The sequence below is a fragment of the Anastrepha ludens genome, chromosome 6, assembly GCF_028408465.1.
Source record: "Anastrepha ludens isolate Willacy chromosome 6, idAnaLude1.1, whole genome shotgun sequence".
Classification (NCBI taxonomy): Eukaryota; Metazoa; Arthropoda; class Insecta; order Diptera; family Tephritidae; genus Anastrepha; species Anastrepha ludens.
In genome coordinates, this window is record NC_071502.1 from 43,107,108 (window position 1) to 43,251,286 (window position 144,179).

At 35.6% G+C, this 144,179-nt stretch overlaps 6 protein-coding genes and 2 long non-coding RNA genes across 12 annotated transcripts in view; 4 read left to right on the forward strand and 4 right to left on the reverse strand.

The window, feature by feature from the left end:
* Positions 1 to 10,521: 10,521 nt before the first annotated feature.
* LOC128867596 (G protein pathway suppressor 2) lies at positions 10,522 to 16,953 on the reverse strand. 2 transcript variants are annotated; one of them, XM_054108979.1, is made up of 6 exons: positions 16,616 to 16,953; positions 16,232 to 16,560; positions 16,082 to 16,172; positions 13,603 to 13,653; positions 13,076 to 13,542; positions 10,522 to 10,939 (listed from the first exon to the last, which is right to left on the reverse strand). In XM_054108979.1, exons 1-6 carry the CDS (start codon positions 16,779 to 16,781, stop codon positions 10,784 to 10,786), a joined length of 1,260 nt encoding a protein of 419 aa, XP_053964954.1. In that variant the 5' UTR covers positions 16,782 to 16,953; the 3' UTR covers positions 10,522 to 10,783. The 2 variants fall into 2 exon arrangements, with proteins under 2 accessions (XP_053964954.1, XP_053964956.1); XM_054108981.1 differs by having other exon boundaries at positions 13,082 to 13,542; positions 16,616 to 16,952.
* Positions 16,954 to 18,252: 1,299 nt separating this feature from the next.
* LOC128868895 (GTPase-GDP dissociation stimulator vimar) lies at positions 18,253 to 72,175 on the forward strand. The gene is made up of 4 exons (XM_054111468.1): positions 18,253 to 18,731; positions 62,602 to 63,531; positions 65,883 to 66,269; positions 67,745 to 72,175. The coding sequence occupies exons 1-4, from the start codon at positions 18,725 to 18,727 to the stop codon at positions 68,347 to 68,349; spliced, it is 1,929 nt and encodes a 642-aa protein (XP_053967443.1). The 5' UTR covers positions 18,253 to 18,724; the 3' UTR covers positions 68,350 to 72,175.
* On the forward strand, positions 35,885 to 43,503 carry LOC128868897 (dnaJ homolog subfamily B member 12). The gene is made up of 4 exons (XM_054111469.1): positions 35,885 to 35,943; positions 36,631 to 37,603; positions 41,582 to 41,745; positions 41,993 to 43,503. Exons 2-4 carry the CDS (start codon positions 36,687 to 36,689, stop codon positions 42,118 to 42,120), a joined length of 1,209 nt encoding a protein of 402 aa, XP_053967444.1. The 5' UTR covers positions 35,885 to 35,943; positions 36,631 to 36,686; the 3' UTR covers positions 42,121 to 43,503.
* Positions 72,176 to 74,260: 2,085 nt separating the features above from the next.
* Positions 74,261 to 74,782, reverse strand: LOC128868232 (uncharacterized). The gene is made up of 2 exons (XR_008455085.1): positions 74,689 to 74,782; positions 74,261 to 74,624 (listed from the first exon to the last, which is right to left on the reverse strand). It is a non-coding gene; the product is annotated as an uncharacterized LOC128868232 (long non-coding RNA).
* Positions 74,783 to 75,074: 292 nt separating this feature from the next.
* On the forward strand, positions 75,075 to 100,038 carry LOC128868802 (protein transport protein Sec24A). Of its 2 annotated transcripts, none has more exons than XM_054111325.1 (15): positions 75,075 to 75,325; positions 87,650 to 88,414; positions 88,476 to 89,359; positions 89,435 to 89,537; positions 90,826 to 90,952; positions 91,018 to 91,127; positions 91,199 to 91,430; positions 91,500 to 91,657; positions 91,727 to 91,952; positions 92,082 to 92,335; positions 92,399 to 92,767; positions 92,827 to 93,056; positions 93,127 to 93,224; positions 93,308 to 93,446; positions 98,424 to 100,038. In XM_054111325.1, exons 2-15 carry the CDS (start codon positions 87,686 to 87,688, stop codon positions 98,533 to 98,535), a joined length of 3,771 nt encoding a protein of 1,256 aa, XP_053967300.1. In that variant the 5' UTR covers positions 75,075 to 75,325; positions 87,650 to 87,685; the 3' UTR covers positions 98,536 to 100,038. The 2 variants fall into 2 exon arrangements, with proteins under 2 accessions (XP_053967300.1, XP_053967301.1); XM_054111326.1 differs by having other exon boundaries at positions 75,075 to 75,233.
* A 5,350-nt stretch (positions 100,039 to 105,388) lies between these two features.
* On the reverse strand, positions 105,389 to 108,210 carry LOC128867875 (uncharacterized). Its single transcript, XR_008455037.1, has 2 exons — positions 107,829 to 108,210; positions 105,389 to 105,689 (listed from the first exon to the last, which is right to left on the reverse strand). It is a non-coding gene; the product is annotated as an uncharacterized LOC128867875 (long non-coding RNA).
* Positions 108,211 to 113,207: 4,997 nt separating this feature from the next.
* On the forward strand, positions 113,208 to 114,876 carry LOC128867874 (probable citrate synthase, mitochondrial). Its single transcript, XM_054109444.1, has one exon. It carries the CDS (start codon positions 113,272 to 113,274, stop codon positions 114,739 to 114,741), a length of 1,470 nt encoding a protein of 489 aa, XP_053965419.1. The 5' UTR covers positions 113,208 to 113,271; the 3' UTR covers positions 114,742 to 114,876.
* A 6,254-nt stretch (positions 114,877 to 121,130) lies between these two features.
* LOC128868615 (protein spinster) overlaps positions 121,131 to 144,179 on the reverse strand; it is a 60,461-nt gene continuing 37,412 nt past the window's right edge. The window contains exons 3-9 of one of the 3 annotated variants that reach the window (XR_008455140.1): positions 139,862 to 140,188; positions 138,310 to 138,571; positions 127,318 to 127,416; positions 126,911 to 127,261; positions 125,168 to 125,309; positions 124,824 to 125,006; positions 121,131 to 122,886 (exon numbers count right to left, since the gene is read on the reverse strand). Coding sequence is in view for 1 of the 3 variants with exons in the window: in XM_054110906.1 (XP_053966881.1) it covers positions 122,864 to 122,886; positions 125,168 to 125,309; positions 126,911 to 127,261; positions 127,318 to 127,416; positions 138,995 to 139,256; positions 139,862 to 140,188 (1,204 nt within the window). In the remaining 2 variants the exon portion in view is untranslated. Of the gene's footprint in view, positions 122,887 to 124,823; positions 125,007 to 125,167; positions 125,310 to 126,910; positions 127,262 to 127,317; positions 127,417 to 138,309; positions 138,572 to 138,994; positions 139,257 to 139,861; positions 140,189 to 144,179 lie in introns of all 3 variants that reach the window. The other 2 variants (XR_008455139.1, XM_054110906.1) reach the window with 2 other exon arrangements.

Consider the following 144,179-nt stretch of genomic DNA (forward strand, 5'->3'; position numbering starts at 1 on the left):
GAACATCACGCAAAACCAGCCTGCATTGGGCCAGCACCTTAAGAGTCGTGACATACACACCTTTCTGTATTCTCTCACCTTCTGCGTATGATTTTGCTAGATATTTCATTGTTATAAATCTAATTCGAATGTTCTAATTCTAAAGTACGATATGCATCCTTCATCTGGAGACCTTATAATGCCTGTCACTATCTTAGATGGAATTTTAACTTTACACCTATTACATGCAGTTGACTTTAAAAATATTTGCCTCAATAAGAAAAGCTGAGGATGTACTTAGGCTGGTCTTAATGAACTCATTTTTTGGTGTACATATTTATGTATCTCTTTAAATTAAAAAAAATGTTTTCAAGTCGTTTACTTTAAATCTCGTGATATTCTACAATTGTCATATCATATCTCTAATAATTTCCTCCAATCTGTGAATGAGATCAAATGCCTTGGAGTAAATTTTGACTCCAGTTTTTCCTTCTCAAGTCATATCAATTATATTATCTCAAAATCATATTCGATCTTGGGCTTTGTTAGACGTAACAGTTCAAACTTCTCAACCCCGTACACGATGCAATTACTATTTATATATATATATACATATATAATTGGCGTTTACACTCTTTTTGGGAGTTTGGCCGAGCTCCTCCTCCTATTTGGGACGTGCGACTTGATGTTGTTCCACAAATGAAAGCACCTACAGTTTTATGCCGGCTCCTAACTGCAGATATTTTTTATGAGAAGCTTTTTCATGGCAGAAATACACTCGGAGGTTTATCATTGCCTGCTGAGGGGCGATCGCTATTAGAAAAAACTTTATCTTCATTTTGTTGTTTCACGGAATCCAATCGGCTACGACCGCCACCATGACTCCAAACCCTCATATTATTCTATATGCCTGCTTAATCACTTTGAAATCTCTGCAATCTCTGCGATCTATTTTGTCTTCATCTTTCGTGTTTCATATTATTCAAGGTGTTGTGGATTGCACCTCCCATCTGCAGCGAATCTATCTTAATACCCCATCTAGAGCACTACGTAATGAACATTTTTCCGTATTGGATTTATGAGAACTCTGTATACGTCATGAGAGCTCTAATCGAACTCAACTCTATTTACAAATCTATTGGGGTTGACTTTGCTTCTTCTAAACACTCTTTCATTTAGTATGTTTTATTATATTTTTTCCTTACGGATTAAAATTATTATTATAATATATTATATTATTTGTTAAAAAATCTGTATTAGTCTGTATGACAATTTGTTTTTGTTGCCTAATTTTTACTTCAATAAATGAATAAATAAATATAAATCTGTTATCTGATATATTTATCTCTAGATCTCTCCATTTTAACTATTAGTTCCATGTGCCGAAAGTTTTTCTGCAAATGTAAGAAGTCCGCAGTACATATATTTATGAGGCAGGAATGCCATTATTCAAATATTACAATTTTATCATTATGTAAACAAATCTGTTATATATAAATTAGTTGTCATTTTCCCTTCCAGGCTAGTCTCTGAAACCACTTAACTGATTTCGATGAAATATTTTTTTTAATATGTAATTTGGACCAACCATTAAGGTAGCATACTTAGTTTTTTGATTTTTTATTGGTAAATACGTTTTCTTTACGATTAAGTTTTCCTAAAAACGTAAGCGAAAAATCTTCGTTTGAATTCTCTCGCATCTCACTCTAGGAAGGGATAATTTTATGTCAAAAATGCGACGTTGCAACTGAAAGACGCTAAAGAAGAGTCAAAAATATGGATGGTGAGATTTCGATTGAAGCAAGTTTGAGTGCCATCGAAGAAATGAAAAGGGTCTTGAAAGAAACAGTTGATCGACTATTTCAGAATGAAATTGATGAAAATTTTGGACTCCTTCTCAATGTCAAAGGTCTTATTTATCAGGAAAAAGAAAACGATCTAAAAAAAAAGTGCAACGAGTTAGCTCAATGCTACGTGAGTGATATTGATGCAAATGAACTTTACGAAGAAATTCTTGGCTGCAGGATGTTGCTCACGAGCCGAAAAACACCATTTCAAGTCCAGAAACACTCCTAGAAATCATTGTTCAGTTCGGAGATGAAAGCGTGTTCCCGAATCTTCGCGCCGCAATTCAAATTCTACTGACAATAGCTGTTTCCATTGCTAGCTGTGAGAGATCCTTCAGCGAGTTAAAACTTATACTGTCTTATAAGCGCTACAATGGGTGAAGAAAGATTGTGCTATTTGGCGTTATTAAGTGTAGAAAAGGTTGAAGAACAAAAAAAACTGATTTCGATGATATTATCAATAAATAAAGTGGGCGCTATGTCCTCCAAGTACGCCTCTGGTCGCTGCTGATACTATTTCTGTGTCCGCTCTAGTAATATACTGGTGATTTGAAGGTGTATATGTGAGGTCTCGATCGCAGTAGTTCACATTCGTTTGAAGCTTAAAGATCCCTTTTTATTTGACGACAAAAATGTCCACGTTTGTCCCGAAAAAAACAGCATTTGCGGGAAGTCATGCTTCATTATTAAATACCTTTCAAAGAAAAGTGCAGCTGAAACGTGTCGTATATTGATTAATATTTACAGTAATCTCGTTCCATCAAATACAACTTGTAAAGAGTGGTTTCGACGCTTCCAAAGTGACAATTTCGACGTGAGTGATACAAATCTCGAAGGGGCACCGAAAAAAGCGGCCGGAATGGAACGGTAGACATGACAAACTAATTTTGCTGCATAACAACGCCGGCCGCACGTTGCTAAATCGGGCCAGAAATATGTAGAGGGACCCAGACATTACACGTTCCAAAAGTATTGAAATAACATGAACTGTAACACTTATTATGCATGTCTTCATGTATCTACATACATATGTACGAGTATGTAAATTCCTCCAAGCGACGCATAATTTTATAGTTAAAAATAATCTATCAAACATTTTAAAATTCACGACCGGAAAGAATGCTCCAGTACAGCTTACGAATTTCCTTTCTAGAATATCATAACTTGGCTTAGAGGCATACATTTACATATATGTACGTATACAAGTATGTGCGTATTATACATTTAAATTAGGCGTGTCCTTCCTTAGCAGCCGTATCGTATGAGGTAAATACCCGCTTTTTTGTTTACTGAACGTTTTTTTCAGCTGCCTCAAATACGTAGTAACTTTAACTGCACGAGGTTTTAAAATAAATTAAAAGCTCATGTTTGCATTTTTATATATTATAATGCATGAGTCATCTGTTATGACGTATATATGCGTGTATTTAAACAACTGTAGCAGCTTTTGAACAATTTACATTCACCTCAACATCAAGAAAAGTTCAATATTGAAGTGGTACTAATGTGAGAATGTATTCATTGAGTGAATACACATACACATACACATACATATATACACCACACGGAAAAAAATATAAAACCAACTAAATTTCTTATATTTTTATTATCATTTCAAAGCTAAGAATTTATGTTTTTTAAATCTAAACTTTTAATGGTAAATGTTATAAAAATATCCTGAAATAACCACACATTTCACGAAGTTAAATTAAAATTCTTTCACGAAATTTAATAAACAATTTAATTTATTTTTAATTTAATAAAAAATTCTAAAAAAGTATAAAAGTATAAAAAGATGATATCGATATCATCGGCCTTAACAACCGCGCTGTTAGTTCTGCCTTCTCCAAACTGGATAAAGAGGCAAAGCGAATGGGTTTGGTGGTGAACGAGGACGAAACGAAGTACCTCCTGTCTTCAAACAAACAGTCGGCGCACTCGCGTATCGGCACCCACGTCACTGTTGACAGTTATAATTTTGAAGTTGTAAAAGACTTCGTGTATTTGGGAACCAGCATTAACACCGATAACAATGTCAGCCTTGAAATCCAACGTAGAATCTCTCTTGCCAACAAGTGCTACTTTGGACTAAATAGGCAATTGAGCAGTTAAGTCCTCTCTCGACGAACAAAACTAACACTCTACAAGACTCTCATCATGCCCGTCCTAACGTATGGCGCAGAAGCTTGAACGATGACAACATCCGATGAAGCGACGCTTGGAGTGTTCGAGAGAAAGATTCTGCGTAAGATTTTTGGACCTTTGCACGTTGGCAACGGCGAATATCGTAGACGATGGAACGATGAGCTGTATGAGCTTTACGACGACATAGACATAGCGCAGCGAATAAAGATCCAGCGGCTTCGTTGGCTGGGTCATGTCGTCCGAATGGATACAAACGCTCCGGCTTTGAAAGTATTCGATGCGGTACCAGCTGGTGGTAGCAGAGGAAGAGGAAGGCCTCCTCTGCGTTGGAAAGATCAGGTGGAGAAGGACTTGGCTTCACTTGGTGTGTCCAATTGGCGCCGGTTAGCACGAGAAAGAAACGACTGGCGCGCTTTGTTAATCTCGGCAAAATCGCGTAAGCGGTTATTGCGCCAATTAAGAAGAAGAAGAAGTTTATAATTTGGAGCTTAGTAATTTGAGTTGAATCTTGATTATAACTTGTTGAAGTCGTCGAGACATCGATTTGATTAAGTTTTTTTATAATATATATGTATATTAGGGCGGGTCGATTTAAAAATTGCTCATGGCTCTGTGAAAATCGTATTCTAGGGATCAAAATAAGAAACTTTGCCGAAGGAACCATACCTCTAAAACGAATTCTGATGTCCCCTATTCTATAATCATGTTGGCCTTATAATTTTTTCGTGCGGTGTATATATAACTGTAGATGAATGAGCTTAAGTCGCACTTATATATTCTTACATATTTATGTACGTATTGGTATTGTAAAAATTTAAATTAAAGAAATGTAAATACATACATTCATATACGAGTCGCTGAGATGTGCTCACCCAATTGACATGCACATACATACGTTTGAGTTTAACTTGAGGTTAAGTTGAAGGCTAGGCTATTTCTCAAAACTCGAACGTTGATTCTTAAAAGTGTAACAAGTAGTTGTTGTTTCTTGACGGTGCTAGACTTTTTCTTCCATTCAAAAAAATTCGTGCATGCACTTTGTATGAAAAAAAGCATGATGTGTCAGCAAAAAAAAAAAAATTAAAAAACAAACTATATTTTCCAGTTACTGGAAACTTGCACCAAAAAGCAATGGGCTATAACACATGGACTGAAAAGTCCCGGGCCTAACAAAGAAAACACGTTTTTTTGTATGTTCAAAATTAACTTCATTCATCAAAGTAATTTCCATCAAGAACAACGCAATCATTCTAGCGCCGCTCTAACATTTCAATACCACTTTTGTAGAACAAGTTATCTTTTGGCTCAAAATAGGCCTCAATTTCAGCGGTAACCTCTTTATTCGAGCGAAATTTCTTACCGGGGAGCAAAATCTGTGAGCCAAATCAGGTGGATGTGGGAGCGATTCGAAGTTCAATTCATGTATATTAGTTTTGCCATTGTTTTGATTAACTTGTGACCCGGTGCCCTGTCTCGATGAAACAAAACAGTGAGCAAACACGGCACCCACTTTGAACAAAACTTTCGCATAGTCAAATGCTCATGCTATATAAGGCCAACATTTTTTTTTTTTTTGATATCTTATGATGTCAGCTAATTCACGCAACTTCACTTTTCGAACATTCATAACGATTTGGTGGATTTTTTTGATCTTTTCTGGTACTGCAATCCTCGCCTCATTTATACGTCCCCTGCGTTGTGCATCATCGGTGTCTCTACGAACACGTTTGAGATCAGCAAACCATCGTTTTATTGTTGTTTCTGACGCAGCGGAGTCCCCATTAACACTTTTCAGGCCATTTCTTCGCTTGAACGGTAATTTTTCTCATAAAAAGCATTGTAAAATTAAAACACGAAATTCTTTTTAATCCATTGTTTTGAAAATAACAAAAATAGCGTCACTCTTAGCACAATAACTCACGAACTAATGAATAGAATATCATGAAATTTTAACAGCTGTGTTTTTAAGGTTAGTATTAACTGAAAAAGAGGTGAATGCAATAAAACTAGTACCATGGAACCCTTCAGCTCATATGTTAAAATTGCATACCCACAAATACATTATGTCAAAAAAGTACCGCGAATTGTTCAATAAAACGCAAAATAATTGTTTAATCATTAAAATTTATTTTGTCGCCTTCAAAATAGGTTCCATTCGAAGCAATACACATATGCCAATGATTAGTCTAGTCGTCAAAGAACCTTTTAAACGCGCTTGAAAAGATCTTCTTCAGCTCCTTCAGCGCATTCTCCTTAATGGCATCTATCGACTCAAAGCGGCGTCAAAGCCGAGTGGCAATTTAAGCTTTGGGAAAAGGAAAAAGTCACAGGGGGCTAAATCCGGTGAATACGGTGGTTGTTCGATGATATTTGTCGAGTTTTTGATCAAGAAAATGTTCTTTCCACAAATTGGAACGTTTCCTACGCAGATTCTCTCACACACGTCTAATCAAAGAAAACGAGTAGCATGAATTTCACTTTTGACCGACTTTGACGTGGTTTCTTGGGTTTCGGCTGATGTGGATAGCGCCATTCAGCCGCCTGTTGACTGGTTTGCATGTACCTACGTCTCATCACCTTTTATGATGCGCTGAACAAACGTTAGGTCCGAATTCACTTGCTCAAGCATGTCTTCAGCCTCCTTCTTCCGATGAGTTTTTTGAAAGAAATTCAACTCTCTTGGAACGAGTCGAACAGTCACGCGTCTCCTGCCCAATTAATGGTGTAAAATGTTGCGAATTGATTCGTGAGACACGCTAAGGTAAAACGAGCTACCTCCCTCAAACTTAAATGATGGTTTTCCAGCACTATTTCTTTGACTTTGTCGACGTTTTCATCCGTTGAAGACGTTGATGGGGACCAGATCGGGGCAATACACTCGCCATAGGCTTTCTGCAACATTTTCAACGATTCGGCACACGAAATCCCGTTCAAAACACAAAATTTAAGATAAATTCTTTGTTCGATATTTTTATCTATAGTGAAAATCGCAGAGCACACCTGCGTTTGACTGCTATATGTATATTAATTAAGTGCCAAATACAAGCTACACGCTCAAACTCTGCGATATTATAGAGGACAGTTGTTCCAACATTCCAGCAAAAAAGATTAGACATATGTGTAACGCGCGCTTTTTAAATAAACAATTCCCAATAATTTTTTTGACAGAATGTATATTGAAGCATTTGTATTAATCCTTGAACTTCGTTATATAGAGGTTTGACCGCACAAGTAGAGAATTATAGCACAGCATAGAAAAAATGTTGCGTTTTTTTTATTTTTTTCTGTTATACTTTCAAATGTTTAGGACGTTATTGCTTGAAACACACATTAACAAAAAGGAAGCTGATATTTTTTTTATTTTTATAAAAAATTAAAATAATTAAAAAAGCCGTTGACGCTTCTATATTCGCCGTTTGAATTATGTCTATTCCTGTTTTAATAAGAAAATGTTTTTTTTTATTCCCTCGCGCTTTTGTCTCAAAAGTACCACAATTGTGTTCACCTAACGGTTGTATATAACAGCATTAACTAGTCGAGATTGATGATGAGAGAAGTTAATTTAGCCATGTCTGCCCGGCCCGGCGCACGATGACTCGTACAAAAATTAATATATTTCAATGAAAATTGGTACACATATTAGCCTTAGTTCAAGGTAGGCTGACACTGAAAATTACTGAAATCGGTCAATAATGGCCTTTATTATGAGCAACATTCGATCTTCGACTATAGTCGAAAATGCTGATCGAACGAATTTTCATTTGGTATTATGGTGCTCATTCGTTGAAAAATAGGACTATTGTGAATTTCAATCGCTCGACGCATTTACAATAGATAATTTTTTCTCAGATGATACAGCAAATCAAAATAAAGGAAAAAACCGATTGTATTGAAATTCGCTTGTATTGTATTGAAATTCGCTGAAATTTGCTAACAACATTTTTAAAAGTTAAAAAGTATTTTTTGTGAAAATGAGTACAACGGAGTTGTGGTTCGACGATTTATCAGACGATAAAAGATTAGCGGAACTAGCTAGAAGTAGAAAACAGTTGAGGGGCGCATCCAACCCCTTAGAAATGGCTTCCACTGAGTACGTTTAGAATTTTCAAAATGTGTTGACGTACTTAATATGACATAAATTTCCTTACAGATTTTTAAAGAACTTTAGATCATCTAAAGAGGCGTTTATGGACCTACTGTCCAGTACAGAAAACCACTTGCAGCAGTGCACCCGAGCCAAAACTTCCAAATATTTTAAAGCTAGTCACAGTTCTGCGATTTTATGCTCACGGATCGTACCAATTGAGTATTGGTAATGAAGGTATGCTAGGACTTGCTCAACCCACTGTGTCTGTTGTGCTATCGGAAAAAATAGATGTCCTGGAAAATTATATTTGCCAAAGCTGGATACAATTTAGTAGTACAGAGGCTGATCTTCAACAAAGAAAAGCACATTTTTATAGCAAATGCAGCATAAGAAATGAAGTTCTTAGAATGTTATAGAAAAATCTAAAAAGTATTAAATAGAAACCTTTACGCCACAGTTTCTGTTTTATTTTTGTTATAAATTTTCTTTATTCAATTATTCGTCATTAGAAAAAAATATGTACATATTTCAGTTCCTCTACGTATTTCAGCCCATACCTGCCAAGGGAAAATAAAAATGTATTTCTATAAACATCACAAAAAAACCATTATTAACTTTAATCCATTTTGCTGCCGTTCTAACTGGTGGTCCCAAGCAATTCAGCTCCGTTGTAAATTCCTCCCATTTTTTTGCTGCTTGAACTTTGGTGCAAATCCCTTTTGCGAATTGTGGATTCTCTTTCATTAATGCAACTAGCCTTTCTAATTAGAAAATTTTGAAAAAATGGCAGTGCCACTACCTAAGGCCTCTTCTTTTCGCCAAACGTTGCAAATGGTGAATAGATGCAGCAACTGCTATGAATATCAGGTCAGTCCATAAGTTCGTTCGTTTTTTAAAGGTGGTTTTAAAATTAATAAAAAAAGATGTTTAAAGTATTTATTAATCAATAATATATTTTCCTTCATTATTTACAATATCTTCCCAACGCTTAGGCAAAGTTTTAATTCCCTGCTCAAATAATTGTTTGTCCTTGGAGCCAATATACGCTTCGATATCCCTTTTTATAGCTCCTAGTAGTTCTTGTTACTCATATGGGATTGAAGTCCACGGAAAAGGTGATAATCACAAGGTGCAATATCCGGAGAGTATGGTGGATGCGGCATTAGCCTCCATCCGAGCTCGTTCAGCTTGCCTAATGTTTGCCTTGCGGTATGAGGTCTTGCGTTGTCGTGGTGAAACAAAACTTTGCGTCTATTCACTAAAGACGGTCGATTTTTTTTAAGTGCCTCATTCAGGTTTGATAGCTGATGGGAATAATAATCAGCAGTTATCGTCTGGTTTGGTTCCAGAAGTTCATAATAAACAATACCGACCATATCGCACCAAATAGACAGGAGAATCTTCTTAGGGTGAAGGCCATCTCTAGGGGTCGGTTCTGGTGTTTCATCTTTATCTAACCATTGGCGTTTGCGAACAGGATTATTGTAAAGGACCCATTTTTCATCACCAGTAACGATACGGTTCAAAAAACTTTCATTTTCAAGCCGTTGCAGCAGCTGAGAACACACATTCACTCTTTGCTGAAGGTTGGCGACGGAAAGTCTATGCGGAACCCATTTTCCCAGCTTTGAAACCATGAAACTGTTCCATGCGCTGAATTTAACCTCTGAGCTAACATATCGAATATTCCATTTTATTTTTTAACAACACGTGTTTCTATCCGCGATTAAAATCACTTGTTGAATGCACAATATATCAAAGAAAATATAGATAGTCCCGTTATATTCCGCGAATAATTTTTTGTATGCAAAAATCGTACAAAAGTCAAGTTATTGGTAAAATACGCACGAACTTATGGACTGAACTGAATTACATTTGCTTGTAAAATAGTGAGTTATACCAGTTTTATGAGATACAGTCACACTCGCTAGCGGCGAATCTTGCTTGATAACTTACAAATTGCTGAGCGGAACAGGGAGAAAGCGAGCAAAGAAGTAGCGAATAAAAGAGGCCTATAATCAGGGCCGTAGAGAACATATCCGGGCCCCGGGGGAAAATTGCAAATGCGGGCCCTTTCCAATTATGTCTAATTCATATAAATACGTATAATCTCGAGTCCGGGCCCCCTAAGAACTCCGGGCCCGGGGTAAAAAGAAGATAAAGTTCGCACCCACGACAGTCGGTTCTGTATTACCGGAATGACCCAGATCTATATCCGGCCAAGGACGTATCACCCCAGCATCATTGCCTGTCTGGGATGTTCGTGCTGTTAAAACAACAGCAAAAGCACTTATTTACTTGTTAGGTGCTGGTTTCAATATTAAAAGCAAAGAGTAACAAACTTTTGGTAAATTTAAAGCTTAAAATAAATTATTTAAATTTCTAAGAACAAAAGTGCAAGCTGTGCAAAGATCTCAAATTATAATTTTCTTACTTCTGTATTTCTAATAATAAAAAAACACATTTCAAAATAAAAATAATTTATAAAAGACGCCTTTTTTGGCTTACAATAAGGTAATATACAATTTTTTGTGTTCAGTGAGACAAAACCGACAGAAATTTAAAATATAACACAATTTTCAAGAAATAAATAGGATTCCTATAACACGCACATATTGTTTTAATGTTTCCTCTACACATTTTTATTTAGTTTAGATCTTAATATATGTGATAATGTAAAAATCCCTACACTAGATTCATTTAAGTCTAGTGTACCATTTATCATTTAGAATATACGCCGCGAGTAATTCATTTGTTGTTGTGGTGGTTGACCTGGTTGCCCTTGCATTATCTGCGGTTGTCGCGCCAAATGCTCGTGTGCCGCGGCAGCATTTCGACCAGTTGCATAGCCTTGGGTTATGCTCGGCGCTGATTTGGGATTCTAAACAAAAAGCGAAAAATTAAATTAAATCACAAATTTCGAAATCCATTAATTTATTCTATGATAAACTAGTGCCGGTATTCGGTAAGCAGTCTCTAGTCACAAAAAAAGACTTTGAGTGGTATTTCCTATTTTTAGACCAATTGCTTTTCAACAAGCAGTCTCTAGCAAGTCACAATAAGAATAATATGGAAGAGGCGACTGTTGCGTTTTATTTGATTTAAAAAAAAACGCGACAGTGAAGCGAGGCTAGTTTTCTTGAATATAGTACAATGTTTAATGAATACGAATAAAAAGAAATTTTATCATCTTATAGAAATGTCCGTTTTACGAAATGGCCACTCGACGAAGCACGCAAGACCCATTTTTGATGGAAGAAAATACTAAAAGTCTTTTTTTAGGTTTCGATTAGTTAAATACTGGTTTCGGGTTAGTTAAATACTGGTTAGATGCATGGTGAAAAGATTTTTAGAGGTGTACTACCCAGCAGACCGTTATTCGGCTCTGAGCGAATTTGACAGATATGCCGACGTCATGCGTTTTGTGTTTCACTAATCTAAATCTAAATTTTGTGAAACACAGAACGAATGACGTAGAATCCAAAGTTCCCCTCAAAAGATTTTGTTTCACCATACCTAACGTGCAAACCTGGTATCTATCATCCTTGGGTTGGGTACACTGATTAGAAATATTGTTTAAATAATGGTTAAATACAGGCCATTAAAAATATTTGCTATTTTACTTTATTTCAGTCCTATACTTCCTTCCAAATGGCTCATATCAAAGCTGCATAGGAAATTGTAATTCGCAACTTAGTAGTTGAGCATAAAGAAATAAGCTACCAAATGCTGCTGATCATTACAACTTCACTAAGAAGGGGTATGCTATACATTCTGTAAAAAATATACATTTATTAGCATAAAAGCATTGGACTGCACCCATATCACCATAATTGCTCCGGCATCTTCGGCAGAAGTTACTACTCAAAAGCACATGGACGATAAGGGATACTCTAGTATTATCGTTATGTGACATTTTCTCCTTTTACACATATTTTATTAATCGATTCACAAGCTTGTTTTTATAGGAGATTTTTTCAGTAACAAAAAAAATTCAATGAATCGATTAATAAATTTACTTGCAGTCTTTATGCACATTTCTAACTGCAATCCACTATGATCTGAGTGCCTCTATTGGTTTTCACCACCAAATTTGGTGAATTTTCTGTGACTACAAATTGCTGAATACCCAAATCGTCCTCAGTCACAAAAATATTGGGCGTGTTCGAACTGCAATAATAGCGAGAGTGTTAGTTTTTATGAGATAGCGTCCACGTTCTGTCGCATAATTTCCTCAACAATGCCAAAGTCACACGTTTTGTCAGTAAACTGTTGACAATCTGATGCTCATCATCAGCTACTCAAGCGCAGTATAAAATGCACTGCAGAGTAGAAATGGAAGAGAACAAGTAAGTTTTTATTTAATAATTACTACCTTCAAGTTTTATATTATATATTTATTGATTTTAGGGCAAAATCAGCTTCAACCTAAATGAAGTTATTGGCCCATATTCCCATATTTTCAAACCCGTTCGGTGCGGTATGTATTCTGCAATATTGCGGCAGCTAACCAGCCGAGTATCAGAAACTAGCTATCAAAAAAGTTATATACACAGCCGCTAACACATATATGGCGTTCACACCCTTTTTGGATGTTTCGCCGAGCTCTTCCTCCTATATGCGGTGTGCGTCTTGCTGTTGTTCCACAAATATGGGGACCTACAGTTTTAAGCCGACTCCGAACGGCAGATATTTTTATGAGGCAGAAATACACTCAGAGGTTTGTCACTGTCTTACAGCAGCGACCGCTATTAAAAAAAAAAACCTTTTTCTATAATTTTGATGTTTCATGCACGGGTTTCGAACCTACGCACTCCCGAATAGTGGTAACGCACCAACGCATTGGGATACGCCGGTGGCTAACATAACATTTCAAATTTAGTGACTTCAGACTGCTGCTGAATAGCAGCATACGAATTATTTAGATCTCATGTGCACAGATACACAAATTCGTGTTATGAAATTTTTAGTGAAATATGTGAATATAAATATAAGTCATAAACTATGTTATATGTACCCTAACCTGTCCCGGATTGCTGCTAATTTGCATAATGTTGGGATGCAGCGACATGCCAGGCATGATTGGTGTATACACGACACCCTCTGGTAATTGATGAGGCGGTCCATGCCCCGACGGTCCATCGTGTTTCACGTCAGGATGATAACGATCACTGATTTTCTCCATTGTAACTTGTGGCTTTTGCGTTTGCACACCTGGTGGCACAGATGACACAGGACCTGATTGTGAAATGGGTGGCGCATCCAAACTAATATGATACACTTGTGTGGGTTTCGATGATCCCTGATCGGATTTCGAAACAGGCACGGAAGATGTTGGCTGCAAATCCAAGTGGAAACCCTGTCGTAATGGCAGACCATACGGATAAATTATGGCTGGGCCACGCCCATCCGGTTGTGGTTGTGGTGCATTACCTGTAGCAGGATAAAAGAGTGCACCCGGTCCTGGATACTGAGTCGGCGGTTCTGTGAAGTGAATTAAATACAGTCTTAAAATATTGTAATTTAGACATTATGTGATCTTACTGTTCCACGCCACTCGGGAATACTCAGCGCCACGGCGGCTTTCATCGTGCTCTGTGAAAAAATTATAGTTAAATGATTTATGGAAGATTGAATGCGTGTAAACAATGAAACGAAGCTTGCAAAGCAGAATTCTAATTGAAGAATATTGTCAGCCCAACCCTCTAATATGTTATTGATGTTTTATACTAAGCTTTGAAGATTGCAAGTATGGTATATTTGTGAAGAAATATTTGCTGTGAATTTTTGAATGAATTAGCCTAAAAAAGTGCCTAAAATTACTTTTTATGCGCTAATTTTTATCTGCCTTTGTATTTATAAGCTCAACATAATCATGTAGGTCACGGAATCCGATTGATTGTGAATATGAAAACGTACCTTAATACTGTTACAACAACAATAACGAGTGAAATTAGTTTTGATGCACTGAAAAATGAATTATTTTTTAATTTTTGAACTCGTTTTTGATTCACCCTAAAAACTAACTGTACAGTTGAAAGTCGTCATTTTAACCAAAACAAATACATAATATATTTTTGAATAGAAAACGGAAAAAATAGGGCGTTACCTACGTGTGTGGTTATTTTGATAGAAAAGGAGAAACTTGCAGAAGTCCATGCGACCATTCCAATCCTTTAAACGTGTGTGAATATGTGAATATGTGTAAGTACATATATTGATGGGTGTTCGCAATTAGTTCCATTATTTTATCAAAAAAAGTTGTTGTTTCCATTTAAAGGAACATCTATTCCCCTGGCAACCACTCTTAGAAATGGGAGGCATAAAAGAAGGGAAAAATGATGTTGCGCTGGTGAACTCCGACGAGCCGTAGACGTTCCGATGGTGGTGCTTGACGAGGACACCGGCGCAGAAGCCATGAAGGCTGGAGTGGAACACTCCAGATGGGATACACCCATTGCACTGATTACATCTAACCGAAAATGTGTTCGGGGGAAGCCGTCTTTGACAGACACAGCAGAAATAAACTTCGGGCTTAATGCCAGCACTAAGAAGTGTTAGCAGCAGTCTTGCTGCACGAAGCTGGCAGGTTTGATAGAGCTGCTGCAACAACAACAACCTCACCCAGGATTTTCACGGAAAATGCCTTTCAAAAGGATATGTGAAAAGGTAGTTAAATGGCACACATTCTTTTGAGGAGGGCCATAATTATTTAGCTCGACTTTAATAAGCTCTTAACACCAAGTGCCCACTTTCGCTATATTGCCTTTTACGAATCCACGCGCCATATATGTACCTATTGCTCTTTCATAAATTGATGATAAATTGTTTACTCTCTCATTGTTATTATGTTAATGCTACTCGCTTTTATATAATTTTAAATTTACTAGCATCTTTGCTTGGAACAAATCAAATTCTCAAATTTACATTGAAATGTACACTAACGAACATCAAAGAGCATTTAAGATAAGGAGATGCAGTTCCCGGCACGTTTCGTTAACAAAACTTGGCTACGAAATCCACTACCTACGGCAATTCCACAAAGAGGTGCTTTGGGTCCAGTGCTCTATACTATATTTATAGCCGACATCCCTATGTCAAACGATATTAACATGGCAAAATATGCTGATGACACGACTATTATTGCAATCTGCAGTTTCCCGGCAAAAGCCTCTTAACTTCTACAATCAGAACATGCATTTTTGGGAACGTGACTATTGCAATTGAAAATTCAAGTCAATTCGCAAAAATCAATTCAAGCTACTTTTGCATTAAGGAAGGAAGACTGCCCAAATTTTTCACTTAATGGTTCCAAGATACCCCAAAATGATACTGTTAAATATCTTGGAATTCACCTTGATCGAAGACTAACATGGACATTCCCACGGCAGCCGGTTCTATGTTACCGGAATGACTCGGGTTTTTCCCGACCAAGGGCTGCCGCCCCAGTAAACTAGTCCTGCCTAGTGTACCGTACTAACATGAAAAGCCCACATCAAAGAAAAGCACAAGCAACTTAAAATTAAAACCAAAAAAATGTATTGGCTTTGGGTCGAAATTCCCAAATCAGGATTGAAAACAAATTACGCCTATAAAAAACTATATTAAAGCCTGTCTGGACTTATCGCTATTCAACTTTATTGTAAGTGCGCATTAGTTCATTACTAATACCGAAAATCATAAAGACCTTAGTACCTTTTATATACATAAGAAATTAAGTGGCAGACATAAATAAAAAATAAAACAAAAAAAATTCTAGACATCAGTTTAACTAATAGAAGACTAAAAGGATATCATAGTTTAGATCTCCCAGATAGAGTTTAAATCTATTAATTTTGAACAGCATATCTTAAGTAAAAAAATATGTTAATCTTAAGTTATTTTTATAGTTAGTATATAAAAGCTAGCTCATTGAAGACTAGTCATTCCTCTTAAAAACTAATGTTAACAAATTTGCTTATTGTCTCTAAGATAGATGGCAAATTATAAATGAATACAAAGCATAAAAAATATTTTATCTTACTCGGCTGAGCATAGTTCGTGTTTTTATAATAGCTCTGATGTGTTGGAGGCGACGGACTCCGAGTGCGTTTAACTGGCTGATTTGTAACAGACTGAAAACAACACACTTAGATTCAAAATTACATATTATATAATGACTTGTGCTACCTACTTTCGGTATAATAGGTAATTGGTGATGTTGCATTCTAACGGGTGGTATGAAGACCTGCGGTGGCGGAGGTGCAACATTCACTTGCTGTGCTTGCAGTGCTTGCATTGCGAACATTTCATTGTCTTTTTGTTGTTTTTTACGATTTTCATCTTCGTTTAACACTTTCTTCAATTGCAAAAATAACTGTTGTTTCTGATTGTGCAAATCTTTAATTTGTTGGTCAAGTTTGGCAATTTTGCCGCGTGTGTCTTCTAACGAGACATCATTCTGATGATCGCGGTCTTCCCGTTCTTTACGCAAACGCTCCTCTTCCTCTTTCGCATCCACCTCTGTAAGGAAAAATACATAATTATAAGATTTGAAAGGTACTTTAATAATACTCACCTTCTTTTTTACGTTGGCGCTCCTTAAGAACAAATGCTTTTAACGCAGATTTGAGGCGTTCCTCCCGTTCGGCCTTAGCAGCAGCCGCATTGCTATTATTGTTACTATTATTAACAGCAGATGCTGAAGCGGATGGCATTTTAGAGTTAAACTTTTTCTCCGTCATCCTTTCCTCCTTCTTACGATATTTACTGAATAAACCTATTTTTGTAGTTAAACATTAAAAAAGCAAAAACAGAAAACCACAATTGCACAGAAATATAAGCATCAAGATTATTCCTGTAAAATTAACACAAGTAAAAACACTCTTCTTCTTCCTATTTTTTGACAGACGCTAAATACTTATTGGTGTGAATGGGGTTGCCGTGCAAAATTAACTAGTCATCTCGTCACTAAATTTGTAATTGCCTTCAATGGTAAATTTCAATGAAATTATCAATCGCTAATTCAAGTCATTAAATATTTTAAGACATATGTTGCCAACGTTTATGAAGCAATGCAATGTTTGACAGCCAATTTGGTATTTGTTTGTGACACTCGCATTGGCAGCATTTTTGATCATTTTAGTTTTCTAGACTTTTCACTTCTTTGCAAATAAAAGATTCGCCCAGATTTCCGGCGTCCTTCTTTCTTCTTCATCGTATAAATCAAAGCATGTTTTCAAACAATCAAGAGCGCTAGTTTACTTGAATACATTTTCAAAACGGCGATAACATAACAGGCAATAAAAACACCCGATATATTCCCATCGCATTGAGTAAAATTTTACAGTTGTTATAAAATGAACAATTGAGTGTCGACTTTGAGCATGGTTTAGTGAAACAATTGTTGGGTTCTACAATCATTTTTTGGGTTAAAACTTTTGAAGCGTGTTGACGTGTTAAACATTTTTTGACGCTTAGTTCTTTAAGTTTCTGGATCTGATATTGTAACTAAAGTGCAAAATAGTAGTTTTTTTTTACTACAAAATATATTATTATTAGAGGAAAACAACATATATATATATATATATATATATATATTAAAGAGTAACTTATTGTTTCGCACTAGTGTCAGATGTAAATAAATGCTTCCTACGTTTATTTTAATTGAAAGCAAGACGCACACATTTTGACGAGCTTTTTTTGAATATTTATTAAAAACTCTTTGAATTGCAATAAAATATTTCTCTATTTACAGATTATTTATTACCAAAGACAGAGTAGCTATTTACTTAGCAATTTATAATTTTGTCGGTGATCACATTTATTGATGGCATTTTAATATGTGATTAATCAGGTAATACCTGTATTATCATAGGCTTCTTTTGAAATATGAACATCCCTTATGTTTTCAATAATCTTGGAAGGACTTTCAATTTTATTCGACAGTGTGGCAGCACGATAATCGAAGAATGCTGCTCCTTTTGCAGAACTAGCCCAAGATACTATTAAGAATTAAATTTTTGTTTTCTGATATTTGTTAATATAATTTTGCTGCCACTCACTTAGATATGCAAATATGAATATTTCAAAGCAGTAATAAGTTTCGCATTGTATTGAATTCGAAAAAACTTACCATGACCTGATATGATGGCAAACATTTTTAAATGAAGAAGCAACACTGTTGAAAGGTATTTTTCGCCAGACAAAAAGAGCGAGACAAATCAATGCCCTGTCATTTGTGTTGAAGAAAACAAGTGCTGTTGTTTAATGTGCGTGTCGATTTATGTATTTATTAAATTAAAAGAAAATAAATTATTAAAATAACTTAAAAGTTAAGTTAAAAGTGAATGTGATATAAAGATTTAGTGTGAACTAAAAGTGCACGAAATTATTGCAAGTAAAGCACTTTTATCGTGTTTTTATGCCGAAAGCCAGGGAATCGGTCGCAGACATATCGGGCAAAAGTTAGAATAAATAAAAAAGAAAATAAACGTAACAAAAATTACTATAATTAAAATAGCAAGTGTATATGCTTCACAACTAAACAGTGGAATCCAAAAATAAACTCTTCAAGTCAATATCGGTGTCGAAAAGCAGCAGCGCGGAACGTGTGTTTGTGTGTATAGCAACCAAATAAGTGCCACCAAATAGCAGCACATTATCTAAGGAATCTACAGCAGCGAACATGGCGAGTAAGTATGCAGCAGTCAAAGATTCTATAAAATGCATTTTCATAAATTTTCCACATAACTGAAAACTCTTATATATGTTCGTATCTATGTATAGCTCTTTTTGTAGTAAGCTAGATAACTTCATTGCTGCTAATAAATAAAATTATTAGGTGCAATTGACTGCAGAGGCTTGCACACATTCGTTGCGTTTATGCCAATGTGTTTATCTTGAACAAAAATAAACAAAAAGGAATTTCAATGGGCATACTCCTTCTCTTTGTATTTTACGTGTAATATATATGTACGTACGCATATAGAAGTGATAGCAACAACAACAACGGGTTGCTTTTTAAATGAGGACAACCGATTTCGGGAGTAAAAGTGGTAGCGTTGGAAAGCCGCAGTCCTCTCCTCTCCAAATATACCCACTTTTAGCTAACGCAAGTTTAGTTTTTTTTTGTGATATTTGTAGTTAAAATTTTTAATTTGTTAAATACTCCTCGCCTTTCTCCTGTAAATGTTAGTACAGATCACCATTTTTTCTTTCACAAGCACTTTATATTATTTAAACTCATAGCATTTCTTACTATAAAACATTATTTATAAAAAAAAACTTATTAAAATACGATTATAAAATTAATCTAATTTGCACTCTGTCAAGTAGCAAAAATTGTTCGAATTTGACAGCGAACGAACGCGGTGCCCTCGAAACTACGCCTAGTACACATTTTCACTTCATTGCTACTTGTATTATGTTTATTTCTTCCGTCTCGTAAATGTTTTGGGGAGTGGATACCCTTAGCTATAATATTTATGTAATGGTTGTCCTGATGCAGTTGATGCGTTTGCTGTACCTGCGCAGGCTGTATGGATTTAAACTAACATTCTGCTTTTGAAAAATTAGGGCCACGATATATGCATACACAACTGTATGCATGCCCATGCTACAGTTCAGTCAGATGACAAAAGTACTCTTTCACTAAACAGCTTTCCAGTTGCGCCATAAAGTTCTTGTGTGAAAAATCAATATTTACAATCGTTTCTCCTCTAACTCCTTATCATGTACGCATCACCACATATGCGTGTGCTGCAATTTTATCTATTTGTGCTTCTGTGCGTCTATTTCAACTCAAGCTATTCTCCTGACAGCGTCACATAAACGGCTGGCATCGCCCCCATCCACGACCCACGGTCAACCCATAGCTCGATAAGCCGTGCTCATTAGACAAATGTGACTCCTTTGTAGTAAGTGTGCAATGCCTGAGTGGGTTTGGTAGCGATTTGTGGTCGGATGGAAATTAATTGTTAATAAATTGTTTTGGATGAGTGCACAAAGGGTTACATACGCATGTAACTAGTATATTTAAATAGAGAAAAAGGAAATTTAAATGAACAAAGGCCGGTAGTTGGAAGGCAGGGTTATGATTGTCATGGAAAGATAGACCTTATTTAATAATGAAGATTCGAGATGGTAACAAAATTTTAAATATTTTGACTTGAGTCCGTTCCTGATTTTGTTTTTTTTTTTTCTTTTAAAATGCATCTGTTTGTGGTTCTTGTGTGTTTGTTATCATGCAACGAATCCTATTAGTACAAAAGGAATTCTGTTGTACAAGTCTATATATAAATCAAAGAATCTGCGAGTATCTACTTACTTGCATACATACATATGCATGATAAGAAGAAGTTTTAAAGCATTAAAACATTAATCAGGTTCTCTCTTTCCTCTCTCTCTTGTAGTCACTGATATTACATTTTTTTTATTTTAATAAAAAAATTGAATGATCAACAAAAATATTTTCCTAAAAAACCGTTTGATTGCATTGCTATTTATTTTTAATTTGTGCATATATTCAACTATGTGTGTACATGCGTATATAACCTATATCGAGTAAAGTTTGAAAAAGTTCCAAAAATGCAAATATGCAACATGTTTTTAATTTCGCGCATAGTTAAACTGTTTGGTCGATATTCCAAATGCAATTTTTTTATATGTACGTACATTTATATGTGCACATCCATTTTCTTAGTATGAAAATGCCATTTACTTCTATTTTACTTCCGTTTATGGTAGCACATTATTATGCATACATAATTTTTCGGCTTGCTGCTTTATACTTGGATTCTTTGGTGTACAATATTAAGACTAAGTCATGAATAACTAATTACGTTATAAATCCATGAGCTAAAAGAGATCAAATTATACTGAACTAAATATATATATTCTGGTGGCTTAGTTTCTAGCCGCTCATGTTATTTTTAACAATTTCATTTTTTTGCTGGTCATATTGCATAACAAAAGTAAGTAAGTAAGTAAGTCGGCGTCAAAAGAAAGTGTACGCAATATATTGACAACTACATACTACAACAAAAACCAAATATAAGGCTAAGTTTCAAACTTTGTACTGAATTTATAAGAACTTGGCAAATTTTCATCAAAATTTCAAATCTTTTATTCTAAATTTTTAGAAAAATTTCGGGTATGCAATTTTGTAGCTCATTGAATTTTGGTATAATAAAATGTAAGTGGTTCAAAAATCGCGTTGATTTTCGAAAAAAATTTCTGCTGATGGTATTTGGTGTTTTCTAAATACAGAAAATGCACAACATCGCGACCGAAAAATATTCTTAAAAATCGGTGTGATTTTTGACCTACTCGAAACGTGCACTTTTTTTTTAGAAATTCTGAGTAAACAGATTGAAAATATGCCGATTTTTACAAATTTTATACAAAGCTCGAAAAGTTGCTTTATACATACGGTTCATGTTGTTGTATGAACTCTATTTTCATAAAACAATAATTAAATAATAAAACATTATCATTAGCCAAAGTACTAATTAAGTTAGGGTTATATTGTATATATTCCCTACAAATAAAATTAAAAATAATAAATAAAATATAATAATCAAAATAGATAAATAAATAAACGCTAGTACTACTAATACATCTTACACGTCTGTTCGAAATAATAGCAATGGCACGGGAATGAACTTCCCCGCCTTTCTCACAGTCTTCTAGAATTAATTGATATTTATTCAGGATTCTCTTTGCATACAGCTTCTTTAACATTTGCTTAAAGGGACCCGGTGGTCGAGAAATTTCAAAAAATCGTTTTTTTGTTTTTTAGATATATCGAAAGTGTAGTATCTTAAGAATAATTTCCTTGCTGAAATTCCCAATATTATAGCTTCTGCAGCCCATTAACTAGGTAGAGAGCGGACCGCGCGTTTGGTTTTAGTGTTTCAGATAAATAGAAGAACCAAAATGGGCAACAACACCGTCCAGGTCCAAGTTTTGGGGAGGGTCAACTTCAGCGCCATTTTTAAAATTAAATAAAATCAATTTTTTTTCAATTTTGTATGCAAAAGATGGTTGACTCTATTATTTCCAGGTACCACTTGGCATCCTTGGTTTTCTTTTATCCAATATACTGGATCAGTACCATAGTAGGCGCAACTTGACTATCCTAGTGACTTATTCAGGTTTAAAAGAAGCATTATTTAGCTTTCGTACAAATTCTCTGCGTGCTTTGGAACTAAGTAAAACAATGTGTTGTGCTATGAGTATAGCTGCGAGGAATAGCCTTTTAAACCGCTATACATACAGATAATGTTTCCAATATATGCCTGACTTCGAATATTTGCTTTATATTAAGTTTGAATATCCTCAGCGGAAATTTCCTGACTGTCTTCATTGTTTATTACGTGTCAACTCTTGTTTTTCTTATCAGTGTTACAATTTCCTAAGAATTTATAAAAAGTAAATTTGAATTTTTTACATCAAGTAATAAAAGCATTTTTTACAATTTCAAATTCAATTTCCATGGTCCATTATCAATACGAAATAGAATTCTTTGAAATTGAAAAATGTTGTTAATCAAATGTTGATTTGGGCTGCATCTGCATTAAATCATTTTTTGTGATATCAATTATTTTCCAACTCGCTATTTTTTATAATATTTAAATTTGGCTTCTGAAAAGTTATGCCTATATGAATAAAAAAAAGTTAAAAGTGAAATAACGCTTTGAAAAAAAGGGGAAAATATGCTGATCTATAACTTTAATTAGCTTGCTTCAGATTCATTGATTAACTTTTGTATGGAATCTTGAAAAAGCCGTCCCGTACTTCAACAATTAAAAATACCCTATTTCTGTATGACAGAAAAAGTTAAATAAGTAAAGTATTTAATTAACAGGTAATATCACTAAGGTATCGTTTTACATTTTTAAAAGTTATAAGTTCAAGGTAGCCCAAAATTAATCATGCAATTTTGTTTTTGAAGAACCTTTTTGCTAAATAAAAAACAAAAATCATTTTGAATGATGGAAATCTTTGTTTTGATCTTTACGCGCGTTTTTGCTTGTCTGTTTGTATACTGCAGCAATTTTACAGATTCATAAGTGAAAACACAAAAATTGCCGCAGCTGAGATCATCTGATTCAAAAACGCTCTTTTATGCGACTCCGCAAGGCGCTGAAGCAAAAAGACCAAGCACTCACATTATCACACCAAGGGTGCCTGTAGAAAAATAGGAAGAAGAGTGTGTTTATTTTTATTTTTGTACAATGACTGGCAGCTGCAGTAGTTCACAAGTGTCAAACGTCGAACGTCAATCATATTTATAATTTATTTATCGATAGGGTGATTAATTTTGCGCCATCTTGTATTCCCTCAAATACTTCTCAATATTTCCACTCGGATAGACGTTTCTAAACTTTCAGCTAATATTCATTGAGTTTTAACGATTATTTAATTCACTTAAATTTAGTATACTCGATATCGGTATCTCTTTAAATTGGAGTAAATCTTTGTAAGAAATTTGAGGAATTTCTCTTAAACAGTTACTGAAATATTTTAATCTTTTATGGTTTACAAATGAAAGGTACTGATCTCTTTTATTAAAGAGTTTCCCTATTCACTCACGCTGTCAAAACTTTAAAATATCCACTAGGATATAAATACATATATGCATTACACACATACATATGTATATACCTTAAATACTAGTGTGCAGAAATTCTTTCTTCACCATTGTCATTCCACTTCCATTTTGAGAGGAAACGAAAAGCCCAAAACAAAGTTCAAACGCATTTTTTTATATTGCTGCAAGTGTTGCCAAGTTGTGAAGTCGCAAATAAAACCAAATATCCATGTTCGTACACATGTTTGTGCGGGTATTTCTGCTCAAATGTAAATGCAAAAGTGCAATGTCTGTAGTGGCTTTCCACTTCATGTACGAACATGCACATGTACATATGCACAAACGCATGTAAGTATGTGCCTTGCCGTCAGTAAAAAAAAAAACGAGCATGAAATGTGGGATGTTTGTTAGGGAAAAGCAAAAATCAAGAGAATGTAAAATGGAAAAATTACAACAAGGACAAGAGTGGCAACAGCAATCACAACAAACAACTAAATCTGTATGTATGCACATACAGGCACTCAAAAGACATACATACGTACATATGTAGCTATGTATGTATATACATACATACCTATGGAAGTAATGACAAAAAAGAAGTACGGGCTGGTATCAGCTTCATGCATGCACACATATGTATGTACGCATCCAAAACATTACAACTTACGCCTTACATTAACAACACATCCTTCCACATTTTGCTCGCTCGACGCCTCGAGGATCAATGACGGCAACAACAAACCAAATAACCAGCTAACACAATAGTCAACAGCTCTTCGGAACAGCAGCATCGTTATCCTTATGCCAGCAATGCCATTCATAAAATATATTACTTAAAATACACAAACATACAAACGAACCACACAAGATATACATATGTAAGTACATATCCCACACATCACACATATCACTCATCATCCTCCCTCGACGCAGCACGCAGCCAGATTCCTGACGCCGTGTTTGATGTGAAGCTTACGCTTCAGAGCTCAGACTAGCTTCGCCCATCACAACATGTTCGCATGTTCGTGCAATTATTCGTACGTATTGTGCATACATACATCGGAACAGAAACAGCACCTCAACCATCAGACTAAATGCCAATAGCAATGATGGCAGAGTTGACGTTGGCGGGGCGCAGTTGTTCATGGCGTCATCTATGGTGGTAAGTGATACCCATTTTACACGCGTTCAATCTGCATAAGCTCTAAGATTGCACATAGACGCACGCACACAGGGAGCGCCACACAGTCTCGTTGCGTGACTTATAAAGCAACAGTAACAGCTGTGCTCAATAACCAAGTGATACCGCTAGTCGATGCGGGTAGTCTACAAAACGAGTACCTCCTGCTCCACATCTATTACCACCTACCGGTTAATTGGTCCTTTGTGTGTGAGATGTGTTGCGCAGCAGAACTTGGCACTCGTTGTCATCGCCCACCCCCTTCGTAGCCGCTATTTCGAAGGATGCTTGTCGGTTTAGTTGATAAAGCGATTTAGGCAACATTTTTTTCGTTTTTTTGCTTTCAAAACCTATAATGGTAAAGGACACACTGTTAAATTCTCATAATAATTGGATAATTTTATGCTGAATTAGGTGGCTACCTAACATAATTAGTAAGGGTCCTTTTGTCCTATAATATTTTTGCGTCACACAGAGAGTCTAATTTAGTATTTAGTAAAGCTGTCGCCGTCAATTCAATTGATGTTTTTCACTATGTTTTGGAGCCAGATAATTCATGCTTTCACTCCTTTTAAAACCACTTAAATTTTCACAAATAAAGTTTTTCAGAAGTTATTTATTTGCAACATTTGCGCAGAGGTGCAATGAAAATTTCACATCTCCACGAATATTTTCTCAAAATCCGTTTTTATTTTCTAAGCTTAAATTGGCAAAATATAAAAAATACATTTATTAGTATATCAAACTAAAACATTTTCAAATCTCAATTTGTAAACCTTGCTGGGTCGATGAGTCTTTAAAAAGTATATAAGCAACGCTTTCTTCATCAACACTTTAATTTTCAACAGAATTCCCTTTTATAAAATTGTTTCGTCGATGCCCTCCTCATTCCATCTAAATCTTTTACCGCCGAGTTATTTCAAAAAATAATCGAGGTGTTCAAATTTGGAGCACATTTTGGATGAGGGAGCAATTCGAAGTCTAATGCATTGTGGAATATTTTCTATTGCCAAATACGGTAGTGTTTTTCATATCGGTGACGTTGGGAATTGATTCAAAACCTACTATCCTTATTTATTAACAAATTTACTTCGCTTCTTGCTCAAAACACTTAAATTTTGTTTTTACACGCACACTCTAAAAGTTGTTGTAATACCACCTCCGATTTGCTCTAATTTATGAAGATGACTAAGCAGGCTCTAGCTCAGTCTATGTATATCGTTTGTTCGTAAGCCTGATCAGAATTTCGGAATGTAGAGAATGCGAATGTAATTGAAACACAAAAGCGGTTACCTCTTTATATTTCATATTATTGTACTTAAATAAAATATATTATAAGAACAAAATAATTAGTCACGTAAGCATTCGGTAAGAAATACCAATTATATATAATTTTTTTCGCTTGTACTCAATTAGTACGCGCGTATCCGAAGACTTCCCGTTAGACATAATTATAGTATACCTTTCTTTTGGCGAGTTTGGCCAAGCTTTTCTGCCAATTTACAGTGTACGAGTATGTCTTGATATTATTCCTGAAATGGAGAGCTCTACAGTTTTATGCTGTCTGTGAACGTCAGCTAGATGTTATGAGAAGCTGGTTCGTGGCAGAAATGCACACATACTTTTGTCATTGCCTATTATTTGATTTCCACATCCCGCAGTGGGTTCGGTATGAGTGATGAGAAGTGGTCACGTGCCAATACTCGCGAATATTCCATTCATATAGAGTCCTAATAACAATGTCTAAACTTTGATTGCTAACAGTTTAAATTCCAGGTCTGGTTAGCTTACGCAAGGTTAAACGCCTTTTTTGTTTTAGTTTTGAATACCATTTCATGAGCCTAATCGAATGCACGTGACATATATTCTCCTTTAGCGGGATCGAACCGATCTCATCGGTGATGAATCATGGCATTTGAACTTCTATCGAATTTAATGGGAATAACAGAATAATTTAAACTTTTGAATGGATGATTACCCAACGAAGATACATAACATGCCATACGATTAGGACTCATGCATGATGTTACATCTTCTTCTTAATTAGAGCTGAAAACGCCTCAACAATTTCGCGCCAGGTCTTTGTAACGAATAAGGCGTCTTCCTCTTTCTCTACCAGTACCAGCAGATAAGGAATATTTTCACGTGGGGATCGTTTATATGAAACCCCATGAAATTGTCATAGTCACTACAACTGGTGATGTTACTAACAAGTGGTGATTTCATTTCCAAATATCAACTTTCTAAAAAGGCAGGAAATGTTGTCAAATGCGTTTATCCACATGTAATCGGAGATGGTTTGTCAAAGCGTTCTTCGGCATTGAATAAATGAAAAAGGGGAGGTTTGTGCTTCAGTTCGAACTTCATTCAAACGCAGCACTCTCAATATACCTAAGATGAATCTCAGCAAAGACTTCGTCTGGCGTATCCCCACAGTTTGGTGCGAGCTTACGTTTAAAGCCTTTGCTCTTCGCTTCTAAGCTGCTCCTTGTTGGTGTGTTGTCCCATGGCACGGAAGGGCTCGAGTTCTATCAATAACGAGGCCGCAGCCACTCTAGCCAATGCATTCGTTACTTCGTTCCCAGGGATAGCTCTAGGTCTTGGGATCCGTATGAGCGGGATGAGATTGTGCATTCCTAACCAGTTCAAGTTCTCGATGCACTGATAGGCTAATGATGACTTAACCTCAAAGAATGACAAATGCTCTCAATGCTGTTTGACTGTCGCTCAGAAAGGCAATTCGCTCGTTCTAGAGATTTCTGTCTAAGTGTATCTCTTCACATAGACGATGGCATATATCTACTTTCGCCTGGAAGACGGTGGAAAAACTACCCATTGGCACAGACCGCTTTGTTTTGGCGCCATATGTACCAGTCTATGCCTTCAGGTGTCTGCGAGCCATCTACATTCCAACGCAGGGTACATCCTTGAAGTTTCCTTTCGAGAGCAGGCGTACTCTAGTTTACTTTGTCGACCAGTTTGAATTTCTTCTCAAATTTATTGACCTCCGTGACATCATCCCTGTATAGCTGGGCAAGTGGGAGCTGATGGTTCTTTCTCTATTCACATTAAATAGAGTGAGCTTGGCTGAATTGAAAAACTATGTATGTGAAGGGGTGTCAGCTTGATCATCATCTACATCGCTACTGTAGGGCAGGTGCGCGTCGCTCCCGTGATGCACACAAATGCTAAGCGCGAAGTTTAGTCAGGCGGACCACGCGGCCGTTCCCTATGCTATCTTTGGTCTAATTATCATCTATCTCAGAATTCTTAATTCGTGGGCTACGACCGCCAGATTTTCCTACACTTTGACACTTTTTTTTGTGAATTAAATTTTAATTAAAGAAAAAACTCGGCAAATCGGTCAATGTTGTATGCGTCATCTACGTTTCTGCTGGGTTTAAAATGCAATAAAATTTGAGAAGAGGATAACATTTAGAAACAGCCTGATGAGTTATGTTTAATGCCTCTGCAAGCTGCTCTTAAGTTTGGATATCAGATAACAAATCAGTTCAACGTCTAACATTTTTTTGGGCTGCCAGAGCACTTCTTATCATCCACATCGAAGTCTCCGCCGTCAGCGCCGTGCACCTTATAAACCAACTTTCGCACATAGTTTTGTTTTTCTAGTTCCATGGGTATTTTTACAATGTACTTATACAAGTACAAAATATCTGCTTTCTAATACAATTGAATGTGTTTAAAAAGTTTTCAAATTAGAATAAATAAATGGCCCACTGTTCCTCGACCGCACAAGGCCGACTGTCAGTTACCGTAATTGCCACAACTTCACCTCTCTTCCTGACTATTCCTATTCACTTCCTATTATATTCCAAGCATTGTACTCAAACAATATATTCTGCAACAATTGTTGGTGATAAGAAATTTCCCAAAAACAAAAAAATAAACAGCCTGTTAGAGCAAACTGTATGTATCCTTGTGTTGTGTGAAGGCCTGCAAGGATTTCTCGAAGAAATTGCGCGAGCGCTTAAATACTCCTACTTATATTTGTTGGTGTATTAGTGTGACCTGATGAAAGTGCTATTTTTTGTGAGTCCTTTCAGGAGTGTACTATATGTAGCTGTGTCTGTATGTGTGTGTTGCTGTTGCTGGGTTTATTCATTTCACGCAGATTACTTAGATTAGCTGAAACTCACTTCAGAAATTTATTTAGCATCGCAGTAATTGAGCCACATTTGCCTCTGCTTTTGCTCTACTGCTCTTGTTTGCTACAACTAGGCATCTGCCGCAGAGGGTTAAATTTGATTGCCCTTTAGCTGCCTTTTGTTTTCGTGTTTTTTTTTTTTTTTTTGAAATAGCTTAACTGCTTTCCGCCTTGCCACTCTCCGTTGTGCCTGTCTATTCGCTTGCTTGACAGCGTCAGCCAATTCAACTGGCAAGATATTGTTGGCGCTTTTGTTGGTTCAGTCATTCAACGTCGTCGTCCCGGAGTCGGTGATGCTTAACGTTGTTGCTTATGAATTACTGCAAGTTGTTTTTTATTGCTAATAAGATTTTTTCGTTGTACACCCTGGCTATCGCACAATCACCCCGCACAGTGGAAATATGAAGCGCTCACTTGCATACCAAAATTCACCAGTTTTTGTCGTTTTTGTTTTTCTCCTTTGGTTTTTACATTCCATTCAACGTTATGCTCCATAAAGAAATTTATAAATTTACTGGGCCACCTCCATTGGATTAAAGTTGGTAAACTTTGTCTACAAGTGTCGGTTTTTATTTATTTTTTTTCACTCTTATGTCAAGTTTTTTCTACTTTCGGTGTATAGCACTGTGACATCATTGTGTGGACCAATTAAGTGACTTCGTGCTCTTGCATTTTGTGCTTAAATTATAATTTCGATTTCTTTAGGTTCGTTTTTTGGAAATAAAACGAATGCGAATTGTACTTAAATCATTTGGAAAATTTGTTCTGACATTTCTCAGATGTATGGAAGTGCAACGGGTGTCTCAATAAGTCCCTGAAAATTTGGGCAGATGGCGTAGCCAGTTTTAATCCAACATTTTACTTGCCAAGCGGCTTCTTTCAAAAGTATGCTCTAAAATTTTCCGAATGATCTGTCAAACAGTTTATTGAAAACATCTTTTTTTCGCTTTGTTTTGTACGTTTATTAGTCACTCATTTGTTAGGTGTCAAAATCAAATCATTTGCGGGTCAGTGCAGACGGAGAGGGAAAATTTGTTTTCTTCTCTTCCAGTAATAACGAGTGGTACCTAATTTAAGCAAAGAAAGAACTTTACAACGCCTTAGTCTTGGGTTTCAGAAAGTTAATTTACTTTATTTTTGCGCAAAAAATAAAACAACAGACAAACAAATTAAAAGCTTAAAAAGTAAAAGGAGTAATTTTTCAGGCTGAAATTCAAGCACTTTCGATCTGTGCGAGAATAAATCATATGAGGGGGCTACAAGGGTGCACACATAGTTATAGGCTCGCACGGTCAAGCTGCATTAAAAGCACTAGCTTCACATTCTCGAATCGAAAATAGTGTACGAGTGTCTTAACAACCTAAACCAACTTAGTGCTACAAATAAAATTGTACTTTGATGGATTCTGGGTCACTCTGGAATAATAAATAATAGGTAATAAAATTGCTGACGAACTCGCTAGGACCGAATCGGCAGCATATTTTCACGGTCCAGAACCATACTGGGTTATCAACTGGGCAGCAACTAAATACAGGGTAATGGTTGGGAGAATACTCAAAGAATTACCCTTTGGGAAGTTACATAAGAACTTCGTCAAGCCAAAAGGCTTATAAGACCTTTTACCTACTATAAAAAACTGCATAATATGCGTGAAGTAAACTTCAGGAAAATAGTTTGCTTTCTGACATGCCACTATTTCTTAAATTATGATCCCTCAAAAATTCACATTGGGATTGAGTCTGTAGAGTCTGGATGGTAATGAAATCACAGAGCATATCTTGTGCAACTGTATTATTGCCTTGGCAAGGACAAGACTGCACATCTTTCATCGAGAGGAACTGAATCCGAATGCAATTAAGAATGCTCCTGTTGCAATTAGTTGATTAATTATCTAAAAAATGGAAATTCGATACATTCCTCAGGGTACTGACATATTAATACCTATGACGCAAGGTGAAAAAGCGACGCAGGGGGGTAAGTTTTGATAAAATTATGGAAGTTCTTTGTTAGCACCGGCATGTGAATACTTATTCCATTGTCTACGAATTGAAAATTGGTGAAAAAAAATTTTTTAAATAATTTCATAACGAGAAGCAGCATGGAGCTAGCGAGGCCACTGTGGTGCCAGGACAAAAGTGAACTTCATACATCTACTGGAAAAATTAACCGGTTTAAAAGTAAAACTTTTTGCTTAGAGTATATACATGTCCCTTTTCAAAGAAACGTGGTCGTCCTTTTTTAAGGGGTTATGCAACTGTAGCGGTGGAAAAATTGCATATTTTGGGATGTTTCTCTAGGATAATAAAATAAATCCAAACTCTAAAAATGTACTACTTACTGTACGAATATTGTCCATGTAATAAACTGTAACGGGTCAAAATTAGAACACATTTTATAGCATGAATTCTGGCGGGGACGGACTTCTTGCTTTCCGTTATTTTTACGACGGCAAAATAATTAAATGTATTTCTATTTTCGGGTTGCTTTTCTGATTACTTGATGCCAATTTATTTGTTTACATGCAACAGCATTCAAATAACAAGTAATTAATATTCGATTTGCACAAGAAACCCTGCAAACTATCAACAACTTAGAAATAATTGTTTTTTTTTTTTTGTAATAATGAGCTTCCACGAGTTGCTTCACAAATGTAGCAAATGAAAAGATTCACTACAAAATTAATTTTATTGTAACCACAAAATGTCATTTGAATACTCCCCGTCGTAATTGTGTTTAACCGACCGAATTTTCTGATGGAATTAGATCAGCTGATTATCACCCGTTACACGCTATCCCGCTGCAATTCTGTTCGAGGGCTAAATAATTTTTTGTTTCAAAGTAATATAAAAAAAATGGTGGCTGCAAAGCTTTTTTTCAAGAAAGATCTTTATTTGAAAAATCGAACCAGTTTTTAATATACGATGAAGAGAATTTGTTTTCGATTATATATATTTATAAACGGCGATAATACGGCTTTAGTGGTGAGCTATGTAGGAATTTTTTGAATATGGAATTTTCCCAAAAAGGAACAGTTTGAAAAAAGTTCAAAACTAAAAGAAAAAAACACTCCACAATTTATCGCAAATATCGAATTTCGCAAAACCGGTGCGTTTAAAAAACGAAAAATTCAAAATTATAAAAAAATAAAAAAAAAGATTTTCCGAGAAAAGCTGTTTTATGTACTTTTATATATACATATATACCCTATGATCAAAAAGTAACGGGCTGACCGGGAAGACTGTTTTCTTCGATTGCCAAGGCGTAGTGCACCATGAGTACCTTCCATCGAGCCAGGCAGTCAATAAAGAATATTATTTATCCGTTTTGAAGCGTTTGAGAGATGCTGTACATCGCAAACGGCCGGAAATGTGGGCAAACAATTCTTGGATTTTGCATGATGATGACGCGCCATCGCACCGAGCCCAAATGTTGCTGGATTATTTGACCAAATACCAAGTAAATATCATCGTGCAAACACCGTATTCACCTGATATGGCCCCGTGCGACTTCTTTTTGACGGGACGGAATAAACATTAGACCGTTACAAATATATATATTTTTTTTGTAATGTAAATCTTTTCATTTACGTTTCGTGCTTGTAATGAGCTTCAAAACTTATACTATATTATTGTACAAAAAAAAAAAATGTAAATGGTGCGAAGCAGTTTGTGGAGGGTGTGATGGTTAAGCGCCACAATTTGTTTTCTAAAGAAAAGTATTGTAAATGCAGACTTTTTAAAGTTTTATAAACCGTAGCCATTTTTGAAAAAAATAAGTGAGCATTTCTTTCGCTAAAAAGAAAGTAGCAGAAAATAAATCTTTCTAAATATTTGAATTTGAAAAGGTCGAGCCAAGGAGCACCAGGAGATTTGGAGGCTCCTAAAACACTCAGGCTAAAGAGCCAATTGTATTTAAAGCTCTGGAAAGGGGGTAGATAGTCAAGTAGGGAAGGAGAAAAGTATCAGAGAAAGAGATAGGAAAGAATAGAGACAGAGATAGAGATAGTTAGTCCTGTGAGAATTTTCCAGATTCTTTGGCAAATCTGAAAATATCCTCCAGTTTTAGAGAACGAATATTACTCATTCTCATGACATCGGAACCCTATACTCGTAGCCTTGCTCTAGCAAAGGCAGGACACTCATAGAGAAAGTGCTCAGTGCTATCCGCGTGAAGAAAATGTGCTTAACACTAAACCTACCATGGACGGGTCAATTGACCCATTTTAAACTTTTTGTCAGAAGTTCTTAGAAATAACAGTATTAAATCGTCGTTTGCCTTCACGACTTTTATTAAAAAATACATCGAATGTATTTTTCAAGATTTACTCTTCTCTTGCTAATTGTTTTACCGAGAAATATATGTGATCTTAATAATAGGTCTATTTATAAGTTCGTGCGGTTTTACAACAGATGGCGTAACTTGATTATTATTCCATCGATCCACATTTCCAAACATTCATTGGAGAGCTACTGTCGTAAGGCACAAACGTCAGTATAAGTTTTTTATTTGAAGCGTAAACAACAATATTTTTACCACACTTGAAAATGTCGAATTTCGTGCCAAATAATGTGTTTTTGCGGGGAATTCTTCTTCATTATTTTAATATGAAGAAAAAAGCAGCCGAAAGTCATCGTATCTTGGTGGAAGTTTATGGTGAGCATGCTCTATCTGAGCGAACGTGCCAGAAGTGGTTTGCACGCTTTAAAAGTGGTGATTTTGGCTTGGAAGACGAAGAACGCGAGGGTGCGCCGCCAAAGTTCATGGATACCGAATTGGAGGAATTGCTCGATCAAGATCCGGCTCAAACGCAAGAAGAGGTTGCAAAAACTTTGGGAGTTGATCAATCAACCATTTCCAAACGTTTAAAAGCCATGGGAATGATCCGAAAGGTAGGCCATTGGGTGCCGTATGAATTGAAGCCAAGAGACGTTGAACGCCGTTTTATGGCATGCGAACAACTGCTTCAACGGCACAAAAGAAAGGGTTTTTTGCATCGAATTGTGACTGGCGATGAAAAGTGGGTCCATTACGACAATCCAAAACGTCGGGCAACGTATGGATACCCTGGCCATGCTTCAACATCGACGTCGGCGCAGAATATTCATGGCCTGAAGGTTATGCTGTGTATCTGGTGGGACCAGCTGGGTGTTGTGTATTATGAGCTACTGAAACCGAATGAAACGATTACGGGGGATGTCTACCGACGACAATTGATGCGTTTGAGCCGAGCACTGCGAGAAAAACGGCCGCAATACGCCGATAGACACGACAAAGTTATTTTGCAACATGACAATGCTCGGCCACATGTTGCACAAGTGGTCAAAACATACTTAGAAACGCTCAAATGGGATGTCCTACCCCACCCGCCGTATAGTCCAGACCTTGCGCCATCCGATTACTATCTCTTCCGATCGATGCAACATGGCCTGGCTGACCAGCACTTCCGTAATTACGATGAAGTCAAAAAATGGATCGATTCGTGGATTGCGGCAAAACCGACCGAATTTTTCACAAAGGGAATCCGTGAATTGCCAGAAAGATGGGAAAAAGTAGTAGTAAGCGATGGACAATATTTTGAATATTAAATTTGTAACCATTTTACGTCAATAAAGTTTCAAATTTCGAAAAAAAACCGCACGAACTTATTCATAGTCCTATTAATATATATAATATTTTAAAGACGGGTCATTTGACCCACTTTGGTAGGAATAGGAATACATAAAATATCGGTAGGTTTAGTGTTAAATTTCTACCCAATCGGTTAAAAGCTGTTAGTTATCATTCCATTCCCACCGTGTTGAAAAATGTGGTTTCGAGACGAACGTTAAAGAAATTATAACAGAATTTTAAAGTGTTATAGTTTTAATTTTTTTCAACTTACTTATTAATCAACTATTCTTGGACTGCAATATTATTTTTGTGATGACGCTAGACGGTTTAGTACCCTTCTGAGCTGTTATTGTTGTTATAACAGCATAAGCATTCCTTATAAATGGTTTGGAAATACTGTTAGAATGACAGTTCTAGACCGGATATATGTAAATCCGAGTCGTTTTGGTAACGTAGAACCAACTTTCGTGAGAATGAGTTTTCTGCGCTCTCCGCAGCTTTATCTGTAAATAAACATAACTTCTTTAATTATTTAGATATTTTTATGGAAAACGTCTAAAAATATGCTCTTTCAAATTAAACGAAAAAATCGTTGTTTTGAACCCCTTTAAGATAGTAGGGTGTTCGCATGCATCGAACTGAGATGTGGCGGACCGAAATTAATAAAGAAATTTATTTGAATATTTTTTCCCACCTTAATAATTTGAGTGTGACAATTTTTGTACAAAATGCAGAGGTGTGGCCAACCACAAACCGTTAACCGGGCCTCAGCGATTTTAAAGAAATCAGCTGATTTGCAGACGTAACTGATTTTTACAGCGGTTTGTTTATGAAAAAACTGAGATTGTGTTAGTGATAGACGAAAAAAATCAAAGAAGCAACCTGTACGTGATACTTCGTTGCCATCTGAACAACGATTGGTTAAGCGAGTATGTAAATACGGGTGAAGTGAGCGAGCAGAATTCTGCTGCCAAATTTCCGATGGCGTGGCAGCCGAAGTTGCTCTCACAAATTTGCTTCAAATGGCCAAACCTTGTAAACTATCATCCTTGGGTATTAGGGGTATTGCTTTTTTAAGCAAAAAAGAAAAAAAAACGCACTCTTTTGAACACGTAAACAAAATCTTATTTTCACCTATCAGTGACATACCTTGGCCCTTATTGTAGCGCCTTGTTAAAGTAGTCCATATCCCCTCTCACCTATTCGGTGCATTACTAACGTTAACCCATTTTTAATTGTATGGGTATGAGAATCAACGCGCACCTGTTCAGTCATTGAAAACAACTCAAGCGACATGATTCCATTGAAAGTTCATTCAAATTTTGAGTTCATTTGAAATTATTTTGATATCCATATGTAAGTAAAAGAAACATATTTGGCGTGTAACAACAAATGTCGTTAAATACATCCTTTGGCTATTTTCGGCTGTTACATTTTCTTTGCTGATTCGTTGATTGTGTGTGTATGTGTTTTTTATTGCAAAAAGTATGTGCTCTTTCACTGGAGTAAAAGGAATTGCTGGAAGTTTTTGTTGCACATTACAAATTGATTTATTCCGTTCCAGTTCAAAAGAAAATAGTTCAATACAGTAAACCGGATCTGATTGTTGTGATTTATAGTTAAAACCAATCGAAATTCTGGAGGATTAACAATAAAAAATCTATAGTACTACCTAATAGAAGAGTTTATCATAAGTAATATTATTTTCTTAAATTTGAGACTTTGAGTAACAGTTATTAGCCAACAACAAAACGCTCTGTTTATAATCAAAAAATCCCGATCGATGCTTGCACCAAACTGTCCTGTCCTGAGTAAATTACTAGCGATAGAGTTTGCTCTTCAAGTATTTTGTTGTAATTAATTTAATACACATTCACATATACACTCGTCATATGCGCTCGTATTTGTACATTCACTCAGACATTTTCGTTACGCAAATCAAGACATAAACAAAAACCAAAAAAAATAAATTTAACAAAAAACTACCAAAATAAATTCGTAAAGCAATAAAGCGCAAAAAATTTGTGTTATTCTTCAAACAAGCTGCTGAAGGAATTTACACGCCTCCACATACAACAACAAGTTCAAGGACACCTCAAATGGATGCGAATCAAGAAGAGGCGCAACGTTACATTAATGTCGCCTTACGTGAAATCAACACTGGAAATTACGATAATGCCATCAAACTACTCAGAAAGGCTAAAGAACTAAGCCCAGACTCACAAGCATATGAATTGCAAGAGCTGCTAACCAAGTTGATTGCCAACGCTTCAGCGCAGCAAACAAATAAAAAACAAACCTCAGCAGGTGCCAGCACATCGGCTGGTAATGGTAGCGGTGGTAGTAATAATGAATCACCAATGCGCCTACGTCAGCGACGGCAAAATTCTCACAACAATAGCACTACGCATACTGGTGTCAGTCGTGATTACACCAAAGAGCAAATGGATTTAGTGAAGCGTATTAATAAATGTAAGAGCTTCTATCAGGTGTTGCAAGTGACGCGTGACGCCACTGATTCGGAGATCAAGCGTGCCTACAAGCGGTTGGCATTACAATTGCATCCCGACAAGAATCAAGCACCAGGTGCAGCTGAAGCTTTTAAGACGTTGGGCAATGCGGTGGCAGTGCTCACCGATGAACGTCGACGCAAGGATTACGATGCATCGGGCGCGAATACGCTGACAGCACATGGCAGAAGCTCAAATTTGAATGCCAATCATCAACACCAACCATTTGCGGGCAACTACTATCACAGCAATGGTGGCGGTGGTTTTGAAGCGAATTTTGGCGAGGATATCACCGCAGAGGAGTTATTCAATATATTCTTTGGCAATTATCCGCCACATGCACGCGACCCACAGAGGCGCCCCTATCAAGCGGCCAATCAACGGCAACCACAGGAACGTAACCAGCAACCAAGCTTGGCTTTTGGTTTGATTTTGGTGTTGATTTTGATTTCTATGTTCTCGTCGTTCTTTACATCAGATCCAGTATACAGTTTGGCGCAGTCGAGGTGAGTTTTGTGTTCAGCGTTTTATTTCGTTTCTTATTGATTTGATCGATTTTGTTGCTTTTGTTTTTGTTAATTTAGTCTTTGTGCGATGCTTTCGTTGGTTACATTTTTATTAGTTTAATTCAATTGTTGTTTACTTGTACATTGACTGCCTTCCCAACGTTAAATGGAACAAAAATTAGAATTAAATGCGCAAACAGGGTCTAACTGATAAAAAATAGGGTATTTAAAGAAAAAGCAGCTAGGAAAGTAGTTACAAAAAAAACAAAAAGAACTTCCTCCTCCTGTTTGTTTTACACTGTTAGGAGAAATAAATGAAACAGATAACCTCGCATATATTCTCGGAATTGTGAGCAAGAATGGGTTTAACGGTGCTATGTTAAACAGCAGAATTGATTAACTATTCCAAGGAGAAAGTTAACGATGTTCATTTACAGCATAAAAATCAAGGCAGAAAACAAAAAATAGCCGTTAGAAATTAAATTCATGAAATACGTTAATTCAAAAGTATGCCTTTTCTATCCTCAAATCAACAGCTAAATACGGAAATAGACTTCTGCTTACAAAATTGAGTCCTTTATCTTTTTACAATTTTCGTCAAATTTTCTAAATTTTTTTCGTAAGTTTTTTTATAAAAATATATTTAATTGTGTAACAAAAATCTAAATAAATCAAAGTTCCAGGCATTCTACGAAGTTCACAATAATTAAACAAATTTCAAAAAACTATTAACTTTTTATTCAGAATATTCAGAAAACTTTGGGCATGCAGTTTTATAGCCCATTCAATTTTGGTATAAATTTATTAAAAATCATATATAAAATAAATTTATTTAAAGTTATATATAAAATAAGTTTATATTTAATGCAAAATGTGAGCTTGATAGCCGCTCAAAAAACACGTTAATTTTTGGCAATTTTTTCTGCTGACGGTATTTGGTATTTTTCTGCATATAAAAAGAGTTTTGATCTTTCGAAAACTGCATAACCGAATTTTTTCTAAAAATTCTGCTTAAAAAGGGTAAAGTGTAGATGAACATTTGTCGAATTATTTTTTTCTTAGAGGGTAATTTCTGTATGAATTCCGTACTCTGAAAGTAACGAATAAACGCTTGGAAATGTGATGCATTCAAAAAATCATAAATTGTAAATTATAATTTTCGTTGACCTCCAATGCTGTTATACTGTAGGGTGTTTTTTTTAGAGGTTAGGTTTTCAAGATGAAATAAAACGTATATAATTTAATGTTGTGGCCAAGAATTTAGCTTTATTATAAAGATAAGGGTTTGCAATTATGTTTTAAAAATGATTTCGGGCAAGTGGCCGCCGCGGCTGGCTGGAATAAATTCCAGCCGAGAGGCCCAATTTTCGACCACTTTTTGCAGCAATTGGGGCCGTATGTCAGCAATAACGCGCCGAATATTCTCTTCCAAGACGTCAATCGTCTCGGGCTTATCTGCGTAGACAAGCGACTTCACATAGCCCCACAAGAAATAGTCCAGCGGTGTTATATCGCACGATCTTGGAGGCCACGCCACAGGTCCACGGCGCGAGATAATGCGCTCACCAAAAGTTTCCTTCAATAAATCGATTGTTGCGTTGGCTGTATGGCATGTAGCGCCGTCTTGTTGGAACCAAAGGTCGTCCACATCAACATCGTCCAATTCAGGCGCGAAAAAGTCATTAATCATGGCTCTATAGCGCTCTCCATTGACTGTAACATTATGGCCGGCTTCATTTTTAAAGAAATATGGACCAATGATTCCCTCTGCCCATAGAGCACACCAAACAGTGACTTTTTGAGGATGTAACGGCGTCTCAGCAATGGCTTGTGGATTATGTTCACTCCAAATGCGACAATTTTGCTTATTGACATACCGATTCAACCAAAAGTGAGCTTCATCGCCGAACAAAATTTTCTTCGATGCGTCGCGCGAACCGAACCATTATTTTCGTAATAAATTTGCACGATTTGCAAACGTTGTTCAGGTGTAAGTCTATTCATTATGAAATGGCAAACCAAACTGAGCATAAATCAAGTGACAGCTGTCAAAAAGACCATCTACGAAAAAAGTAGTGCCAACTTGAAAACCTAACCTCTAAAAAAAACACCCTTTACATCTTGGATAGTTTTCGTTCGTTCCCTGTGGCTTGTGTATTCTGCTATCTTTTGTCCTTTTTAAAGTAGTTTTGAAGCCCTCAACTTCAATAAAGTGGAGAGGTGTCTAATACGAGAATGTGGAAAAATATAATTTCCGATTTTCAGATTACTAGCCGATGTGCCACGCATAAGTATTTCCCAACGTAACATTTTGACCAGTTTCCATTCTTCCTGTTTATTTTTAACCTTCATGTTTTTTTTTTTTAAGTATTGCTCATTGTCTAACAAAAACCCTACACGGGTATGTAAGGAAATTACAGAATCTGCCTGATAAATTCAAATTTCAAACTAAACAAAAATTTGGAAAATGCAATAATTTCTATCAAAATTTCAAACCTTTTACACAGAATTAAGATGGGTACCCAGTTTTATAACTCATTCAATTTTAATACATGTAATAGGGTGCAAGTTTGAAATCGCTAGAAAATCCCGTGGATTTTTTATAATTTTCTTTCTCGACGTGTTGCGCATTTTCTACATAAATCCATCTACGAGAATCCATCGTCGGGAAAACAAATTATCAAAACTTAACGAGGATTTTGAGCCTCTTCAATCTTGCGTCTTATTGTACTAAAATTTAATGGGTTATAAGACTGCGTACCCATTTTGTTTTTGTAAATTGTGTTAAAAAAATTTGATGCATTTTTATATATAGGTATATATATATATAATTGGATATATATAATTGGCAGGTACACCCTTTTTGGGTGTTGGTCCTCCTCCTATTTGTGGCGTGCGTCTTGCGTTGTTCCACAAATGCATTTTTATAAGTTTTGAACTTCGATTAATATGGTCTTTATTATAGAATGAACTATACTATACGGCGGCCGCCGTAGCCGAATGGGTTGGTGCGTGATCACCATTCGGAATTCACTGAGAGGTCGTTGGTTCGAATCTCGGTGAAAGCAAAATTAATAAAAAAAAAACATTTTTCTAATAGCGGTCGCCCCTCGGCAGGCAATGGCAAACCTCCGAGTGTATTTCTGCCATGAAAAAGCTCCTCATAAAAAAATCTTCCGTTTGGAGTCGGCTTGAAACTGTAGGTCCCTCCATTTGTGGAACAACATCAAGACGCACACCACAAATAGGAGGAGGAGCTCGGCCAAACACCTAACAGAAGTGTACGCGCCAATTATTTATTTATTTATACTATTATAAAAAAATATTATATTTAAATTAAATCGTAAAATTGTTTAGCGGCTATATATTTTCGCGGGTTGTATGCGTATTATTTTGCTTTTAAAGCATTACGAAAACTGTCGACTATTTTTTTAACCCACCCTGTAAATGCTGTTGCATTCACGCTCTTATTGACCAAGCGATTCGTTGTGAAAGTGCGTGTGTACTTGCACATTGTCTTCAAATTGATTTGTGAATTCCGCACATTGCGCACCTGGGGACAGCTGGGGTACGAGTAGATGCATACAAAATTTAAAATTAATGCCTCTGCCAAACCGCTGGCCAGCTGTCACCTGTCGTTGGCGTACGAATGTTTTGGCTTTCCCGCGTTCTTCAATATTCTGTTCTGTGTTCTATTTAACCTGGGAGGGAACGTTCGGTGGTGGGTATGTACATAGGCATGAAAAAAATACTAATGCATGTACCTTCTTACCAAGGGCATTCTTTTTTGTTTTCTTATTTTTGTTTTCTTATTGGGTTTATATGTACACATACATATCTGAAGTATTAAGTAAAATTCAACTAACAAAAATATTCTTCGTCGCTAACATACAAACAACCACCTTTGCTACCACCATTTCAACGAATGCATATACTGGTGTCACATACATACAATCAAACAAATGTACGTTCTATCAGCAAATATCCCATACTGCGGGAGACGCAACACCTTTCGGTGCCATATTACGTGAAGTCAAACTTCGAAGCCGATTATCAGGGCTCACTGGGACGTTTAGAGAACTCCGTAGAGGAAGATTTCATCTATACGATGAAACAGAACTGTTATCGCGAGCGCAGCTACCGTAAGTAATCATAAATATTTATGACCCACCCAGACGAATAAATATAAGTAACAATAAAATACAAACTTTCCATCTACTTCTCGGTTGTGCGCTGCATATGCTACCCTCACATAATAACCAACCTTCTTGCCGGCATTTATACGACCGATTTTAATTTCATTTCACTTCCGCAATCACTGGATTTTCGAAACTGCTCTTGTGGTGACTGGGATGCTTGTATGTGTACTGTACGGCGGGACGTATGTAGGTGAAGGCATGATGGCACGTGCACGCAGTTTTGGCAGCAGCATGAAGTTCGCACAAGCTCAGGCGTTGAAAATGCCTTCGTGTGAAAAGCTATCGAAAATTGGCATAACACGTTACTCACTCTACTAAAAGGGTACTCTCGTCTGCCCCAGGGCAAATATTGAATTGAAACGAGCACATTGGATTTGTGTAGATGATTACTCGAATTATAATTATTGGAGTTGAAGAAGTGAATCGCTTTTGATTTTGAAGGAGAAACAACGATTAATAGAAACATACATAAACATATACAATCACGCGTATGTAAATATGTACAAACATATGCTGCGTACTCATTAAAATTGTTGTGAATCGTATTGACTTACAGTATTGGCATATGTCGTGTAATGCATACCGATATACATATATTTAATTATACACAAAATAAATAAATAAATAAATGGAAATAATTATCTGGGCTTTAAGAGCTTCATTCAACGATTATGCGACAATTTGATCTGAATTCATAATAAATAAGCCTCTGAATATGCAGTCAACTGCGCTGCAGGATTTATGATATATTACATACATACATACATACATACATACAGTAAATAGCAACAGACATAGAATAAAAACATTTTGATCCTGATGGATTTGGTGTAAAATCACTCAACCAAAATCAAAAAAAACAACAACTAAATTGTATACACAGTAAGAATATAAGTACAATAAAAATTCAATCAATTAGCATTCATAACTTTATACATAGATGCACTGAAAATGTAAAATGTCGATGCAATTATCGAATAAATAAAGTATTTTCACTCCTCTCCAATTGGTTATAAAAATTGCTTTTGTCCAATTAACAATTGTAGCAAAGAACGCACGTGAGATGCCCCTCTTCTGCAATAGCGTATCGAATGTTGGTCTCCAAGCGCTGAATTGTTTCTGGTTTAATGGCGTAGGCATACAACTTTACATTCAAATGAATGAAAATAATATACTTCTTCTTCTTCTTAATTGGCGCCATAACCGCTTATGCGATTTTGGCCGAGTTAAACAAAACGCGCCAGTGGGTTTCTTTCTCTTGTTAACCTGCGCCAGTTGGACACACCAAGTGAAGCCAAGTCCTTCTCCATCTGATCTTTCCAACGCAGAGGAGGCCTTCCTCTTCCTCTGCTACCACCATCTGGTACCGCATCGAATACTTTCAAAGCCGGAGCGTTTGTATCCATTCGTACGACATGACGAGGCCAACGTAGCCGCTGGATATTTATTCGCTGCGCTATTTCTATGCCGTCTAAAATAATATTAGTTTGCGGGAGAAAAATACATTATTATTTAAAATTGAAAACTTGATTTAAGGTGTTTCGGATTGTTCGATTTGGATCAAATATGCACCGTACAATTGTTGTAAAATTTGTTGACATTTTAAAGGTAGCTTCATAATGCCTCTCTCATAGAAGTCTTGGTCCTTATTGTCGAAAAACTCTAGTAATCGATTTTCACAATCTTCACTTGATACCAAATTTCTTATCAGCCAGGAAGTTTTGCAATAAGAGAAAAAGGTGGTTATAGCTTGGTGCCAGGTCCGGACTTCCCAACCACGCTCCCAGATTTTTTGACAAGTCATTGAAGACGTGTGTGGTCCTGATGGAACATAACACCTCTTCTGTTGCCCAATTCTAATCGTTTCTGGTCAATCGCTAGCTTCAGTCCAGTTGTTGACAGTAGAGATCTGAATTTAGGGTTTGGCCTTTGGCCATACGGAAGCAACTCATAATAAATGATTCCTTTCAAGTCCCACCAATTACACAGTATAACCTTCCTAGCCGTTAGTCCTGCTTTGGTCACTGTTTCATCATGCTTTGACCATGATCGTTTTCGCAAAATATGTCATATGTGACCCATTTCTCATCTCCAGTCACCATCCGTTTAAGAAATGGGTTTCACTCCGTTTTGCCAAGGCTTCGCAGATGGAAATTCGATCCATCATGTTTTTTGGAGTTAATTAATTAAACATTTAGAACATTTTTATGTGGGAGGCTTATTAGTTTTGTTTGCAGTGGCTTTAAAAACTCATCACGACAAAATTGAATTAAATCGTAAACATTTTCATGCGTTTATATTTCACAATTTTCAATGTCTATTAGAAAAAGAAGAATGCATCGAAGAACGAAAATCATTATATGGCGAGTAAGCACCATCCTTTAGCACCGCAAAAAACTTGTACAACGAATTTTTACGTGTTCGCTTTTTGCTCACCAACGAATTCCGGGAAGGTGTTGTGCCCGAAAATATCGATGCTGTACGCGAAATGATTAAGCAAAATTGTCATGTTACAGGATGCACTGCGATAAAATTTTGCATGGGCACCTAATGTTAAAAGAGGTGTGTTCGAGTTGGACCCCATACAATTAAAAAAAGGCCCTTCAAACCCGACTGGACAAAGTGCTTCGAAAATCGGTTCAAACGAATGCAAAGATGTAGATATTTATCATCATGGAGAATATTTTGAAAAATTAAAAACCCGTTTTCAACTACCAAATGTAGATTTTTTTCTCTGTTGAGCCAGAAATATCAATAGCAGCAATAGTCGTATTATGGCTATTGGCAAGCCATTGAGCTAATAATTTGCTTTATCGTTAAAGATGATTTTTCGAAATTCAGGATTTTCTTTAACATATCTTGCAAGAGTCTTATCATAAAACTTTCTTCAAAGAGATCATAAATTATTCATAAAGAGGCTTCGCTTCTTGATTGGATTTAAACTTTTATAATCTGGACTGAGAAAATCCCAATTCCTGATTTGTCTTATTTAGAAATGAAGTCAGGATAGTTTTGGTACTTCCATCAATTCGTTGCCGAACTGCCACTGAAACATTCAATCGCGAATATGTTGACACGAATTTATCCACTAAAGCAGGCACAGACGTACTTGCAATCGGAATCTCATTCCTAAACATATTTTTGATAAAAATTTAAGGGTGCCTTTGTGTATATGTACGTAACTGCGAAATATGTAAGTCCCTATTGAAAACCTTTTATTTTGCACTGAGTTCACCACTTCGAAACCTATTATTTGTTTTATCGCGTTTATTATTTTTTTCATATTGGTCCTCATACAAAGAGACCTAAAAAATTTGTGGACATTCAAAAATAGCCTGCGAGTTAAGTCAACAATAGCGGCGACTGGACGCAAAAATCTAAATTTTTTTCGCATTGCATTCAAAAGTAGCCATAGGCAACGAGACGAAGCGATATCAAAACTGTTGTGAAGTGAACAAATAGGCGCTCCGAAAATGAAAGATTTACAAATCGAAAAAGCCTAGAAAAGTTAAAAAAAACAAAAACAATTATGTCACTGACGCCATTATTGAATGTTAAAAAGTGCTCATCGAGGCGGAAAAACGGTAGCGGCTTTACTTTTTCTCCTTCGTTTAGTTGAGGAAAGAGAAGGCCGAAAAGGACAAATACAATTGTATAATAAAAAAAGGTAAATTGCTCTTTGTCTCCTCCAAACGTTATAAAATTTCACGCCCTCGCGCCTAGCACCACATCCAGCTTCACTTGCTAATGCTTTTTTCTGCTTCTTTGCTTATATTTATTCCCAACACTGCGACTATTGGCGTATATTAAGCAGTCCTAATGACGGTTTGACAGCATAAAACCAAGGACAAATATAAAAATTGAAATGGAAAAGAAAAAGAAAAATAAACATCAAACCCAACGCTTCTATTCCCAACGCATCTATACCATGACAAAGTGACTAGATAACCCCTTCAGTTGGCCTAATAGGGTTGACTGATGACAAGCAGGATGAAATAAAGACAACATTTGTGCTCTCAATACTGGTAGGTGTGTGTGTGTGTGTGTCTATTCACTTGTCCCTACACTTGCGTTTACAATAATAACTGAACGACATACATATTGCATTACAAAGTATTGATAATTTTTTTTTTTTTTTTACTTTTTTTTATATAAAAATATAGTTTATACTACAAGGAAACCAAAATACCTTAAGGTTTTTACAAAATTTTAAGAACTTTAAAAACAAAAACAGTGTAAGTTAAAGTCTCAAAATTTTAAGAAATTCGTCCGAATTCAAAATTTGTTAATCACAATTTTCAGAAAAATTTCAAGTATGCAGTTTAAAGTCGGAAATTCGGAATAATAAAGTGTAAGTTTGAGGTGGCTTGATAGTCGCGTGGGTTTTTGAAATTTTTTTTCTGTTAGTTTTATGCATTTTCTCCAAATAAACAAAAAGGTCGAACATTCATAATAGAACAGAATGGAAATTAAATGGATTACAAAACTGCATACCCAGAAATTTTCTAAAAGTTCTCACCAACAAGTTCGAAATTTTGACCAAAATTTGCTTCAATTTTTTAAAGTTTGTATCAAGTTTGAAACTTTAACTTGCATTGCTTTTGTTGTAGTATTAACTATGGATTAATAAAAGAATACAGAGAAAATTAAATAAGAAATAAGTAAATACCCAAATCTTTGCAATACGTCGCGCTGCTATTTTTGTGAACACAGGTGTACGTGTGTTATATTATAAGCAGGACTCTGCATTAAACGCATTTGAAAATTCAAGTTATATAGCAATTGGACATGAGAAATACAAATAAAAATATGTATGATAATGAGGCAAATGGCTTGGAAAGGAAATAGAAATGGGACGTGTTGCAGTGGCGGCAATGTATTTTAGATTAAACTAAAAAAGCGCTGAAGTAAACAAAAGCAGAAAGAAGCTATGCGCTGGCATGAACTAGAAAAGTTGCAAGGAATGAATGTATAATATGTAGTTACTAAAAAAGCATACGTATGTATGTATATATAAATGAATGGAAGCGGAGTGGTTCCCTTGCAATTGACTCGAAAATGTTACGGATGCGTCGTGTAAATAAAGTGCAGCAATTTACTTTCTGCTTTCAGTACGTTTTTACTTTTGCTTATTTCATTTTACATTTTTTTCGTACATACATACATATTTACTCTGGGTTGTTGGCTAGAACTCTCCATGGTGCTTCACATGGTACACAGCGTGCATTAAATAAACAAAGTTACATTTACCATGTCACCCTGTAGTAAAATGCACTGGTGAATTCGGTAGCCTTACTTCACTTTCGCATACAAAGTGTGTCAAATATGCAGGATCTAATGTCTGGTACAATATACCGCCGAAAGTTATTAATAACCTAATTTTTTTTAAGCTCAAGAGATGGGCTGAAATCATCAAAAATAATGGGTTCAGTACAAAATACTAAACAATAAACGAAAATAACTTAGTATTAAGGGAGAGATACTTTAGTTTCGACGATTTCATTTTTGAGTACTACGGATATTTTCAATTTCAGTTGTTTATATTAGAAGTGTTGAATATTTTTTGTTATGTTTTATTATTACCAAATTAATTAAAAAAAAAATATCCCAAAAATATGCAATATATTACATGGTTTTTATTGAATTATTTGTCATTATTAGAAATCCTGTAGTTTTAGTTTTGGTCAATACTGTATGTAGCATATTTTTTAACTATCCGAACTATCCCGTGGCAGAATTAGTAGTTAAAAAAGAATTACTTATGATAAAAGTTTATTTCAATAACTATTACAAAGAAGACAAGTGCTGATTTTATTTTTTAAAAATTAAATTTAATTCTAAATGTTGAGCGTTACATCGGTTTCAATCTTTTCTTTTATTGTCGAGTTTGATGATTGCTGGGTTTGTTTTGAGGTACCGCCACAGTAAAAAGCCCATAGGGGTAAGATCGGGCGAGTGGGTAGCCAGGATACGTTACCTAAAGGGCTTATCAGTTTGTTAGGGAATAAATCGCACATTATCCCCATATCTCTGACCGCGCCATATTGCTGAAACCATGTAGATATGTACTGAAAAAAGGATGTTCTCTCATTATTGGCAGTACGTAATCGTTCAGCATAGCTTAGGACACACTGTCCAGAAATTGCTTGCCCTCGAGAATAATAAGAATAATAAAGCTAATGCCGTTCCTTCCCCACTCAACAAAAAAAACTTTACATTTAAAACTTAATTCAGCTCGCCATTCTCGTATTACTGATATTTTTATTATTTTCCTTAAATTACTTTTTACGACGCTCGTTTAGCTGCCGTCTTATTTCATCAGCCATTTTAAGTGTAATTTGTTTTAAGACATCCTCATTATTGATCGGAGTCACGTCATTGTATATGAACCATTTCATTTGACCCCACACAAGAAAATCTACCGGCGTTAAGTCGGGGCTCCTCGCAGTGCTAAACCCCATTCCAATGCATTTATTGAGATATTGAGATCGAACACTTCCCCTGTAGCGAGCTTTGCATGCGATCATGGCAAGAGCCACATTTTTCATTAATTCGAATAAATTGCTCATTAAAAAAATTTCGTAGTCCTTGCACACAGGGTTGACTCACAGCATGTGATCCCGAAGTACTCTCGACTATGTGTTAAAACTTTCCAATTATTCAGAGACGGGGCGTTTGTATCCATTCGGACGACATGACCCAGCCAGCGTAGCCGCTGGATCTTTATTCACTTCACTATGCCTACGTCGTCCTAAAGCTCATATCACTCATCGTTCCATTGCCTGCGATACTCGCCGTCACCAACGTGCAATGGCCCAAAAGTCTTCCGCAGAATTTTTCTCTCAAACACTCCAGAGACGCCTCAACGGATGTTATCATCGTCCACGCTTTGCGTCATACATATGTTATGACGGGCATAATGAGAGTCCTATAGAGTGTTAGTTTTGTTCGTCGAGAGAGGACTTTACTACTCAATTGCCTACTTAGTCCAAAGTAACACTTGTTGGCAAAAGAGATTCTCCGTTGGATTTCAAGGCTGGCATTGTTATCGGTGTCAGTGAAGTCTCTTACGACCTCGAAATCTTAACTGTTAACAGTCACGTGGATGCCAATACGCGAGTGCGCCGACTGTTTGTTTAGTGACAGGAGGTTCTTTGTTTTATTCTCGTTCACCACCAGACCCATTCGCTTTTTTTCTTTATCTAGTTTGGAAAAAACAGGATGTGTACTGCTGCTATGAAGAAATTACCACGAGTTCCAGCAATTTTACTGTCGTGAGTCTAATTGCAGATTTGAATCAGGTATGCAGTCCCCGAAATCTTTATAAAGGTACCACATATTGACAAGTTTTGACTATTTACTTTTTAATTTCAGTTATGTTTTTATAGAAATATATACCCTAATAATTCAAATTTCTAGCTTTGCCCAATATTTATAAAAATTTTACAAATTTACATCACAATTTGTAGTCAGTTTTATAGTCCATTAAATATTGATAGAATACAAAATTTAAGTTTGAAGTCGCTCATAAAATTCTTTGATTTTTTGATAATTTTTTCACTGATGATGCTTCACATTTTCTCACTACTAAAAAATATCGCGTATTTGTTATATTCTGAAAATATACAATACCTTTAGGCGAAATAATTATTAGAAATCAACGAGAATTTCGAGCTACTTCAAACTACTCCGAACTAATACCAATACTAAAATTTAATTCGCTATAAAATTTTGCAATCTTTATGAAAATTTGTCGAATTTTTTAAATATATTCTGGGGGTGTGTAAGTTCCTGAAATTAGGCGCTTATTTTAATTGATGTTTGCGAATGTTTAACATACTATTAGAAACAACAAAATTGCTTGTTATTTAAGTAAAGCATTTTTTGACATCCCCTCAGTAGATGCTGGCAGACTGGTGAAAATCTTACCACTTGCGGACTGATTCGCATTTGCAGGAAAAAAAACATATACTTGTAGGACAATCAGTCACCCACAAGCTCATCCAGCAAAAACAATTCACGCATACATCTGTAGACAAACGGCATTTGCCTCACTCATTGCTCCGTATGCCAGCCCTGCAGCAGCAACACACTCAAGTCGTTTGGCCACACTTAGGCAAGAAATTTGTATGCAGTCAGATGAACGAGGACGATCCAGAAACCAACAAACCAATCGTCTATCCACCCACGCACACATAAATATTAAACGAGTGTAATGGGCAGGCGAACAAATGTAACCCACCAAGAGAAGAGCTGTGTATCTGGGAGGCGTCAATGCGCATAGATGAAACACGAACGAGGTTGGTGCTCCTGCTGGTGTTGGTGGCAGAATTTTGTTAGTCAACTCAGCTAACATCGATGGGCGATGATGTGGTGGCAAATATGCATATATGTAGATGTGTGTATGTATCGTCGGAGTACATCATAATATATGTATTTATTTTTGTTTTTACAAACTTGTCGCAGTCCATGCTGATGATATCAAGTAATGTAAACAAATGCGGCTAAACAGTCAAGGAATGTATCCTAGTTGCGGGCGGAGAGGAAATTATATTATATATACACACATGCATACCTACTAGTATGTGTATATAACTTTGTGCGGCATATGAGCAAGTGACTCGAGGTTTGTTGTGTTGTTTTTATTTGCTTCTTATCGCAGATTTAATGACTCGTTGAACTTTAGATATGGTTTTAAGAACTTAATTGGGGGATAGAAAGATGAAACTTTTCTAACCAAAATTAACTAATTGCCAAATACTCAATTGTGCATACACCATATTTAAGTCGAAACCAAAACATAAACATTACATGCACACGCATACATAAATAGAAAACTATTTTACATAAAAGCTAATGGGGGAATTGCATACAAATTAGCTTAGCTGTTAATTTGAGAAGAGAAATTTTGAATAAACGTACAGTTTGGCTATGTTTCGTTAAGCAAGGAATCTCGTTGTACCCATTTCAGAAAAAAGAGGTTGTCTGTAAAGTCTGTTTACTGACGATAGTTTAACGTGACAACGTCATAAGAAAATACTGATGTAAGGGTTGCAATTTTCAAAACAAAATTTTAATTTTATTTGTTTGATAGATATTTTGTATGGATATAGAGGAGGAGGTAAATGGAATCGCAATGGAATAGGTCAAGTTAAATTGACACAAACGTGAAAAATGACGAAACATTTATCAAATTCACGAAAGATATGTTCAATTTCGATTGTGCATCAGACGTTAATAAGTCAACAACACTAAGAGGCACCATCATCGATTTGCCTTCTTCAAGACACTTTACACTCGAAGCACTCCCTTTCATTTCCTACTTTTTCTATCATCGTCCTATTCTCAACAGAGAAATGGCTCATTACCATGCACACAGGAAGAAGGCATATGCAAATACAAATACATATGTGAATTATATAGTATATTAGTATACAACATATCTTATAAGGTATATGGTAAATATTACCATACATTTTTTCCTTCATATATAATAAAAAAATTAATAATAATAACATTAAAACAACAGGTATTATTAACAAACTTGGTTTTATTTTAAATTTTTCAAGTGAATCAAATTAATAATAATCAATAAGAAGGCATATGCAAATACAATACGCATATACATACATATATACGCTCACTTAAGGGGTAACACCACTGTAGAAATTTCAAAAAATTGATTTTTTTTTTATAAGCTTAAAAAATTCTTTGAACCTTTTAAAATACAGAACAAAAAGTTTTATACGTTACCGAAGTTTATTTCATAATTATTTTAAGCTTTTAACCAAGCGTTAGTGACTGCTACCTAACGACTTCTCCAAATTTCCAAACTTTAAACGCGTTTTTCTCAAAACATGTTTTCTGAAATTGGCACGCAGCATAACTCAAACAATTTTAAATATTTTTAATCAGGTTTTTCACTACGTCTGTATAATAACCTTCTTAAGAGAAGAGCGTAGGGGATTTTCGATAGATTAATTTAAACCATTGTTATAATTATTTAAGTGCCGTTTTTTTAGTCCAAAATAGAGGTTTTTCCTTCAAATGCTTGCTAATTCCACAAAAATAAATATTTTTTAAATCCCCTACGTGTTTCTCTAGCTATTCTTATCTAGATTAAGAACAAAAATGTTTCTTTGTTCCAGATTAAAATTTGCACCCTCTGTGCTGCGTGCCGCGGAGCTCCTTCAAGAGAAACCACATTACAAAAATGTCTCCAATGCCGCCATTTTGTAAAATTTTTCGATCAAACTTTGTAGTTTTGTATTTTAGTATATAAGTAACAACTTCCCGAATCAGAGTGATTGTTTTCCCCTTTCCTTCTATACAAAAAAATTCTTTAAAAATCGTGTTTATTTTACGCGTGTACAGTGGTGTTACCCCTTAAGTAGGAGAGAGCAAGATGTCGAACGTTGCCGTTCGTTTGCTTTGTTCGTTCCGCGCTTTCGCTTGCAGTTCATTCAAGGTAAAGGCAATGAGCAAGGTAACGACAAATGAGCAAGGTAGCACTAATGAGCAATGTAACGACACATTTTTTCGTGCGTGCAGCCTGTTAAGGTACTTGACCACCTTGGAAAGCTAAAAAGTACAACATATTCAATAATTTGTTTTTCATGTTCTGTATAATATATTAAAATACATTTTTTTTTAAATTTTTATTTAGAGCTTATATAATACAAAAAAAATTGATTTATTAAAATTTCTTTTTTTAACATATATCCAGGAGGCGCCAAAGTCGAGGCCTGAAGAAAATCATGTCTTGCGGCGGACAGTTAATCTTAGAAATGGTAATTCTAAAACAAAAGAGAGAAACAAAATTTTCAAAAGGAAGGTTCCTTGCGTGAGAATTTACCACAAACTGACAAAAAAAAATAATAATAAAAAAATGGCGGATGTTTGAAAAAAAGTTAAGAAAACACCCCTGTTTTTCACAATGTTATGCTTAAAAAGCAATACTTTATTAACTTTTTTTTTGCAAAATGTGGTAAATTGGCATACAAAACATCTTAACAAATAAAACAAGACCAAAATCTTTAAAATCGGCTAAGCAGTTTCGGAGATAAAGTGTCCGCCATTCGAAAAAAAGTAATTTCTGGAAAAACGCGTTTAAAGTTAAAACTTGCTATTTTCTTTCAGCTGAGTCAGCAAGTAATGAGTGCAGGATGCGCCTGCACATTTTCACTGATTTCACTTTGTTAGAATTCGAATTTAAAAAAACAGTTTCAGGTGATGATTTTTAAAAGTATAAGGATTGAAAAAATGTAAAAAAAAAAAATTTAATTTTTTGAAACTTATAAGGTGGTCAAGTACCTTAAATCGAATTATAAGACGTTATCACGTCAAAAATGTATGGTAATATTTACCATATACCTTGTAAGATATGTTGTATACTAATATATGTATATAAACATGCATATACATATACAATTCCGCGCAATTTTCAAAAAGAACAAATCTATATGTAAAGATGCATACAAATCATATGGACATATCAAACATACGAATCTATTCCGTATGCAAGCAAATGTAAGCTAATGTGCTTGAACTGCAAGCGAGAGCGCGGAACGAACGACAAAGAGCACAATCGGCCCCCGCGTTCGGCAAGGTTCGACAAGGTTCGACATCTGGCTCTGTCCTACTTGAGTGAGCATATATATGTATGTATATGTATGTGTATGCGCATTTGTATATAAATTCACATATTTGTACCATACCACTATTAGAAACTAGCTTTTCTATGGTAACGAACAGGGACATGGGGGGAGGGGGCGTATAGATCCGACAGGGGTGGTTGTCTTCTGATATGACCTAACAGTGGTGGTAATAGGCAGATGCAGCTTGTGACATATTGCATCAGAACAGTAACTGACGTTGAGTGCAACGCTCAAACCGCCTCCCGACGAAATACTTGACGGTAGTACCGGGGGGATCGGTACTTTGACGGTAGGAGGTTTAGTTCGGGTTAAAGTCCCACACTGACGGGGTAAGGCTTTCGATGCTTCCTCCTCATAAAAAAAAAAAAAAAACATATTTGTATTTGCATATGCCTTCTTCCTGTGTGCATGGTAATGAGCCATTTCTCTGTTGAGAATAGGACGATGATAGAAAAAGTAGGAAATGAAAGGGAGTGCTTCGAGTGTAAAGTGTCTTGAAGAAGGCAAATCGATGATGGTGCCTCTTAGTGTTGTTGACTTATTAACGTCTGATGCACAATCGAAATTGAACATATCTTTCGTGAATTTGATAAATGTTTCGTCATTTTTCACGTTTGTGTCAATTTAACTTGACCTATTCCATTGCGATTCCATTTACCTCCTCCTCTATATCCATACAAAATATCTATCAAACAAATAAAATTAAAATTTTGTTTTGAAAATTGCAACCCTTACATCAGTATTTTCTTATGACGTTGTCACGTTAAACTATCGTCAGTAAACAGACTTTACAGGCAACCTCTTTTTTTCCTTCATATATAATAAAAAAATTAATAATAATAACATTAAAACAACAGGTATTATTAACAAACTTGGTTTTATTTTAAATTCTTCAAGTAAATCAAATTAATAATAATCAATAAGAAGGCATATGCAAGTACAAATACGTGAATTTATATATGTACAATACATATGCGCATATACATACATATATACGCTCACTTAAGTAGGAGAGAGCAAGATGTCGAACGTTGCCGTTCGTTTGCTTTGTTCGTTCCGCGCTTTCGCTTGCAGTTCATTCAAGGTAACGGCAATTGAGCAAGGTAACGACAAATGAGCAAGGTAACGACAAATTTTTTCGTGCGTGCAGCCGGCTAAATCGAATTATAAGACGTTATCACGTCAAAAAATGTAGTATATCTAAACTTTATACGTAAATATCTGCTTTTGGCAATTTAGTAGTAATAAGCCCAAGAGATGAATTATTTTATACTGAGCGGTGCATTAGTGAAATTCTGATACGCAACTTTCATTCCATATGTAGGTAGGTTGGGTGGTTGTCGTAACGACACACTTAGACCTTTAGCAAGTCCATTGTGATACCACTGGAGCTTATCCTTACCCTACGTGTTCCCTTTCAAACCATCCGGTAGTTTTAATAGACGAGCAGAGCTTCGTTAGTTTTAGATGCGCTATGTCCATTACATCAGTTAAAAATTGCCGTATCAAGAGTGCGCAGCCGCCTCATAGCTAAGCTTTCACACTCACATAAAAGGTGTCTGACTGTTTCCTCTTCTTCTGTATTAAGACAGCTTTTACAGAAATCGAAGTACGGAAGTCCTAACCTTCTAGCGTGGCTGCCTATTCAACAATGACCAGTTAATACCCCTATCATTTTCCTTATGCTTCTCTGTTAAATCTTAACAAGATTTTCGATCGACCGCTGTTCCATTTCGGCTGTTTGCTTAGTTCGCATGTTGTAAGATTTTGCCAACTTGTCTTTACCTTTTTGATGGTTTCTTTATCTATATGTAATTTACAAATGGGTATCAGCGTCTTATTCGGTGGGAAATCGAGCGTTCTATCAGTTCGAGCAAGTTCATCTGCCTTGCAGTTCCCTGCTATATTCCTGTGGCCTGGCACCCAAATAAGGTGCACTTTGTAGCACTTAGATACGTTATTTAGAAGTTTAAAACATTCTAAGATTGTTTTTGACGAGTGTGTTTTAGATTCAAGTGCTTTTATTGCCGCTTGACTGTCCGAGTATGTGAAGACTTAATTTGTGGATAATACTCTCGCTTTTATTACCGTTAGTCCCTCTTTTATGGCAGTGACTTCCGCCTGAAATACACTGCAATGATCAGGTAGGCGAAATTATTGGCTAATTCCGAGTTTATCGGAGTAAACCCCTCCACCTACTTTGTTGTCTAGTTTTGAGCCATCTGTATAGATGTTTATATCATTTTTCCTAGCAATAAGCCCATTATTCCATTCCTCTTTGGAAGGAAATACTGTGACGAAGGATTTATTTAAGTTGATATCCTTGCTCTTACAGAAATCTGTTGTACCAGGAATGCAGGAAAATTGAAGAGTGTCCTCTCTGGTTCGTTCTGAGTAGGCCGATTTCTCTTAGCCTGAGAGCTGTTGTGGCAGCTGTTTGCTTACCGAATTGCTCTATTGGCAAGAGGTTAAGCATAATATTTAGTGCCTCTGTGGGTGTAGTCCTGAGGGCCCCTCAGATACAAAGACTGGTTATTCTTTGTACATGTACCATGGTTTTTTTTAATATATAACTTATCTAAAGCCGGCCATCATACTAATATAACGTATGTTAGGTCTGACAATTGCTGTGTAAAGCCAATATACGATAGATGGGGAAAGACCCCAACTTAGTCCTATCAGCTGTTTAGAGGAGTAGAGTAGTGCTATTGTCGCTCTTTTTACTCTATCTTCGACATTTGCCTTCCAACTTAGTTTTCTGTCTAGTGTTAGACCTAAGTTCCACCTAGAGTCGGGGGAGTTATGTTTGGAATTCTATGTTTCCTGGTAAATAGGATGAGTTCAGTTTTATTGGGATTGACGCTTAGCCCATTTGCTTTTGACCAGTTTTCAACCACATTTAGTAAATCTTGCATGACTTCACAAAGTGTATTGGGAAATTTCCCTCTTACTACCATTGCAACATCATCCGCATTGGTTACGACGTATTGTCCTCTCTCCTCCAGGCTCTTTAGCAAGAAGTTTATTGCCAGCACCCAGAGGAGAGGGGACAGCACACCGCCTTGAGGTGTTCCTCTACTAACTTTTTTCCTGATCTTTGAGGCCCCTAGGGTTGCTATCACAAATCTGCTCAAGAGCATGTTTTTGATGAACTCAACCAGAGCCCCGGAGATCCCGAAATCAGTCTGTGCCTTTATTATGGTATCCGGTAGGATGTTGTTAAACGCGCCCTCGATATCAAGGAAGGCTTCTGTAACAAGTGAGTTAAGTGCTAAGCTTATTAGGGTTGATGTTAGCCTTAATATGCTCTTCTATTAGTCTTTCTAATGTTTTTAGCAAAAAAGAGGATAGGCTAATTGGTCTAAAATCGTTGGGAGTTGTGTGAGAACTTTTTCCTGCTTTAGAAATAAAGACAACTTTTACTTCTTTCCATACTGATGGAACACTTTTAAGCTGCAGAGCAGCCTTGAATATAGCCGTTAACTACTCCATAATATAATTGAGTGAATGTTGTATTTGGGCCGGGAATAATCCATCTGGACCCGGTGATTTAAATGGTTTAAAGGTGTTCCCAGGGGGTGCCCAGGGTGTTTCAGTGATTAAATCTTCAATGTCAGAATTAGGTCTTTCTGTACTATTGTTGATTAATACGTTAGATGATTCGTTGCTGGGAAAGTGTGTGTCCGCCATCAACTTCAGAGTTTCGTCACTCGAGATAGTCCAACTCTTATCCGGTTTTTGGAGGTATCCGGAGGAATAGTGATTTTTTGTGAAAGGATTTTACGCAATCTAGAAGCCTCTGTGGTTCCCTCGATTTCTCCACAGAACGTTCTCCAACCAGACCTTTTCGTTTTCCTAACTTCTTTTTTATAAATCCTTTGTTTACTGTAATAGCAGTCCCCGTCTTTACACTCTCGTGTCGCTTTCGCTCTATTAAACTGTCTTCTGCTGACATTTCTTAATGTTGTCAGGGCGGTTTTTTCTTTCCCTTATACTTAATTATAGGGCAGGCCTTATTTAGCGCAGTTCTACAAACCTTCGTGGATTTGTACGTGTTCGTTCAGTGATTCTCTATTTTCAATAGTGATATTTTGCGAGTTAGGAAGTCTTTCATTAAGTTTCCGTTTATATATTTGCCAATTGGTCTTTTTCAAGTTCCTGCTGGCAGGCGGGGCCCGTGAACTGTTTCTCTCAAATCTTATTTCTATTATATAGCGCTGATCGGGGTAAGAGTTCGTTATTCCATACAAGTAATGGGGAAAAAATGCACAACAAATGTTTTAAAACTGTTTTCGACAAAGAGTGGATCCTACCTTTAAAGAATAGTTTATTGAACATCGCCTCTGCCAACAGCCCAATTTGTATCAGTGTTCCGTCGCTTGATAAAGCAGTCTCTCAGTGTATAGCAAATTAAATTTATAAATCGAATGTGGCTTCGATAGGTTTCAGTTGGTTAGCTGAAATACCTCAAAAACGAAGATTCGATTTATTTTCGAAAGGAGGAGGAATCTGCAAAACATCCCCTTCGGCATCTGATGCACCTCTTCAAGATATTTTTCAAATTTCATAGTTCTACAGTCGGAAAAAGTTGTTTCCTTCGACATGTAATACCTGATTTCCAAGTGCATTTTCAAAATCCAAAAGATGCTCAAAAAGAATTTACGTCTTCACAGGACATTTCTCAAACTATAGGTATATGGTACGAGTATTAATACCCCAGGAAAATCTTTGATATATTGAACGTGAATGCACGCTATTTTTTTTATTAAGTCTATGGTTACGGAACGTTGCAGACTAGAGCTACAAAATTAAGATAATGGGTATATTCAGAAACGCATTATAATGCGCAACGTACTTTTGCAGTGTTGACAATGCGTTCAGAAATGCAAATATGGCAGTACTGCAAATGCATCGCGTTCCAAAACGCCATTTTTGTATCAAACGTCACGCATTATTTGCAGGAAAATTTTTAATACTGACGCTGATTACGCTAATATGATGTCTGATGAAAGTGAGTATACAACTAATTTTTTTAGCTTTTAATGCAAAGATATATTAAATATACGTTAATAAAACAATATTTTATTACATTTTTCTTGATTTTAGCGATTATCTAAGTACATCGGAAGTAAAGTTGCTTCTCAGAGTCCGACTGAGCATGGAAAGTGAATTTGCTTCAGGGAGGAGGAAAAAGAGTGTTTTGTGGAATAAGGTGGCGGAAGAAATAAAAACAGTGAATAAAGATTTGAAAATAGACGGGCAAATCGCGCAGCGAAAATTTTCTAATTGTTTCAAAAAACGATTTTTTTGTTTTTTTTTTTTTGAAAATTGGAAAAGTAATGAATTGCAATCACAATAAATTAAAAAGCATTAGCGACTAGGAAAAAAAGATTTATTTTTGGGAATTTTTCGTGATCTTCTTTTTAGCTTTACACGTCTTTTTTTTTCTTAAATTTAGCAAAAAACTACCACTTTTTACTTCAAATATATCGTCAACAACTAAACTCAATAATACTTCCATTTTAGTGTAAAACGCGTTCATAAATGCAGCAAATCTTTTTGCAAATCGTCAACAAATCTATCAATTGCATCACTTGTCACATTGGCAGTGTTGCCAGCGCTGCAATTACTGCGCATTTATAATGCGTTTCTGAATATACCCAATATTTGTAGATAAGACTTAAAAGTGATCATACATTTCATTTTCAATTCGCTTTTTTTAGGCTTAAGGCCGGCGGGCCAATTAGATGTCCTAAATTCAGTAGTTTTCGCGAAGCGTTGTAGGATGAGAAAAAAAAACAATTAGCCAAATGAAGTTTTGGGGATAGTTTAATATATATTTGAACTAAAAAAAAAAATTTGTACAATCTCCAACAATATATTGTAAGCCGAGTTATCAATAGATTCCCAGAGCGCCTTGCCACTGAAGTATCCAACTTCTGTACAAGATACAACTTGCAATTTTCATCTGAAAACAAAAAACAAAAAAGATTATTAATTTTGATGTAATTATCTTCGATGTGAACTAAGAAAATTGGGAGAAACAAAAAAAGTGGTTTTTCAAGGAAAAAAAAAACTCTTCAACTGGGTAAAAAAGTCGCTTAAAAAAGTTTTTGGATGTTTTCTAGTTCACATAGAAGATAATTACATCAAAATTAATAATCTTTTTGTTTTTTTTTGTTTTCAGATGAAAATTGCAAGTTGTATCTTGTACAGAAGTTGGATACAGGCGCTCTGGGAGTCTATTGATAACTCGGCTTACAATATATTGTTGGAGATTGTACAAATTTTTTTTTTTTAGTTCAAATATATATTAAACTATCCCCAAAACTTCATTTGGCTAATTGTTTTTTTTCTCATCCTACAACGCTTCGCGAAAACTACTGAATTTAGGACATCTAATTGGCCCGTCGGCCTTAAAACATGACCGTTATATCTTACAGCCTGGGGTATACAATTTCACTTACTACTAGTGCAAACGTGCAATATAAACTAACAGTACAGAGCGGCAATGGAAGATTTAAAAGCGAGATGAAGATGAAAAAGCAAATAATATTTTTCTTTTTTCAGATTTTATTATACTCCAAAAGTATTCTAGGTGCATGAGAATTATTATTTATAACTATATTATTAAATTAACAGAGCCCTTAAAGCTTTGGCACACTACATACGCTTTAGTTGGTCCCCGATGAAAGGGATTGCTGCATTATTGCAATTCATTTGATAGACTACCGCTGGTAAATCGTTGCAGATAACTAATCAGCCATTTAAAATCCCTGAGCAGCTTAGGCACCACACATTTTCAAGGATTGTTATGTTCGGTTGAGCTGCCATTTGCGCGCATCGAATTAGTTTCGAGTTTTTTTTTGTGCTCCAAGGCATACAATTTGGGGGCAAATGTAATTTCTATTAATGTTTTCAAGAAAAGTGTGTCAGCTAAGTTATTTTCAATATTAAAGCACTATTAGTTTCGTCATGACATGCAATGATTTACATTTGTAAGTTTTTTCAATACATGAAAATGAATGTACGAGTATGTCACTGCAAGTTGCATGTCTATCTCCAGGTGGGTCACAATCATAAGACTTGGATGGATATATATATGCAAAATTATATATTAGTAGCACTACATATTGACAAATTATGACTGTCAAATATTTATTTTTTAATTTCAGTTATTTTTCCCTTCAAGGTGTTTTATAATCGAAAAAAATTTCGTGCATGTGTTGTGTGGAAAAATTGTGCAACACTATCGGAAAAAATTATAAAAAATCAACGAACATTTCGAGCCGCTTCAAATGTGCATTTTATTATACCAAATTTAATGGGCTATAAAACTTGGTACCAATATTTTTTTTAGACATTTTTATAAAAATAACTTAAATCTACTTAGCACTTTTTACAAGTCAAGAGGTGAATTACTGACTTCCAATGTACTATTTGAACTGTTTGTTAATCATTCATAGTCGTAGCTAATGAATCTACTTTATAAAATAGGATTGGCATCATTAAATTTGTATACCAAAGGCTCGGCGAGGCGGATTCTCATCCCCACTCTATGAATCGCAATTATAAATCCTCTGTTCAGAAGCATGGATATGTTGTGCCTTAAGATATCGCATATGCGAACGACCTTACCTAGGCCATAACCTTCCACGGACTCTGCGGGGCATATGTAAGAATGGCAAAGTTTGACAGGTGTTCCAAGGAGAATGGTCTGGTAGCTATTTATAGAGCAACATACCATATCTTATGGTTTCGCAAGTCGGTCGCTCACTAGAAATACTTGTTTTAGCAAAACCCACGCTCAAGCTTGGTAATCTATAATAAAGTTACGAAAACTCCCAGCTATAGAAACTGTAGAAAAGCAATGTAACCCAAGTAATGCGCCAATCCTGCTGAAAAGCAGTTCAAAAAGATCATACCGTTATATTATATTGAATACTTATTAATTTTTGACAATTGCGCTGAGGTGTCACGCCCTTTCTTCCATACAATATCACCACATACCATACATTATCGAATTTTTTTCCCTGGAAGGCTTGTTATCGTTAACACAAAAAATGCCAAAATTCAACGATATTTTACAGTCATTTGAAACTTGCACTTTGTTATACTAAAACTCAATGGGCTGTAAAACTGCATACCCAGAATAATTCTACAAATTATGTTTAAAAAGTTGAACGTTTTGATGAAATTTCGTACAAAGTTTGAAACTTTGCGTTGAATGATTTTTGTTTTAGTATGGACTATAGATATTTATAAAAAAAAAAATTGGGGCGTGTTTATAATTTTGCAATGAGGTGTATAGGTGAAGAAATCGTTGGGGTACGAATTAATAGTGTGTATAGCCAAGTTCCTTTCAAGTTATTCTCCTCCATCACGATCAACTCGGAAACTGTAATGAACTGTCGGCGACAAGAGCAGAGTACTTAACTTTCTAGTACGAGTATAGGCGTCAGAGGTAGACCAATACACCGGGAAACGAGGGTGCAGACGAGCTTAGAATGATTGGGGAATTTTTTCAGAATTAAGTAAGTACGAGATGGGAGCATGCCGGTATCCGAAACACAGTCAAAGTCGTCTAATCTGAGTAGAAAATGCGGAGATCGCAATACTTGTATGCTTAGAAGGAAATAACTAGAATTGGAGCCCTTTGTAAGGGACTATGGTAGAAGTTGTTACGACGAGATGAAAAGAGCTAAAAACCCTCAAACATTAAACCTAGGATTGCCCTGCGTTTTGTAAGATAATGTAACTTTTTAGGTACAAAATAATTTAAGAGAGGACAGCGGCATAATGGAAAACGCGGTTCGTTAATTCCATGGACTGATTACTTGCTAAGTAGGGATTTTGGATCTATGTGCTTAACTGTAGCCTTTTATGTGCTCAAATTATTCGCAGTCGCTTCATCCTAAGCTGCTCAGCACTTTTTAAAGCAAAGAGCAAAACCCGCTAAAGTCAATCTTGAGTTGCTTGGTAAAAAGTCTACATGCATACTTTATAGATCTATTCTCTATAGCTTATTTGCATACCTACATATGTACATACGAGTATATCGTATAGTTTTATAAATACATACATTTATTTGCAAATTATTTAAATATTTTATTAATTAATAAATATTATATCTTATCCTCAGGCGAAATGGATGACCTAATAGAGAAACTAAAGTCGACTTCGGTGAGTCCAACAAACACCACCGATAGTGACAGCAATGCCAACACCAACAGCTTACTCAGCCAAATATCCGCTACAAAAGATCCAAAATTGTTTGACAAACATGAGTTGGCTGATCTTTTCATGGCTTTGGCACAATCAGAGGAATTGAATATCCGTAAGGAGGCTGCCAAATGCATTGCCGAAATCACAAAATCCGAAGTGCAACGCAAAAAATTCACAAAACGCGATATTATTGAAGTGTTTTTGAATTGTCTGCGTGATTTACCGGCCGGTGAGAATATGGAACTGCCCATACAAATTTGTCGAGCGCTCGGTAATATTTGTTACTTGAACGATGAGGCGCGTGACATCATTCTGGATTTGCACGGTGATGAAGTACTGCTGCGACTACTCGACATAACGGAAATTGGTGACACTGAGAATGCGTTGCAATTCATTAAAGTACGTGGTGGTCTACTTTCTAATTATTTACTCGGTGGCGAGGGCTTAGCTAAACGCGCTATGGATTTACAAATAATGCAGAAATTACAACAGATCATAACCGTCGGTGTGGCTAATGTTGAGGAACATGAAGATTTGTTGTTGAATACTTTGCCTTTGCTGAGCATACTCACCGAGAATGTGGCCGATTTAAATTTCGATGCGAATCTTAATATTCAGTTATCGCATATTTTGGCTGCCTCCACAAATCCCGATCTAGCGGAAATGTGCCTTGAACTTTTGCATTATCAGGCGGAGAATGATGATGTGAAATTGCTATTGGCAAAAGATGGACTCTGCGAGACGATCTACAATCTGCTTGAGAAATATAAGACTTTGGCGAGTACTAGCGAGGCGCGTGCACTAATGAAGTTGGCATGCGAATTGATTGTGTTGATACTCACAGGAGGTAAGCGGTGAATCAATTATAATAAACAGGATGGTCTCATATAGCGTATGGAATCACACATTTAGTTTAGTATAGCTAACATTTACAAAATGCGTCACTTTTAGCCTGAATAAAGTTGGAAAATATTAAAAGCATTCGACAATCGAATAATCAGCCGAAGCGGTGATGCCAATTGGTGGCAGCCTAGAAACTACGATGACTCCATTCTACTTTCTTCTACTACTATCCGTTTTTTGTGGCGCCTTTAAACATAAATGTTACGCCAACCATCCATTCAAGCGTTGAAATGTGAAATCGATATTGCCATCGGTTAGATAAGCGTTGTGGTTTAATACCCTCAAAATCTTTCAAAGCTGCCAAATTTGATTGTGTATATAATGGAATTTCTCTTTTTTTCGAAGTTTTTTCCAAATTTAATTGTGTACATAATAGCATTTCTCTTATTTTTTTGAAAATGCTGTTATATTTTTAAGGGGTTAGGGGTAGTCAGAAGCCCGAAAAAATGATGATTATCAAATAATTATCAATAATTTTTTCTTACTACCAGTTCAAAAAACATAGTTTTGAGAAAAACGCATTTAAAGTTTTGCTATCGACTTATGTAGAGTTATACGAATTATTTAATTACTTACACTGTGTCATCTATTCCTGGGCCAAATAATAGTTGTTCAGCCGTCATAGCAGCTTCCAAAATATCGATTTGCTGTTGCCTACGTAGCATTCTATATTAAGCTATACTTATACATACAGTAGGTTCTGTTTTTATGCGGCTTTTTTTATGCGGTTTTGAAATAGTGCGGTTTTTTTTTAATTACAAAATGCATGTCGACCTATCGGGAATTGTACATATAAACAAGATTCTAAACCAGCTAAGCAAAAACTCATCACAGATTACATCAGAAATGCTAACCCTACAAGTATGGAACCGCCTGCATAACTATCTAGATCAGACGAGTACATTTCCTCAAGTGACGAAAGTGATTTTACGCCAAATCCTAAACGAACGCGCAACATGTGGGTATTGTCTGATTCTATTTCTGACTTAAATTTATTTTTCAATTCTGCCGTTTCTTAAATAAAGATATAATTTTCAAAAATACAATATTTTGTTTGTGCGATTTTATTTAATTATTTCAGATTCATGCGGTCTATGGAACGTATCTATAGTAATAATATGGGACTAGTGCCCTTTTTTATGCGATTTTATTACATTATTTCAGATTTATGCGGTTTTAGCACTTTGAAACGTATCCATAGTTTTACTATAGAACTAGTAGCTTGTTTTATGCTGTTTTTTTTTTATGCTGTTTCTTGCGGAACGTATCTACCGCATAAAAACAGAACCTACTGTATATACTCGTACATCAACTAGCTACTTGCTCTTGAACGCTCCGGAGCGTCCGACCGCCCTTTGTTAATTGCTGAATAACTCGAAAAGTATTTGTGGGACTCACTTAAATTTTCACACAATATTTTTAAGATATTATACTTTAAGAAAATGCAAAAAACAAAATTTTGACTACCCCTAACCTCTTAAATTATATTATATTAGGCTTAGAGACGAGATTGAGCAAGTCACCAAGTCTTCTAGGTTAAATTCCATAGACCCCTGGGTATCCTAAGCAATTTTTTTGGCGTCGTAAGGCTGTATAGGTAAATGACTCTTTTAGAAAGTAGCTGACATTTTTTTATGTATTGATATAAGGTGGCCTTCGTAGTCGAATGTGTTGGTGCGTAACTATTATTCGCTCTTGCCCAGGTTCGTAACCCCAGGCATGAAACACCAAATGATAGAAAACGTTTTTTCCGCTCCTCCCTCGGCAGGCAACGGCAAACCTCCGAGTGTATTTCTACCATGAAAAAGCTTCAAAAAACCACCTGCCATTCGGAGGCGACATAAAACTGTAGGTCCCTCCATACGGCAAATACACACTATCAATAGGAGCTCGACTAAACACGCAATAAAGGATGTATATAAATACGATATATAATACAAGGTGGCACAAAATTAATCACCCTATCGGAAGATGTATAACTTTTGCAAATGGCGTCGTACAACACTTGTGAACCAGACAGCTACAGTATACAAACAGACAAGGTCAAAATAAAGATTTCCATCATTCAAAATATTTTTTTTATTTACTAAAAAAGTTATTCGAAAACAAAATTGGATGATTAATTTTGTGCCATCTTGTATATATACATATAATTTTAATATAATATTATATATTCATAGCCTATTCATATTACTTTTTGTGTCACAGTGTAACTAGAGATAATCAGAAATCGTTAATATGAATTTGAGATCATTAACATTATCAATAAACAATTTGTTTTTCGTTTATGCGCAGATGAATCAATGCATTATCTTTACTCCACACCGCTTCTGAAGAGTATGGAGGATTGGCTCGACTCACAGGATATCGATCTTCTCACCACCGGAGTGCTTGCTTTGGGCAATTTCGCACGTACCGACAGCCACTGCATTTACATGGTAGAAAATAAAGTAATGAACAAATTGCTCGATGTGTTGGCCAAGAATAATGGCGTCAAAGATGACGTGCGTCTGCAGCATGCACTTCTGAGTGCACTACGAAATCTTGTCATACCAAAACCAAACAAAAACGCTGTCATACAAGCTGGACTTGTTGAAACTATACTGCCGATGTTGGAGATACATCAACCACCAGTAGTTTTCAAGCTGTTGGGTACATTGCGCATGACAGTAGACGGTCAAGGTATGGATGCATTTTAAACAATAATACGCTGCGTTAATAACTCTTGTACAGGGGCCTACTACAAGTTTTAACAAATTATTTGTTTCTTATTAAATTCTAGTATTTTTTTATGAAAATATAGTCCATCCTACTACAAAATCCATATAAAGGGTGGTCAGATTGGAGGTACTGCTTCCAATAGGGTTTTTTTTTCACAGATCACGAGTGAGTGATGTCAATCTAAATACATAATTTTTGTCGGTATTCATTGACATTTTATCATGGAAAGTCTTTGGCCTCAACAACGTTTGCAAATTGTACAATTGTATTATGAAAATCGACGCTAAGTGAAAAGTGTTGATCGTGCGCTCAGGCCAACTTATAATGTCCAGCTATGAGAGCCATGTTTGGCTTAATGGCGCGCCATGATAAACGACTTTTTGATGCGGGAAATTGAAGCATTTGGCTCCAACAAGACGGCGGACGGCGCTACCTGCCATACAGCCCGCGAAACAATAGATTTACTGCGTCGTCGTTTTGGTGAACGATTTATCTCTCGTTTCGGACCAGTGGATTGGCCACCAAAATCGTGTGATATCACACCTTTATACTTTTATTTGTGGGGATATATTTATGGCTAAACCAACTTCGAATGAGGCATTGGAAGCCAACATTACTAAAGTAATTCACGAGATGCGGACCGAAATTATCCAGCGAGTCATTCAAAATTGGTGTTTATGAATGCCCTATTTACTTCGCAGTTGCGGCCAACATTTTAAAGGAATTATCTTTAAAAAATAAATGTCATGAAGGGTTCTACACAAAAATTGTAAAGATTGGCCAATCAAATTGAATTTTCGTTTTTTATTTCAATTTCAAATCCGATGCCTCTAAACTGATCGCCTTTTAGATAGAAGTAAAAAAAAAAAAAACTAATTAAAAAAAAAATGCAACACATTTTAATCAAATTTTCAGACTTTTTGATCAAATTTTTTAGAAAAATTTCAAGTACGCTATTTCATAGACCATTGAATTTTGATTTGAAGTGGCTCAAAAATCGCGTTGATTTTAGAGAATTTTTTTTTGTTGACGTTGTTGAGTATTTTTTTCTATAAAAAATTATTTTGAGCATTCGTTTACTGTAATACAAGGCGTATTTATTAAAGGTGGTGGCACTAGACCAACAACAATATTTTGTACATTTAATTGTCACGGCAAAGTATAGGAAAAGTAGAAAACTAAATATTAATTCGCCTTGTTTTATTCTGTGCTGACAGCCATATGGACACAGCGAAAGAAAAAAAAACAAATCAGCTGATTTACTAACATCACCTTTAATAGGTATAATATATTTCATAAAAAATTATTAAAAGTAAATAAGAAACAAATAAATTGTCAAAAATTGTCAATAAGTCCCTGTGTATAGTAAATTAAAATTCGTACTCTTAGTTCATATGCTTTTATACAAATTTTTTGTTTTTGTATTTTATTTATAGAAAAACTCGCCTTGGAACTGCTGCGCAATAAGACGCTTATTGAGCAACTAGTGCACTGGAGCAAATCTTCGGATTATGCTGGTGTCACAGGCGAATCGCTACGGCTAATGGCTTGGCTTATCAAACATGCCTACTTGGGTAGAATTGCCTACGCGCTGCCACGCAAGGGTGACGCACCTGTTGAACAATTCGCTGACAAACTGCCACCGGAGGACTACGATCGCAGCAGCTTAAAGGCGTTTATTGCCAATGAGGGCACCGTTGAGGCTATGATCAACATGTTGACATCACAACATTTAGTCATGCAGAATGAAGCGCTAATTGCCTTATGTATACTGTGTGTGGTCTATTTGACGAATAGCAGTGCTGCTAAAGAGGATGGTGTTGACTTGGAAGAGAGCTACATCAAATACGAAGTTGGCAAAAAATTAGCTGAGCTAATACGCAAATCATCAGATACAATGACTAAGGAGATTGTGGAAAATCTGCAAAATTTCAATAATCTGCTGCGCACATCTGGCAAGTTAGTGACGCATCTAGAGGAAAACAATATCAATGAATTGCTGAAGTCCATACCGATACTAACCGAGTACTGCACACTCTAAAAGGATGCACACTGCATGCAGGCGAATACAGTCGGGGGAGGTGGGATTGTCAGTTAGGGAACTGGCGAAACATATTTTGATAGAAGGCTTAAAATACGGATGCGGGGCGATGGCGAGATAAATTTTTACTTAGGGAAAAGTGTTGGCAAATGCACATTGTTGAAATTGTTGAAAAAGGGGGGAAATTAATATACATATAATACATTTGATTATTTCCATTTACTTTAAAACACACAAATATACATAATAAAATTTAAAGATACTTCGGCACTAAGCAGAAAGTAACCACGTGAGGAAGGTTGTGAGTGCGGAAAGCGAAGAAGGTTACGAAGGCAGCGATCGATTACGCATTTTAACATTTTACGCATATTTTTTAGTGTTGTGACCATTTACTTGCATGCATATATACTCACAAAACTATTTATATTCATAAAAATAATTAGTGCAATTTAATAACAGATTTCAATAACATACACTAGTTTTGACAAACGGCGTATTGCAGGAGTTACATAAATAATGGCTTTCCTTTGACAATCAAGAAAGGCTGGAATTTGTACACGATGGTTGATAGGTGGGAAGGCGTTGCAGTCGTCTTTTATTAAAAATTATAGAAATTTTCTAAACGATGTTTTTTATGCGGTTAATAAAAACGTTTTTCTAATAGCGGTCGCCCCTCGGCAGGCAATGGCAAACCTCCGAGTGTATTTCTGCCATGAAAAAGCCCCTCATAAAAATATCTGCCGTTCGGAGTCGGCTTGAAACTGTAGGTCCCTCCATTTGTGGAACAACATCAACACGCACACCACAAATAGGAGGAGAAGCTCGGCCAAGCACCTAACAGAAGTGTACGCGCCAATTATTTTTTGTTTTTTTATAGTGGTAATTAAAAAACGCAAGGAAAGTTCTCATCTATCTAGTTTTTGAATAATTTGAAAGTCCTCTTGAAAAACGAAATTTCTGCTTAAAACGAAACAATTTACAAGCGAATGCCGGGATCTCATAGGTCAAATGCAGAGTTAGAACCTGGAAATACATGGGTACTTCAAAACTCAAAATATACTGTATCCCGTAATTAGATGATTTCTTCAAAAAGCCTAACACAAATTTTAATATTTTCCTCATCGAAGCCCAAACACTGCTATACCCTTTTTTATACAATGGGAGGAAACCAATTGTTGTTGTAGCAGTATAAATATTCCCCATACATACATACGGGGAATGCTGCTGGAGTGACAGTCCTTGGCCGGATATAAATCCGGGTCGTTTCGGTAACGTCGAACTGACTGTCGTGGAAACGGGTAGGAAACCAGTCGTTGAACATGGTTCTATATCAGTTGTTATTCTTGCTGTAACTGCATAAAACAACCCACAGAAAATTTTAGAAGAATGCTGCTTGAAGAGCCGCCCTTGGCAAGGTATAAATTCGGGTCGTTTCGGCCACCCCAATGTTGCTCCAAATTTTTCTTAAAGTGACCAAACCAAACTAAATTAGAATAACAATCCCTTTTCGGCAAAACTAATTTCTATGTTGATCGGGTGCAAGTATTCCCATTATGAAATTAAATACCCGAACACATGCATAATACTGAATAGAAAGCCGGTATTTACAGACAGATTTTTCAAGAGACATTCACGGAGAATCCCTCACCACCTTTATGAACTCTCGCTCACCGTTTGCCCAACGGAGTCCAACAATCACACATCGCAATCGACGTGCTGCCGCTACGTCGTTACACCCTAGTTGTTCTGGTTTGTTGCATAGTTGCAGGTTGAACTCCTACTTATCCAGAATTGGCCCCGACATACTCTACATTCATAGGTCCAACATGTTAAGCTAGCAAACGTGATACCCACTCCCTCTTCACATGCACCCACTCAATTAATACTGGTTTCCCTCTGGTCTCAGCCTGTCGAAACAGCCGGTATCTGCCCGGAGGTGGCATGCATTATACATTTAATAGCTTTCATTTCCAGGAGAAAAAATCTACTATGATACTATTTAAAACAAAGTCTCACAAATACTATGATACTATTCTGGTTTTATTGGCGACATATCTAACTTAATTGAGTTATGATAAAGGAGAAGTCAATTTTCCGGTAACTTAATTCGCTTCATTTACCAAAAATAATGTACAAATTTCACCTATTCTGGTTGTCGAAGCTGAACTGTTCTTTATTATTGTCAAAATTTGCACAAAAACCCTTTCACTTTTTTTACTAATGCATAGAAACCATTTATTACAGTTTATTACGTCTACACTCAGGTGGCTCAGAAATAAAGTCACCTGCACTCCCACAAATTACTTTAAACAATAAACAATATATTGTGAGTTTTATTTAATATATACAAGTATACACTTACATAAGGATATTTAAAAGTTTAATGTCGCACATTAGTTTGTAAGTAGGAAGTATGGATCTAATAATGTTGAGAAGTCGTAGTGTAGTTGCACATGCACTAGAACAACGATTTGCAGTCAGACTTGTAGTTTTTAGTAATAATATTTACAATATACATATATATACATACATACACATAAAATATTTAACAGTTGAAAAGTAATTTAGCAAGGAAAAGGTATCATGCAATTCCAGACCTCAATCAGCAATACACTTTTTTCACAGTAGACAGTTTTATTACTACAGAGTTCATAGGCGGGCCTCTAAATACATTTTCTTAAGCAAAATTTTAAAAGTATAAATGGTTGGTAAATATTTAAACCGCAAATTGTTGCGTAAACATTTAAGGACACTGAAAATTTAAAATGTTTTTCGCCTACTAAATAATTCCAATAATTCATACAAAAAATGTATACATACTAAATAAATTTCTTAATATTTATAAGATAAACTTCTAATTTAAAATTTTACAACCTATTGATTGAAGCTATTTCAAGTTAGTCTTTTGAATAGTTGCATTTTTCTTAAAGAACCCTACTTAAAATATTGTATTAAAAATATCCAAATTTTCATTCAATGTAATAAGTTATAATTTTTGTTTGTTTGTTTGCTAAAATCTATTTTTATTTGGGTAATTTTAAAACGCACACATACATATATATTTAGTAATTTCAAAAGTATTAATTATTTATTGTAATATAAATGTTTATAAAAGCACGAAATGTAAGGCACATAAATTGCGATAAACTACATAACCTCACTTTAAACGCTTTCATAAAATGGAAACTTTTTGAAATAATTAAAAGGGCTAAAATCGATAAAACAATCGTTACTAAAGAAATATTAAAGCGTGCACCGTTACATACTTACATTCATATATACAAAATCTTAAAAGTAAAATAAAATGGAAGTAGCAAAGTAGTAAATAAAAATAAAACAAGTAGCAGCTGTGAAACACTAAACTCCAATTTGAAAACAATCAGCACAGCAGCAAGCAGAGGTTGGTTAAAAATTTTAAAAACCAATTTTAAAATTGCACCATTTCTATTATTTAATGCTTTGATTATAAAAATATGTAACTGGGAATACATACACACGCATGCATATATAAACGTGTATGTATATTTCATTATGGTACATTAAGAAATAGTTATAAAAGAATGTATTAAAGCCAGTTAAAAGCATTTATATATAGAAATTATGAATATATATACAAACAATTAAATTCTTTTTTGGATAAAGAAAAATATTCCAGAACACGCAAATAATATGCAATTCAAATAAAATTTGAAAATATTAAAAATTATTAATTTTAAGTGAAGAAGTAAAATTGCATTCAAGAAATAAATTTAGATTAAGCAATACAATTTTGTTGAAACTGCTCTAACACCACAATAAATCACCATGAAATTCAAAAATCTATAAATCGATAATGATAAAATGGAGTTTCTTTACCGGTACATTTTTTTGAGTACCAACTGCCATCACATTTCGTTGACCGATCTCACATGCAGACGACTGGTCGACAAAACCGTCCGACCTTGAGATTTTAGTTCACTGCTTGCCTTCATTTCAGTTCTCCACAAAATCAAATCATTTACAGGTTACAGGATCTCGATCGCAGCACTCATATTCAAGCAAGCAATATTATCGAAAAAAAATTCGAAACGCACCGAGCAAGACAAATCTATTAATAATAATTAATCTATTATTATTAATGAATTCGCCTTGGTATCGAGTGACTAGATTGTCGCACTCAATACGAAGCAAATTTAAATTTTTTCGTCCACTACAAATGACTGTGGTATCACAATGTATCGGCAACCGTCTATGTAAGTGAGTTGGATTAAATACCGACATCCACTTTTACCTATCGACTACAAATGACATCTATGAAATAACAAATCAACACAAAATACAAATATTTGTATTGAAATCGAATGTTTGTAGTCAAAGTCGTGTTACATAAGGTCTGTTCATGTGAAAATTATTCCGTAACTTACCAGTAACTTCATTTCGGAGAATTCTCTCTCAAAGAGAAAATTTTCAAAAAAAGTGCATGAACGCAAAACCAGTAATAATTTGCAAGTTTTACGAACAGCTGATAAAATTGTTGGCAGAAGAATTTTTTCAGTTGAGGTACCTCGTATTAAATTAAAAAAAAGAAAATAAAGCAAATAAAATGCAAAATAACGAGCTTCTATATAACATGATTTTATTTTCTCCACAATAATTTGTTCCATTTCTCAGATGAAGAACATTCCATTAGCAATTGCATTTCGCAAATTTTTATTCGAGTTTATTTTTACTTTGCGCTCAGCTGTTTTTCTCATTTGCAAATTCTTATATGTAAAAATTTATCGAATAAAAACTTGCAACTTCCCCTCAAAATAAAATGTCTTTTTGCTCTCTCACTTTGCAAGTTTTTTGCGTATATGAACACCAAAACGTGATAATTTGTAACAAACTATTTGCTTCATGAACAGACCTACATATTCATATACAAAATAATGAAATTGATAAAAGCAATCCCATAGCTTTGCCGGAGACAACGTATGAAAATTAAATTTTTTCCATTATAATCAGACTAATTTCTACTGCATATGTACATACATAATTTTACCATATATGTATATTTTATTTACAGCTTCAGGAAAGGGCTCAGACTTTCTAAAACTCTCTTTGGCTTCGCATTGGCAGAATTGAAATTTTAAGCGCATTTATCAACCCCAGTGGCACCCAAATGCTCCATCTACCGGCAACGTTGCCCACCTTGGCCAGTGGCAGCTACGAGCACTTAGTTGAAAGTATGCTAAAGCACAAATACCAAATAGTTGATATCCATTACTGGTGGAGCGACTGCATTAGAGCGCAGCAGGAGTTGCAGCAGTTATGCTCTGATCAGAATCAGAAAATTTTTTATTGTTTCTGCAGCATGTACTCGATCATCAATTTTTTTGCCTAATATTTATTTTGTTAAAATTTTCCCCCGAAATATTGTATAGGGTTTTCCAATAACAGGTGTTATCTATCGCTATCGAGAGATGATTAACAAGTTTTTATGGCCGGAATTGCATGGTATTGATTTGGACAACGTTTAATTTCAACAAGACGGCGCTACGTGCCACACAAGCAACGAAACCATTGATCGTTTACGGGAAAAGCTTCCAGACAGGGTTATCTCTCGAAGAGGTGATCACAATTGGCCACCGAGATCTTGTGATTTAACGTCTTGTGACTTTTTTCTTTGGAACCACGAGAAAGAGAAGGTCTACGCCAACAGTCCAGGGTCGCTTCAAGACCTCAAAGATGGAATTCGTGAGGCTATCGAGGACATAGGGCAGCCACTTTTATGAAAAGCATATTGTCCTGTAAGCGTGGTCGTGGTGGCCATTTGCGTGATGTTATTTTCCACTATTAACGGCATACCTTCCTCTTAATAATGAAATAAACATCCGATCATTTATATTAAAATAAAAATAGCTTTTTCTTTGAATATCAAAAAAACACGTCTGATTGGAAAACCTTTTATTTAAAAAGAAAAACACCAAAATGAAGAAGTTTTTTCTAAAGCGGCCGCCTCTCGGCAGGCAATAGCAAAAAGTTCCGTTTAAAAAATATCTGCCGTTCAGAGTGGGCTTCAAACAGTAGGTCTCTCCATTTGCGTAACAACATCATGACGCACGCCACCAATAATCCAAAAAGACACTGCAAGTTAACACATAAATGATTGGTAAGAAAGGATTTTGCAATGAACCTTGACGGCAATTTTTTGTTGTGCTAGCTAAAAATAAACTAAAAATTATGTTTGGAATGCTATTGTAGAGGCGGTATTTCGTCGGATTCAAGTGTCGTCCCTGCAACGTACATAAATCCTATAATGGGGGAAAACATCACGTTATCCGAATCTCATACTCAGCTCTGGGTAGATTAACTTACATCCTACTATTCCAATTAGTCTTACAGATAAATTTGTGTTTTTAATTAAGTACTTTTCAATCAATTTTTAATTTGAAGTTTTGCTCAAATTTTAAAGAAGTAATCACTATTCACTACTCCACGCCAGATGTCGCCATCAAACAATTTGGGACACATTGTTGAAACATAAATATTTTACTATGAAATCCATATATTTTTTACAGAAAATTATCTACCAGATTTGATGTAGGGTATAGTTTAATTATATACTATTTATATTCGTTTATGGGAAAATTGTATTAGAAAAATATTTCTTTTGCATTCTCAATATGGCAGCACCAAAGGCCACGTCAAGTTTTGCTAAAAAATGTGTAGCCCAATAATTTCTGCTCATTTCTTATGGCATTCTCCTTTGCTCGTCTTTTGGAGTTCAATGAAAATTCATCGGGCTGGTTTTGTGGTGTCAGTAAATACTTTTCCGAATTAATTAATTTTGTAAAACTTCAATTATCTGCATTACGGTGCGTTTTAAAGCAGTGATTTGTTGGGAAATTTGTAACAAACGTGTGAGTGTCTTGAAAATTTCATTTTATTAGGCAGTGCATCTGTAAAGGTGGTGATAAAAAATTTCGCTGAACAGAAAGCAGCGAAGAAAAGTGTAAGTGCCTTGAAAAATCGGGGAAAAAGTACATGAAACAAGTTTTGGCAAAATGTGCAAAAATTTTCCCATTTAGTGAAAGGTGGAAAGCCCACAAATTTTGGTGCAATATAGCGTAACATAATTTTAAAAATTCTGTTGAAATGCATCGAAGAAATAATTCTATTTGGATTTAAATATCGCGATTCAACTATACGCCCAAAAGTGTTTGTACAATAGCCTTCGCTAATTGCATACAGCAACTAACGACGACTTGAGGAACAAAGTCTATTTTCAACTTCATCCTCATAGAAAATCGTACAATTTGATATACTTTTCAATGAAAGTGTGTTCTTATTAAAGTAAAGCCCACATGCGGCGGCACTTTCCATGCCCTCTTTGCCAGTTTCTGCTGTCGTCACAATTGAGGACTATACAATGTGTGCTTGGAAAGATGTATTATGTTGACTACATTCATCGTTTTCTGATAGTTAAATTTCGTGCGTTTCGTTGTGGTGATTTGCAATTTTTGCTTTTGCATCTTCGTACATATTTCGCTATTCACTCGACAAAGTGTTGTGCTGTTCTGGAAATCAACAAAAGAGACACAAGGAGTATAGAAAAAATAGCAAAAGTTACAATAATCTCTGAGAAACAAGCAGCTATCAAAACGTCCAATACGTCATTTGGCAAATCGTTGCACCAGCAGCAACGACAAAAGGACAAAAGGGAGAAGTGACAGGCGTGTATGCGGCTTTGCCCCTATCCTCCTCATAATGAAAGATAAGAATTTTCCTGTAATACGTCATAACCGTGATGTCGTCACTCGTACAAGTTGAATACAATCAGTTGCATAGCGCTGCCATAAGTTTGAACGATGTTATTTTTTCCACTTCCACTATAACCTGCCCTACTTGAAGTTGATAAACTCAAAATGCATACATATTTGCACGTTTTAATCAAATGCAGTATTATACGTCTCTACCTTTAAAATTTTGTAGCGAGTAGAATTTTCATAGGCAGTTTTTTAATAAATTTCATTTACTTCGGTGCTATATTCACGTAGGTAAATATTAGCACCTGTGCAAATGATATTTCGCTATTGTATGAAGAAAGTGGTTGAACTTTGGTTCAAATCGAAAAAATTCTCCCAGTTGAAACCATAGAACGCATGAACATGTTTGTCTCTTCAGAATTTATCTTTTAAGTTCAGTATAAAATTACGTGCCGATACAGTGCGTACACATATCTATATACAACAATATATATTATTGCTTCGGCTGGCAACTTAATAATCGGACAATGATAAGTTGAAAGATAAAATATAAACTGTTGTAGTAAGACTTTCTTCATATATGACTATACATGTGCAGACACCTACATATGATGACATTTGCATATTTTGACAATATATCAGTCTATCGAAAATTACGAAATAGTATACTTTGGCTCTATAGGCTCTTTCTCTTGTAACAAAATAAAACACTACATTTTTTTTTTATTAAAAAAGTATGGTAGAGTATGTTCAAATGTGGTGAAAAATAGATGCTTCTGATAGCGTAAACCAATTGACGGTTATGATAAATGGAGAAGTGTGTTAGTTGAGTTCGACGAATTTGTCTAATGGTGCTCACTCTCACCAACGTAAACGTACACCTATACGCCCGTATCAGTTGACACGATGAAACAACGATGTACGATACTACAGAACGGGATGGTGGTGAGAATTGATTTACAGGGGGCTCTCATTTGTTTCATTGTGCCAGCTGATACGGGCGTACGTTTACGTTGGTGAGTGTGATCACCATAAGTCTTACGAACCTTCTTCATGTATAGGAAATATGTATGTACAATATGCCGTTAATTAAGAACCTATAGAAGCACGAACATAATTGTGCAAATTGCTATAAATTACATTATCCTTTCTTTAATTCTTTCTTTGTTTTTGAACCTATATTGTTAGTTGAGAATTTTAATTTAACGGGAAGTCGCGAAAATGGTTCTTGATGTGTCAAATGTTTCTGACAAGTCCATTGCTATAGAAATGTAGAAATGTCTCATTAAAGCGGTTGACGTAAATACTACGATTTATTAAAGGGCATTCCCATCGCAGTTTATTGTAAGTACTGGAATGACCCGTGCTTAGCCTGTTGTTGGTTTTCTTGTTTCAGCGATTTAGGCGTCATGGCTAACACAGGTTTACACTCGTGCAAAAAAATAACATTTACATATATACATATATTCATAATAACCAAGGAGAGTCGGGACATATGTATCTCCCCAGAAACTAAACTTTTCGGTTCCAATAAGAAATTTAATTTAATTTATTTACTTACGTCTATTGATATAAAAACCTTACAGTCTAGAATACAGTGTACTCTCTCCTAACGAACACCTCTCTTAAGCGGGCACTACTCAGTACATACCACAAATCTTTAACATTTTTGTTTCTTTTGAGCGGGCAACCCTCCCATAACATGTTATAAACTTTTTTATCACTTTTCTCACAAACATATGAGCATTACTGTAAACGATTATAGGCGCCGCGCCATAGCGCAATGTCGATAACCGTTCCCGTATGTATCTATTGAATTGTGGTTTCCCCCCATAACCATAAGCAGCTGTGAAATACTTGACATTTGTTTTGATATTTTCAATACAAATTTGGATGATCTACGAAAAATTAATTGACTCAATGAAAAATTATCTGTGTCTTTTTGACAAAGTGTAAATGTTGTCATTAATTCTACTTCAATATCAGCTGTTTGTGGTTATGGCATGATTAGTCGTTGAATTATTGCGGCTATGGTTATAGTTACGGCTACGGCTATGGCACCACTAATTGCAGCTTTAGGTGTCCGCTTAAAAGAGCGTACACTGCAAAAATTATCTAAGTGCTAAAAACTAGAAACTAAATAAATAGAAACTTAAAAATAATATAATAAGATCCTAAACGCTAATAATGATCTGGATGTCATAAAATCAAAATCAAGTTTATTAAAAATATAATATTCGTTTTGTAGCTTAAGGGGTTATACGCAGTTATGAAGCAAATAAAAGACGGGTTGTCAAGGATTTATCCTGAAGAAACTTCAGAATATTTTAATTTGAAAATTTTTGGCGGTTATAAAAGCATCCTTCAAGAACGTAACAAAATTTTTTATTTATGAAAATGTTGATTATAGAGCGCGCTGCAGGCGATTTCTGGAACCTCCTTTAAAAAAAGACGATTTACGGTGTACATCGTAACTCAGGATTGGATTATCTGAAATCAAAAAACCAAACAAATTTTGTTAATATATTAAATTATCTAGTAATTAATCGTTCAGCTAATCAAAATAGTGAATTTTCACAAAATGGCAGCTTTTAAAAGAAATGATTTCGATTTTTACGTTAAAATTTGGCCGTAAATTGATTATAAAATGGAAAATAAGTATCAGATTTACAAAAGGAACGATTAATTACTAGAAAATGTATCTTTAAAGATTGAGTTAAAACGGTTGACCGATCAAACAAGCCGTTTTCGAGATATCGTGTACACCGACTTGAAAAATGCCGTTTTGAAAAAAAACACGTTTAAAGTTTCAATACCTACCTTAAAACGTGCCGAGGCATCTCTACATATTTAGGTATAACTCCGAAAGTATTGCTTAGATCTACTTCAAATTTCGTGCGTACACTTTTGAATATATGTATATTACATTACAAAAATGCAATAAAAAATCGATTTTTTTGAAAGTCATAATTGCGTATAACCCCTTAATAAGGTAATAAATATAAAATCACTATGTGATATTAGCTTTGATCAACAGATCTACTGCTGCAATGCAATCCAACTACTCTACACCATGCAAGAGCCATTAGCCACGTATTTTTTCGCTAAACAGTTTTTCTTTTGTTCTTATACATACATACATACTGGTACAAAGGTATATTACATATTAGTATTTTTAAATATTAGCTATTAAAATTTTAAGTTAGGGCTGTATGTATAGGAGCAAGTACGTAGTTTATTGCCAACATATTTAAATGTATTAACATGCTTAAAGCTTTGTAGAGACAGAGTGCATATTTACATGGAGTAGAATGACCCCATGACCCAAAAAATTCTTCTGAGGCTTTCCTGGTAATAGAGTCGGCAACAATGCTAAAGTAGGTCAACTATCTCAATAGTGCGTGAGTGTGCAGCCAGTTGTCATGCTAGTTAAAATAAATTTTATAAACACATATGCATAAATATATATCATATATTTACGTTCATACATACAAATTAAAAAAAAACTTAATATAGTTTTGCTAAAAGTTAGTATTTCCGCAAAATTGCTGTTATTTTTATAAGCTTCAACCATTTGCCAACTTTCACGCGTACTTGTATGTTCAAATAGCAACAACAGAATTTTATGTTTGTGTGCTGATCTTTCTTGGCTTATTCTGCAAATTTCCTTATTTATACGTAAATACATGCATATGTACATATGTATATGAGGTTGATTGAAATGAAATATTAAAACAACTAAACGAAATTGTTAAAATGATGCAAAGGAAACTAAAATAATGAATATCTATAAAATTTTGTATGCATAACTTGTTTTCACATACATTCGCTGCGGAGGGCATATTTTTGTACGAGCTATTGCTGGGTTAAGGTCAAGGCCAATATTCACTTTTCTATATTCGCTTTTTTAACTACATGTTATGGATAAATATTTGATTTTTTTTTTTTAATTTTTGGCTCATGTTGTAATCGTTCATTGTTCGTTCTTTTTGCTTGTCTCCCACCTTGTCTCCAATATTTAACTAAACGCATGAAAAATGTCATAGCTGATTCTGGTGTTACATATGTACGTATGTGCATACCTGTGTTGACTATTTATCAATTTTAAAAATTTCGAGCATTCGGTATTTGGAAGAAAATGCATAGCATCGTCATCCAAAATGTTTCTAAAAATTCTGACTAAAAGTTTGAAATGTTGACGATTGTTTTTTAATTTTGTACAAATTGTGAAACTTTGTATTACTATACAGTTTTTTTTGTAGTAGAAAATATGTTAAAAAAAAAAATAATAATAAATAGTCAAAACTTTACAAGATGTCGCGCTGCTATTGTAAATACAGGTGTATGTACACTTGGGATTGTATAATTACGTCAATTTATATTTTTACAATATTCCTTTTCCATTTTTTAGTGATTTTTTTTTAATGAAAGCATAATTCATTGCATAAAACAAAGTTCCGAACTTTATACGAAATTTCGAAAAATTATCGTCGAAACTTGCAACTTTGCAATTTTTAGAAAACTTCTATGCATGCAGATTTTAGAGAAGTGTAAGCTTGAAGACGCTGAAAAATCGCCTTAAGTTAAAAAAAGTTCCTATTTTATTCGAAAAGTAAAACAAGTTCTTGTCATGTCGGTCTCCTTGCCGCGGGGATGAGGCTTAAGTGGCGAGTTAACCCCATTCTATGGAGATTAACTTACCACGAACTAAGAGGGCAGCTCCATATAGGAATTGGGTATCCACTCAACCGCGGAACGGCGGAATTGGTGGCCACCCAAGTACCATGTGGAGAGTACCGTACCGACAACCTGGCAGGAGGTATAAAATGCATTTTCTTACAATGTGGAGGCTAAACAAGGATCTTTCTGCACGAGGTAACCCACTTCTGGGAAATCCTCCCGTCGAGCAATCGACGGCTCGGGCATCGGATGTGCAGGCCCGAACCCCACACTCCCCTATGACCGGAACTGACACCCAGGGTTCCGGAGGAAGCGAACTACTAGTGGTGAAACATGGCACATTGGCTATGCCAATGGAGAGCCAAGTGAGTGTGAGTGATACACCGCCGTCGAAACGATCTGAAGCAACTGAACAAGTTGTGGAGGATGTGGAGATGGCGGACAATCTCTCAGTAGACTCAGACGGATCTCTGGTACCGAGTAAGTCTTTGACAACGGTTAAACCTGGTGCGAATCAGGTAAGTACCGGTAAAAAGACCGAAGTTATTGGAGATTCGAACGCAGGTGTTGGTCTAACCGCAAGGCAGATCAAACGAAGGAGACAGAAGGCGAGGCAAGCCGAAGCACTAGCTAAGGCAAGGACTCAAGCTCCGTCAACTTCGACACCTGTAACGGAAACGGGAAAGCGTGGCAGAACAGAGGATTCCTCTGTAGCGCTGCGCTCTTCCGGAAACGAAACGGGGTCTGTGCCAACGACCGGGAAGAGGAGAAAGGCAAAGAAGAGGAAAGTCGAGAGACGGAATTCGGAAATGCCTGCATCCTCGACCCAATCCAAGGCAGACAAACCTTTGCCTGACAAGGCAGAGGCTAAGGGACCTCAAATGTCGAATGACACTCTTCCGTCAACGTCTGGCGAATCATTCGCGAGAATGGCAGCAAAGGCAATGACGGTGGAGATACATACCGACAAACAAGATGGTCTACTGTCCAAAGGGCAACAAGACTATCTTGACAGCTATCTTTGGAAAGCTATCGGTGAGTCGAAAGACGCGCCGACGTTCGAGGGGAAAAGCGTGGTAGACGGCATCGTAAAGGTGCACTGTTCCAATGCTTTTTCCCGAGAATGGCTAGAAAAAGTTATAGCAAAGATTCCAGCCTGCGAAAACAGCAAGTTTATTCTTGTTGAGAGTAGCAAAGAAAGGCTGGTACGAGCGAGTGTCTGGATTCCGGGTCCTTCCTGTAATTCAGCAGAACTCCTCAAACGCATCCGTGTTCAGAATAAGGATCTTGACACGACTCTCTGGAGAGTATACTCGTGCACCAGGCAGAAATCCGCTACCACTTCGGAGGCGGGTTCCCACCTGGTACTGGGTATCGATCTTGGGTCCCTCAAGGTGCTTAAGTCGAAGTACGGTTGCCGTCCTCACCTACATCTGGGGCGGATCCAGTTCCGCGTCCAGGATAAGGTGGAGGACAAAGCGTAAATATACTCAGTCTCATGACTGAAGTAATATTTACACAGATTAATCTGCAGCATAGCAAAGCGTCTACGGCTCTCTTGTGCCGTAGGCATGCACAACTGCAAACAAACCCACACATAATACTTATACAAGAACCATGGGTATGTCACAAGCGTATCTGTGGTCTAAGTGCTATGTCGTGGGGACAAATACTTCATTGTGAAGGGAATGTGAGACCGCGAGCATGTATTATCATGCCGAGGTTGATCGAACACACGATGTTAAAAGAGCTATGCTCTGGAGATATCGTTGCTGCAAAAATAAAGTACTGGAAAAGTGGGAACAGTGTCGAAGCTATCATAGTTTCGGCCTACCTACCCTATGACTCTGTACAGCCACCTCCTTCGAGGGAGCTAAGAGAAGTGGTCAAGTACGCAGAATCCAATAATCTGGGGCTAATAGTGGGCTGTGACGCAAATTCACAGAACATTGTGTGGGGAAGCAGCAAATGCAACCCCAGAGGTCTCAAGTTACTGGATTTTATCCTGTCATCCGATTTGGTCATCCAAAACACTGGTAACAAACCAACTTTTGTGACCAGAAGGAGACAAGAGGTGATTGATTTAACACTTACCAATAGGTCAGTTGGAAATCAAATCAACCGATGGCGAGTTTTGGAAGAGGACTCTCTTTCTGATCATCGTCTTATCGAATTCCGACTGGGAATTGACACAATATCAATACCTTCCGGTAGGAATCCTCGAAATGTGGACTGGGACAGGTATGGTGAGCTTGTAACAGAGCGATTACCAAACCTGAAAAAACTCAAATCAGCAGAAATGATTGAAGATGCTACTAAGAAATTAGAAGGTACTTTAATCAACTGCTTTGAGGAACTGTGTCCACTCAGGCAAAGCAGACAGGGGAAAGCGGTTCCTTGGTGGAACCCTGAACTGTCGAAGCTTCGTGTACGGTCCAGGAAACTTCTTAATAAGGCCTTGAAGACCAAAACAGAAGAGGACTGGGCCAATCATCGACTTACACAGAGAGAATATAGGAAAAAAGTACGGCAAGCCAAACTTGAATCCTATAGAAATTTCTGCAGTAACGTCGAAGAAATGAGGGAAACAGCGAGACTTTGTAAGGTCCTTCATTTAGACCGCTCAGTAAGGCTGGATTCCATTCGAAAACCTGATGGTTCATACACCATTTCCAAATCGGAAACGTTTAATGCTCTACTCGAAACCCATTTTCCGGGTAGTAGAACTCTCTCTGAAGCTGAGAGTGGCATGAACAATGACGGTGGCAACGGTGGAACCTCTAGGTACAGCTGGTATATTGCTAGTCGGATAGTGACAAGGGAATCGATAAGGTTTTCCTTATCTTCCTTTGACAACTTTAAGTCCCCTGGACCTGACGGAATATATCCAGTAATGCTTAAAAAAGGAGGAGACAGGCTGATTGAGGCCCTGAAAAGGATCTTCACAGCCTGTCTTGCATTTGGTTATATACCATCCCAATGGCGACGCGTAAGAGTAGTATTTATTCCAAAACCAGGAAAAGATGACTATTCCCTAGCAAAAAGTTTCAGACCAATCAGTTTGACATCGTTCATGTTGAAAAGTCTGGAACGAGTGGTGGAGAAACATATTCGAGTGGGGGTATTGCCGAGAAGTCCACTCAGTAGAAATCAACACGCTTACCAGAGTGGAAAATCATGTGAATCAGCCTTACACGATCTTGTTAGCAAGATTGAAGCAGGGCTGGAAGCTGACGAATACACAATGGGCGTGTTCGTGGACATTGAGGGGGCTTTTGATAATGCCACTTTCGGCTCGATATGTTCTTCTGCCGAACGACACGGAGTTAATCAAGCCATTATAAAATGGATATACTCCATGCTCTCTGAGAGGCTGTTAACCGCTGGTGGGAGCGACGACGAGCAAATCACAGTCAGGGCCAAGCAAGGATGTCCCCAAGGGGGTGTTCTTTCTCCGCTGCTGTGGTGCTTCGTCGTAGACTCCCTATTAGCGGAGATGCAGGAACTCGGCTTTCACGTCCAAGCATATGCGGACGACGTCTGTGCGCTAACATCGGATAAATCCTTAAGGAGGCTTTGCACGAAAGTGCAGAGTATCCTTGACAAAATCGATGATTGGTGCATGAGACAAGGTCTTTCCGTTAATACGAACAAAACAACCATAGTCTTGTTTACGAGAAAACGGAAATTGGATGGACTCAGTCTTCCAACACTGAAAGGTGTGACACTTGGTCTTTCCAACGAAGTTAAATATCTAGGAGTAATCTTGGATAAGAAGCTGACCTGGGAGACACACGTTTCACTGAAGGTGAATCGTGCATTGAAGATTTTTCAGCAATGCCGTAGAGCCTTTGGCAAAACTTGGGGTCTGAAACCTACTGTGGTCCTATGGATATACACGGCACTTATCAGACCAATCATCACTTACGCTTCTGTGGTCTGGTGGCGACGGAGCATGGTTAAGTCCACAATCCGGGAACTATACAGGCTGCAAAGAAGTGTATGTTTATGCATCACGGGTGCCATGAGTACAACCTCTGGTGATGCCCTAAATGCTATGCTTAATCTGCTCCCCCTGGATCTTAAGATACAACAGGAAGCAATAAAAGCAATGTGTAGACTCCATAAATATGGTTTCTGGCACGAAGATGGAACTTCGGGACACAGAGAAATCTTTAAGTTGCTGTCGGAGCAGTATCCACTGTTCTTGGCACCTAAAGATGACCTGATACCCACAGTTTCGTTCGGAAGGAAATTTGATGTCAGATTTCCATTGCGTGAGCAATGGAGCAATCCAGAATGCATGCAGGGAGGTTTGACGGATATTTTCTTTACCGATGGGTCCAAGACTGAAATAGGGTCTGGAGCCGGATGGTACTTAAACGATAGTAATAAGTATCACTATGCTATGGGGGGAATGGCAACTGTTTTTCAAACAGAAGTTTTTGCCATCCTAAAAGTAGCCGAATGGATAATCGAGAGGAGATGGAGCGGGAAACAGATTGGAGTCTTCAGTGACAGTCAAGCTGCATTGAAGGCCCTGGAGAACGCGAAGCAAACCTCGAAGATTGTTCAAGAATGTAAGAAGAAGCTTAATTCTGTCGCAAGACAAAACAGGCTTGTACTTATATGGGTTCCGGGACACTCCGGTGTTCAAGGAAACGAAATTGCCGACGAATTGGCCAACCGTGGATCAGCGGTGCCCCCACAGGGGCCAGAGCCAATAATCGGAATCAGTCCCGCAGGAATCAAGAACTGGATCAACGATTATGTAGGCAATCTACATAAAGAGCGATGGTCCGGTCTAGAACGCTGCAGAACTGCAAAGTGTTTTGTGACAAGTCCGAACAGAAAACTGTCAAACTTTCTACTAAAACTTAGAAGGAAAGACATTCGGTTGATGGTCGGCATCATTACAGGACACAACCCATGGGGTCAGCATATGACCACCATTGGAATCATCGAGGACCCGGTATGCCTGTCCTGCTTGGAGGAGGCGGATAGCACTGAGCACTTTCTCTGTGAGTGTCCTGCTTTTGCTAGAGCGCGACTACGGGTATTGGGTTCCGATGTCATGGGAATGAGTAATATTCGTTCTCTAAAACTGGAGGATATTTACAGATTCGCCAAAGAATCTGGAAAATTCTCACAGGACTAACTATCTCTATCTCTGTCTCTATTCTTTCCTATCTCTTTCTCTGATACTTTTCTCCCTCCCTCCTTAACTATCTACCCCCTTTCCAGAGCTTTAAATGCAATGGGCTTTTTAGCCTGAGTGTTTTAGGAGCCACCAAATCTCCTGGTGCTCCTTGGCTCGACCTCTTCAAATTCAATTCAAAACAAGTTCTGAAATTACAATTTTTGGTATTGAATATCAGAAATAATATAAACACTTTAAATATCGAGTTTTCTCGGCAATCTATCGCAAAACGGTAAATGCAGTTCTGAAATGGAAGAGACTGCTTTTAGGAGTTGGAATACAACTCGTAGAGGGTATAAGACTGAGATCCATGTGCTGCGGCCAATAAAGTTGGCGCACCATATTTATTTTTTACTGTGCGCTCGTGTTTTTTGTTTCTTTAATTAATTAATTATCAAGTTAAAATTTTCGTGTCCGACTGATAAGTTTTATGAGAATTTGTATGAACAGCAGTGCATTTTTTGTGATAAGCTCTGTATACCTTCTTTCCAGTAAGAATTGGCTAGTAACTGTATTTCTGAGAATTTGAACGTATTCACTCTCAGAAAGAAGAATGTCCAAAAAGGTACAAAACGCAAAACCTGCGATTCAAAAAAGCTAAAAAGATGGAAAACTGTTTATAAGCACAATAGCTGCGTGTTGCTGGATAATTTTTATGGACAAATTTGCAAATTTTTGCAATTAAAAATATATCCAGAAAAACTTGCAACTTCCTCTCAATTATTACAAGCCACCACGTGAACAGCATTTAGCGTATATTACAATCATCAATTAATTGAGTATTTTTTACAAATAAAATCAAAAAACGAGCAAAGTGCTAAATACGAATATGATAGTTTGTTTATCTTCTCCAAATTATTATTTTTGGCCTCGAAACGTATTTTCATACTTGAATTTTATTCTTTTATTGTATCACTAAAGTTACTTGAACTTCTGGAAGGGCGAGTCAGACACAGATAACTGTTACACATGCGTGTACAGGGTGTTTCAAGCTCGAATTTCACTTTTGACAGATGTTATGTAGAACATCTACAATTTTCTAAAATGTTGGAAGTGTAAAGACTACATTTCGCAAAACTGTGATGTAATCATCTAACAGTTATTATAAATTTTAGCTGACGTGCATTCTATAAGATAGAAGAAAAGGGAGAATTGAAATAATTTATAGGGATAAACCCGAAAAAAATCAAGCTATTTAGCATTCGGTGCAATTAAAACCAATTTAAGCCTTAATGTCATCGAAAATTAAAAAGAAAATGACAAATGTAAGTTATATCATTCATATTTGTAGACCCTCTATTACATACGTATGATTGTCAATAAACAGAGAATGAGCTCTCATTCAAAAGTATGTGCTTCATTTTACTTAATAGCGAAAATCATACTTGGAAGGCCCTGTACAATTGACTTGTTTAAATATTGAGATCATATTGAGATAAGGGTACCTGCCATTCAAAGAGTATTATTTTTGGATGAAGTTCATAAGATATGAATGAAATGGAACTAATTGGGAAGAAGTTAATAAATTTTGTACTTTCCACTTTCAATACTAGCAGAAATCATTTATTTGGAAAATAAACTGCTCTTATTTATTTATTTTATTATATTTTCGAAATTTGCTTTACCTCCTTTAGATAACGCAATATCTTATACAAAATGCTAATGTGGATTTTTGTTTCTACAATAACAGGTGTTTTTCATATCTATGTGTTGAACAAAGAAAAAAATGTCTGGTTATGCGAATGCGAATTACGGTCCTCCCCAAATGGGACAGTCGAATTTAGTTAATGGTTTACCAGCAACACAACAGCCACCGACAGCATCAGGTGCCGTGGGCACAGCACCTCCGCCATTCTCAGCATCTCAACAGCAACATCAGCAGCAGCAACAAATTTTACAGCAGAAACAACAACATCAACAGCCGCAGCCGCAGCAATTGGCCCAGCCTGCTCCAACACTGCAAAGTAACATGAGTAAGTTTTTGCCACCAGCGTCTAATTCTGGACCCCAAGCAGGTAATGAACAAGCACGGCCCCAAGCAGCAACTGCAACAGCGTTAACCAGCAGTTTACCACCACATTTACGGCCACCTGGCATGAACGGTTCACCAGGAGGTATGCCTTTGACCAATGGCGGTGGCGGCGGTAGCGGTGATTTGAGCACGAATTCTTCTCGCACAGCATCACCTTCGCTGACACAACAACAACATGCCCAGTACGGCGGATATGGAGCCAAGCCACCAATGAGCTTTGCGCCTAGTGGAAATATGATGCAAACTAATCCGTCGATGGCAACAGCCGGTGCTACTGGCTTGTCAGGCAGCATGCAGAATTTAAGTATTAATCGCACGAATGGTACGGCGGCGACGAATGTGACCACCACAGCGACAACGCAGCAGCAGCGACCACCGCCAAACCTGCCGCAACAGCAGCAGCAATTTCCTAACAATTACCAGGTGGGTCCACTGTAATTTTTGTTAAAAAAGAAAAGTTACGAATTTCTCTATATTCTATTAGGGCAATTTCCGTACTAACGCCATAAATGCACCCACTTCTCTGCCCGGGCAGCCGCCAGCATCCCAAGCAAATGCTCTGCCGCCGCCGCTTACGTCCGCACCTTATGCTGGAACAAAGTCGTTTCAATCCCCAACACCTTTAACGAATACATCCTTCAGCCAAACAGCGCCAACGCAAACTGTTAATGCTGTAGCTAGTGCACAACCACCACCGCCGCCAGCGTCAGCTGCTCCCACCAGTAACGCGAACATGTTTGGCACTTCGCGTTCGTATCCCATCGTGGCAAATGCTCCACCAGGTGTGCAACAAATGCCACCACAACCGTCTACATTTTCGAATGCAAATTATAAACCTGGCTCTGCAGTTAGTGCAATGCAATCGGCTTTGCCACCTAGCAGTATTGCAACCGCTGTTCAACAACAGCAGAATCAGTTGAACAACAATACACAACAACAAATGTCTGTGCAACGCAAACCTATGTATCCAACTGGACCGCCACCAATGCTGGCGAATGCCCAACAACAACAGCAGCAGCAGCAACTAACGCAACAACCGTATGCGCAAGCATATCAACAACAAAATCAACCAGGTCTCTTCAATGGTCAACCTAGCACTGCTCCACTGCAATACCAATCTCAGCCGTATATGCAGCAACAGCCCCAAATACAGACCCAGCAATTCCCTCAGCAACAAAACTTTCCTTTGCCCAGTGGTGGTGCATACAATCAACAAATGAGCGTGACTCAGGCAGGTTTCAGTCGACTTTGGGGTCAGGATACTATTGATTTAATGCAAAATCGTCACATATTGACGCCAGCCACTTTGTCACCTCCCCGTATTGTGCTCAACAATCAATTTCACGAATCGATTAACTGCAGCCCCAAGTTAGTATAGACGGCAAAGTTAAACAATAGTGGAAAATGGAATAAACTTAATCTTATTTATTATTTTTCTAACAGCATAATGCGCAGTACTATCGCGAAAATACCAGAAAACAATTCTTTGTTGCAGAAGTCCCGTTTGCCATTGGGCATTTTAATACATCCATTCCGTGATATTAATGTAAGTGAAAATACCATAAAGCCTCAACTTAATATCTAACTAAAAATGAAACGATACCGGTCATAATTATACGGCCATAATTAATGCATCATCCCACAGGATTTTTGTCTAAAAGTCGTCACAATTTAGCTATGAACTACTCTCCGTATTCGTAACTTACAGCTTGATGCCACCTCCTGCCGATCGGAGGTTGGTTTTTATGAGAAGCTTTTTCATGGCAGAAATACTCTAGGAGGTTTGCCATTGCCTACCGAGAAACGAACGTTATTAGCATAAACTGTTTCTCTTGGGTTTGGGTATAAGTTCGTAGCGTTTTTACCAAAGTCTTTTATTTAAACAAAAACAATAATTATATCAATAAGTTAATCAATTATATATTCGCCGTTACTGTTTAGAACCTCTTCCCACCTCTCGACCAATTTGTTGATGCCATTCCGCCAAAAATTGCTTTGTCTGGTGTCAAAGACTTTGTTGAGCCAGTTTTTAAGAACCTCTTTGTTATCGAAGATAACGCCCTTCATATCGTTGAACAGGAAGCGGAAAAGATGGTAATCGGTCGGTGCAAGGTCCGGACTTACGGCGGATGGTGAAGCACCTCCCATTCGTGCTTGTTGTTATTGTTGTAGCAGTAATATAAGTCCCGTCAGTGTAGGGTATGTCACCGGTCGTCTTCGTCTGGCTCATCTAAAGGTAGGCCCAGGAAACATGCTCTTTCAACAGGTTGGGTCCAGACGGAGAGGGGTGTTAGATTAGGGGGTTCGCGCGGGGTGCCTTCACATGTCGGACATACGTTTGGTATGTCGAGATCAATTCTGAATAAGTAGGAGGTTAACCTGCTACAATATCCAGAACGTAATTGTGCCAATTGTGTCATTCCCATGGCAGCCGGTTCTACGTTACCCGAATGACTCGGATTTTTCCCGACCAAGGGCTACCGCCCCAGTAAACTAGTCCTGTATAGTGAACAGTATATCCCATTCGAGCTCTTGGAATGCGGCTTTAACGACATGTGCAACATGGGGTCTGAACTTGACCTCGATGAATAGCAAAGAAGAGCAGGTGTCGAAAATGTTGATTTTAAATAACTCAAAAACTCAATTAACATAGAGCAGAATGAGTTCTATCGAATTAATATTGCCAAACAGCAATCTAATCGTTTTAGAATAAAAGAAAATATACAAACGCAATGAACTTATTCCCCAACCTATTATAATTTGATGTTTCATGCATGTGGTACTTGGAAAAAAGTTTTATTAAAATAAGAATCTTATTCTCTTAATATTTCCAGAGTTTACCAGTTATACAATGTCCTAATATTGTGCGCTGCCGTCTGTGCCGCACTTATATAAATCCTTTTGTCTATTTTGTGGACAGTAAAATGTGGAAGTGCAATCTTTGTTACCGGGTCAACGAATGTGAGTACCTGCTGTCAATACATACTGATCAATTCTTGCTTGGAATAATGTTTTTCTACCCTTAGTGCCTGATGATTTTCAATATGACCCAGCAACAAAAACGTACGGTGATGTCACTCGTCGTCCCGAGGTCCGTTCAAGCACCATTGAATTTATTGCGCCTTCTGAGTATATGGTAAGCGAATTAATAGTTTTTCTCCAACTCAAAATGGAGCTAACCTCAGTTTTTATTAACTAACCATGCAGTTGCGACCCCCACAACCCGCCATCTATTTGTTCCTCTTCGATGTTTCCATCATTGCTCAGCAGAGCGGTTATCTCGAGAGTGTTTGTGCAACACTAAGTAAACATTTAGATGATATGCCAGGTGATGCACGCACACAGATCGGTTTTATTGCATACAACAGTCAAGTGCATTTCTACAGCTTGGCAGAAGGTTATAACCAGCCACACGAACTGACGTTGATCGATATTGACGGTTAGTAATTATCTAACGCAATTTAGAGTCGGTTGTATTATATTTTTTCGTATAAATTGCCTGCTTTAGATCCGTTTTTGCCACGACCTGACAATCTGCTGGTGAACTTGAAGGAGTGTAAAGAGCTGGTGAAAGATTTACTAACCCAGCTGCCGAAGCGCTTTGCCGATACACACGATCCGGGCTCAGCGCTTGGCGCTGCTTTACAGGTGGCTTACAAGTTGATGGTGAGTTTAGGCGAATGGATGGTAAAGAAAGTGTCATTCTGAATAAATATTTTGGTTTTACCATCATAGCAAGCTTCAGGCGGTCGCATTACTGTTTTCCAAACGTGCCTTCCCAACACCGGACCCGGTTCGCTGGAGCCGCGCGAAGATCCCAACAATCGATCGGCTAAAGATGTGGCGCATTTAAACCCGGCAACGGACTTCTACAAGCGTTATGCTTTGGAATGCTCTGGCTACCAAATTGCTGTGGATTTGTTTTTACTGAATCAGCAGTACAGCGATATTGCAACGATATGTAAGTACATAGTGATTGTTGTACTATTAATTAATTTTAATATTTCTAATCGGACTTTAGTTAAGCAAATTTGGAAATTCATTCTTTAGTGCAAAATGTATTGGCTTTTCATATCTCTCGTTTTCGCAGCGGGCATTAGCAAACATAGTGGCGGTTGTGTGCATCACTTTCCCCTCTATCAGAAAACAAAGCCGCAATTGGTGGATTCATTTAAGCAGTGTTTCAAACGCTATCTGGTGCGTAAAATCGGCTTTGAGGCGGTTATGCGCATTCGCTGTACGCGCGGTCTGCAGGTGCACACATTCCATGGCAATTTCTTTGTACGCTCGACTGATTTGCTTTCGTTGCCAAATGTGAATCCAGATGCAGGCTATGGCATGCAGGTAAGTTGTAATACAAACAATTTGGCGAATATTTTCTTTACAATTTGTTAAATGCACTTCCAGATTTCATACGATGAATCCTTGAGTGAAGCGAAAACGGTTTGCTTCCAAGCCGCACTGCTGTATACAAATAGCGAGGGAGAACGTCGCATACGTGTCCATACAATGTGCCTACCCGTGACTGCCTCACTGCCCGAAGTCATGCATGCTGCCGATACAGAAGCCATAATTGGTTTACTGTCGAAAATGGCTGTCGACCGGTCGCTGTCGTCGAATATCGCCGATGCGCGTGAAGCTTTTATCAATGCAACTGTAGATATTTTCAATGCATTTAAAATTGCACAAAATCTACCATCCGGACAAAGTGGACAATTGATTGCGCCACGCAGCTTAGCATTGATGCCATTATATATATCGGCGCTATTAAAACATGTAATGAGCGATGGAGTCGAAAACAAATTTTTTGAAATTAATTTTGCTTTTTCTTACAGTCGGCGTTCCGTGTAGGCACAAGCACTCGCCTCGATGACCGCGTGTTTGCGATGGACTGCATGAAAACATTGCCATTAGATCAGTTGATGAAGTTTATTTATCCAGAGTTTTATCTAATCGATGCATTGTTTTATCCAACTGCAAGCCAAAATGCGAATGCGAACGCACTGGAAGATGAGGAAGAAGACGATTTGCCGGAAGTGCCACGCTTGCAGCTATCAGCGGAATTGTAAGTACCCTTTCAACAATTATAGCACAAGAAATAGAACACACTAAAATGTTTCCTCTCATTTTCACAGCTTGGATTCGCGTTCAATATTTTTGCTTGACTGTGGTAATTTCATAATCATCTATGTGGGTATTAACGTGCCCGTGAATGTGTTGGAAGGTGCCCTTGGTATGTAATGAATTATGTAGTTGTCATTCAGTTTGTTTGGTTATGAATTTACTCGAATGTTATGTTTTCATTTTAATTACTAGGTGTCAAATCAACTGCAGAATTACCTGACTATATGTACGGTTTGCCAACAGTGAATAGTCCGGAAAATGATGCATTAAAACGCTTTATATTGCGTTTGAACGATGATAAACCGTATCCTCCGATAGTGCAGATCATAAGGTAAGTTGCATCTAAAGATTTTCCTTTATTAAGATAAAGTTTTAGTTCGCAAGAAATGGTAATAATTGGTGGTGACATATATGTTTTTTCCACATCTTACCATGTTATAAATTACCGGTGCATACTTAGATTTCAATATTCATTGCAATCTATTAACCCCTTGAACGGAAATGACGAGTCCAGCTCGTCATAAACTTTCCTGAACAAACTGACTGACAAACTTATAACAATAAACATTCATATGAAACAAATATTATTTTTAATAATAACCAATTATTTCAGCAACAAAACCGTAAGTTTCTATATCAATCCCTCCTTTTAAAACTAAGAGAATTAAATCGTCTGCCAGAGCAGTTCTGACTGAAAATAAATTGTCGTTCAAGGAGTTAAGCAGACTCCGATTGTTAGACTGATTCACCAATCTAATTTATCCTGATGCATTCATCATGTTAATACTTAAGCAATTGAGTAGTGAACAAGGCAAAACAATGGCTGGTAGGAAATAACTCCGCTAGACATACTTTAAATAAATGGCACTGGTCTAGAGACAATAATCATCTTAAATAACTGCCACTGGTCTAGAGGCAATAATCATCTTAAATAACTGCCACCTTTGAATAGAGTTGATTAGATAATCATGTAAGGTTGACAATTGAAGGTCGTGAACGTTGGCAGAGGTATAATAATCTCGGGTCAGCGAATAGTCAATCGATCGAATGATTTGAGCCAGCTCCACAAATAACTCTTAAATTTATTCAGTCTCCTCTAAACCTTCAAAATTTAGACTACTTCCTTGAACCTAACTACAATTAAGTTAGTCCCACGCTCGTTGCTAATATTAATAAAGCCAACTGTTACCCACCTGCTGCCTAACACGACGTGATGCACTCAGTCAGCGTGACGTACGGCGCCTCTCTTATTTTGGCGCCAAGCCATGAAAGGCAAGAGTTTGTTGAGCGTCGAGATTAAAAATTCATTCACAGAAATAATTCACCAGCATAATAAGAAGTTAATTGCACGCCATCGTCAATAATTTGTTTAGGGCAGAATGTATTGTTTTCTTTATGTTGAAGAGTGAATCCAATGTTGTCAAACGTTTTGGAATGAGGGCTTGAACCTAGTTAAAAACATCGACATTTTTTATTTTTATTTCATAATTTGCTTTATATGGTTGAAAAAGAAATCGGCTAAGTGTCTTGATACTTCGCAAGGGAACATTAATGATAACTTCATCCGGATGCTTGGCTCAGCTTCTCATTGGATCATTTGAAAGTGTGCGTTCAGATAATGTTCTACTAATGGAGTGACTCGGAGATTTATTACAGATTTCCTCCATATAACGAATGCGTGACAATTTTTTTTATATGGAAAAAATTCGGAATATCGTCAGGGAAAAAAATTATTAAAAGTCAACGAGAATTAGAGAATTAAAGCCTTTCAAAGTTGGATTTTATTATATCTACACAATTTAATGGGTTATAAAAATGCGTACCCAAATTTTTATTTAATTTTGATAAAATATTGTTATATATGTAAATCTTTCAACTCTTTTATTTCATCTGTAAAGAAACATATTTTTAAATCTATATGAACAGTAGCAGACAGCCTTAGTTTTTCATTCAAGTCGCTGTATCATTTCAATATTTGATAACGAACAGTTAATCAAGTTTCGGGACACATCTGAATTGGGTTCTGCAATAGTTTGAAATTTCAGGGGGGTATATAATAAAGGGTCTTTCAAAAGTGGCGTCTAGATGTCAGTAGTGTATAATTCCTAGACGTTTTTTTATGTCATTCTTGAGATTTGTCAAGTAGACAGATGTACAATTTTACACAATAAAACAACTTGTTGAAATTTATTATGAAAATTTATTTAATCTTTAAGAGCAACAAATCGCAAAATTCGTGATTTGTTTGGTAGAAATAATTATCTGTATGAGTCGATAATTCGAAGGTTGGTTAAAGAAATTTCAAACTTCAAGAAGCTGGTTTTGTCGAGAATGGAAAAAGGGCAGGCAGATCAAAAGCTGGACGTTCTGTTGAATATATTGCTGCTGTAGCGCAAAGTGTTGCTGAACAACCTTCGATATCTCGACGTTCTCAACAATTAGGCATTCATGAATCGACTGTTTGGCAGATTTTACCTCTCCTTTAGACGCGCTCATGGTGGATTTTTAAATGATGTAATTTTTCATATAACATTGCACATGGGCTGAAAAGTTCCGGGCCTTTAAAGAAAAATCACTTTTTTTTCTTCTTCAAATTAGCTTTATTCATCAACGTAATTTCCTTCAAGAGCAACGCAATCAGTCCAGCGCCGCTCTAATATTTCAATACCACTTTTGTAGCACGAGTTATCTTTTGCCTCAAAATAGGCCTTAGTTTGGCCAGCAATTCGAAGTTCAGTTCCTGTAGTTTTGCCATTGTTTTGATTGACTTGTGGCACGGTACGTTGTCTTGATGAAGCAAAAGAATGAGCAAACGCGGCACCCACTTTGAACAGAGCTTTCTCATAATCGAATGCTCAAGCAATATAAAGCCAACACATTCTTTTGATTTCTTTACGATGTCAGTTTATTCACGCAACTTCACTTTTCGATCATTCAAAACAATTTGGTGGATTTTTTTGGATGTGTTCTGGTATTACCGCTTCATTTGCACGTCCACTACTTTGTGCATCGTTTTATTGTCGTTCCTGATGAAGCGGAGTCCGGATAATACTTTTCAAGCCATTGCACAGTGGTCCCGCTGCGTAGGAAGAGCGGTGATAGGAACTTTTGGCGTGATAAATGACTTTTTAGTACGTTTTTAAGTTGATAAATGTTTTTATTTGTTAAAAAAACATTAAGACATATAAAAAGTAATATATATATAATAAGAATATATATAAGATATAATAATAATAATATATAATAAAGTAATATATAATTAATATAAAAAGTCAAAGGAAAATTAGGTACACACATTTTTTACATAAAATTTTTTTGTTCCGTTTAAGGTTTTGCATAAATCTTAAATTATAAACAGTAATAGAAAAAAACATTAAATTCCGAAAGGATGAGTTAACTTATTCTTATTTATGAAAATAATAAAATATTCACTTTCCAAAAAGTTAATGTACTTAGAAATACAAAACTTTTAACTCAGTAAATCTAACACTTCTCTTGACATCATAGATTTCTTTTTACATGGTAATTTTCGTAGACTAGATATAAATGGATCGGAATTAAGAAGAAGCCTGTGTAAAAGATCCGTGTTAGTTACAGTTCTTGGGTGCTTTCTGGTATTGTCACGTCTGAATTGTTTCACTAATTTATTACATGATTCAGCTGCCTCCTCTGATAATTCTCCAATTGATAATAAACAATGATCGATTACCTCCGACCCATGAATGAGCACTTTATGAACTGATGCAGGTAAATTATACCATGAATATTTACTAACTAGAATTTTAGCAGTGTCTAGTGCGTATATTTTGAATTTATTCGAATTAATTTTAAAACCAGATGAAAGACATTGTAGGAGATAACTACATCTGTCTATAACGTGTTTGTCTATTCCTGTGATTTCGGATGATATGGTTGAATGAAGGCAAAATTTTCGTGCTGTATTTCCATCATTAGAGGTGCCACTTCCTCCACTTCGCGGTTTGTCAATTATCAAGCCTAATTGTTCTCTAAACTCCCTCTGAACGAATTCCTTTCTCTTAGCTAAAAGTGCTTTTTCCTCAGATGAACGTGCTTGCCACCTTTTAAATTCGATTCTATAAGAAACATGAATAAAGTATTCAAAAAATATAATCCAAGAATGCAGGGGTGATAAACCAAATTCAAATCTACTGGAGTTTACTTGTTTGTTTCTACACTTTTCTACGTCATTCATTTCTTTAGGTGTCGCACCACAAATCTAACATTTACTCGTAGATGAGTCACATAGGTACAGATTAGACCCTATATCAAGCGCAGTCGCAGGTCATCGCAGCTGGAAACTATTTTTCCTTAAAGAGGACATATGTAAGAATATTTTAATGTATGTTTCATTTGTGCGAATTCGTGCGAACTTAGTTAAAACTTTACAAACTTCTTATAAAAAAAAAAAGGGAAATTTTAAAGTACGTATTTCGTACGGTCTGAAAACCCATCAAATAATAATTAAAAAAGATAAGAAAACGTTCAACATGTTTTACATACCTTCAACTTGAATTTCCACTGTACAACAGGTCATAAACACAGTAATTCTTAGAAAAATAACACTTCCCGGAACTGCGTAAGTACGGAGCGGAGACCACGCTAACTATCACTTTTCAAATTCTCTTACTTTGGAGGCACAATTATAAGTGAAGTGTTTGTGCAGTTGAAATTTCTTTTATACTCTAAGTTACTATGACTAATGAACTAACATTTAGCTAAATATTGTTGCATAATTTTAACATGACTATTTTCATCCAATGCCCTATGGCGGAACCACTGTGCATTGCTTGGCTTGAACGGAATTTTTTCCCTTCAAGAAGTAGTGTAAAATTAAAACACGAAACTCTTTTTAATCCATTATTTTGAAAATAACCAAAATAGCGTCACTCTTAGCACAATAACTCACGAACTAATGAATCGAATCATCTAGGTGCGTCTCTTGAAAGACCCTTTATTAAACAATTTAGTTGGTTGACTTTAATAACACACATATCATCAATTTCGAAAATATCATTACCAGTTTCGGCATTGCCTTATTTCTAATACCGGTCACCCCTCGTCAGGCAATGACAAACCTCCGAGTGTATTTCTGCCATGAAAGAGCTCCTCATAAGAAACCATTTGCCGTTCGGAGTCGGCTTAAAACTGTCGGTCCCTCCTAAGAGAAATGTATGAAAGACATACATTGCATGAACTTTTCAAAATGCTTTCACATTCTAATGTTTTATTATTATTTTAACTATACATTTTCTACTAATGATAATCTTCATATAATTCATCTTTTCAGGGATACAAGTACAGCCAAGCCACAGTTTATGGAGAAGTTGGTTGATGATCGAAGTGAATCTAGTTTATCGTATTATGAATTTTTGCAACATATACGGACTCAGGTTAAATAGTATTTTATAAGAGGAAATTAAACGGATTAATTGATTATAATATACAATAATTTAAAGGAAATTAGCGAAAAAAGGTAAACATTACAAAACAAAGGATTTAATATATTATATGTAAAATCGTATGAATGTAAACATTTACTATTTATACAAAAACAATAAATTCGCTAATCAATTAAGTATGACCTATTACCTGTGTGGTGGATTGATATACGAAAAGGAATTTACAAAATATAATTACGAATATAAACTGCATAAAAATATGAAAAGGAGAAAAAAAATTAGATTATAAAATGCAAAAAATAAAAATTATACAAACATACACACCTACATATATATAGTATATACACATGTCTGTGTATCTACTAAGAACGCGAAGCAGTACGAAAGAAAGAAATAAATATAGTTCATAAGCGAATAAAACAGTAAACAGCGGCTTTGAATAGCGTATTTGGGGCAATTAACAGTAATAAATAAAAAATATGAATATTAGGAAGTTTCCAATTTGTAGCCACACAACTGATTAGGACACCTCTGTTGTAAAATGGGGTTTTTAAAACACTTACATACATACATATGAATTAAATGCGTGTTAAACACACAGACTTACCGCCATAGGACATTAAATAGAACAGAGAAATAATTGAATTGTTGCGTATCTAAGAAGAGATGAACAGCTGCACTCCTTGCTTAAAATATTAATTGACCATCCTTCTGTTGCGATTTCCTATACGAAATTCGTAAAGCTTCAATTCAAATCATGTAATGTAGCGAGCGAATAGAGCGCGAAAAAGTCTCATATACACACACACTGTAGTACATGACAGTGTGTGACGCATTTGAATGATGGATGTGAATGAATCGATTGCGACGTAAATAAACCGGGCAATATTTGTATTGAAATAATAAAATGTAATACATTCGAGCGATCTGTATGTGTACGATGATGTTTGGCTTGAAGCGCGAGTATATTTAACAATGGGACACGATTATTGATGTGTGTACAGAGGCGGGAAGGAGTTCGTTATAATTAATTACCATATACATATTTACATAATAATATGAATGAATATACAGAAGCATAATTATATTTCAAATTCCAAATATTATATTTTCCCAATATTTTTAGTACAATAATGGCTAAAACTGTAACTAATTACTTTTCGAACTTGTATTTCTTACTTATTTTATGTTAGTTTTTATAGAATTTGTGTTGATTTTTATTAAAATTAAAATTGATAGAGTTCTTTGTGTTTGTCAGGGCTGAAAAAAAATTATGCATTAATTTAATTAATATTTGTTTGGAATTTAGTAATGCAAGAAATTTTTTATCATATATATAGATAAATTTAATAATTTAGTAATATAATTAGGAGTTGTTACGTGGCCTAATTATTACAACGACTATTGTAAATTGTTGAAATCTGTTACACAACAACACGAAACTTATTTAATGTTTAAAAATGTAGCATTACTTTGAATAATAAATTATACTGGTTTATTGGACTTTTAATTTTAAATTATTATAAGCAGTGCAACTTTTAACTTTTGCGTTTCTAAATTTGGTCTTCATTCGATAAGGCAACAGTCACTTTTTAAGTTCTAAAATTAGTCCAGTTAAAGAGGGGGCATCCCGTAGAGAAATTAGAGTGCATATCTGTGAATTTGCTTAGCAATATGGCTTTTAAAAAACAAATACCGATTCTTCGTAAAAAATAAATAAATATTTTTTTTTTAACTTTTCTTAAGTAGTATTCTAAAATTACAGTCATTATCTGCTTCACAGGCAAAAAGTGCTTATGTTGTATAAACAAACGTTCACAGATATTCATGTATGTATGGATATGTGCAAATGCCTTTTATAAAAACACTTCAAAATTAAATATCGCTCATTTGCTGCAAGTGTGCCATAATCCAAGAAACTAAGGTTAGGTTAGCTAACCAAAAACTAAAATGTCGCGAAAAGCGGCTTCAAAGTTTTCAATTTACTAATTAAGTAAAAGTAAATGCACACTTTTATCTAATGAGATACTGTATTGATATCGCCATGATGTTTTTACACGGCATAAATTCTTAATCATTTCTTATCAATTGCTTATCTATTTTTTTTTTTTTTTGTTGGAATATGCAACTTCAGCAAACAAGCGATATGTATTGAACATGCCCATGTTCAGTAGCAGATACTTTGTTTTGGACTATTAATTCCTGTTTGATAATTCGTGATAAACAATTTTCTAGTTTACTTCAATCAAAGGAATTGTAAACTTAACTCGAAAAAAAAAGAAATTGCAATTCTTATATGAAAAATATGACTCAATGCAAAGTTATGAACCTTGAAAACGTAGGTACATAAATACATACATATAATTATAATTATGTGCTCTTACCGTAAACATTTTTAAAATTACTTAGGAGAAGTTTAAATATTTCACTACTATAATTTGGCAATTTCGTAAACAAAAATTGTATATACTGGTATTTAAAAATTTTCTGATCTGCTGATACTTTTTAAATTATATGCGTAACAGCGTATATGGCACGCGTGTTGGTGCAATTTTGTCATACTATTATTTTCCTGTTTTGTTTTTAATAGATCTATGCAATTATAAATAAACATATTAATAATAAATATGCTATACAATAATGTAATTGTAACTATTGTGAATAAAAATATAATTTTTAATAAACTAAACTGAGAAAAATTATTACAATTAAAATTATTAAAATTCACATACATCTGTGTTTACAATAATAGCAGCGCAACATATTTCACAGAACATTTTTCTAATAGCGGTCGCCTCTCGGTAGGCAATGGCAAACCTCCGAGTGCATTTCTGCCATGAAAAAGCTCCTCATAAAAATATCTGCCTTTCGGAATCGGCTTGAAACTGTAGGCCCCTCCATTTGCGGAACAACATCAAGACGCACAGCACAAATAAGAAGAGGAGCTCGGCCAAACACCCAAAAGGGGTGTATACTATATATATAACATATTTCACAGTTTTAACATTTTTTTATAAAAATATATTTTATATTAATATATAAACGAAACCAGAATCAAAACATCCAATTTTCAAACTTTTTAGCTCTAATTTTTAGCAAAAATGTTGATTATGTATAGTGAAGTAGCTCAAAGATCGCGTTGATTTTTGGTACTTTTTTTGTTGCAATTTCTTCACATAAGAAAAGCTCGATTTTTTTTTTATTATGGAGAAAATGCACAAGAGCGTCAGCAAAAAAAACATTGTCAACAATTAACGCGATTTTTTAACCACTTCACACTTGCACTTTATTCAAAAATTCAATGAGCTATAAAACGGCATATTCGAGGTTTTTTTAAAAATTCTGAATAAAAAGTTTGAAATACTGAAGAGTTTTTTTATATTTGTACAAAGTTTCAAACTTAAATTTTTAATATAATATATTTATATAAAAACAAAATAAATATAATCAAATGAAAAGTAAATAAATAGTTAAAACTTTGCAATATATCGCGCTGCTATTATTGTGAACACAGATGTATGTGCTTAGATAGGAATTTATCAAAAAGTTACTGTGAAGTAAGGAATTCCATTTTTAGATTTTTCGCAACGCCAACGAACTCGCTGGGGCTTATAAAGATATGAATAGTCTGTCTAATAGAAGCGTGGTCGGCAAAATTCAAACTTACAGTTTTGTTATAAAAACAATTTAAATGCTGCTAAATAGGCGCTTTTACGAAAAGAATTCCGCATGTGAAAACGATTTGAAGCAGGCCTAAAATTATCACATGCATCTACAGCAAAATATTTAAAAAAGCCGTAGACATTCATAAATAAATGGATGCAATGATATACCGAAGTTAAACGCCAAAGCAAGATCAGCGGGTCATTGATTTGTTTATGACAAAGCTGACCTTATTGTTGCGTGAAGCTGAAGTAGTTTTAAGGAAAAGCTGTGTTAATGTATCCAAAGGACATTTACGTGCAGATGACCTCAAATTCTGGAGCAAAACACACCGCTGCTCTAATTATCACTCATTGAAAAAGGACCTGCATGAGCAAATTTAGATTAGAGATCAGAGATAATCGCGAAATATGTCTCGAAGATGTGAAGCCATAATGGCTAGTGGTGGATCTTCAATCAAAAAGTTTCATATGTAGTTGACGAGCGATGAGTCAGCTCAAACCGCAAGGTTTTCAACGCTCCCATTATCGTCGATTCTACGTTACTGGAACGGCCTGCATTAATATTCGGCCGAGGACTTATGCTGACACAACAACAATTACAACAAGCCATTAAGGCTAGTACTAACTTCTGAATCGTAAAATTTCGCCACCAACTTGCATTTGGCATGCCGTGAAAAGATGTTAGTAACATTTATTAACAAATGAGAATAAACGTCAAATTTATGAGTATCGCCCCAGAAGCAATTTGTAAATTAAGTTAAAAAAATTAAGGTAAGAAAAGTGTTTTTAAACAAATACATACCTACATATACATATATTGGAACAAAAATAATAAAAAAATTTACTTACGCTCTTTGCGTAGACGATTCGCTAAAAGATGTCATACCTTCGGGGTATTCAAACTCAAAACGTCTTGATATTGTATGATATAATATCTATATGTACATATATACTCACTCACTCATTCACAGTTTATAAACAGATATAGTTTGCGCGATTTACACAAAAGAACAAAATTTTAATATATTTGTGAAAAATAATATTTTTATTCAATATTTAAAGAACAAAAACTACCAGATTCATTTCTGGAATTAGAGAACTTAAGGTAATAACGAAATAAGGCACACATTTATGCAAAAATATTATTCGTACATAGCCATATTTATTAAATATAGAATATTTTATTAAAAAAATAATAGAAAAAACGAGTATTCAGTAAATTTTTGGGCCGCCTCTAGCTTTAAAAACTGCTTTCTCCCACTCAACACTTAATAAAGCTGTCTTTAATGACGCCTTTGATGTTATTTTGCGCTTTCGGATTCTACTTTCTAAGAGCTCCCTGATATGCTCAATTGGGTTCAGATCCGGTGATTGAGGTGGAGTTGTAAGCTGTTTACAGTGGTAAATAAGCCAATCTCTGCACGAGATAAGATGCGTGTTTTGGGTCATTGTCTTGTTGAAATAAGAACCCTTTAGCATCCAGTCCAATTTTGACGGCACTATCATGCAAATTATTCTTCAAAATGTTTAAATACATTTTATCATCAATAAAAAACATTTTTCTTACTCCAGATGCAGCTATGCACCTCCAAACCTTTGCGCGGATACTTGTTTTGCAAGTACAATTTAATAACAATTTTACGCATTTCTAATGGTAAATCCGCACTTCGTCCCATTTGGTCAGTTTCAATCGAGATATTACGCGCAACTGAAATTGAATCGGCGATAAAAAATTTAAATTGAATCGGCGTTTTCATTAATATTAGTAAAAACACAAACGATTTTCACTGTTATTTTTGCAGCAACATATCATGAGTTGACAGTGTACGAATAAATGTTTTGCAGCATTTTGCTACATCTGCCTGCTTTCCTGTTAACCCTTCAGTATGAGTTGTAATAACGGGTATTTTGTTTGCGGCAATTCTTTAGGAATGTAACATTCTTACAGTGATCCAAAAGAAATATATTGTCACAGCAAACATTTTGCGCATAGCTACAATTTCTTGTGTAGTACGCGGGGTGTACGATAAAATGTGTGACCACCGTATGTTATATCATTACCTAAACAGTTTCCCAACATTTCAAAAGTTTTAGCACCATTGAATTAATTTTAAACCCAACATTTGATACCAAATTGCAATGATTGTTGCAAATTTAAATCAATTTTTAAAACTAGAAAATGTCGGAAACACGGGCAGAGGTAGATTTATTCAAGACAGCGTAACTTTTACAAATGTCAAGCAAAAGTGGTAACATTTTTGGTAGGAATGTTAATCACAGATGTGGCAACCTAACAAAAGAACATAGCTCATATCAGTTGACTTAGAGCGTTACCTGACGGTTGTTCTGAGAACTTTTTGAAATGGGAACGATTGTCATAATTTTTTTTTAATATGTTTTAGAACTTTTACTCAGATGAGGCATATATCATACTGAAGGGTAACTCTCGAAGAATACATTTGTTTTTATTTTTAAAAATGTTATTATTTATTGTTGTGGCCCCTCCCCCGAAACACCGTTTTTAAGAAGAGGCTTGCGGTGATCACGATAGCGCATGAGCAGCTCAACTGAAATCAAAAAAATTAAATTATTATTGTAGAAAAATGTTTTTTAGTGAACCTGAACGATTTTTTTACCCAAAAAAAAATGTTTCTCGATAGGAAAACCGTTTTGCACCAAAAAACGATTTTTGAGGGGTGAAAAATTAAAAAAAAATTAATTCCAGCGAACTATGCAAATATTTATAAAAAGTGAACCGTTCAGATTCACGAGGTTGTAACTTCGAATAATTAAGAAAAAAAGTTTATGCAAATCGGTGAAATACTTTTTGATAAATAATGATCACCGCGACGGTAATTTTCAAAAAACACGACTTCGAAATAATTGCGTCTAAAGTTTTGCGTGCACTTCATTTATGGATAATTTGCGTGCTTCCACAGTCTGTAACTTTCGTTCTAGTGCTCCGATCTTTATGATTTTTTGAATTTATATTTTTAAGATGACGTACTTTTAGAATATGCCATAAAAATAAAATAGTCCAACACAAGGTATATAACCCCTTAATACGTTTCCTTCCCTAAACAAAAATTATGTATTTTTAAAGCTGGCTATAATAACTAGACCTGTGCTTACTGTACTTACATTTGTTGCTTGAAAACACTTTTTGTCAATAAAGAGCGCAAAAGAAATAAATGGCCTTTAACCTTTATTCGCACAGTTTATACAATTAATTGATCAGAACGTATACATATAAATGAATAAATATAATGTAAAGAACACAATTTACAAGATGTCTATATACCGTTACATAGTTAATTGAGAGCTAAAAGCAGTTACAAATAAAATCACCGTCACAATTTCCACTCGTATGCCCCCTGCTCTTGCAATAAAGCATACAATTTAAATGATTTCCGATTTCATCGCAATGCACAAAGACCGGCTTTGGACGTCCTGGACTGCGAGGATTGTCCTCGAAATTAGTTTGATAACCTAAACAAACCAAAAACAACAATTCATGTAATAAATAATTTAATATGTGTATTTGTAGAATTTATGTATGTATGAATGTATGAATGTACGCATAAAGGCATTGAATAAGTATAGATAAGCTTGCGGAAAAAGAAATCCGTCATTTTTGAGTAAAATTCAACACTTTATTTAAAAAATTATATTATTTCCATATTTCTCTCCTGCTGGTTAACTTCGATTATTTCTGTGATTTTATCGACATTTTCGAAGACGGGTGTGCCTGTGCGAGATGCATCTTCAACATCAGTGCATGAACGGAATCGACGAAACCAAAATTGCCGGTAAATAGCTGTTACAGTATCGACACCATAAACACTATTCACAATTTCAGCAGCCTGGCTTGTATTTTCGCCTTTATCAAAGAAAAAATGGTAAAATGTACCGAATTTTCTCTTTTTGACATCCACTGTTACCAGCCTGTGACTCACAACTGAAGGGAATAAACAAATAGCAAAAGATTTTTTTTAGTGTGAATTGTCACCTTGAAAACGAGAATAAACTTTAAATTGTTTGATCGATACTTTACAAGATATCGATCACTACAGCCATTTACCGAGAAAATAATGGATTTCTTTTTCTCCAAACTAATATTTATGTGAAATATAAACCAAGTACTATTTAATTTTTTTCCGGCCGCCGTAGCCGAATGGGTTGGTGCGTGACTACCATTCGGAATTGACAGGGAGAACGTACGTTCGAATCTCGGTGAAACACCAAAATTAAAAAAAAAAAGGAAAAACATTTTTCTAATAGCGGTCGCCCCTCGGCAGGCAATGGAAAACCTCCGAGTGTATTTCTGCCATGAAAAAGCTCCTCATAAAAATATCTGTCGTTCGGAGTCGGCTATTCAGAAAAGCAAATAAAACTAGCCTTTCATGAATATCGTTCGAAAGCTATGTTCCATTTCTTTGCGTTAATACATTCTTTGTCTTTCTGAATTTTACTTTTTGAGTTACAGCCGTTTATATTCAAAAATAAGAATAGATACTTTTCGAAAGTTTTCATTTTTGTTCTTTAGTTTTAGTTTAAAATCCCTGTAAAAAAATAATCCAAAGTATTAAAAAGAAATTTGTGAATTTTCAAAAATGTGAATCCTAAGAGCGCGTTGAATTTTGCCAATATTTTGTGTTGACGGTGCTAGGTTTTTCCTTCCATACAAAGAAGTCTACCATATATTTTGCATGGAAGAAAACGCATGACCCCTCAGTGAAAAAAAAATTGTTAAAAAACCAACAGTATTTTGTAGTCATTTGCAACTACATACCACTTTGTTATACTAAAATTTAAAGGGCTATAAAACCACATAACCAGAAAAATTCTGAAAATTTTGGTTAGACAGACGGAAAGTTTATATGAGTAGAAATCGTTGGAGTATTAATAGTTGTTAGCGAAAGTAGGTTGTGATTGGTCTCCGATAACAGCGTTCAAAGGTCGAGAGTTCATGTCACGTGGGTTTAGCTCTCGTTGGTCATTTGGAGGAGATTCTTTCAGAGGTGGATCGGCTTCCTGCAGTTGTTTGTTGGGACAAACCCCCCAGCAGGAACTGTTTGCAGAGAAAGACAGTGTGCTTTTTAATACGATGTACGATGATGTACGGGCGTCATCAGAAGTGCAGCGTTTTGGTAGGTTAGAATCTTCGTCCACTATGTCTCACTAGACGCCGGCATCCAAATGTCTGGTATATAGTTTATGACCAGCGGGCATATGAACTTAAATGTTGCCAGTAATGTTTCTTTGCCTTTGCCTCGAGTGGTACCGACAAACGACTTGAAGATATGCTACACCTTAGTAGTGGTCGCGGTTTGATGCGCCGAGATAGAGGGTTGTAAACTATCGAAAATAAACCCAATAACTTAGGGTTCTTTACAGTCGGATTTGGTGTATCATCTGTGTACATTTTACATCCAGCTGGAGTTTGACTTCCACCGCCCATGTGTTGAAAAGGTTGGTTGTGGAATTAGGGGAGGAAAGTTGGGAGAGAAAACGTTTTACCTTTAAATACAGGTCATCTCTTTCACTGATATATATGTTTTATATGTATGCATGTGTGTATATACCAGGAATGTATGTATGTATGAACGTATGTTTGTTCGTGATTACCAAGCAACGGTAAGCCATGACACAGCATCGACATCAAAATCACTGCCATAACGAACATTTTTACTGTAATTTGTGACAGCATTTCCCGACTAAAGAACAGCTTCCGCAAACAAATTTATGCAAATATGTGTATATTGTAATTGTTTATTATGTCACTATCTCAAGTGGACTGCGAAAACAAATTCAAGTAATAAATAGTTAAAAAAGTACACGTTCTTTGTCTGACTGTCCGCTAGTCTTGAGCCAGTACCGATCGCTTTAAATTTTCACAATAAACTGATTTGGAAGTGCTCGGTAGTTGTTTTTGAGACGGTTGCAATGGGTGATAAGGCTTTGAGGAGGCGATGCCCTATGGGAGGTGGAAAAGATAATCATATGTCGACTGTGTTTTCGAATTTGAATTTTAATTTTGCCTGATGTGAGCTATTATTAGTAATTCGCATACCGACATTGCGCTGATATAATATATTTATAAGGAGCTTGCAGAAATGTGTCATACAGGCTGTGTTTACATATGTACATAAAGGTGGGGTCTGATATTTTTCAAATTATTATTACTATTTATTTTTTGCGATCAGATAATCAGTCCAGCCAGTATAGCTCATTTATTTTATTATATATATGTATTGATTGATAAAAATAAATCCATTATTCTTTCGTAAAATTTTTGCGCAAATGGTTTAAAACTGTTTTATGGTCGTTATTTAGCTCCTGGGCGATGCTACGACTACTAACATGTCGGTGAACTGCGATTATTTCTGTGATTTTATCGACATTTTCGAAGACAGGTGTGCCTGTGCGAGGTGTATCTTTAACATCAGTTCCTGAACGGAATCGTCGACACCAAAATTGCCGGTAATTAGCTGTTACAGTATCGACACCATAAACACCATTTACACTTTTAGCGGCCTGGCTTGCAGTTTCGCCCTTATCAAAGAAAAACTGTAAAATGTACCGAATTTTCTCTTAATTGACTTTCAGTGTTAATACCCTGTGACTCACAACTGAAGGGAACAAACAGCAAAAAAAATGTTTAGTGGGAAATGTCACCTTGACAACGAGCATTTACTTTAACTTGTTTGATCGACACTTTACAAAATATCGATCTCTACAGCCGAGAAAATAATGGATTTGTATTTACCCAAACTAATATTTAATGTGTTTTTGACGGATTCAATCTAATATCCGCAATACATCAAATTACCCATGTACAGTCATAATCGCAACCCGGTGTGATTCATCACCTGATTAGTCGATTCCAAAAATAGTTCTTAAACTTTAATACCAAGCAGTGTTTTGTGAAAATAAGTAAAAATATGATAAATACTATTTATGTATATATATACATATATATATATATATATATATATTTATATATAATATATAATTGGCGCGTACACCCTTTTTGGGTGTTTCGCCGAGCTCCTCCTCCTATTTGTGGTGTGTGTCTTGATGTTGTTCCACAAATGGAGGAACGAACAGTTTCAAGCCGACTCCGAACGGCAAATATTTTTTATGAGGAGCTTTTTCATGGCAGAAACACACTCTGAGGTTGCCTGCCGAGGGGCGACCGCGGTTGTCGTGTTTCACCAACATTCGAACCTACTTTCTCTCTGAATTCTGAACGGTAGTCAAGCACCAACCGATTCGGCTACGGCGGCCGCCGATAATACTGTAATATACTATAATATATACATATAATACTATTAACACTAATTATATAATTATCAATTCCTTGCGTTCAAATTCAGTTTGGATCGCAAATGTTTAATATTTCGTCTACTGCATAAGGTCAAGTTACAGTTATTATGAAATTAATATATTTACACCAGCTTTCACAATAATAGCCGAGCGACAATTCGCAAAGTTTTGGCTATTCATTTATTTTTGTACAAAAATATAGTTTACACTGCAACAAAAACCAAACTTTGCACAAAATTTAAAAAAAAATTAACAATCTTTTATTAAAAGCTCAGAATTTTTAATCAAAATTTTTAGAAAGATTTCGAGTATGCGTTTTTATAGCCCAATAAATTTTAGTATAATAAAGTGAAATTTTTAAGGGGCTCAAAATTGCGTAGATTTTTGACAATATTTTGTTCCTGGCAGCCTTGTGCTTTGCACCAAAAAAAGATTGCGAGCATTCGTTATATGGAAGAAATGGTTAAAAAAATTTAAATTCTGACGAAAGTTAGTTGAAAAAACAAGTTTTCAAAATTCAGCGCGGCTTGGAGCCACTTGAAAATTCCACTGGTATTAAAACTTATTATTATAATTATTTCCAAGCGCACCAGCTGGGGGCGCAAAGTGCCAAAACAAATAAAATCCATTGGCATCGATTGCTGACTTTAAGCTTCATTTGCGGCCATGTCAGCGAGTCGTCAACTGTTGTGAATTCATCGTACAGCCTTCGTCTCCAAGCTCCTTTGAGTCGACCTTTACGGCGTGAGCCATAATGTATTCCAGTCTAAAGGCATTCTTCTGATGTCAGTCTAAAATTTTCGCAACGTATGACCAATTTATCCCCACTTACGCTTGCGCATCTCAATTTGAACTGATCATCATTTGACACCCAGTTATCGGGCTATCACATGCGCAGGATGACTCTAAGGCAGGGATTTACATATGTACTACTGAAGCTGTTTTGTTGTTGCAGGGGCCACAGACCATACTTCACAGCCAGATAAGAGCACTGATTTTGCGTTGGTGTTAAAAATCCTTAAATTTATTGGGCATACTCGAAACCTTTCTAAAAATTGTGATTAAAAAGTTTGAAATTTTAGTGAAAGATTGTTAAATTTTTTTAAATTTGTGCAAAGTTTCAAACTTTAAGTCATAAGATTTTTGTTGTAGTGTAGACTATAGGTAGGAATTAATTCCTAGTCAGTACCTTTTTTCATTCATTTATGAAAATGGTCGATCTTTAAGAACAACACATCGCGAAATTCATTTTTTGACCATTCAAAGGTTGTTGGAAAATTTTCAAGAAGTTGGTTCTGTCGCGGATAAAAAAAGTTAGGTAGGTGAAATGGTTGAAGTACCACTCTGGCACTCCCCAAGTAGCACTAAAGCGCCGTTTTGATACCATTATGATACCTCCAGGAGGCAGATATCTACACCAAGCCAGAGCTGTTGATGTAATGGAGAAGATGATCTTAATTGTCCAGCTGTGAAACCTGAATATTTACTGGGAAAGACCAGTCTCCTTCTCTGAAAGGCCCTCACAGCTTCATCAATGGGAGTTAAATGGTAAACCTAGCGTTTCTGCGTGTGAGCCGATCGTCTAATGTCCGGTGGAAATTGAATGGGGTAGAGTTCCTAGGTCTTTCTGAGTCCTCCTTCTATCGTACTGGGGCCACACGGTTTTCAAAACAGCACATGAAGAATTGGAGCTCCATCTTTTCTGCGCTTTCCTTAGAAATAAATTGTGCAATTCCCATTTAATAAAAGTCAGGGGGATGCCGATGCTCGTGTAGGAGGTCTCTGAGACCAATTCAGTCCTCTTCCTGTCAAGATCATCAGCAATTTCATTTACTCTAGGTTTCTATGTCCTGAAACCCAGATCGGAGCAATGTTACCTGCACACCCATGAGATTTGATATTTTCCTTACAGGAGTTGACTAATTCGGATCTGCAAACAATGTGAATATCTCTCTCGCTTCCACGCAAAGACTTCTGCCTGAAAAAAAACTAGTGGTATTCGTTAATTTTAAAGAAATAGATAAATTGGCTGATTAGAAAAATTGGTTCGACAACCTTCAACATCGATAGATATACATTTTCAACAATTAGACATTCATGAATAAGAAAATTCCCTGTGGACGTGATGGCGTTTTTCACAAATAAATTTTAAGAGCCGCATTTTGAATAAAAATATTCAAGCTTGAAAAAATCTAAATTTGTACATGTTTTATTTTAAAACAAAACATCCAGTCGCGTCTTTTGAAAGGCCCTACATATATATGCATTTACTACAATTTTGAGGTTTATTGATTAATAGAATTTCATAAGTACTTTACAGGGTCCAGCACTCGAAGTGTAAACAATTAATGAGGCCATAAATTTAGTTTTGGAAACTACTTTTATTCAATTCAAAGGAAAAAATTTGTGAAAACGGTATAAAATTAAGAATCAATTTACTTTTGCTCGATATGACCACCTTTTGCCTTGACTAAGGCCTTTAGATGGCCTAGAAACGAGTCGCAAGCTGCCCGAATGTGACTTTCAGGTATTTTGGCCCAATTGCGGACAATGGCGTTTTTCAGAGCTTCGAGACTAGTGAGGACCTTTCTCTCCAAATGGCCCAATGAGAATAATGCATCGGATTCGCGTCTGGTGAATTTGAGAGCCATTGTGTGGACGTTATGAAGATCGAAAGGTTGTTTTTTAGCCATTCTTGGTTCACTCGAGCTTTATGAGACGGTGCCGAGTCTTGTTGAAACGTTCATGGTCTACCACCGAAATGTTTGCTTGCCCACGACTTCAAAGTAACCTCCGGAATACTTTCCCGATAATATTTCGCTTTTACCTTGACGTCAGACTCGATGAAAACGATTGGAGAGCGCTCATCTGTAGTTACAGGGGCCCAAACCATTACCTGTGGCGGGTGCTACCTCGAGGCGATGACTTAAATTCTCGTATAAACAGTCGGTCAAATAAACCCTAACGTTTTGGGAATTTACGAATTGCTAAATTTGAACATTTTTCTCGTCAGAAAGCACAATGTTCGGAAATTGAGTGCTTTCGCCCAAGCGAAGTAACTCCTTCACTCTCTCAAGTCTGACTTGTTGCTGTTTTGGTGTGAGATCACGCGCCTTTTGGATCTTGTAAGACTTCACTTTGAGATAATTTTTCAGTATGGGGCGGGTGCTATGGTCAGATGTTTTCAGTTCGTCCGCCAATTGATTGACACTTCGTCGGGGATTTCGCTCATGTCGCTTCTTCACTTTTTGAACCATTTCACATGACATTGCAGTCTTTTGAAGACCACCACCATGACGTTTCGCGTTGCTACCAGTATCATGGTAACGAGAAATGGTGCAATAAACATAAACTTTATTTACTTTAAGGTGCTCGAGCTAACGAACAGTCGCTGGTTGTGATTTTCCAGCCAAATATAATGCAATCACACTATTACGTTTGAAATCCATCTGTGCATCAGCTGGGCGAGCGGTCTGAAGTTGGTTACACTTCGAGTGCTGGACCCTGTATATGGTATACTCGTATGAGTATGGAATATTTACAAACATACAAATTTTCGTAGCCTTGGGTGACCTTATATCTTATAGTTCCGACTGGTTCCAACTTGTTATAAATTCGATATATTATACTGCCTGCTCACAATTCAATTCATGTTGATTGGTATTCAAAAGCTTCAAACTTGAAGCAATTAAAATATTATACGTACATATTTTTCTTAACTTCGAAACCGATTTCATTGAGAATGACTTCGTTTACACGTTCATCGCAATGGTGTTTTAAGTTTATTGATCCCAACGTATGGGGGACCTTTACGCGATTTAGCTCGGCTAAATGTGGCAATGGTGCAGGTGGTAAAGATTTGCGCACCACCCTTGCGGAGAAAGTTAAGTCCGAGCAGCAACGTGTAAAAAAGTTTGTTACAGAGAATGGAAAAAAGAAAATAGGCGATGTTCTGGTTTCGCAGATTTATGGCGGTATGCGTGACTTACCGGCGTTGCTTTGCGAAACCTCACTACTAGATTCCGAAGAAGGTTTAAAATTCCGTGGTTTTCCTATACCGGAGTGTCAGAAGTTACTGCCGAAAGCTGAATGTGGCGAAGAACCTTTGCCGGAGGGCATGTTTTGGCTGTTAATGACAGGAGAAATGCCCACACCGGAACAGGCAAAAATGGTTACAGACGAATGGAATGATAAGGGTGCATTGCCAGATTACGTGCAGAAGATTTTGGACAATTTACCGCAAGATTTGCATCCAATGACACAATTCTCGATAGCAGTAGCGGCGCTTAGCATGGAGAGTGAATTTGCGAGTGCCTATAAAAAGGGGGTGAAGAAAAGAGAATACTGGAAGTATTCACTGGAGGATGCAATGATATTGTTAGCCAAGATACCTAATATAGCAGCATACGTTTTCAAAAAGCGTTTTCGTCGCGGGAAAGGTTGCAATGAAATTGACAAAAAATTAGATTGGTCGGCCAATTTCGCTCGGTTTTTGGGTTATGATGATCCACATTTCGATGAACTTTTACGTTTATATCTGTTTGTTCACAGCGATCATGATTCGGGAAATGTTTCTTCTCACGCCACACACTTGGTAGCATCAGCATTGAGTGATCCATTCCTTGCCTTCGCAGCCGGTCTAAATGGTTTAGCGGGTCCACTACATGGCCTGGCTAATCAAGAGGTGATTTTATGGATTAATAAAATGCAGAAAGAATTGGGCAATGATAATCCACCAGCTGAAAAAGTCAAAGAATATGTACATAAAACATTGAAATCCGGACGAGTTATACCAGGTTACGGTCATGCTGTTTTGCGTATGACCGATCCACGTTATATGGCACAGCAACAGTTCGCCGAAAAGTATTTGCCTAAATATGAAACCTATCAGTTGGTAAAAACAATTTTCGAGGTAGTTCCCCCTATACTCCAGTCATTGGGTAAAGTGAAGAATCCCTGGCCAAATGTGGACGCACATTCCGGAGTTTTGTTGCAGTATTATGGCTTGAAAGAAACCGAATTCTACACTGTGCTGTTTGGTGTGTCACGTGCAATTGGTGTGATGTCATCAATCACTTGGCACCGAGCACTCCACATACCCATTGAACGACCAATTAGCTTCACTACCGATGCGCTAATGAAAATAGTGAAGGATCAAGGCGATAAAGGTGGCAAGGACGACAAAAATAGTAAAAATAGTAAATGTCAATAGAGCAAAAAACATGTACATATGTACATATCTACGCATGTATGTGGAAAATATGACCTAAGGATGAACTTAAATTTTTTAACACTGATTTCGAAAATGTATGAGATCTAAATGTCCTAAAATATTAAAACAGGTTAACCGGAGTTAGTTGTCGAATTGGTTTTCAAAAATGGTTTTGTTAGGTAAATTTTTGATTTGAAAATTATTCGATCGATGTTAATTCTAAAAAGAAAATGAATATTAAAGCAATTTCTGAGTGTATGACCCAGTGTGTAGGGCGTATGACGGCGGCCGCCGTAGCCGAATGGGCTAATGGGTGTCTACCACTCAGTAATGTCCGGGTTCAAAATCTGCTGGGGGTACGAAGCACTAAAATTATATAAAATGTTTTCTCAAACATCCTCGCTCCTCGGCAGGCAATGGTAAACCTCAGGGTGTATTTTTGCTATGAAAAATAGCTTCTCATAAAAACCATTGCCGTTCGGAGGTGGCGTGAAACTGTAGTTCCATCCATTTGTGGAACAACATCAACACGATGGTCATGCTAAAGTTTCAACATTTTGGGACGCAATCCAAGTTTCGAACACACCTGAAGTGTGTACAGGTGCATTATCCTGTTGAAAGATCCAACTAATAGGTCCATGTGTTTCGCGAATCTCGGGAGAAGATGATTCGCACAGTGCTTTCCATACCATAAAAACTAATTTATACCACGGTTGTCATGTCGACTCAAGTCATTTTCCTTCTTTCTTAAGTAATGCGAATAGTAATTGCATCCATTCGGCCCATCTACATTGAATTTCTTTTCGTCACTAAATACTACTTTTTTCCATTCACTGGGATCGTTATTTTTAACAGAACTCCAAGTCATGTGGTCCCTTGTAAAATCGAGGCGGCTTTGTTTTTTTTTTTTTGTAATTTTTTATGCTTCAGATATGGCGCTTTTAGAATAGCCCTTCGAACGGTGGATTTGCTGGCAGCAACATTTGCCATTTCTTAAATTTTTGCCTTGGAAGGGCGGAATTTGATGCAATCGTAAGAATTTTGCGGGTTTCCTTCAACGTCAAAGCCTTCGCAGTTTTGTTTTTGTTGTTCTTACCGTTCTAGGAGGCACGTTGTTTCACGTAAAGATCCCAAACTTTTGGACTTCAATTAATCTTTTTTGACAATTTGGCAATTTTAAAGACCCTCTGAGGTCAAGATATCGATTTGTTCTTTTCACAGCTTTAATGCGCAATATTATCATACAATTGCTGAAGTTTTACTGCTGCGAAATACCGTAAAATGGAATAATATTTTGGTGCATATTTATTTTCGAGCAAAGTACAGTCTTCACTTGAACTATTAGAAACCCTTGTGTTACTAGATCAAATACGGTTGCTGAAATAACCGCTTTCTCCCATAAAATTATTGCCTCTAATCAAGTGAACCGGACTACTTATACATATATGCATATTTATAAATTAGTTTTTAGTGCACTTCTGTGCTTTATTACGTCAGATTTCGAACTAACTATTACATTCGACTTATTTCTATGCTTCAGCTCAAGCTGCCGTCATTGGTGTTGTAGAAGTTCATCAAGCTCTGTGAGTGCGGTGTAGTTACCGAGCGTCTTCTTCTAACTCATCTAACGGTAGGCCCAGGAAACATGCTGTTACGACGGCTTGAGTGTTAGGGGAGTGCTTTTAAGAGGGCATGTAAATAGGTGGTTGGTATTGTGCGGTGTACCTTCACATGTCGGTAACATAAAATTGCGCGGGTTGTTGTTGTTGTAGCAGCATAAACATTCCCCATACATGTACGGAGAATACTGTTGACGTGACAGTCCTTGGACGGATATAAATCTGGATCGTTCCGGTAACGGAAAACCGACTGCCGTAGGAACGCGAATTTCCCGAGATAGCAGAAGCTGTTCATCTGCAGTGGGTGGTGGTTAGACTTCGATGGTGGCATTCGGGGGTAGGGAGTTGAGGAAGGTGGTAAGAATGTCGTTTGATGTCTGTCTGTATACTGTCCAGTAGTTGTAGTCGTGTTTGGTTCTGTATTTCTCAGTATAGTCAAAGAGATGTCTTCTGACTCGCGTGGGGAGTCGCTCAGGCTCTAGCAAGTGCCTGCAAGAATGATTCCTGCGGTAAAAACCCAGCTGGAATTGCTTGCTGAGCACTTGAGGCCTCGTTGTGAAGGCGTTGCAGGGTAAACAACAGGAGGCATCCCGTGGTGGTCCTGATAGCAGTATTTTGACTGGTCAGGAGCTGAGAATCTCTAGTGGCAGGCGGCCAGACGGTCGCAGCGTAATTTCGAACCGACCGGCCAATTGTTTTAAGTGTTGCCACCAACATTTATTTGTCTTTGTCTCTAGTACTACCGGCTAGCGATTTGAGGACCTTGTTGCGATTCTGGACCTTAGTGCCAATTGTGGTTGCATGCGCCGTGAAGGAGAGCAAACTGTCGAGGGTGATTGTTAATGGTCGGTATTAGTGAGTCATCGACTTTCACCTTTAACTGCAGTTTGACCTCCTTCGTCCAGGTAGTAAAGAGCTGGTGTTTGGCTGTGAATAAGATGGCTCAGCGAATCCTGCGATCTGAGGTGTTTGTCATAAACTGGCTTGATGATTTCAGTCAGCATAACAAAGCTATATGCGGAAATTATGCGGACAATATCGCCGAATGAAATCGCTGGCCATTGTTTCCGGTTAATTTATATGTATGACCTGAACTTTGAAGCTGAAATTTGCAGGAAAATATATTATATTATTGTCAGAATGTTTTTTTTTTGTTGCAACTAGGATTTAATAAGCGCAGGCATTTAATTAAATTTATAGTTAAATTGTAAAAAGTAGAAGTTAAAGAGAATCCTTAAGCGCAAGCGTATCTCGTAAAACGAGATGGTTTTCTATACTATATGGTTGAATTTTGAATTTTATAAAAGAGAAAATTTAGCGGTAACAAAAAAAAAAAAAAGAAATAAAAAACAAATTCAAAAACGATTCCTAAGCCACTTTTGTAAATACTGAGAACAAACATGCAACAAAATTGGATGATTAATTAAATCATATTAATTAAAAATTATTAGGTATGGGAATAAGTTTCTGCCCTCGTAAAGAGGTGTCGCTGCTGATACAATTTTTGTGTTCGCTCTTGTAATATACTGGTGGTTTGAAGGTGTATATGTGAGGCCTCGATCGCAGTAGTTCACATTCGTTTGAAGTGTAAATATCCTTTTTTATCGTTCGGCCCGAAAAAACAGCATTTGCGGGAAGTCATGCTTCATTATTACCTTTTAAAGAAAAGTGCAGCTGAAACGTGTCGTACATATATTGTTCAGTATTTATGGTAATCACGCTCCATCAAATACAACTTACAAAGAGTGGGCACCGAAAAAATTCGAAGATACTCAACTACAACAATTACTGGATGATGACGTATGTCGAACCCTTGATGATATTTCGAAAGAGTTGGATGTTGACAGATCAACCGTCGGTAAACGTTTGCACTTGATGGGAATGGTCCAGAAAGCAGGTAACTGGGTGCCACATAAATTGAAGGAGAGGGATATCAAGAGACGTTTGGACGTTTGGTTGGATCAAAAGGGTGTCATCTATTATGAACTCCTTAAACCATCTGAAACCATCACTGACGATCGTTACCCACTTCAGCTAATGCGTTTGAATCGAGCTCTCAAAGAAAAGCGGCCGGAATGGGACGGTAGACATGACAAACTGATTTTTCTGCATAACAACGCCAGGCCACACGTTGCTAAATCAGTCCAGAAATAATTAGAGGGACTAAATGGGGAAATCTTTCCCCATCCGGCGTATTCCTCAGACGTTGCACCTTCGGATTACCATCTGTTCCGATCAATGCAGTCAGCCTTTATGGGAGAGTGGTTCACTACTTACGAGAGCATCGCAAACTGGCTCAATGAATTGATTAAGTCAAAAGAACTCGAATTTTTCGTCAGAGGAATCCGTATGCTGCCTGAAAGATGAAGTACAGTTGCAGCTTCCAATGGCAAATACTTCACATAATTTAATTGTTTAAATAATTCGTAACTTTGGCTTCGGCTACCCACTAATTTTTGGTCTTTTAATGCACAACATTCTAAAATGAGTCACATTAAAATATTGGCTTAGGTTCGCTGATATCGGCGCTTGAATTATTGACCGCAAAAACCACTTCTGTTTTGTCGCGTGCGAATACCTTGTTTTTTTTTTTTAATTACCATGAAAACGAAAAATTGTAGGATAAGAGCTATAAGCTAAGCCTTTGGATAAAAAAAAGTTTTTACATGACGATTATTTCAGGTTGAATGTGTACGATGGTCATCGTACGACTTGATGGAAATACCAATATGTAAATGCTGAGCAGCCGCTGAAGCCGAATGTGCTGGTGTGTGATTACCATTCGGGAGCGCGTAGGTGTTTATCCCCGTGCATGAACATCAAATAATAGAAACAGTTTTTGAAGTGAAAACTTCTTTAGAATCGTTGGGAGTGATTTAAGACTCGATGGAACGAAAAAGCGACACTAAAAAGAGACATATGTTGATATACGTATATGTGTGTGGCTGCGTACTGCTGACCCAGCAAAACCTGCGTGACCGAAACTCTAACACAATTACACTTTTTTATTTGTTACAAACACATATGCACGCAGGTTTTGCTGGGGCGTCACCGAAACTCCAACACAATCGAATTTTTTTTGATTCTCCGTCACCTTTGGAAAATGTGTAAGCAGTAAGCAAACTTCATTCAAATATTTTTCCTCATTTTTGCATCAGTCAAAATAAACAAACGCCGTAGCCGAATGGGTTGGTGCGTGACTACTATTCAGAATTCACTGAGAGAACGTCAGTTCGAATCTCGGTGAAAGCAAAATTAATAAAAACATTTTCCTAATAGCGGTCGCCCATCAGCGATTCGAACCAAGGATTTTGGATCGGAAGCCCACATTGCTAGCCGCTAGGCTATCGCGCTGTGCTGTCGGCGCTGGCCTAAAAGTTATTTTGTTCGTCGCTACGTTTATATGAAACTGGCACTGGCAAACGAATCCATATGTATGAAAGGGATAGAAAATCACACGTACACAAAGTTTTTGGCACGATTTTCCCAACGCTTTTAACAACGTGATTGTAAAGGGGCGTGGTTAGTGACAGTTTAACGGCCACGCGTCGCGGTTACGTGACCGCCACTCTTCTTGCTGGGGAGCCACGCTAGTATAGTGAGTATTGTAGTATGTATACTACACTGCCTATTACTTGCTTTGCTGTTGTGAGCGAGAAGGCATTATGTATACCTATACTACACTACCTAATACTTGCTTAGACCAAGCGTCCTACGAATGTTTGTGTGTATGTTAGTACGTCTGTGTAATATACGCGTTACGACGCTCATAATAGCAACCGCGTGTGCTGTATTGCGTCCGTATTTTTATATTCGTAAATATTTTCATTTTTAAATAATATATTTACCGCAATTATGCCGAAAAATAATGCAGAAAAGTGTCGTGAATATCGACAGAAAAAAAAAACAAAAAGAAAATAAAACTAAAAACCAGATTGAGCAATGGAAAAACAGTTTTAATTGTGGCAATTTATATTTCACCGAATCAATCAATAAATAGCATCACGGAATTCATTCACGAAAATTTAATAAAGTATACACCAGAAGTATCGCGGATACTTAGAAAAGATTACGATAAAGTTCCAATGATTTTAAGTAGCAATTTTAACGTAAATTTTGCATTGGACACAGCGGTTCCTTTAATTGACTTTCTCAATACAACATTCAATTTAAAAATGTGTAACAATCACACTGAATCGACAACACCATCAAAAACAACAATTGACGCGGTATTTCAAAGATATGTTGACAACATCGAAACCAAAGCATTTGTATCATATTTTAGCTATCATAAGCCACTCGTATCATTTGTTGAAATTGAAAACATTGAGGATGAATAATAATAAAATGAAGAAAATAAAATATTAACTTTATAGCAATATTATAATGAACCTATAATTATCCCGCTCCTAATGCTGCTTTCGTCTCATTCTCTCCCAGTTTGTTTTACGGAAGGTTTCACTTCTATCGCGTCTAACCGTTAGACTTGTATTTTTTTTTTTTTTTCTAATAGGCAGTCACCCCTCTGCAGGCAATGGCAAACCTTCGAGTGTATATCTGCCATGAAAAAGCTCCACATAAAAAATATCGGCTTGAAACTGTACGCCCTTCCATTTGTGTAACAACATTAAGACGCGCAACACAAATAGGAGGAAGAAGTTTGGTCGAGAAGTGTACGCGCCAATTATTTATTTATTTTGAAATGTTTCCTTGCTTCCGAATTACCTATGGAATGCGAAAAAGTTGTAAACAATTAAAAAACAACACACATATTTTTAATATATTTTCCATATTTATTAGCATTCAATAAACCCCATAATTATGCTATACTTAAATACTTTTATATGTATGTATTTCCTAATATGTATATATAAGTTTAATTCAATACAATATTTTGTTTTGTTTTTAAAAAAATATAACAAACCCTAATACAGTCTTATTTCATGAATTCCGCTTCATTGCCAAACTTTTAAAACTAACAGTTTCATTAACCTCTTCAGGGACAATTTTATGTTTTTCATATATCTTACTGTAAATCGAAAATAATGTTAACAGTACAGCAAAATCATAAAATTGTCTACCTCATGTTGCAGGAGAGACTCTATATAGAATAAGCCATTTTGAAATTTTTGTTCTTTTTATTGTTTACAATATTTATAATTATATAGAAAACTAAACAACCACATACAAATGTGGCCAAGGGCTTGAGAGGTTAGTATAGGGAAGGGGCATGCATACGTGAGTTTATAAATTTCAACTCTGTTTTTTTTTTTTTTTTCAATTAACTATTTAAGCATATGTATTTGTATAATAGATTGTTCATTTAATTATGTTGTCATTGGATTTTCATTGAGTAGGAGTTTTAAAAATTCTAATATGCCAACTGTAACTTGAAAAGAGCTTTGGAAGATCTAAGAATTGTAAACAATAGTAGTAGTAGTACACACCCATTTCGTAATTCACCGCTTATTCCCTTAGTATATTTTGAAATTATTATTATTTTATCTAAAAATTAGCATTCTAACTACATTAGTGTGCAATTGGTGCATACACAACACCTTTGTTTTTACAAACCTCAATGTCAAAGTTAACATAAAATTCACTTAAAATCTATATGGATTAAATACTTCATAACTAATTTTAACATTTCGAATTTTCTGTAAAGTTAGCATGCGCATACCACAGGGAGCAATGAGCGATTTTATGATTTAATGACTTACAAAACAAAAACATGAAAAAAAAAACATAAAAAATAACAAAATATTTTATCTCATTGCGTTAAACGTCAAGTTACGTAACAAAATTTAGTATTAGAGTGCTTGTACATTTCATGCTATCTTTTTTATCTTCCATCAAATTACTAATGTTTTGTGTAAGAATTGGTATGGTCTTGTTTATATAATTTCAGCACTTCCATTTTGCGACAGAGCATTTGCCTGATCATAATGTATACACTATTTCTATGCTTATGCAATGGTAAGTATGCAATTTTCATATTCGCAGGTACACCTCTGTACTACGTACAAGTACCATATTTGTATGCCTATTTTTATGTGGTGCACGCAATCCATTGATTGATGACATTTTGACGATAGCAAAATTATAATACAAATAACTACATAATAGGAATCATCTTAACGTTTAAGCGATTGCAAATGAGAATGATTGATCAATGTTTATTACTAAATATCTAAATATATGTATATACAAATGTATTTAAATATGTTTATATGTGATGTTTGCATGATCATCCATCCATACACACTCGTCTAATAGGAACACACCCACTTCTTGAGGCACACATGATTCTATGATAATAATCATTATTACTACTAAATAATTAGTTAGAACTAATATTTCAGTCATATGTTTGCCTTGCGCGCTACACATTCCGGCATAAAGTTGGGATGTGATTGTTATACATGAATTGCTTGTGGGTTGACTGGCTGGTTGGTTAAGTGGCTTATACATTATTCATTTGTATAATTTATTGGAAGTGCACTTCACACTTGAGATGCTGGGTTGCCTAAAATGTGAAGAAGAATACAATTATTATTTGTTATTTTCGATAAAAACTAAAACCAAACAATTAAATACATAAGCAAAACAAAAAACAAATAATTCTAAAAACACAATTATTACAAAAAAAATAATAATTATAGAAACAACCAATAATTATAAAAAAAGAATTATTTAAAAAAAGTATTATAAAAAAACAAAAATTATAAAACACAACAATTAAAAAAATAATACTTATAAAAATACAGTAATTATAAAAAAAAAATAATAATTTAAACAAAAAAAAATAATTATAAAAAAATCAATTATAAAACAAACAATAATTACAAAATAAAATTTATATTTATAAAAAAAAATAATTATTAAAAAAACAATAATTATAAAAAATAACAATAATTACAAAAAAACAATAATTATACAATAAAAAAAATTTTTACAAGAAATATTAATAATTATAAAAAAACAATAATTATAAAAAAAACAATAAATACAAAAAAAAAATAATAATTATAAAAAAAGAATAATTATTAAAATAACAATAATTATAAGAAAAAACAATAATTATAAAAAAAATTAATAATTATAAAAACATAATTATTAAAAAAACAAAAATTATAAAAAAAACTATAAATACAAAAAAATGCATAATTGTAAAAAAAATAATTATTATAAAAAATTATAATTATTAAAAAACCAATAATTATCAAAAAAAAAAACAATAATTACAAAAAAAGAGGTTGTCTGTAAAGTCGGTTTACTGACGATAGTTTAACGTGACAACGTCATAAGAAAATATTGATGGAATGGTTGCAATTTTCAAAACAAAATTTTAATTTTATTTGTTTGATAGATATTTAGTATGGATATAGAGGAGGAATCAAATGGAATTGCAATGGAATAGGTCAAGTTACATTTACACAAACGTGAAAAATGACCAAACATTTATCAAATTCATGAAAGATATCTTCAATTTCGATTGTGCATCAGACGTTAATAAGTCAACAAAACTAAGAGGCACCATCATCGATTTGCCTTTTGCAAGACACTTTACACTCGAAACACTCCCTTTCATTTCCTACTTTTTCTATCATCGTCCTATTCTCAACAGAGAAATGGCTCATTACCATGCACACAGGAAGAAGGCATATGCAAATACAAATATGTGAATTTATATACAAATGCGCATATACATACATATATACGCTCACTTAAGTAGGAGAGAGCAAGATGTGGAACGTTGCCGTTCGTTTGCTTTGTTCGTTCCGCGCTTTCGCTTGCAGTTCATTCAAGGTAACGACAAATGAGCAAGGTAACGACACATTTTTTCGTGCGTGCAGCCGGCTAAATCGAATTATCACGTCAAAAAAAATTAATAATTATAAAAAACCAAAAATGATAAAAAAGAACAACAATTATAAAAAACACAATAGTTATAAAAAACAATTATAAAAAACAATTATAAAAAAAAGACTAAAAAATAATTTAAAAAAATATATATATAAAAATCAATAATTATATAAAAAAAAATAATTACCAAAAATAAAACAATAATTACAAAAAAACAATTACAAAAAAAATTATGATTACAAAAACAAAATGAAATTATTGAAAAATAAATGCGTAACACAACGACAATTATAACGTAACAGTTGTTTTAAACATCTTCCAATAGCTAAAACTGTCAAATTTAGTAACACAAAAGCACATAATCACAGTTCAAACACCTAAGGAAATTGATCTTAGTCAATAGCATGTAAAGAGTATTATTTTGGAAAATGCCAGAAAAGGCGGCAAAGGCAAAAGGAGCATTCCAACAAAATGAAGCATTGAAGCGACAAAAAACTGGGTGTTACAAAGCGAAGATTTGCAAATGCTGACACAGTTAGAGTGAGGAGAATGGAAAAAAGAAAACAATTGCAAATTAAAATTCACTTTCAAACCCACCAGCGACGAAGTTTAGAAAAAAAGACACTTTTCGCCAATTTTCGTTTGCTTCTAATTATTGTTTTGTTCCTTATGCCCGCTGATCACGTGTAATATCAGTGCAAAGGACGATACATTCAGAATCTTCGAAACCGAATTCTTTATATATTCTAGCTGTATAGCTAATATCGTTTGGTTCGTTAGCTACGAAAAAAGTAATAATAAAATAAAATAAGTAATAATAAAATCAATGAAAACAAAAAAAAAAGTTATTAAAACATAAGTCTACACTGGCGATCAGTACAAAAAGCGTTTTTAAATTCATATTTCTTTTATATTTTTTTTTTTTACTAATTTCAACTTACCAAGTGTTGCCTGCGCAGCTCGTCGCTTATCTTTCAATATATAAATGGCAGTTAGAAAGAAGAAAACGGCACCCAAAACTTCAATGAAGCTCGTAGAAAACAGCGAATACTGCAATGCTTTGAATTTTGTCCTATCGGTGTCCTAAGGAAATAAAATAAGGTTTAATTAAAATTTAATCAAAAATGGATAAAAAAGTCAGCTAATCTTGGAAAACTTAAAAACAAGGCGGCGCAAAAGTAATCACCCTATCGGTAGATTTATAATTTTTGCAAATGGCATCGCACGTCAATTGTCTTTGATACTTGTGTAGTAGACAGTTGCGGTATACAAACTGACAATTAGTGGAGTGTGTAAAGGTCAAAATAAAGATTTCCATCACTCAAAATATTTTTTTTTATTCAGTAAACAATTATTCAAAAACAAAATTGGATGATTAATTTTGCGCCTCCTTGTATAATATTAGAAAAAAAGTTTAAAATACCGAAGTAAGCGACTGGCCTCAAAGTATGTAGTTTGAGACCACACCAGTGAAGGTATACAATTAATAGGAATGATGAGAATGATTAGGTGAGATTACCCAAATTCTACAGAAATGTGTAAAAACTGTCTTGTTGTTGTAGCAGCATAAACATTCCCCATACATATATGGGGAATGCTGCTGAAGTGACAATCCTTGGCCGGATATAAGTCCGGGTCGTTCCGGTAACGTGTAAAAACTGTCTTTTTTAACAACGGTTTTCTCTTTTCTAAAACAAACCCATTTCAGACGAGTTTTATAAACTACTTTTTATGAATGTATGGATAAAGGTTAATGCTGGAAGATTCCGGTGGACAAATCTCATTTATGGAACTTGACTTTTTGTTGGGGTTAAGTTGCTAAAAATATAATTAAATGTTAAGTAAAAATTTTAACCGAAGTTTTAGAACTTGAATGCAGATATGCTGTTCACTAGACAGGGCTAGTTTACTGGGGCGGCAGCCCTTGGTCGGGGAAAACTCGAGTCATTACGGTAACGTAGAACCGGCTGCCATCGGAATGTATAGCACCGCCTACAGCAGATGAAGAGCTTCAGCTTCCCCGTGAGACACGTGTAACACTGGCATAATTACGTTCTGGATACTGTAGCAGGTTAAACTCCTACTTATCCAGAATCGACGCCGACATACCAAACATATGCCCGGCATGTGAAGGCACCCCGCACGACACTAACCACCTTTTCACATGCCCTCTAAAACCGACTCATCTAACACCCCTCTCCGTCTGGACCCAACCCGTCGAAGCAGCATGTTTCCTGAGCCTACCTTTAGATGAGCTAGACGAAGACGACCGGTGATAGCCCTACACTGGCGGGGCTTCTATTACTTTTAAACAAACAAACAAACTTGAATGCAGTTCTCGGTTCGAAACATGTTGGCCGATTAAACTTAAAGGGGAAAAAGTTGGTTAGAAATAAAATTAAATTATTTTTTGCCAATAAATGCTCTACGTACGCGCGCTATCGGAATGGCATGTATTTATAGCCGGCCAAGGATGCCACACTGTTGCAGCAATAACAAAAACAACCTCTGTTTCAGCTTTAAATAATTAAATGCTTAATCGAGAGAGAAATATGGCTTCAACAGTGAGTCAACGATGTAAAATATATTAGCTTTACCAGAATTGACTTTACCAGCTACACTATTCTATGCACTACTTTTACACATTAGAACAGAACTAAAATTTGTATTTTATAGCAACTTACCTCAATATCCCCTCCCAATAATTTCTCATCAAGGAAATAGTCACTTAAATGGGTACTATTCAATGGCATCATATTCGTTGCATCCGTGACAAAGTCAGTGGCATTTTGGTATAAAAAGTTTGTAGCATTCGCAGCCAAGTCAGTGATATTCTCCATCACTGCACTGGCAGCTTCCGCTAAGAGATTCGTTGTCGCTGCCGTTGTAGCATCTCCGGACAGTAAGCTGTCAGTAATATTATCACTGTTATTCTCCAATCTCAAGGACATACTAGGCATGGAGATACTGAATTCGTTGGTCTGAACTGCTTGAGTTGCAGTGGTGCGCAAATGACGTTTGATTCCTTCCGAAAGCTGAAAAAAAAAAATTATTAAAATAAATAAATTTAAATATGCATGTGGCTACATACCAAGCCAACGAAATAAGGGCTACCAGCATCACCCAACGCATGTGACAGTAGAATTTGGAAGGCTTCAGCAGTGGAACGGCGCGTCGGCACCACAACGTACTGTAAAAAAAAAGTACAGTGAATATGAAATACTTTATACATAGATACATACATACATATGTATGTATATTAACTTAAAATTCATACAGTGCAAAACAAAAAAAGAAAAAGCCAGGCATGTGCGTGTTTAAATGTGCAAATTAAACAAAAAAAAAGCTCAAGTACAAGTTAAATCCGCTCTTCCAATCGCATAGTTTATTTACATCTATAAGAATAATTAGTTAAGTTTTTAGTGTTGCAGAGAACATTAACAGCTGTTAATGTTAACGAAGAAAGCGAGCAAAACAAAGGGAAAAGCATAATTTTTGGTATAGTCTAAGATTTTTGCGACAACAACACACTGGAATAAGGTGAATTTACAAAAAGCTATTCACAGATGGAGCCATAAGCGCGAAAAGAAAGCAAAAAGCATTAAGCCCGCGCGACATTTTTCCCATAGCCAAGATCCTTAAAAATTGGTTCGAGCACAGGATAACGCAATGCAAACAATGTTACAACTTTTGCAAAACGCACAACAGTAGCGTAGGCGGAATTCAACCAGCAGCAAATACAAAACATTGTTTATTAAAAAAACAAATATAGAACGGAATATGCAAAGAAACAATCTATTTCTTGACCACCACTGTCAGCTGTACTGCAATGCGCGAAATCAGCGTAGGTAATAGCATACTTTTAGGCAACGAACAAGAGAATTGTAAATTATCGCTAGGGTGCATTCGCGGCACATTTTATGTTTTTAATTACTTTAGCGAAACTTGATATAATATAAAAATTAACGAGTCGAGTTTTGTTTTGCTTTCTTTGGGCTTCAAGTGGCAAAGGGGCTTGTGGCATTTAAATGGAAATATTTATGTGTGTGTATCGAAAGATATGTGTGTGGGTGTATGTATGTGTAGGTTCGGAGCAAATGTAAACATTTTCCACTATAAATAATATAATATAAAACATAAATCAAAATGTATATCGCTACTGAAATATACATACATATGTACACACTTACATACTTAAGCAAAAAAAAAATCATAATATGTATACATTTTTTTATGAAGCAACAAAAACGGTATGTATTAAAAGAATTTCAAGCAATGGGTTTTCGACTTTATTAGAAGAGTGTAGACTACTACAAAAAAACAAAAAAAAAATAAACAATTATGTCAAATTAGCACTGGAGGTTAAGGTGATATTTGATTGTATAAATCTATAAGAAATTTCCTCAGACATCCACAAGCAATCGTCTGTCTCGTTTATAGTTGCTGGCTACGTGCATAAATATGTGTGTATGTCCTTCATACGATCATATGTAGGAAATATACGACTTGGCCGAAGCCAAGCCAAATATCGTGAAAATATCTATAATATTTGAATTAACAATAATTAATATAAATTTCAATTTTGAAACACATAATTTTAAATCTTTATTCATTAATTTTAAATATTCTTTCCTCTTTGAGTTTTTACTTTTCAACGAATTTTTATGCCGAAATGTCTTTTTTGTTTTTTGAATATCGAGTGAAGGTTAACATTGATAACTGCTGATTGTTTTTGCTTACTTTTATATCAGCAGTGACAGAGATGGATTAAGTATTCAGCATCACCAATGAAAAAAACTGCAAGAATCAAGAGCAGTGAATTGATGCATTTTAGAAACATACATACACACATACTTGCCCTCAGCACTATTAATTCGTACTGCTACCATTTCTTCTTATGTACACCCCGTTTCAAAGTTATAAGCACACTAAAATCTTTTTGTTTATAAAAATGTGGTTCATACCAAAACAAACACCACATAACGCAGGTTTCAAAAGTTACAAAATGTTTCAAAATTTCATCAAAACTTTCAACTTTTTAGCCAGAATTTTTTTTGGCTATGCATATTTACATTAATTATTTTAGTATAGCAAAGTGCAAGTTTCAAGTAACTACAAAATACCGTGGATTTTTGAATATGTTCTTTTACGAGGTGCCACGGTTTTTCTTCCATATAAAGTACATGCACGAATTGTTTTATTTGGAAGAAAAAGTCAACAAAAAAATTACTAAAAACTAACGGTATTTTTTAGTCAATGGACTACAAAACTGCATGTTCAGCAAATTCTAAAAATTCTGACTGAAAAGTTAGAAATATTAATGAGAATTCGCCGAAATTTTATAAATTTCATACAAGGTTGAAACTTTGCGTTATATGGTTTTTGTTGTAGTATGAATTATAATTTTATAACAAAAACTTTTTTAAATACTCAAAACGTCAGTATGCTTTTTTTACCCTGACAGTATGCATTGTATATCTTCAATGCAGGACTTACTTCAAACTCTTTACTAGGTTTATAACTCTGTTCTATGCGAGTGCTAACTAAATCGGCAGAGAAGAGCCGACTGCAGATTGCTTACAGGCCATAATTTAATGTTGCGTTTACATCCGCACCGGCTGAGTCTGTGTACAGAAACGCATTGTAGAGGTAATATCTGCAAGAAGTTGAGATGGCTCAATACATTTTATTTAAATGTCCGACATTGGTTGCATATCGAGTAATATTTCTTGAGAAAAGTATAGCTTACACAGTGATTGTTGGGAATGCGACTACCAAAGGACGCTTCAGCCTTCATTAAAAAGTCTGAATAGATTATGGGTATTGTGTGTGTTAGTAACGTGATATCAGCATATGTATATGTTCTTATATTGGCATTTCCACTAAGTGCAATTTTTTGCTTAAACTTGACTGCAGCAAAGTAATGAAGTCAGTTTATACGGATGGACAAAAGTTTAGATAGGGATTTCGTATGGTTTTTCTTTCAGACTTAATATTACCACAAACCTGTTGAAGTAGGGATATATCCAAATACGACACAGTTTTAACTAAAAGGTATGTAATCGGACCAGACTCAGGGCAGAGTATTTTAAGTTATGACACAACTCAGTGGGACAGGAGGTGAGGAGAGCTTTGAGCACCTTCTTGTTCGTTGCATAAAAAATGGTATCTAGCGATACTACAATAGATTATGGTGTCTAAGACCTACTTACCTACCTAATCTTGTAAATATAGGGTGGTTTTTCTTAGCTGCATGAGAATTATCGATATCGATAACTGACAAACTCTGTTGACATTTTTGTTCAGTAAGGTTTGACAAGTCATCATGAATCGTTTAACGTCTGAACAACACTTCCAAATTGTGGAAATTTACATTGAAAAAAAAAAAAAAAAAAAAAAATTATATAAAATAATAAACAAATAAATCTGTTCGGGAAATTCATAGAGCGAGGTATTGAAGAAGTCGCCGAATTGTCCTTTTGTAATGGTGCTATTTTTAAGGCTGAGTTGTGTAAAAATTGAATCCAATTCACTAAATGTCGGCATCCAGTTATTAAATATTAAGCAGAGTCAGCGGTACATGGACAGTGCCTGCACATTTACATATATATACATAAATACAAATGTATAAACATTCCATCCACCGATTACACTAGTTCGTGGTTGCTACAATCACCCGTGGTGATATTTGCACAATATTGAACAATCATTTCTCAGCGTAATATTAAATGTGCGACATACCCATAAAAGCTCTACCCTTCTCTAATAAAAAAAAAATTAAAAAGTTAAAAAAGAAAAATAAATAGAAAAATAAATAAAAAAATAAATGCAAAAATAAGTAAATGCGCTGACGACATTCGTAAAAAAAAATAGGTAAATAGGAAGATAAAAGTTCCAAACGCATACGTCAATATAATTTTAAATACACCTCGGCAACTAAATTACGAAGATGTGTCGGACACCGCTTGTGGCGTAGATGTCTCACACTGGCTTTTTGCTAAAACAAGTTCAAGTTCGTGCAATCGTAGAAAAATTATCTAGGTATCTACACACATAAATACGTTTGCATATTTATTTTATTTTTAAAACTAACTTTCTAAATATTCTTAATAGTAAAACAGCGTTAAAAAAAAGATAATGAAATTTGAGCAAAATAAAAAAAAAAACTATCTATATATACAAGTACATGCATACAGTCAGTCAACAAAGTTTTGGCACGGTATTGTTTTTACAGTTTTCGATCCTAACTTTTTTCGACAATTTTGCATAAAAATATAGTTTTTAATATAATAGAAGCGGTATTAATCGAAGTTTCGAGCTTCGAAAAAATATTTAAAATCAAAAGGAAACGACTAGAATTAAATGAACTACAAAATTGCATACTAAAGGGTTTCCCAATAACAGGTGTTATTTTGAATTGGACTTCGCTATCGAGAGATGATTAACGATTTTTTATGGCCGGAATTGCATGGTATTGATTTGGACAACGTTTAATTTCAACAAGAAGGCGCTAAGTGCCACACAAGCAACGAAACCATTAATATTTTACGGAAAAAGTTTCCGGGTCGTGTTATCTATCGAAGAGGTGATCGCAATTGGTCACCGAGATCTTGTGATTTAACGTCTTGTGTCTTTTTTCTTTGGCGCCACGTGAAAGAGAAGGTCTACGCCAACAGCCCAGGGTTGATTCAAGATCCCCAAGATGGAATTCGTGAGGCTATCGAGGACATAGGGCAGCCACTTTGCAATTCGGTTATGGAAAATTTCATGAAAAGGATATTGTCCTGTAAGCGTGGTCGTGGTGGTCATTTCCCTGATGTTATAATGAAATAAACATCCGATCATTTATATTAAAAAATAACATTTTTCTTTGAATATCAAAATAACACCTCTATAGAAAAATAAAATTAAAAATTCCGAGTAAAAATTTGATTTGTTTTTTATTTTTTTATTTTATATATTAGTTGGGCAGCAGCATTTTATCAAATTAAAACAACTTTCAGACATTTTGTAACTTTTATAGGTAAATTATATGCATCACGTCTTTGGTTTCTCTTTTTTAACTATTGGCCTCTTGTTCTCGCAAAGCGTTAGCAAGTGACGAATAGATGGAACAACTGGTATAGATAAACATGATTTGGTAGCGCTGGAATAGAGTAGCCTAAAATTACATTTGTTTATAAAATAATGACGTATACCAATTTTAAGAGGTATAACCACACTCGCTAACGGCGAATCTTGCTCGATAACTTTATTGTTGCTTTCACATGCAAATTTTTCGTCAAGCGAGCCGAGTAGAGAGATAGCGAGCAGAGAAGTAGTGAATAGAAGAGGTCTTATGCATGTAATATTTTGACATTTTGTATTTTCGTTTGTGGCGTTCTTTTATTTTTAAGTAAGCTTTTTATTTTTATGAAAAATAAAAAGGATAAAACATCAGAATAATATAGTTTTTCCTTTTCTTATATTAAAGTTCATCAGCTTGAATATGCATTGATTTGTATGAAAATAATTGATTCGTTAAACGGTTGTTCGCTTTGTGGCAAACTTTTTCAGAATATATCTGAGCCGTTAAACGAGGTATGGGTGTTTTATGTTGCTTTTGTTAAAATATTTTTACAAAAAATCAGCGGAAAATAATAGAATGACAATATTGCGAATATTGTTAAAAAATAATCACTGTGTCACAACCGTTTTGACTCACTGTATACATAAAGGGTGGCCAACTGGTGGTTTCTTTGAAGATGATGATGCTATAAAAGAACACCGTTCAATATTTTTTCAACCATTTTAACTTTATTAATTGCACTGTGTAAATTCGAGTAAAGATTTTGATAGTTGATTTTACGTAATTTAGGTCTTCTAAATTCAATAAAAAAATTTTGAATGTATTATAAATTGTTTCTGAATTCTATATTATATATACATACATTAAGATACATTTAAATAGTTTTCTATTTCAAAATTTATGAGCTCTCTGCGGCCCCATGATATATTTTCAAATACCGATATCCCCAAAACTCGAGCCAATCTGACAAAACTGGGGAAGCCATTGAAATTAGAATACCATAATTTAGCAACATCAACTATTAAACTTTTTGCCAAAAACTATTGAAAATCCGAGTATAGTGTAGTTTTTACTTTATTGTGGAGTAAAAAGTACAGAAATGTGGGAAAGATGTAGTCGCGTCGCGTATGTCTTGGTCGATATGCGTCTTAGGTGTCGGAATAGTTTCTCGATTATTAAAGGCAACCAACAAAATAGTATAACGAACAATGCTAGGCAACTATGTGATTCTTACATTTCAGATAATATACAGGTACTCGTAATGTGTTTAGCAGTTTTATTAAGAAAGTAACGGAACATTTTTATGGAACACTTTAATCCTCTAACTCCTCAATAGATGGGTATTTTTTGTCTCTTTGCGGGAAAGGGCCAAAAATACATATAACAGAGGGATAGAGCGGGTTAAAATTAACTAAAAAATATTTGCCGGAAAATTTTACTATACATCTATTAATGCACTAAAGCTCAACATTCAACATAAACGCCTTGTTATTGTGAAAAAAATATGATTTTATTCGTTTTCGAAAAAGTTACTAATAAGGATACTACTAAATTAACATTAAATCGTCGCTCTGTGGACGCATTGACTTCGATATGGACGATTGACATTGATTTATAAAAAGAAACTAGCCGATGGCCCACCCTATCTGGTATGTTTATGGTATACATAAATATAAAACAGCTTACTATAAATTCAAAAGCTGAAGGAGGTGCCAGCCAACGTCAATAGCCAAAATGTTAAAATAAAAATTCAAAATTATAAAACAAAGAAGGAAAGTGGGCATCAACAATAGGAAAAGTGCAGAAAATTCTCTTAATATAATATTTTTTCACGCTTATCTACCTTTTTGTCTAATATCAGTTGCATGAGGGCATTTCGGCACCTATTAGATAATAATTGGCACTCGTATACAATATTTGTCCTGTACTTAGCTGACATATATAACATACATACATATGTATTCATGTATAATTGCATCATGCACTAATACTTGTATATACATATGACAGGATGAACGGCTCTGATAGCAGATATCATTGAATAATATTTATGTACAACATCTGATGCCAAAAAAATAAGCCGGACAAATGGGCATATGTTTACTAAATGCTAAAATGCGAGCATTAACAGATATACTGCAGAGTCAAGTGGAATTTAGCATTTGCAATACAATTTGCCAAAAATGATTTGAGTTCGTGAAATGTTATGTGGAAACCAGACGCAGCGTGTCAAATCGTAGTTAAAGAAACGTTTTGATATTGGAGTTGAATTTGTTTTTGAGATAACTAAAAAGATGAAGTCAAGATTAGATAGGGCACATTTACAAAAATAATTAGAAAAATATTACGATGTAATTAAAAAAAATATATTGATGAAAAGTAGGGAAACTACAGAGATTTGAGCAGGATTTTGATCAGATCATCGTAACTACATATGTATGTAGTTGAATAATTTTTGGAGATGGCTGAGCAGACATTAACGACAATAATTCACGCCTAGGAGGCCCTTTCGTGTCAAAAATGGTTGACAATATCAAAGATGCTCGTTACCCTAGATGGCACTATGCATCGAATTGAGTCGAGCTTTTAGTCATTTTAGTGTTAACAGGCGTTTTCTTATTAAACTGAGCTTTACCAACCGAGCCGCCAAACTTTTCACAACTTTAAAGTTGCCTTGAACTCTTTCCGTTTACTTAACGACTGCCTGACTAATATAAATTTGCTAATTTCGAGGTTTCGGCAAGGCAATTTGGTTTTAAACTATTTTTAAGGCTGAAAATGTCGGTGGGCAAAATCAGTTGTTTATTATTTACACTGCCTGTATTATTACAATTTCCTTCACTTTAACTACAGCTGTAGTTATTTTAAAGCGTCTATGAACTAACATTTAAATCCATCCACCTGAGAGTTTAACAAGTTTTTGAGAAACCAAAAGTGGGTTTATCGACTTCTTAAAGTGTTCGACTATTTTGTAAGCTTTCAACGGCTATAATGAAGAGTTAACATTAGACAATTTTCTTGTAGCAGTAGTCGCCGGTCGGCCTGTGATGGTAAACCTCGTATTAAAATTATGCTATGAAAATAAAATAACATCTGCCTTCGGTGGCGGTGGAAAACTGTAGGTAGGTACCACCATTTGTAGAACAAAATCGAAACGATAATCCACAAATTAAAGGACACGCTTGACTTGAACATCTTTCAAAGCCATTTGAAAATTTTTTTATTTATTTTCCTATAGTCTAAAAGAAGTTGAATATAAAATGAGTAGGTTTGAAACTAAAAATTAAGTATTTATTTTATTCATAGGATTATATTATCTGCTATGACAAATAATTTATTGCGCAAATTGAGTTATCAGAATGATTCGATTGGCAACGGATTACAAGGGGATTTCTAAAATTGGGTGCTGGAGTGGCAAACTATTTCAGTGTTTTTATTATAATGAGATTTATCAAGCCATGGGCATCTGAGTTTCAGTGGTCTGATCTTTGTTATATTTATATGCTAAACAGAGCTTTACTTAAAAAAAAATACTGAATTATTTTGAAACTTTTGAGGGTTGCAAATATAATTTATAGCAATTTGAGCGAGGGGAGCGCAATCATAACAAGAAATGCAAACGAGTTGCGAGATTAACTCGAGTTGGCGCCAAAATAAAACGTGACTGGCAAAGCTGTGCAAAGAATCAGTCTGTTGCCTTCGTTTATATGCACGTATGAGTGAAAATGCAATATGTCAACTCCGTGGGGAGTAATTTCTCGACTTTATTGCATTTATTAATACTTTTTTTTATTCAAAATCCAAATGAGAACTGTGGCGAAAAGGAGTTCGCTAACTGAAAGCCAACTCACCAAAGGGAGTACTTACATAAATGCATACTTGTAGTTCTGGTAGGGGATTTTTCTCTTTGCCACTTTTTCATTACGAAGCAGATAAGTGGGGCATTTTGGGACAAATAAATTGCAAACTTTATTACGTAGAGAGCGAAATAAAGGGGAGAAGAGAAAATATGCGATGGGTATTATGCAAGGGTGCCAAATTTGCCAGTCAGTGAATTGCTGGTGTAGTAGTGAAAGAAAACTTTGCACTCACACATATTCATATTATGTAATAAGAAATTTAATACTGATGAATGAGCTGTGCCAAAATTAAGCATAACGGATGGGGAAAACTTTTCGAAGAAATTCGATTAACAAATAAAATAAAATTAAAAGTAAACAGTTTTGGGTGAAATGTGGGGATGGGATACGGTACACTAGACAGGGCTAGTTTACTGGGGCGGTAGCCCTTGGTCGGGGTAAATCCGAGTCATTCCGGTAACGTAGAACCGGCTGCCATGGGAATGTTGGGTGAATTGTAAAATTGCGTGATTTAAGTGAGTTTTAAGCGAAAAAATATGGCGCGAAAATTACTTAAATTTAGTTTTGAAGATTTTACAAGTAATGTTACAAAAAATAACAATAAAAATTATTAGTTATAAACTTTCTTTCGCAAAAAAAAAGGTGTACTATAATTACATTTTTTTATCTAAACAAAATAATTAAAAATATACATATTTAAATAAAAACAAAAAAAGAATATCTTTACAATTACGGCTAAATGATCAGTTTAAAATACTCTCCTACTTCACAAGCGTAATTAAGATTTCCTACAGACATATGTTAGCGATAATGTAGGCAAAAATTTATGTTTGAAAGCGTCTTATATATTAACACATATACAGCTGGGTTCAAAATAATATAGGCGCGACGAATTACGAATTTTTTTAATCGACCCGAATTTTTTTAACCGATCCGTCTAAGGACTATCACTCCAGTAGTATTCCCGGTACATGTATGGGGAATGTTTATGCTGCTACAACAACAAGTAAGATTTAACTCTTTTCTTTGTTTTGTATTTAACGTTGTTTTTTTATAATAAATATAGTATATTCTGCAACAAGATCCAAATAGCTCAAAGCTCCAAACTCTGTAAAAATTTTACGAATTTCAAAAATGTTCATAAAAATTTCCAATTTTTTGCTCAGAATTTTTAATAAATATAAATTTGAAGTCAGTCAAAAATTGCATTGATTTTGTACTTTTTATTTTTGCATATGATGTCGAAAATTTGCTTCCATATAAACCCCAGGCACTTGAAACTTGAACTTTCTACTAAATAATTACAAATATTGAAAAAACAAAAATAGTGAAAACTTGGTAATTCATTGCGCTTCTATTATTTCAAATGCAGGCGTATGTAGGTATGTACATATATGAACAATAATTAAAAATAATGATAATAAATTATTGCAAAATTACAATTTATATATAATTACATGAACACTTCTCGCTAAGGACCAAACCAAGGGTCTATGCGTGACTACCAGTTCAACCTACTTATATTAAAATTTCGGTTTGACGGCAGTATTTTTCATGCTTTGTATTATTGGGTTTTTGGAAATGTCGTTTTGTAATAATGCGACACCCCGCTGAAATGCTTACAAAGGATTAATCGATCACCCTAATATAGTTGTAATATTTATTGTAATAATATGCATTTGACAGCGTTTCAATGAAAAAAAAAATGTGTCTACCAAATAAGAGACATTTAAATCTACTTATACTTAGTAATTTAGCATGAATGAACCTTGTTTACAAAAACAAATACTCAAAAAATTGTAAGAAAGAACTAAATTAAAAATCAATGGCTTTACAAAAGAATCAAATATTTTTCGGAAAACACAATACTTTCTCTTTGTACCATTTTTCGAAGAGGAAAAAACAAAATACTTTTTTAAATGCTGGTGTTTCTCTAATTTGTTGTCGAATAATGGATGGTTTTATATACAAATGCACTTAATATGTATGTAATTGGGTATGTATTAGTAAGCTAAGCTATGTATAAAAGCTATGTATATAAAAAATGTTTACATTTGCTACATATTTTGTTTGTACGAATATAAGTTTTCAGTTATAACAACAACCACCACAACATAACACGTGTATTTTTAGGAAAATTTAGCGATTCTCTTACCAGTAAAATATCAGCCACAAGTGCCCAATTTAGATTCAAACACAATTGACCGATGAACATTAAAATATACGAGGCTATGATGTATTTTGTGACAAACAGCATCGCGGCAGCAAGGAAAAGCGAGCTAAAAAATAATCCAAAAGCGCACACCAAGGGATCGGCGTTGTTTTTGTAACTGGCAACCGCACGCGACAAAATCGGTCCGAGCGGTACACCAATTAGACCAGCTGTCATTGTAATAATGCCAAAACGTAGCGAAACGCTGTTAATTTTTTTTTTTTTTTTGTTTCAGAAAAACAAATAATCGTTTCGAGTTTTGTGTGAATTTAAAGTTGATATTTTTAGTTTAGAGATTTAGGAGAAAGGGGAAAAACAAAGAAAATAGAAAGAAAAAAATTTAATATCCAGTAGAAAGCATTTAAACAAGAAAACTCGTGTTAAATCAAAAGCGCATATTAGAAAAAAAATGTCTAAGGCAATAAAATATTTGATTTGTTAACAGTCGTAGCAATTAGCGATCGTACAAGCTTCTTAAACACATTTTGGTATAACGCGCAGTGGAGCAGACAGGGTGGCAGTGTTTCTCTTTTTGCTTTGTTTTTCTTTACACATTTGCTGATGATTGCACTTCGCCTTTTCATCCAATAATTTTCATTTTTCTTTTTTGTCTTTTTCGTTTTCTTACCAGCAAAATATCAGCTACAATGGACCAGCATAGATTCAGCGTCACTTGTGCCAAAAAGACGAACAAAAAGCAGTACGAGGTTGAGGTTTGTGGTGTTACCAGCGACATGTAGACCATTGGCGCTGATATGAGTAGACCGAAGGCACAAATGTATGGATCACAACTCTCGTGACTTGGTCGTAGACGCTGAGCGAGCAGCGATCCCAATGGTACACCAATTAGTCCAGCTATCATAGCGATGATGCCAAACTTGTACGATACGCTAGTTTTTCAAATGGGAATTATGTGCATATGTTTAAAATTTTCAAATTCTATATTATAAATAAATATGTAGGCGCATATATATTACATATATATGTATATATTGAACATTTATGCATATATGCGATTACTGGGGCGAGCATAACTGAGTACATGCTGACTTTTTTTAATTTACAATGTGTTTCGTGTTAAAATTTGTTTGTTATTTTGTTTTAATTGTTCATTCTTTAACCAAAACATATACCATAAATCAAACTTTCAGACTTTATATACAATTTAGAAAAGTTTAACACATTTTTCAGCCAAACTTTGCACTTCTAAAGCTGAACTTTTCGAGTAAGCAGTAACATGCCAAAGGTTGAAAGTTTCACTTATGCTTTTGGTGAAAGAATGAAAAAAGGTTAAAAAAAGTTAATAAATAAAAAATATATAATACAAAATTAACTCGAAAAACATTGAAAATATAAAAAAATCATCATGCTCTTAGTTATGCTCCCCACTGTACATATTCATTGCATATGTTCGTAATTTTTTGTGGAAATCCGCAAACAAAATTATTATAATTTTTTATATATTCTTTTTCCCTTTTTCTTTTAATATACTTACTCATTCAACGATAGTTCCTCATTGCCTGGCTGCATCTTGATGCCTAGATATATGAATTTCGGGCCCCACCAAGCCAAAGCGCCCGTTACGAAGGCAACGCATGTGAAACCGGCTGTCGAAAGCATAAATGAATGATTCTTCATTAAGTCCTTTATATCTTCAGTGTAGCTAGTAGGTTCCAAATTGTGTGAGCCTTCGCTCTCACCACGCTCGGGTTCTTTGGTTAATAGTATTAACGCAACAGCCACAATGCCAAGAATAGGTGTGACACGCAAGGCCCAACGCCAGTCGTTGGCCAAACGTGCGGTCTCGGAGCCGACGATATAACTACAAAGGAATGAGAAAAGAAATTAGATAAAAAAATATATTAAAAATGTTAAAATAAAAAATAATAAAAAAAATATTTAGAATCAACAGTGACATGAGACCTCTTTTTGAAGCATTCAATATGCAAGAACATTACTACCAGGCAAAATAAATATAATAAAATATAACTTTGAGCGATGTATTTTTCATAAATATAAAAGCTGAACCACTTTTTGCCAGCAGAGATGACTTTCAAAAAAAAAACTATTTTTAAGATAAAATATATTGTACTTTTTAACTTTTTATTTTTTAGGACAAAGTGTTCTTTAAAAAAAAAATTTTTTGTTCAAAAAGGTGTTGGAAAAACATTTTTTTTGTCATTTTTGATAAACACCCCCTAGATTTTTTTAACCTGAAAGTTTCCTAGAAAATGTTGGGGGAAAAAATAATAGTTTTGAGATTTAGACACAGTTTTCGAAAGTTAATTTTTTTTTTTTGTTTGTGCTTTTAGTAGGACAAAATATACTTTTTCAAAAAAAAATAATTTATTTTTTAGGATAAAGTGAAAAAAATAACAATTTTGAAATTTAGACACAGTTTTCGAAAGTTAAATTTTTTTTTGTTTGTGTTTTTAGGAGGACAAAATATACTTTTTCAAAACAAATAATTTATTTTTTAGGATAAAGTGTGCTTTTACAATAAAAAAAATTTTTGTTCAAAAGTTTTGGAGAAAAATTTTTTTTGTCGTTTTTGAAAAACATCCCCGGATTTTGTTTCCTCTGAAAGTTGCATAGTGGGATTCGCATACATTTAAAAAATTAATTTCATTTTAAGGGGGAACGCCACTGTGAAGGGTCATAATATAGTCGATTTTTGGGAATTTGTTTTTTAAGAAGCTGTTTTTTTTTTTTTTTGATTGATGATTTGAATTTCGATGTGGGGTTTTCGCCTAAAAAAATTGTTATTTTCAAAATTTTGAAAATCGGCTACGTACAACGATAACCAATACGATAACAAAAATTTTGAAAAAAAAAGAAAATTAAAATCGGTGCAATAGTCTTCGAGAAATCGTTGCCACCGTATCAAAAAAAAAGTTGTTTCGAGAAAAACGCGTTTGAAATAAAGCATTGTATCGTCGGGGGCTCACTTAAGTGCACATAGAATCGGGACTAAAGCGAATTTCGCTTTAAAATACCACATTTTCTTGAGTAGTTATACTAACAATTTATACAAAAAACGATTTTTTTGAATTTTCACAGTGGCGTTCCCCCTTAATAAATGAAAATTTTTCATATTGTATAAATCTGAATATTATTTATTCTTTTCACAAAATTTTTTCAGTAGTAGACTTCATTTTCTTGGGAACCAGAAATAAAAAAAGTCAGCTTTGAAATCCAATACAGAATCAAGTAGTAAATATCTTATGTGTCAGTAAAATCATGTATAGCACATCTTACAGACGGAATAAATCGACTTAGTGCTTTTTACCTGCCGTCTATTAAATTACTGAATTTCTAATGCAATCCATTAAATCATCCTAATAAAGATTTATTACATATATCAAATAGTTTTATGAACGTTTAGGTTTTAGTGATTTAAACTAAAGAATGCTTAGGTCAAATAAACTGTTTTTTCAAAGGCGCTTAACACAATACTAATGAAAGCCTGCTAGACATGGTAGACAGACACTATCTTCCGTGATTGACGTTATCCGAACCCGATCCCTTTTTGAGTGTTTGGCCGAGCTCCTCCTCCTATTTGTGAGGTGCGTCTTGATGTTGTTCCAACAATGGAGGGACTTACAGTTTCAAGCCGACTCCGAACGGCAGATATTTTTATGAGGAGCTTTTTCATGGCAGAAATACACTCCGAGTTTGCCATTGCCTGCCGAGGGGCGACGGCTATTAGAAAAATGTTTTTCTTAATTTTGTTGTTTCACCGAGATTCGAACCAACGTTCTCTCTTTGAATTCCGAATGGTAATCACGCACCAACCCGCTCGGCTACGGCGGCCGTACAGATACATTTTAGACCACAGGACTCGACTTGATTCAGGAGAACAGCAAGGAAGTTACACTCCTACTTTTCCAGAACAGAGGGAACATAGTCAAAATATTTAAGATATTTGAACACCCTAAACAACTGATCTCACACCTATTCTTCTTTGGTTCAATACAAGCTAAAAATCAGGCTTCTATCAGATCTCAGCAGTGTCAAAGAAGGTTATTGCAACAATAACAGATAAATCAATACCGGGTAGATTACTTAAAAATAAGTAACAGGAAAATTATCATATCAAATAAGCATTTCTATATATATGACTGCTATACAGACACATACATATACAAGAAAACGTAAATTTGTATGTGTTGCGCGCATATCTAAACAGTTCTTTACTGCATATTGTATTATAAATGTACAATATACCCGTAAGTATTAAATAAAGAAATCAATCAATTACAAATTACAGTCAATTAAATGAATATTTACTTATTTAAGGGCGCAAAAACATGCAGTATTTAATTAAATATCATTTACGTAAGAAGTTGGCATTATAACAAAAACGTAAAATGCATTTTGCCCCCTTCTATATGCCGCTAACTTGTAGGTGTAATAAGAGAAGCTCTGGAATTTCTACAGTTGAGTGCAAATGCACTTATATGTGTGTATGTAACTCATAAATTACGCATTGTGCATTTGTAGTGGCGTGATAGGATGGGGGGTCATTTTGAGAAATTTAATAATGATAATTTATGAATTTCTTTATTTGCCAAATGCAACCAATACGCAGAAGTAATAGTATTTTTATCTGCACAAACAAATTTGATGTGAACGAAAATTTTGTAATTGATTTAAATTTGAATTGACAAAGTCAATAATAAAATTCCTGCCACTAATTGACCTTTTGTACGCGTGCAATTTAGATGGTTGTATCAAGGAAAGAAGTTCTAAATGATTGGTGATAAAAATATATATGTAAGTATATACAGCCTGCGACAAACGATAGCACAGCAACATTTTGACCAGTTTTAACTATTCATCTTTTTTTTTATGTGTAGCTAACAAACCCATATAAATCACACTTTCTACATAAATTAACAATTTTTTTAATTAAAATTTCTAGAAAATTTTGTTAATAGTGAGAAAATGCGGAATACTGACAGGAAAAAAATATAAAAAAGTAACGGGGTCTTTCAACAACTTTAAACTTGCACTTTATTATGATCAAATTTAATAAGCTATGAAATTGCATACCAAACATTGCTCTAGAAATTCTAATTAAAAACGTATAATCGCGATGAAAAGTTTGAGGAATTTTTCTAATTTGTACAAGAAATTTGAAAAAAAAAACGTATAAATTCTTATCAGACAATGAGTTACACTTTTATACAATTTAACTATTTAACAATTAAAAAACAAAAAAAAAAAAATAATAATAATAATCAAAATGTAAGTGTGCTATCGCTTTGTCGCGGGGTGTAAGTAGGTAAAGGGTGTTTTTTTGAAGTTTAGCATTATAATTTCAAGTAAAACAAACAAGAGTCTGGGAAATGAGATTTATTAATAGATATGTAAATAGTTTCAGCACTATTTTCTACTACTTTCTAGAACATATCACGAATGGTGCACAAGGTTGGCGGCCAAAAAATAAATACGTTTCTGGAGATATTATTATCACCGAACAATTCTTTCGGGAGGCATAGGTTCTTACCTAGCCAGAGGCATTCAAAACTTTGTTCAAAAAATTTTAGGTCGTTCCAACGACACTAGGTTCGATCGGGTACTTTTTCCCCCGAACTCGAGATTATACGTATTTATATGAATTAGACATTATTGGAAAGGGCCCGCATTTGCAATTTTCCCCCGGGGCCCGAATATGCTCTCTACGGCCCTGAGCTGACGTCATTTTATACGATTGATTAAAATTTTTTGCTCTTAAACAACTATCTCCTATGCTATTTTGAAACATTCTCTCAGTTCGCTCTAATGCCTCTTCTAAAATAACTTCGCGC

Bases quoted from the DNA above. Each gene is read 5' to 3' on its own strand.
- LOC128868802 (XM_054111325.1), top strand. From the start codon at position 87,686: ATGTCTGGTTATGCGAATGCGAATTACGGTCCTCCCCAAATGGGACAG. The intron at 89,538-90,825 runs GTAAGTGAAAAT...TAATATTTCCAG, and splicing joins ATCCATTCCGTGATATTAAT to AGTTTACCAGTTATACAATG. The intron at 91,431-91,499 runs GTTAGTAATTAT...TGCCTGCTTTAG, and splicing joins GACGTTGATCGATATTGACG to ATCCGTTTTTGCCACGACCT.
- LOC128868897 (XM_054111469.1), top strand. From the start codon at position 36,687: ATGGATGCGAATCAAGAAGAGGCGCAACGTTACATTAATGTCGCCTTA. The intron at 37,604-41,581 runs GTGAGTTTTGTG...ACGTTCTATCAG, and splicing joins TACAGTTTGGCGCAGTCGAG to CAAATATCCCATACTGCGGG. The intron at 41,746-41,992 runs GTAAGTAATCAT...GGACGTATGTAG, and splicing joins TTATCGCGAGCGCAGCTACC to GTGAAGGCATGATGGCACGT.
- LOC128868895 (XM_054111468.1), top strand. The intron at 63,532-65,882 runs GTAAGCGGTGAA...GTTTATGCGCAG, and splicing joins TGTGTTGATACTCACAGGAG to ATGAATCAATGCATTATCTT. The intron at 66,270-67,744 runs GTATGGATGCAT...TTTTATTTATAG, and splicing joins CATGACAGTAGACGGTCAAG to AAAAACTCGCCTTGGAACTG.
- LOC128867874 (XM_054109444.1), top strand. From the start codon at position 113,272: ATGACTTCGTTTACACGTTCATCGCAATGGTGTTTTAAGTTTATTGAT.
- LOC128867596 (XM_054108979.1), bottom strand. From the start codon at position 16,781: ATGACGGAGAAAAAGTTTAACTCTAAAATGCCATCCGCTTCAGCATCT. The intron at 16,561-16,615 runs GTGAGTATTATT...TTTTCCTTACAG, and splicing joins GCGCCAACGTAAAAAAGAAG to AGGTGGATGCGAAAGAGGAA. The intron at 13,543-13,602 runs GTAAGATCACAT...TTCACTTCACAG, and splicing joins TTCCCGAGTGGCGTGGAACA to AACCGCCGACTCAGTATCCA.